This window comes from Odontesthes bonariensis, chromosome 2 (assembly GCF_027942865.1).
Source record: "Odontesthes bonariensis isolate fOdoBon6 chromosome 2, fOdoBon6.hap1, whole genome shotgun sequence".
In the NCBI taxonomy this organism is placed as follows: Eukaryota; Metazoa; Chordata; class Actinopteri; order Atheriniformes; family Atherinopsidae; genus Odontesthes; species Odontesthes bonariensis.
The window spans coordinates 5,616,002-5,753,838 of record NC_134507.1 but is presented as its reverse complement, the minus strand read 5'-3'; the positions used below and the strand labels follow the sequence as shown (position 1 = coordinate 5,753,838).

Here is a 137,837-nt window from a genome sequence, read left to right as displayed (position 1 = left end):
AAGCTTGTTGTCTTAAAGCTTGGTGCACCAGATGAAAGACGGTCAAGGGGAAGCAATCGTTGGGGAATCTTTGATCTCGGTTGGAATGGTATTCTTACGTCAGAGGTTCAAAGACTGCTGGTGCCACAAGTCTTGTGACCAAAGATAACTAAAGATGAATTTCTGACTGGATCGGAAATTTATGGTGATTATCTTGTCTGCTTTACGTCTCCTAAATCAGCCGATTGGACCATTGCATGGAGCGACATTTTGATCAACATGACACGGGAGCAGTTCTGTGAAAACCAAAAAAAGAGCTGAACAGTGTATGTTGAAGCCCGATGAGATAAATGCATCTTGTGGAAGTTGAACTACGGAGCTAAACTGTTTTAGTTGTTGCAGCAGAAGTCTTGTCTCTTTGATGTGTCCTCCAATTCCGACCATGACGCAGCAAAGAAGGAAACAGAGGAGCAATTACAACTTGGATAGAAGTAGCAAACCACAGTAGTTAACAGAGCAGTCTTTTCATTCCTTTAGCTCACAAAACATCCGTGCCTGTGATGTATATGGTCTGTGTCGCCATCAGTGGATTGAAGTGTTGTTCTTGCAGCGTCTGCAGGTAACAGGTGAACTCTCAGTGGAGAACATGGGCAGGAACTTACAGCCAACATCTGGGGTGCAGAGGTGCTCCTTCTGAGTGACATGTCCAGGATTACATCATTATGTGCCAGTGACCTCATACTTCCATGACGATCAAGGGAAGAAATAGTTCAACCCTCTGTCACCTTTTTCTCCATTTTGTTCCCGCTCTGCATCCAAGACATCTCCTCTTAAACTCATCTTGATTTGGAGGTCTTATTCCATTACTTGGGCTTTGGAAAGCTCAGTTAGTCGCTTCAGCAGGTTAACAACTCTCATGTTGCCATGGTTAGGCATCATAACAGATGTAGAAAATAAATAAAAAATTACCAGCAGAAGTCCTTCCAGCAGCACAGCATCCAAACCAGCATGGAAATAAAAAAGTTACAGAAATCTGTGCTTTCACAGAGAAAAGCTCAAGAAGCTCAGTATGTTCAGAACTGCTGCAGCAGGCTGCCTGCCTCCAGGGCGGCGCCAAGATCATCAAATGCATATCACCCAGTGTGTGATACTGCAGTCTATAGCTGCCTTAAAATCACTATTTGTGAGCTTTGCACAATGCCTAGAAACAAAAGCATGAAGCTTATCTGGCTCTGTCAGGATGAAGCTCACTGATGAACAATTCTTGTTCACAACACAAAAACTACAAAAAGTTACAATTTGTGATTTCAAGTGGGGTTATGGAATACAAATACGAGTTAATGAGTGAGGATTGAACATTGGATAAGGGTTAAGAGATGCTGGTGGGTAGATATTTTTCATTTTTTTCCCCCTTTAACCTTTAGAAAGAGACATTTGTAGGCTAATGCTACGCTACGCTATCTGATTTCTAGCTAACTTCATGTGCAGCGTTAAAATGTCCAGCAGATGTTCAGAAGGCTGACCCATGTCGTTAGGTTGTAAAATACAGTCGTCGAGATTTGGTATTTTCAGCTTTTAAAATGGCAACGATACCTGTGAGGCTAGTTTTACAGCCCCATTTTCTGAAATCATCTGCAGAGAGGGGAAACTTTCCTTCTCTTGCACTCTCTCATCTGACTCCTGTTTCACTTATGAATTCGGTGGGCTTTTCATTTCCCTCACTTCTGGTGCTCTGAGCCCACATTTCTGATGCCACACACGGTGCTAAGCCCGGAGCTCAGCACAGATACACACCACGTTGCTCGCTGCGTGTTATCTGCACGCAACCGACAGCAACACCGAGCAGAAGCAGAAGCAGAACAGGCAGAGAGCTCGGAAGGGGAGTCAGAAAGAGACACTGCTGCTGCTTTCTGCTTTGGAGTGCTGCCAAGTCTGTGGCGGCAAACTGAGCGTTGCCCTCCAGTTAACCTTACGTGCACGCACATGCACAGACAGGCGCACGCTCACACAAGGCGTACATCCATTTTTCACAGCAGAAATATATCCGCCCAGCAGTATTTTACACCCTCTGTGGAGCTCACCTTCCAGTGGCTGGGAAGGGCTGGGCCCGGAGGCTGCTCCTCTTCCACCGAACACGCCAAGAGCAGCAGGTTCCTGAAGCACAACCACCGGGAGCTGATGAGTCAGCCTCTGTCTCGGCCTACTATCTTTAATTTCTCATGTTCGCTGACTGGGTCTGATAGAGGTGGAAGTTGCATACAAAACAAACAAGACAAAACAAAAAAAACAGGTTAAGTTAATCAGAAGTCTAAGCTGCTGATTTCTGAGACAGTTGTCCGAAATCAAATCTGCAAGCCAGATGATATCCAGGATCTGCTTCACATAATTTGATTAAAAGCAACCCCCCCCCCCCCCACCCATCCCAATCACTTTGCTCTTCGACACCCCTTCTTTTTGAAAATCTCTCCACCCCTCATCTCTAAAGAAGTCGGACCACATGTGTACATTTTTTTTTTTTTTGGGGTCGCTGGCAGGAACACTGGAAAATTTCAGTGGGCATGTCCTGTTAATTCTTCTTTCTTTCCCTCCTCCTTCTCTCTTTCTTATTTTGCCCTTACTGGCTCCCAGATTCTATCTCAGTTGCTTTTTTCTGGATATAAGTACAGGACATACACAGGTTCTGAACATTTACAGCTCAGACCCAAGAGTTTAAGGACATCTTTTATTTCCCCTCTCTCTGATTTGCTGTCTGTATTCTGCCACTTTTTCTTCTCTCCCATTTCCCTCTGCCCTTCTCCTCCAGAGCAGTGTATCATTGCTGCTTGGCTGGCCTCTGAGTAAACCCTGGGCTCGTTCAGCAGCCCTCCGTACTCTCACCCTCATCCTCCCGAAAGTTCTCTTCCCTCTGAGAACTGGCATCGGGAGACAAATCCATGAATGTGTTTATGGAGTTCTGACAAATTCCTTCCTCTTCGCTCCCTCTCTTGCGTTACAGACTTGACATGTGAGCATTATATTTAATCCCTCGTTCCCCGTGCAGGCAGAGGCAGTGTGGTGGAGGAGTTATGGGGCCTGGAGTTTAAGCCATGGCCTCTGTGGTGGCTGATGCACCATTATGCAGGCAGCAGGACAGACGAGTGATGGATTCAGACAGATCTTGTGGTGAAGTTATGGGATATGTGGTGAGGCTGTATTTTCTTATGGTAGGGACTTCCCTGGGTCATTGGCACAGGGTATACTGGTCACTCTGTAATTAATTTAATTATAAATAGGCTATTTCCACGCTGTGATATTAGGGTTTCCAACAAATCAAAAAGAATGTGCCCCCTTTTTTTGTTAAACAAGCCCAGTTGTAGAACGGGTAAAGTAACAGCTAAAGTCAAAGTCAACTTTATTGTCAAATCTGTATACGTACAGGACATACACAGGATTGAAATTACGTTTCTCTCAAACTCCATAGTGCAGCGCAGCGGTAGCATTTAACTTAACTTAACACTTTAATACAAGGCAGAAATAAACTATGGTAACCGGTAAACAGAGTGACAGCACAATGTGGATATATATATACACAAAGTCTCTGATATTGACATCAGAAGTAAGTAAAATAAATATGTTTATGTTTATGTGCAAATATATATGTGCAAAGTAAATGTAAAGGTCCTTGATGTATTCTACGACTAAAATGATGGTATGCAGTGGATTTGGAGTAGTGCAAGTATAACAGTAGTGCAAAGTGAATGTTCAGATTTGTACAGAGATGAGTCCAAAAACAGTTCTTAATGAGTTCGGTGTTGAATTTGTGAGTTATGTAGCGCTAAAGCATACGACATACGGTAAAATTGTAAAAGTGTAAAGTCACCACACATAGATTTACAACAATTATTATGCTTTGTGTGCTGGACATACAATTAGAGTTCTCAACGGGTCGGGTCGGCCCGAAAAACCCGACGGGACCCGCGGGTTCAGGTCGAAAATATAAGCAGATGACTCGGGTCGGGTCGGTCCTCGGGCTTAATCTTTTCCACCCAGTGAAAAAAAAAAAAAAATGTATTAATCATCGCTGCTGTTTACCGTGAATCATGGTGAATTTCCCCTTCGGGATCAATAAAGTATCTATCTATCTATCTATCTATCTATCTATCTATCTATCTATCTATCTATCTATCTATCTATCTATCTATCTATCTATCTATCTATCGTGACATGACACCGCTGCGTGCACGCCTTTAGCGGAGAAGAAGATGGAGTTGGTGAAGAGCAAACTTGCTGCAGGTGAATTCACTGTCGCTACAGGAGTGGAAAAATCAGAGGTCTGGAAAGTGTTTGGTGGTGCTGGATTCTGATGGAAATTCCACAGGTTATGTGCAATGCTCAAAATGCAAGGTTCTGTTAAAATATGACAGCAAAAAAACAGGGACGTCCAGCCTGAGCCGCCATACAGTAAGCTGTGGGCATTTGGCCACCACCACGAAGTAGCAGCAGCAGCCAATGATGAAGTTCATGGCCCAAAATGTCCCCCTTAAAACAAAACAGGCACTAACAGAAAAATGTGTTTACATGTGCGCCAAGGACATTAGGCCATTTTATTTTGTTAAAGGAGACGGCTTCTTAGAACTTGCACAGGAACTCATAAATGTTGGTGCAACACATGGCAGAGTTGCTGCAAGCGCTGTCCTTCCATCTCCCAACACAGTAGCAACACACTGTCGGAATTTGGCAGAGGAAAAAAGAGAAGAGTTTGCGAAGCAGGTGAAAGAGATCCTGTACAAAGGAGGAAAAGTGGGAATGTCTACAGATATGTGGACAGACGACTTTCAATAACGTGCCACTATGTTACAGAAGATTTTGAATTGATCGGAAAGAATCTGACCACAGCGATGTTTCCCGTGGATGAGAGAAAAACGGGCGATAACATCAAGAGGGAGCTGGTCCAGCACTTGGTCACTAAGTTTGGGTTCGACCCATTGTCTTTAAAAGACATTGTTTGGGTTACAGACCAGGGAGCAAATGTAGTTAATGCTCTCAGATGCCGTAACGACCCACAGCCCGTCAGTCTCCATAGGATAACATGGGAAAACTCGACCCCCGGCGTCGGGCCGCGGGCCGGGTTCGGGTAGATAATTCATATTGATGTGTCGGGTTGCATTGGGCTCGGGCTTTGAAAGCCACGGGCCGGGTCGGGTCGGGTTGTAATTTTCAGGCCCGTTGAGAACTCTACATACAATCCAGTGTTACCTGCAGGCTGGTGTCAAAGTTTTCAAAACGCTACTACTTTGGTAGTTTTCTTCACTGACATGATTCAAAAGCGTCACATGATGACTTCTAAGTACCTCGATAAATACTTGTTGAATCTTGCTGGATCATCTCACAACATCTGAATCGGGTCTCTCAACAGTACATTGTTTTGAGGTACCCATGAACCAAAGAGACGGAGCTGCTTGGTCAGAACTGGACCTCAGATATTCTTGCTACGCCACATTGAGCTCGCCGTGGCTCGGCTGGTAGAGTTGGTGGCTCAATCCCCAGTGTGTACATCTGTTGAAGTGTCCTTAAAGCTAACACTGTGCCCAACATTTCCCCCAAAATGTTCAACAGTGTTGCTGTAGAGAAAAAGCTCTGCATATAGTGTGTGTGTGTTTAAGCAAGTTTTAAAAAGCACTTTAGAATGGAACTGGACTGTTAACCATTCAATTAACAAGGTGCTCCTCAAAGCAATACTATGTAACATTTCTACCTTAAAATAACAGCTTGAAAAAAATTGTGCGGCTAGAATGAGTTTTAATATTACGATTGGCCTGTCTCCTATGCCCTTCGGGGTCTGAGTTGGAAAAACTGCGCTATGTAACTTTGCTGGACCGGCCCGGGAGCTGAGCGGAAGTACTTCGACTTGCTTTCTGGCACACCTACCATAAAAACAAATAGACCCCTCTCACGCTCCCAGGTATAAGGCTAAGCTAGCGCAACATTGTCAGTACGATCATCATGGCAGAGGCACCGAAGAAACAGAAGAAGACGTTGACTGATGAAGCAAGGAAGAGAAAGAGAGAGGCCGACAAAGCAAGAGACCGGACTAGAGTTGCTCTCGGAACAGCTTTTACTCGTTGGCGAGAGCTGAAGGAAACATTTGGACACAAGTTTGATTCAGAGCTAGCCACCTTTCTGCTGGATTAGTAAGTAGCTTATTTGCTGCCATGCTTTGTGCTGTGTTGTACTTGCTTGATGTTTCACTGTGTTCGGAAAGTGACTCGCTAGTTTGTTATAACTGAGGAAAACTATTTTCAACTGATTTCGCTAGGTTTAGCCGCTAGCAAGACCTCTCGTTAACGATGTTAGCAGGCGTATTTCTGTAAAACATTTGATTACTCTTACTTTCTCGGTTGACATAGCTTGCACCTTCTGACTCCTCGCCGGTTCGTCAACAAACGTGAAATGTGAAACGTGAAACGTGAAAGCGAACGGGTGTTGTATTTACGACAGTGTCGTAACCGTACATTACCTCCAAAGCCTGTAGGGGGAGCTCCATAATGGGCTTTTTGAGAAGTTACATTGTATTGCTTTAAGGTTTGCAGGAATCCCTCTAGTTCTCACCGTTGGATTAAACTCTTTACAAATTCCATCACTTGTGTACAACCAGATGAACAGTGATTGTTTTTGATAGATTGGCCCAAAGCATCCAAGACAGGAACAGGAAACTAAGAACTGTACTGTTGATAATCGGCACATGTAGAAACACCATAAACATAGCCAAGATCCAAATTGTACAAGTTATTCGTGCAAAAGATTTTCAAATCTAATATTTTTAAACCCATGGTAGCAAGCCTTAAAAAAAAAAATCCAGGATGCTTCCAAAGTGAGCAAAGTAATAACCAACCTTTTTTATGTGTAAAGCTTTCAGACTTTAATATTTCCCACAGAGCAACCTGTGTCTGATTTAGATAAGCTGACTCAGTCATGATGGTTCACACAATGGTCTATAGAGGTCTTGCAGTTGAAGGTGGGACTGTAAAATAATCAAACCATGAGGTCAAAGGAAATGTTTGTAGACTTAGGAAGCAGGACTGTGTCAGGGTACAGATCTGTGGACAAGAGCATATTCAGCAGTATGCTGTGCTCGTAAGCACAGTAGCCAACTTTCTCTGAAATGGAAGAAGTTCGGAATCTTAGATCTGATTACCCAGTTAAACTGAGTGATCAGAGGTCAGAAATGTAATGGTCACTATAAGTGAGATCCAGAGTTCCTTAGTTGGAATGGGACAAGCATCGCTTCAGAACTCCACCATTCAAGCCTCTATGGTAGAGTTGCCAGACAGAGGCTGAAAAAATAAATCACCCCCTCCTGGGAAGTCACAGCCAAACATGGTTCGTGGCCGCATCGTTCGGTGGGGATGTTTTCTTTTTTTGGGATCAGGGAGAGGGCGAGTAGGCAGTATTGAGGGAAAAATGGAGGCAGAAAACTAAAGAGCAATCCTAAGAAAACTTTTTGTAGACCCCATGCTGAGGCAAAGGTTTACATTTCAACCAGACAACGACCCCGAGCATGCTGCAAAGAAAACACGGGAGGACTCTCAACAAGACTTCAGGGTGTTAGTGCTAGCATGGGTGCTTTAGCCTGGTACTTAAAGAAGGGTCTACATTATTGGGATAGAAATGGGGAAATGCCTGTTTAGGTCAAAAGACTCCAATTTAAGGGGCTGCCTTGAGTTGGGGATCCTCCGGGACCTAACCCACAATCTCCTTCCAAGTCTTAGAAAAATGTGAAATAATCCCATCAGAGAAAACTATGTATTCGTGCTGATGAAGATGAAACCTGTATTTCTTCTTCAAGCCATTCAGCACGTCTTTCAAAGTAGTGTATTTCAGTAGTTTGTCCATTATGTTTTGTTTGTTTAGCTGAGGACGTGGTGCTCAACAGCCTGTAATCCAGGAATAAGGACATGTTGATGCAAAATCTTAGTACAAGGTCAGTTTTGATGCAAGCCGTCATGTTACCAATAACCTTAACCGTCACGTTTTTAATATCCGACCATAACAAAATACTTTCGAAGTATTTCTAATCCTAAACGCTGGATTTTTTTTTATGATGCCTAACTTTAACAGTCCTCTTAATACATGAATCAGTTGCATAGATTTGCTTGACTATCTAGCTAAATCTCACAAGAGCAGGCAGTTTCAACATTGCTGCTTGCAAAAGTGGGGGGGTTAAAAAATGTGACACTGGCTTTGGTTCTTACCTTACTTTAACCACAGGGCAGGAGCCAACAAATAAAGTTGCAAAAGTGTAGGATCAATGCAGGACTTTACAGTAGAAACACAAAGCTAGACGAGGCTCACTTCTGGGCATTTCTTTTTCTATTGCGCACTGGTTTAACTCATTAGATTGAATGCAGGAGAAGGCACCAAATCACATATGTGGTGCTGGTGGTAATGCTCTGAAGGTGTGGGCAGAAGAGGGATGAAAAAAAAACAAAAACAGCCAGAGGTCGATGGGCAGGAACAATTGCTTCTCTCAACTCATTGCTCAAGACCAGCAATCTTACCAAACTTCTGCTTTTAAAGAGGAGCTCACACTACACACTGTGTAATATGTTTATGGTGTTCATCTGAGCTTGTATTTACTTCTTTCTCCACTAACTCCTGATAAATGCATTTAGCTTTGTAGCTACATGGTGTTCCCTGCTTTATTTTTAAAGTGGTGTGTAAGTTGTTGGGGGCTGGGCAAGAAGTATACCTACAGAGCTGGAAGATAAAAAAAAACGCTCCACAGGGCTCAGGGGACCGGCAGAGTTGAAAGTTTTGTCACATCACTCATTCATCTAATGCAGCGTATTATACTGTTAAACTATCGACAAGCCAGCTTTGATCAAGCTGATAACAAGGGGTACAATGTTATTAAGGGCTTCCTTTAAAAAAGTGTAATCATTCATTTTTATTTATAGGAAACGACAGCTTTAACAATGAAAAACGTCACCGTCTCGTTTTTTTTTTTCTTTTCTGTTTTCAGCAAGTTAAGAAAGAAAAAAAGCAAGGGCAGGAAGAGAGAGGCATGAAGAAAGACATTGAGAAACAGCTCGTTTCTGCGGTGTCCTTCTGGAGTTGTCGGCTTTCCCAGAAGAGTGAATCAGCTGAGGCTGACCACAAAGGAGCCTAGAGGCTTTTCATCAAGGCCCCAGGGTCTCTTCCAGGATGATTGGAATGAAGCAGAGAGGGGATTGGTGTGGGAGGGGGGGGTAGTTGATCTGTTTCCTGCTGACTCACAAAGCTGTTGTCTCACCACTGTATACAAGTTATATGACCAGTACCCACCCAGGTTGTGTAAGATTACGTGTTGACACATCTTCCCTGGCAGATCTGGCCCCTGGAGTCTCCGTATGCTGTTTACATGCTGCTGACGTGTGTTTTATTTTGTCTTGCATCTTTGACACATGTAACTCTGCTCCATGATGACAGACTAAATATACGGGCCTCCGCGGCGCTGAATGATCTGCTTTGATCAGCTTTAATACATCCATTATGGCTGTCGATTCTCTGCTTTATGAGGGTTTTACGACATTATTTTCAGAACACAACAAGGAATCACAACAGTCACCATTCTTGTCCATAACATATGAATGTATGGATTGAATTTTTTGGGGGTTTTTTCCAGAAAAAAAGAACTTTTTGTTTGCAGAACCTTTGCTTCAGGCAATACCTTTATTATCACGCATACTTTTCTGGAATTTGGCCTGAGTCATTTTAGCTGCAGTTTCTTCTAATCTTTGTTTCCCTAGAAAATGTTCTTGGCAGTCCCTGCTCTTTTCTCAGCAAGACTGAGTTTCACATCCTGCAAAGGAGCTGCCTAGAGCCACTGCAGGTCATAGAGCAACTCTGCTGGAGCTGTTGTTTGTTGGATTACTTACAGAAGGGCATCTCTTGATGTGAACCTGGTCACGTCTTCCTTATCTACCCAGCTATTACAAAAAGAGCCTGACTCAGGCATTTGCTTTCTCTGCTACTGTAAGTAAAAGTCATGATATTTCTTTTGGGGTTCATAAATTAAAGATGAAAATGCTGGTTAATGCTTCAGTATGTATCTTACTAACATGGCATATGACTTTCTTTTGTTATCAGGAACATACACACTTTCTTTAGAGTCCATCGTTCATACGGATATTAAGTCCATCAGTGAGTTTAAATTGTTCACCTTTAAACTTAAATTTTGGCTTAAAACAAACCAAAACTGTACTCACTTGTAAAAATGTGAGAGTGAATGAATGAGATGAAAGTTTGAACTGCACTGTTATATTTACAGATTAATGTTCTCATGTAAATTAATGTCTATTTTAGGTCTTGTGTCAGCATAGAATAGCCTAACCAGGGACGGGAGTTGTAAATTTGAACTTGTTGCTATACTCTGTATGCATCAGCTACAAGCTTTGATTTGTAACTATGTCTGATTGTATTGTCCCTGTCAAATAAACGAAATAGAAAAACGTTGGCCTACTGATGGAAATTCTCAGAAGATGACCAAATGTTGATGAATCCGCGGGTGAAAACAGTCCTGAATAACAGAAGTTTTTATTCCTGTTTGAACTAAATCTGTTGAATGTTGAAAATTAAGTAGCCCAATTTGAAAGTTCAGTTTTAGTTTACCTAAACTAAAACTGAACTTTCAAAACGCTTATCAACCTGTTTATCCACATCAAATTGTGATAAATTAAGTCTGGATTAACACACGTAGATAATCTAGTTGGAAGCCAACTTTCTCCCATTGACTCACCATGACTCACTGTGACTCAGTGGGTTACAGAGGAAGCTTTTACACAGAGAAATAATAAGAAGAAGCAGGTAACAATAGAGAATAACCCTCAAGGAATGGAATCCCATTTCTACAGAACTGTCAAATTCTTAATGTTAATGTGACGTCTGTGACGTAGTAGTTCAGCTGGAAGAAGACCCCAACAAGCTGAAAGGGGGGCATGTCAACACCTGTCGTAGTGGATTCAGACATGCTTCAGTCATTAAACAGATTCCTCTCCAGTACACTGTACATTAGTAGATTGTACGTAGTGGATTCAGACATGCTTCAGTCATTAAACAGATTCCTCTCCAGTACACTGTACATTAGTAGATTGTACGTAGTGGATTCAGACATGCTTCAGTCATCAAACAGATTCCTCTCCAGTACACTGTGGAAAGGACAGTCACACAATTAAATAGCCAAGTCAAGCTGAAACTTTAGAGTGACTTTACTACACGTGAAAATGTATTAGAAATAGAAGAATAGAATATAGAAATACTTTATTAATCCCCCAATGGGGGAAATTCAAATAAATAATACAAATAGTATTGAATGACACACATGCTATACACAGGCTAACCCATATCATGCTCATTTTCAGTTACACAATTTTGTTTTGGGGATCTACTGAAACAGGTTTACTTGTCCTGTTGTTCAAAAATATTTTGTTTTTCCCCCTTATAGTACATTGGTGCACTATCTCTTCTGTCTGAAAAGCTCAATTCTTCTTCCTGTCTCTTCAAGGTGCCCTTTCTGAACGCTGGGGTCTGCTCTGATTGGTCAGAAACTCTAACTGCTGCAGTCTTGGTTGAAGATTTGCCAAAATCAGTGTTGCCAACTTTGATTTGATTGATGAGATTCAGCTCCTTCTCAGACACCCTCAGCGACTTTTCTTCTAAACAGCAACCAGCAAGAGATGCAGTGACTTTGAGGACAAACCTACCGCTGCTACTCGATGGGGAAGAGACAGGATCTGGTGGTCTGCTGCATGTGAGTCGTGCGATCTGGAGAGTGAGAAGTAACAGGTAGGCTGCAGCATCAACGATGTGACAGAGCGGCGGAAGCAGAGCAGACATCCATGAGTCCATGGGCGTCGCACCCGTGTGGGATGGGGGTGTTTCGACACCCCCACTTTTACAGCAAGATAATTTCACCTTTTTGAATTTTCAATGACCAAATAAAGTTTTAACAAATCATAAAATGTGTTTTAAAGACTCTGTACCCTCTTAATAATAATTATATCCAGATTTGAGCAGTGTAACTATTGTAGTTTCCATACAGGATCTAGTTTAGTGTGATCAAAATGCAAAAAATGCAGTAAAATGGCCCTGTTCTGCATTTTCACAAATCAGAAAAAGATTTCACAAATCCCAAACAAGGTTTTAATGAATCTAAAGCCTCTTTAGAATAATTCCATCCAGATTTGAGCAGTCTAACTAATGTAGTTTCCATACAGGACCTTGTTTTGGCCGATCAAAATGCAAAAAAATGCAGTGAAATGGCCCTTTATGTCCATCCATTTAATTTGCGAATCGGATGCCAACTTCAGCGTCGTGTCTATGGGCTTGATGTGGCGCTCATGTGCCCCCCCCGTAACACTCCCACATTTAAAATCACTGCTCCACCCCTGCATGAGTCCATGAGTGATCGTTGTACTTGTGCATCGAGCTAACATCACCGTGCAGTCTTTAGCCTTGCAGTGCTTTTGAATGAACCATAACTGAACAGTTAGTCTTAAGGGGCCTTTTTAAATCTCAGTTTCAGACTTTTTTATCGATATTGGCTGAACATCAGCTGAGTTACTGAGTTATCCCGAATAGCTTCGTACAAGGGTTAATGGATCCTGGTCCGTATCTCCAAAATTACCACACTAAAATCACATGCCATGACACCAAACTTCTACAGTAGTACAAATATGGTCTGTACTCACAAAGCGATGCATTTGGAAGTTTGAAAATAGTCCAGGAGTTTATTATTATCAACACAAGCCTGATAGCTTCTCTGCAGCTAAAGCTGCGTCGACGTCACTTCAGGGAGCTGGGAGCTTCAAAGTAAGATGAGGGTTGATCTACTACTGTAGACAACAAAGTATATGCTATATTCTACATGTTTTTTTGTGAATTTTTATGTTGTAGAGTTGTGAAATTATTTTATCAATGGAGAAATTGAGCAGCCTTGCTTTGTTGTCTACAGTAGTAGATCAACCCTCATCTTATTTTGAAGCTCCCAGCTCCCTGAAGTGACGTAGACGCAGCTTTAGCTGCAGAGAAGCTATCAGGCTTGTGTTGATAATAATAAACTCCTGGACTATTTTCAAACTTCCAAATGCATCGTTTAGTGAGTACAGACCATATTTGTACTACTGTAGAAGTTTGGTGTCATGGCATGTGATTTTAGTGTGGTAATTTTGGCGATACTGCCAGGATCCATTAACCCTTGTACGAAGCTATTCGGGATAACTCAGTAACTCAGCTGATGTTCAGCAAAGATCAAAAAAACTTCAGGTGGGCTACTTGGCTGGATGTCACGGTTCAAATGACCCCAGGTTGAATCTACTCCGGAGTATCACTTTAATTGGCAAGTAGGCTGTATTAAAACAGTTTATATGAGCACAGAGAGTAAAGGAGGAAAAAAACTGGAGCTGGAGCAATGTTACATTAGAAATAGTTGGCAACGCTGGCCAAACTGGCACCAGGCAGGCATTATGAAAATATGTTTCGTGTTGCTGTTGTCAAGAGAAGAAAGGATCGGAGTCCTCTGGGGGAGAGACGGAGTCACTTTGGTGTGGCTTTGAATCTTTGTAGACCTCTTACTCACATAATAAAAGAGCTACCCCCTCATTTCTTTGTACTTTGCTTCCAAGAAGCCAAACTTTCTTATGAATTGGTCTTGAGCAATAGTTATCCCTGCCCTCTTGAAGACCTTTCAGAGTTTTCCCTTAGACATTGGCTTCTTTTTCACTCATTTTCAGTCCTTGTACCTGACCATTTTCAGGAGAATGTGTTTTTTTTGTTGTTGTTGCTGTTAAGCCCCTTGACACTGACCTATAAATTATTATTGCACAAAAAAGGCATCGCACTAAAGGGATGAACCAGTGTTGTGCACACACACATATAAGATCATTTAGTAGAGAACCTTGTGTTCCTGATACATGAGGAAGTGAGTGGGGGTTTGTGACTTTTTCAGCGTATAACACACTGAAGAAATCGGAAAATCAAAGATCTTCAACGGTGGGCAAACTGAAAGATATCACCAGCTTTATCTTTATCATTTTAGCCAGTCCAAGAGCAAACAGTGAAATGATTCTCCAAATTCACCACTGAAAACAAGCATCAGTTTGTCAGACATGAGTCAGCATGCTCATATACCACTTGATAGAGAAGTTATTGCGGTAGTCAGCCCAAGGCCAGGTATTTAAAATGCATGTAAATGTGTTTGTCCGACCAAAAGTATACAAAATCAAAGCTCTAAAACCTGGTCTGATACACACAGGGATTGGGCGTCGATTTACTCCTGCTTATATATATGCTCAACTGGACTCAAATGGACCAAAGGTCTGTGCACATGCTTTAAAATGCTATCTTATTGCATCTTTTTTAAAAGTGTACATTAATACAGCCAAATTTCCAATAAAGCTGTCTTTCGTCAGATGGCTGAATGGGTCAGAAATTGTTTAAAGCTATGTGTCAACTCGCAATTACTTAAAGCATTTGCAGACTGTCACTCTGCTCTAATAGAATCCTCCTTTCATAACCACAGTGTCACAGCTGAATGACAGCCAGTGTAACGCGGCTCTGGTTTAACCTTATTTTGTTTAAAATAAGCCAGTATAGACATGGCAACGTGTGAAATTGCCATTAAGATAGAGTTGAATGTAACGAATGGGTTATAAACGTGACGTTTTGGGGTAGCCTGTAACTTTCGTTTAGACTGATTTGACTTGACACTCGCCAGATGAATGGGCTCCGCCTTGTTCCCCGACCATTCTCAGAAAGTTCAGCGGACAAACACACGGGTCTGGCGATAAATAAAAGTACCCTTAAAGGGATAGTTCGGGATATTTGACATGGATCTGTATGGCATCACCATAACCAGTGTCGTGCATTCAAACTGACTTACCCCAGACAGTGTCCTGTGAGCCGAGTTTTTGTCCAGTGTTGGTCAAGGCGAAAGTAGTCCGGCTTGTTTGCTGGGGTCAAGAAATTAGCGCGTTTTTCTTCCCAAAACAGTACGTGTGCTAAAGAGTGATTTATTTCATCACAAAAACCGAAGCCGGCAAAAGTAACTCCTCGTTATCACATGGGCCCTATACTGTCTCTCATTGTGTATCAGTGCGCACGTCATTCTGACCGCGAGCTGTGCGCACGAGTTCACTTTGTTTACTGCTCGGGAAGATGTCTGACAACGAGAGCGACGAGGAACATATTGACTTCCGTTCAGAGCCAAGGGGGTATCTTTATGAACCCGTTTATACTGAGGAGGAAGTTCGCCACATGGACTTAGATCGGGCAGAAAGAGAGAGGGTGGACAGAGAAGTGATGGAAACAGAAGCTGGAGCCACTGCTGGAGCTGCGATACCCAGGGTGGCCGACAAATCCTGGTGCACTTGTTTGAAGTGCGAAGTAATGCAGACAGAGGTGGAATGTTACTGCTGCCACGAGTGGGATTTAGTTATGCCCCAGATACAAAACCTTTCCATAGATGAGGATGTCGGCGGCCGCGGGACGGCTGCTGCCTGCATCACGAATAACGGTGACTTCCCTGCACTCCTGAATGCAGGCGTCTGAGAACTTTTTTCCATGTTCCCAAGATCAACTGGAAGAGGCGTCCCAGACCAGCTAGACCCGATGGCCAGTTGTCTGCAGAGTAAGTGTTGAGCACTGCCAAAGAACAGAAAGACTCGTGCGCACAGCTCGCGGTCAGAATGACGTGCGCAATGATACACAATGAGACAGTATAGGGCCCAAGTGATAACGAGGAGTGACTTTTGCCGGCTTCGGTTTTTGTGATGAAATAAATCACTCTTTAGCACACGTACTGTTTTGGGAAGAAAAACGCGCTAATTTCTTGACCCCAGCAAACAAGCCGGACTACTTTCGCCTTGACCAACACTGGACAAAAACTCGGCTCACAGGACACTGTCGGGGGTAAGTCAGTTTGAATGCACGACACTGGTTATGGTGATGCCATACAGATCCATGTCAAATATCCCGAACTATCCCTTTAACATGATTCCCTTGGTCAAGTGAAAAATGGTTGATGAAATGTGCAGTTTATGAGCTCTAAATGAATAAAATAGCGTGAGTTTTATTGTGGTAGGATTTTGAAAGCCATAACTCCACTCAGTCCATTCCATATCCAGGCAAAATGGTAAATAATCCTTTTGGTTTATCCGCAATAAATGAGAGACTGGGAAAGTAGAGGTGGGTGTGGGTGGGTTGCTACGGGGGGGGTATTCAGAGAATTTTGTCCCGGGCCCAGCTAAACCTGTCAGCGGCCCTGCTTACATGTACGATGGTCTACTACAGAGAAAATTAAAAGCAGCAGAATGTCGTGATTACATTCTCAACCAGTGCACAGATGACACTGTGGTGTGTCCAGTTGAGCAAATATATAAGCAGGAGTAAATCGACGCCCAATCCCTGTGTGTATCAGACCAGGTTTTAGAGTTTTTATTTTGTACACTTTTGGTCAGACAAACACATTTACATGCATTTTAAATACCTGGCCTCGGGGCTGACTATCTTTATCAAGTGGTATATGAGCATGCTGACTCATGTCTGACAAACTGATTGTTTTCAGTGGTGAATTTGGAGAATCATTTCACTGTTTGCTCCTAGACTGGCTAAAATTATAAAAAAGATAAAGCTGGTGATTTCTTTCATTTTGCCCACCGTCAAAGATCTTTGATTTTCTGATTGAGGATGGACATAATTCAGAAAATAACTCAATTTCCCTCCTTGCACGTATACTGGGGCAAAGACTGTGATCTAATTAAACAGCCAGCTCGAACTCTAACAGTAGCTCGACCTGACTGTGCATGTGACTCTACTGAATGTTGCTTCACTGGTCTCAGTTTACCTCTGGAATACAGGACAATTCCCGATATCACATTACATTTCACCTTCAAATGATTCGGGGCTTCGATGTGCTAGAAAAACTTTTATTTGGAATTTCTTTGACTGACATTTTATTGTAATCCCGCCACCATGTTCCCAGATTAGAGCAGTAATTTTTGTAATTGCAATGTGCTCACAATCTAAAATGAAGTCCAAAACTGTGAGAGCAAGGCCAAGGCCTTAAGAAAATTGAACGATCCTTTACAGAGCTAATCCTTGTGTCATTTCATTTTGGTCCCAGCTTTGATCTGGGTTCCTAATTTAGTTAATGTTACTTCCTGGAGTTCCACGTGTCAGTCATATTGAACAGCTCTGTCTTAATCCTTTGATGAAGAAATCAGTGAGACTACTTCTTTGTTCTGCCACATCTGCCCCCATACAACCCCTGAGTTCCAAGAAATTCTCAAGTAAATGTAAAACTATGAAAGGCCACAGACGAAGGATATTATGACATTGCAGTGTAATGGGGGGGATTTCTAAACTGAGATTCTCCATAGTGTTCTCTGTCGTAGTGTGTGTAATACGTCTGCGGCTTTCCAACACTCTCCAGGTGATTCATTTCATTGTTTCGAGTCCCCGATGATCTGAAGGATCAGCACACATAGGTCCGGTCACCGCTCTTTCCTCCGCAGCTGCGAGCCGCCATTCTGCTGCCTGCTGGATGTATATTTGTAGAGCGATCTGTATAGTCTACTGCCCAAACTTTGTCTTGCACCATGTCTTGCGTGTGAGGTCCTCAATCTTTTTTAAACAAGCATTTACTATGATATGTCTCCGTACCAGTGTCGAGACAATCTTTTTTTATACTGATTAGCTTAGTAGCTTAGTGCTTTTATTTTATGTAAAGCACTTTGAATTGTTTGTACATGAAATGTGCTATATAAATAAATTTGATTTGATTTGATTTAGTTCTTGATTTAGAAGTTCAAAAAATAAATAAAAAAAGATCATCACAGTGCAGGATATTGTGTAACTTGTTTGCTGAAAGAAACGGCTTACCAAAGCTGTGCTTTATTGAACCATCTTGTTTTCGTTTTGTGCTTATTTTGACAGGTGTCAGTCCCAAATGATATGCAGCTGTAAGTCGCAGCGCAAGCGCCTCGGAAAGTCTTATAAAGACAAGAGACTGCTCTCCCTGCTGGGGCTTAAGACGAATGGTGTTATACTGGAAGAGGAGCGTAGAGGCTCAGTGTTTGAGTCTGCTTGTGGTCGAAAGGCAAAGCGAGCCCTGCAACAGGAAATGACCGAACTCTACACAGAGGCTAAAAATAATGCCCGTTGTTAAGGGAGAATAGAGCCAGAGAAGCAGTGGAGTACAGCAAATATTATTTCAATTAAACCGCAGGCTCAAAACCTATACCAAATCTTTTCAGAGAAAAACCCAGGTGGCTGCCAGGGGGGAGAGGAGAGGTAGAGATGAGGAGTTGAAGCTCTCACAAATGAAGTCAAAGGTTGGGTGTTGGTGGTGGCTCTGGGAAGGGTGAGGGGGGTTTCTGTTCAGAATTCCTGTGAAGCTTTGCCACAGTACAGAGTGAGTCAGAGACTACATTGTGGTTTTTGGAGGGATCTTTTCGCAACAGCTTCCACCGCCTCCTTCCCTGAATTTACTTTTGTTACCACGAGAAAGAGGAGGGGCCCACGGAGAGCTGTAATGTTGGCATCAAGCTGACACAAACGCCACTTCAGTTTACCTACCCCTCTCACGCACACATGCACACACTCATGCTGACACACTGGCAGGCTCAACATAATCCTGGCGCTCAGTGGTGCCGAGCTAAGAATGGAGCACTCCTTCGGCGCACGCAATGTGGTGTGGCTGAAATTTCCTGCAATAAAAATGTGATTGGGAAGATACCCATTAAACGTGTGAGGTAAAAGGAAAGAGCCCAGAACCGGCCAGTTTGGGAGGTAGCTGGGTGGAGAGGTGGATCACAGAGGGATATTCTCTCTGTTGACTACCTGCATAAAAATTTTTAAAAAAAAGCACATTTTGTCCTTTGAGGCTTTTTCTCGCACCTCGATCCCCTCAACCTTAAACACCCCCCACTCCCCCCAAAAAATCCTGTTTTCATTTAGTACATGGCATTGCTCCCTCGAACTCTACATTTTCCCAAACCAAGAGCTATTTCCTGATTCACTCCCTCTCTCATATAATTATTTTGCTGGACCGAGTTCCTTGGTTCTTTTTTTTCAGGCCTCCTTTTCCAGGACTGCCTGTTCTGTATTCAGTGTGACATCACAGCCTCAATGGGGCAAAGGTGACCCGGCTCATACGCTATAGGTCACAGGTCAGGCCTGCTTCCTCTCATTCACACATACTCAATCCTATTTTGTGCTAGCATTACATTACATGTTGACTTGATGGGACTTTATGAAACACTTTAACACGGGATAATGAAATTTGCCTGACTTCTACGTCATTTAAGATTGAAAACTTGAGTTTTGTAAAGTTTAGTATGCAAGGTTTATCACACGGTTACATGTCAACCGTCACATTGTTAATATGTTGAGGGCCCTTGTTAAAGGCTGTGGTATTCTCCCCATAAATAGCCACATTGTTCCTTCTCATACACACACACACACTTGCACACACACTGAAGCTTTTTATACTTTATTGAATCACTTGTAGTGCCCCCCAACTTTGCTGCAAGTGCAATTCATTTGGATTTGAAGTTCATTTTAGCCACTGAATCTGTGCAGTTTTCCAGAGCCTCTCTCTGCGTCTGCGGGTGTTAACAGTTACGCTGTGTTAACACTCGTCTCTCATTCTCTGTTTCACTCAGGACCAGCTGTGTGCTTCTGTCCTCTTCCCAGCTGCATGGGTGTGGCTGCCCCTGGCACCGTGAGACTCCTCCACAAACTTGGGAGAGTCGTTCTCATTAACTGACTGCTGTTAATGAGGCTCAGAGAAGCCAAGCAGGCATTAGCTACACCATCAAACATGCATTCAAACACAATAATTATGCCAATAAACCTATATGAACTGCATATAGTCCTGATTAGAATGACTGCTCCCTCTACATAATAAAAACATAATTTAGAATATCCTCTGAAATAAAGTCGTGTACCAATTCAATTCAATTTATATATTCAAATGTTCAAAGTTATTAAACAACAACAATGAAAGCGGCTTTTAGATAACTTTGATCACAAGAGGTTGGCCGAGCGGTGGAGGGAGAGGGCGTCCTGCTGCCAAACACCTTCTACTCTGTGGTCTTCTTCTTACCTGCTCAACCTTCCTCCTTCCAGAGAGTCCATCGCGCCTGGAGAGCCGCTTACGACGGATTCTGACGAACCCATGCAGGTGGGTTGGGCAAGGCTCGCTCCGGAGGAGCGGCTTCGTCGTTTGAGAGCCAATGAATGTCTCTACTGTGGAGCCAAGAATCATTTAATTTCAGTCTGTCCCATTCGGCCAAAAGACAGAGCCCACCTAGCCTGATTAACATAGACTTTCAAATCTCTTCGAGATTCTGGTCTGACCTAGCCTGGCTCTCACGCAGACCCTTCGTGCTTCGTGCATCTTCGTTACACTTCGTGAGCTCGCACTAGGGTCTGGGCGCGCCTTGTTGAGCCCGAAGTCTTCGGTTACCCCATAACCGGGCCAATCATAATCGTGGGGCGGGGTGTTAACAGGTATGACGTAGCATCCGGCGCGACAACGAACACAGTCAAACACAGCCATTGCCGGACGATTAGCTGCTGCTAGCTCCTGCTTTGCTCGCTGCTGTTGTGTTTTGTTTATTTTCCACCACAGACGGAAAGACTGGTCGTGCTCCAACGCGTCACGTCCGCTTTCGATATGATTGGTCGAAGTAGTACGTGATACACACATTGAATTCTCCAATCAGGTTCGAGAGGTTTTTGAATACAATCCCCGCCTACTCACAGCAGAGAACAGCTAGGCAACCGACAAAATTCCAGATGGATGAGAAACATCCATCTGCGTGAGAACCAGGTTAGGTCTGACCAAGACCATAACGAATACGATTCGAAATGGCCTGGTCAACCCGCCTCCCTCGGGTTGCTACTGGTTGTGGCCAGAAAAGGCTGTGCCTAAGCTTAAGCCAATCACACCACTCTTTCCTCTGACGTATGATTTAGCTACCAGCGGGGCTAACTGGTAGATTAAACTCTTACCAAAGCCAGTAGGGAGCAAGGCGAAAACGTCTTTCCTGTCAAGAAATGATTCAAGGGCTGTTCTTTGCTCGATTTTTAACTTGAATCTCCCGTCGAACACTTTCATTACAGCATCTACAGCAGTGTCAAAAGCTTGACGCTGCTCCATGTTGATATTGAATGAAGCGCTTCCGTGTACAATCCATGGGTTGAGTGGCAGTTCAACCACGTCACTACCTTGAACACGCCTCTACCCTGGGCCGTTGCCGCTGCTCAATGTTGATTGCTTCCCGACAAAGTGGGTGGAGTTCCCATTTTTTCGGGAACTCGAATCCACCTGAATGAGCAGTTTGCCTGAGTAAGTGTAGCAGAGCCGAAGGTGTTGCGTCACTGCGAGGGCGGAGCCTGGGTAGAGCCCACCAGTAAAGGCAGGATTACAGGTAGGCGGCACTGCAAAAGATAATCCTCCACGACTCACTTTTCCAGTGACCATCCAGATAACACCACCATAGAGTTACTACCTTTGTTTGAGTCTGGGGCAGAACAGAATCTTCTGGATCCCACGTTTGCTTCACAGCTCCACCTTCGCCTGGAACAACTACCTTCACCCATTACAGTAACAGATCTTGACGGGGAGCGTGTATGGTTGTTTGTCTCGTTTGTCTCTGTGATGGACTGGCGGCCTGTCCAGGGTGCGTGTATCCTTTTTCCAACCCAGTTTAGACAAAACCACGCCCACTTCCGCAGTACGGAAGCCACGTATGCCGACGCAAAGCAGCAGCTACCCATACGCTATCATCGCCCGCCCGCCATCGTAACTTTACTGTGTAAAAGCAGTCATTTAGTAATGTTTATTTATTGTCATGAGCGCATATGTCATTCTGATCACAAATGCGAAAAGACGTAGCTCGCCTATGTGCTAGGCTATCGGTTATCGCATATCTTTAGTGTGTAAAGAAGTCAGTTTAGTAATGTTAATTTATATCTTTAGTGTGTAATTCCATTACACACTAAAGACTTACTTCTGGACATTTTGGACAACTACGCTGTCTGTCATGACAATTTATTAACATTACTAAAATATTTGGGTATGATAGGAGATAATCGCTAGAATATTTAACAGAAAGTAACCAGTCAAGCACGCGAAACAACACTGTCGTGACAATAAATTAACATGACTAAACTAAATGACTAAATGACTGCTTTTACACAGTAAAGTTACGATGGCGGGCGGGCGATGATAGCGTATGGGTAGCTGCTGCCTCGCGTCGGCATACGCGGCTTCCATACTGCGGAAGTGGGCGTGGTTTTGTCTAAACTGGGTTGGAAAAAGGATACACGCATCCAGGGTGTACCCCGCCTCTCGCCCATTGACCGCTGGGATAGGCTCCAGCCCCCCCCACCCCCCCCACACCCCGACCGACGGATTCAGCGGTACAGAACATGGATGGAGGGATCTTGACGGGGGCATTCTCTCTACAATCACTCACAAGACCGCTCCCATCCCTCTGATAGCTTCCGGGAACCACTTTGAATTGATTGAGTTTCTTCTGTGATCCTCGGTTTTCCCTGGCTTGCGCTGCACAACCCGCTCATCCTCTGACCGTCGCGTTGAAAGTTGGAGTATTTTCTGTCTGTCAAACTGCCATAAATCAGCGCTCCAGTCTCCTAGCTCTCCTCCATCTGACACTACCATCTCCGGTAGATCACCGGTAGATCTTTCGCTCATTCCCACTGGATACCATGACCTAGGTTCAGTGTTTAGTAAAGTTAACGCTCTGTCTTTGCCCCCACATTGCCCCTATGACTGCACTGTTGATTTATTACCAGGAGCACCCGTGCCTTCCTGCCGGCTGTACAATCTGTCACGCCCCGAACGCGATGCCATGGAGCTTTACATTCGCGACTCACTGGCCACTGGGATCATCAGACCATCCTCATACCCGGTCGGGGCAAGATTCTTCTTAGCTCAGAAGAAAGACAAATCCCTGCGACCCTGCATTGACTACCGGAGGTTGAACCAGATCACTGTCAAGAAATAAATATCCTCTGCCACTCATCTCTTCCACTTTTCAACCAATACAGGGCGCCACCATATACTCCAGTCACCTGATGCGTATTCGGGAAGGGGATGAGTGGAAGACTGCTTTTAACACACCGCTTGGACACTTTGAATATCTAGTTATGCCCTTCGGGCTCAGCAATGCACCAGTGGTGTTCCAAGCCCTCATCGACGATGTGTTAAGAGATTATGATGACATACTGATCTCTTTTTTCCAGATCCTTAGCCAAGCACAAACAACATGTCCATCGAGTTGTCCAACGGCTCCTGGAGAACCGCCTCTTCATCAAGGCCGAGAAGTACAAATTCCATGTGCTTTCTGTGTCCTTCCTTGGCTGCATTTTCGAGGGCGGGCAGGTGAAGAAGGACCCAGAAAAGATCAAGCCAGTTTCTCAGTGGCCCAACGATTTCTAGGCTTTGCCAACTTTTACCGTCGATTCATTCGCAATTGCAGCATCATTGTAGCCTGGCTGACGCGTCCACATCTCGATGAGATGGTGGTCTGGGAACTAGGTGTGCATTTTCTCGTATTTGAGGCGTGGTTTACGAATGCCTAGAGCCGTTTATTGGGCACTACGAATGTCTATCAAATGGCGTCTGTTTCTTCCCATGCTGCTTTGCGCGCGATTCATAGCCAATTGTATCACTTATACCAGATGACGTATGTAGAGCGACAGAAATTCGACGAGGCAATGAAATCTTTCAACGCCAAACGTTGCTCTTTTTTAAAAGTAAACTTGGGTTCTAAGCTACTTAAAACACTTTCTAAGGCTGCATCGAATGGTAACGTTGTGTCCGCTGCCATGTTGGATTAACACTCTACAAGCTTCGGTGTCGCGCATACACATCGTCATCGTCTTGCTGCCCCCCCCGTTCTGTGATTGGTTCCCTAACCCAGGCAAAAATAAGGGCGGTGGTTTCCAGGCTGCCTTTGCAGTGTGAATGAAATTGCGCGCAAAGCAGCATGGTAATTCCCAGGCTAGCATCATTGCTACACCATTGACTAAATTAATCTCTGTCAAAATAACCTTTTTCTGGAATTCCGAAGCTGCCCAAGCCTTTCAAAAGGTGAAAGACAAATTCATTTCAGCACCCATTTTGATCCAGCCCAACCCCGATTGTCAGATCATCTTGGAGGTGGATGCCTCAGATTCTGGTGTGGGCACAGTATTATCCCAGAGATCTGAACACAAGGGAACGTTACACCCGTTCGCCTTCTTCTCCCGAAAACTTTCTGCGGCCGAGCAGAATTATGATGTGGGAAATCGGGAGCTCCTGGCCATCAAGCTGGCATTGGAGGAGTGGAGGCACTGGCTGGAAGGCGCAAAACAGACCTTCATTGTGCGGACTGACCACAAAAAGCCTCTCATACATTCAAACAGCTAAGAGACTAAACTCCCGCCAGGCTCGTTGTTCTTTGTTTTTTGGAAGATTCAACTAATCCATTTCTTTTCGCCCAAGTTCCGAAATGTTAAGCCTGACGCCCTATCCCGACAGTTCGCCCCCGAAGAAGAATCCACCGAGGCTGCTCAGATCCTCCTCTCGGCCTGCCTAGTAGGAGGTCTTACCTGGCAAATATACAACCAGATCACCCTGTCTGCACTGAAGGTCTTAACCAGTTCAGTTGATTGAATTAAACAAGTCAGCTGTGCTGCTGCAGGGTTAGAACAAAAATCTGCAGCCACACCGGCCCTCCCAAGGATCAGTTTGACACCCCTGCTGTACCATATGCTGCACACTCAACTACTATTAAGAGTTGTAAAGAGCTGAAGGTAAGCCACAGTCTGTTAGTTCTGTGGACTGGATAAAGACGTACTGAAGGAGGTATCTGCATTAGTGTATTTTGAGGAATCAAAAGGAAGTCCTGGTATTGGAAGCACCGAATGTAACAATGAGAACAAAAACATCCCCATGGTATTTCACAGTGATATGTGTTGACCACTGACAACACCACTGAGGTCAGCAACCCAAAGCATAGATCCAACTGCACAAAAGATTGCTTCAAAAGTTAAAGATGTAACTGGCCTGCAATCAGTCCTGACCTGAAACCCACTGAACACCATTTGTAAGATTAAATCTGCCAAAAGAACTCTCGCTAACTCTCACAATGCAAAAGAGGAGTGACAGTGGAACTTTTTCATAGTTTCTTCAGCTTGGTTTCTTTTTGAAACTCCCACCTTAAATCAGGAAACAGCCATCCTAATCTGCAGTGTGGCGAGTTTTTCATTTGTTTGATTTTCAGTAACTTTGGACATTTCTTTATAATATTCAGATTCATATCGTTGGTTAATTTGCATTGATTTCTGAAGTGCAGGTTTATAGTTATACTTCAGTTGATTTTGATCCACTCTTATAACATATAACAAACTGTGTCAAACTGCTGTCAGTTAATTAGTCCCAGGTTGCTCAGACTGAAGCCATTTCTTCATATAATAAGTATGTTTTTGTTATAGGTTGCTCAGTTGTTGAGACAAAATCTAAATCTTCCTATACTTGAACTTGAAATGTTCCCTTCTTGGCACTTTGTGACAGTAGTCACATTTCAGAACCAAAAAAAAACCCCTTGCAATACAAAATGTTTGATTTGTACTATGTTACTGTAAGGGAATGAAAGCTATTATTTTCTCATTTGAGTGCTGTACATACACAGTGGCTGTAGAGTGAGATGGGGAGAATGCATTATATTTAGGCCCAATTATACCAAAACTTCAGATTCAGTTAAATTTCTTTGGTTTGGTGAATTTTTAATATGTAAATCTATACTGTTGACCAAGAGCAAAGCTACTCTGAGTATGTTTCTCCCATAAAGGGTTTTTAAAATGTTGGAGTCCAAAATCCCTGAACAATTAAATGTTACAATGCTGCGTACAATGTAAATAAACATAGAATGGAAGGATTTGCATATCATCCAAACCCTATATTTACCTAAAAAATTGCACAAAATAGATACAGTATATTGAATGTTTTTCATCGAGAAGCTTTAAAATCTTGAAACAGTCCTTTTTATTATCATAAAGGTCTGAGATGTGTAAGATGGTAAACGAACAAGCAGTTCTTGTTATGAACCCACTGCATGTGGAAGAAATGAGCAGGTATAAAGAAAATTTTCTTGGCCACATGACCAATTCAGAGCATCTAAAGAAATGCACAAGGCCTCTGGGATGTTCTTAGTCAGAACTGGTGACTTCAAGGGTCTTTCCTGCAAATGTCCCGCTGCCAGATACAACAGGACACCTTCAAAGGTCTTTAAGAAGCTATAAGCAGCAGCTGTTTTCTTGGAAAAACTGCACTGTAGGCAAGGCTGGTTATATTTTTGTCCACCAGTGTGTCTCATGCATCTTCTTGTGGAATTTCCTCAGTTAGGAGCTTCAAATCTGCAGTGGCTGAAAAAAAAAAGGAAATTCGCCTCGACGGCATAAAAATACGTCCGTCTTGGAGATGATGATCAGTGGAAATGTATGGCATATATCTGATTTTTCAGAAAAAACCTCCAGCTCTTCTTCTCATGCTTTCACTCATAGGGCAGCTAAGAATAGCCTGCAGACCAGACTACAATATGCACTGTAATAGCAGCAGACATTCTATACTCGAGTAGAGGTCATACTGTGTGCACGCAAAGCGCCGGTCTGAAATGAGAGAGCACATATGAGTTTGAGAGGCAAACTTTAGCCTACATGTGTGTTAAGTTGGGAGGAATGCGCATCTACATGGGGATGAGTGTGTGGGGTGTTACAGTGTACGATGAGCAGACACCTGCTCAGCGAGGTTACGGTGGCTTTCTTGGGGTCAAACCGGAGCTTAGCGCCACTCACCATGATATAACATGGCACAGGCACAGCGAGAGGCAGCACGTGGCACTTTTAGACCGGTTAGTGTTGCCATAGTAACAAGATGCTGACACACCCCCTATGGAAAACAAGCTGTTGCACAAGGGGGGGGATGCTTGACAGTCATCAGAAATAAATACTTGTAAACAAGATTGCACAAACAAAGAAAAGTCACAACCATGAGGTTGTGAAATAAAGTGCCTTGGATACAATGAGGCCAAAGAAATACGGAGATACTAAGAGTGTCGTCTTTTAAGCCTTTTTTAAGCCCAAGCAACAAGAGAAAAAAGAGTAAGAAATTGCTTTGATAGTGTGTTTAAGGATACAAAAATCATCTTGACTATTTAAATGGATCATGACGGGTGGCTTTGTCAACTTTTTGGCTGGAAAATGCAGGTTTAGGTTCAGTTATTGTCTGTATTTAGCTTTCTCTGAAAATCAAGGACCCAAGGAAAACCTAACACTTCAAGCAAAAGCAATGCTAGCAAAGAATTAGCAAAGAAAGCAAATTTGATATATGAATAGATCTAAATAGATAGAGATGGGTTTTGATGTCATAAGAAAACTTTAATGCTTTAATGCATCTTCTTTAGGTTACAAAACTGAGTCATAGAGGTATCGTAAGAGATGCTGTGAGGGCTTGGACGGGGTGGCAGACCTGAGGGCAGAGTTTCATGCTTAGGTTTTTTAAGAAGTGCCTTTGAGGACCACAGGAGGCCCAGGGAGCCCGTAAAAAGCTGTCGGGGGGGAAAGAGGACACCACCTAGGGAGTCTGGAGCAGGAGGAGGCATCCAGACAACAGCTCTGCAAATCCACTGGCTCTCTTTGCCAAGCAGCTGAATCTTGAGAACCTCACACAGGGCAGGCTGCCACGCGCCACAATTATCTCAATCGCTCAACAGTAAAGCTGAAATTTACGTGGAAGAGTGAGAGGCAAAGCTACTTTTAAGAGCTCCAGTCAAAAAAGACAAAACAATTTTTAACATATACAGTAAGTCCTCAAAGTTTAAATGCATAAGTTGAAGAATGCAAACGTCTTTGCTGTGCCCAGTTCAAACCTGCCGTTTTTGGCTTTATATCTGTAGCTAGGAAAGATGAGATTCCCAAGGCGCTGGGTAATATAACAGTCTAAATTAGTTAAATATCCTTAGAGAAGGACACACTGCACACAGTAGCACTGCTCCCACAAGGGCACTGAGAGGTTGGTGCCGCACACAGCACTTTCTGCTGAGTCATAATGGGTACAATGGTTCCCATTTCACCTTGTATACTGGCCAAAGGGTCAGAGAGACCAATTCCCAGGTTGTAAGAGTACGGTGAAGGACAGAATTTCTTTGTCTTAAACTGGTCCAAGCAAAACAAACTATAATTCTGTGTAGATAAAACGGAAAATAGGAGATTTCAAAGAGCAAGTGCAAAACGTCTATGAATGCTTTCAGCAAAACTACCTGTCGTGTTGGCTGCATAGTGTTTTTACAACATTTGTATCACGTGGGATGAAAGAAAGTGGTAGATGTTTCCATGGCAAGCATAATGTTCACTGGACACCTCAATATGGCCTACAAATCAATATATAAACAATAAATAGCATAAAAAAAAAATTGTTCTTAAGTTTATGATTCAGACAGAGTAAGTCACATAGTAGATATTAATTTTCCTCACATTTGATTGACATATTTGACATTTGTGTAAACTAGTAACCCCTTTAACAAAGCTGATTCAAATGAATGGGTCGTCCTCAGCCTTCTGCAGAGCTTAAAGACCTGACCCAATTATTTAAATCAGGTGTACTGGAGCAGGGGAAACATGGAAAACATGCAGGGCGGTGTGCCTTGTGGACCAGGGGTTGGGAAACACTGCTTTAAAGTACCACCACTACACACAGCAGAAGGGAAATAGACTCAAAGCAGGGTTTCCACATCACTCTCGTGTCTAAATCACATCACTTGGTTGGGGTAAGAAAACAATCGCGGTGAGTGCCAAAAACATTATTTTTACTGTGCCGTCATTGGACACAGTTTTTATGACCACAAAAGGTCACATATTCTTTGAATGTAATTATTGGACATGAGTTTCCTGCATTAAGAAACACCACATGAGCGTGTTTTGGGGGAAGAGGGCAAGTCTCAAATGGGAGTGAATCATCTCCAACAGCAGTGACAGAGATGGAACGTCTTGGCACTGCATATTAGCAGTAATACTTATCATATGAATCCCTGCACTGAGTTATGAGCAAGCTGCAACAAGCTACTGAAGCTAAAACTGAAGCTGAAACACGGAGGTGTTGAAGTGCCTTGGAGTCTAATGTCACTTGAGGCTGGTTCCAAAAAAACTGTGATGAGAATAATTCTATAATTAATGAGCTATTAGCATATTCATTGGACAACCGATACGTTTTGGCTGACTGTAATTGTGAGTATTTCTTTGATGAATAACACCGACACACCCTCTAAGCATTCTTATATCCAGCCTCTCCAGTACACGTTTTCTTTTTTCCATTCATTCATACTCTGTACCTTCTTTATCCTGTTTGGAGTTGCAGGGGAGGTGGTGGAGAACACCCTGAATATGTTGCCAGTCCATCACTGAGCAAACACACAAACAGGCACCCGTGCACGCTCATTCTCTTCGTCAGTTTCAGAATCTTAAGTTAAGTTGACATGCATGCCTTGGGACTGTGGGAGGAAACCAGAGCACCTGGAGTAAAACACACACGGGCACGTAAGGTTAGGAACCTACTTTCTGTGCAATGGCAGTGCTAACCACTGCACCCTGATTATGCCCACTCATTTTCTTTTTCATTTTACTTCACTTTATATGCAATTAACTACCTATGTAACTGCCTACTGACTTTTAAAACAGGGGAAGCCCATATTACGCGTTCAGGGTTGTAGTGGCTCGTGCCATCCCAAAGCAGAAGATAGCAAAGTTAAAAAGAATTAGTTATAACATAGCTGTGTCTAGTATGACAAGTATGCCCAGCAAATACACAGAAAGAAGGTATAGACTTTGAAAATTCACACAGCAAGGCCAAAATCAAGTATGATCGAATCTAAGGCCTGTAAATGGCTGGATCACAATCTGTGGAGCATTTTTTCTCTCTCATGATGGACAAACACTAACTCCAATCATCACGACACAGCCCCTCATATTGACACGCCCACGTCTAATCTACCCCCCAGAGACGCCGAGCAGCCTCGGAAGTGATGAGTTTTTGTCGATTTAGCCAATGATGACCTAGAATTGTAGAAAAAAACTTGACTCTCCCGCCCCCTCCTGAAGCCGGGCAGCCCTCGGCTCGGAAGCCCGGCTGTTAGTGGCGGCTTCATAACGTGATTTCCTCAGTGAACGGCGGCGATTTCAGAACAAATCACTTCATTAAGCTACAGGACAACATGTTGTAGTTATGAAAGTAAATGCAGTATTGGGCATATCTTGTGTTTTGTGAATAACTGTTTTATCGTCTATTTAACATTGAAGATGTAGCAATTTCGCCAGAGAATGGGAGAGGCTGTCCGGCTTCCCGTGTTGTCTCTGAATAGCCGCGGCTGCTTCATATACGGTCTGACTAACAAAGAAAGTAAATGTGGCCCTTAGATTAGCATATTAGCTGTGAATTTCAAATCATATCAACGACAAGCTTCTATTCTACGTAACCTTTGCTGGACTAAACCATAGATCACGATGACTTTGTCAACCTTTTTTACAATTCATGGACTCTGGTAGTTTCCACTGATGATTTTGTTTGTATTGACCTTAGTGTAGAGTTTCATGTGTTTGCTTTGACTTTTTTGTAACATTTGATGCAACATGAAACATATAACATGGCTGCTTTTAAGAATGTCCCTTTCTCTGCGTGGTTACTTACAGCTCCTTGGTCAAGCTTGCAGTATCTTATGCTCTTGAGTTGTATAAGAAGGACTAAGAGGAAAAGTATTGGACTATGTGTCCAGACACTTAATGTCAAACTCCGAGCAGATACATGAGTTTCTAAAGAGATTAATGATCTCACTGATCTAACTCTGACTCAGAGTTTCATGAATTGCTGGGAGACAAAAGATGTTTCTGTCACCCAACAGTACTTCATGTTTCTCTGTTCTTGCACAGCTGGGCCAGCATACTGCTGGATGGATCGGGTGTGGGGTGCGGAGGGTTGAGGGCGAGATGGGGGGAGTTGAGTTGCATTCCTTCCATTGGGGCTGTGTGTCTGCCAACCAGGTCACTCCCAGTTCAGTCCCAGGAAATTAGGAGGGAAGAATTTCCTCTATGTGTCCATACTGGACACGGCCACAGCTACAGAGGCCAGTGTGCACTGGGGGCACGTGTGCGTGCATGGTGCTTGAAACTGAGCACCCAGTAAAATATAACTTGCATGTTATATTCTTACACTCTAAGGTGTTGGGATGTACGTTGTCCTTAAATGTGTACACGTGGATGCAGTATTGAATTATGCAGGTATGTATTTACATATATATATGTATATACTGCCATTTCCACATTTTATTGAATGTTATGAGTATGAGGTAACAATGTGCAAGAAAAAAAGTGGTTCAGAGCCAATTCAGTGTGACACGCATGCCAACCGATCATGGGCGTCGCACCCGTTGGGGGTGGGGGTGTTTCGACACCCCCACTTTTACAGCAAGATGATTTCACCTTTTTGAATTTTCAATGACCAAATAAAGTTTAACAAATCATAAAATGTGTTTTAAAGACTCTGTACCGTCTTTAGAATAATTCCATCCAGGTTTGAGCAGTGTAACTATTATAGTTTCCATACAGGACCTAGTTTAGGGCGATCAAAAAGCAGTGAAATGGCCCTGTTCTGCATTTTCACAAATCAGAAAAAGGTTTCACAAATCCCAAACAAGGTTTTAATGAATCTATAGTCTCTTTAGAATAATTCCATCCAGATTTGAGCAGTGTAACTATTGTAGTTTCAATACAGGACCTAGTTTAGGGCGATCAAAATGCAAAAAATGCAATGAAATGGCCCTTTATGCCTATCCATTTAATTCGCAAATTGGATGCCAACTTCAGCGTCGTGTCTCTGGGCTTGTTGCTTGTTTTTAAATTCATTTAAATTATTTTATTTGTTTCTCTTTATATTCTTTTATGTATTTTAATGTTTATTCCACTCCCTGCTGCAATGCTTTTATTTTATGTAAAGCACTTTGAACTGTTTGTACATGAAATGTGCTGTACAAATAAATTTGATTTGATTTGATTTGATTTGATTTGATTTGATTTTGATGTGGCGCTCATGTAACACCCCCACATTTAAAATCACTGCTCCACCCCTGCAACCGATGGTTTCTATAATGATGAGAACTCAAGGTAGCTTACTGCATGTTTATTGCTCGTTTCTAATAGGCATCCCTGCATCTGCTATCCTGCTCACCACTACATGGATGATAGATGCCTCCAGATGATTCCAGGTCCTCTGGCCCTCGCTGGGGCCTAATAATAGCAAAATGGAAAGACAAACTTACAGGCAGAAAGCACACTAGGTTTATTCTTTGTGTGCTGTTGGTTAACGCGGATTTTAACACCTATCTGTGTCGGTCGAGAGGGAAAGCTCAGTGTGGGCACAAGCGTGGTCAAATGTTCTCGCTGAGACATTAAAAAGACATATATCCTGTATTGTGCACAAACAAGAAGGACATGTGTGTAGAGAAAACAAGATCTACTGACATTATAGCTTCTAAAGTGGGAACACGCCACTTTACACTCATGCTCTCAGTTCCAGTTCACCTTCTTTTGTCTTTACGGTTATTCTATTATGATATGCAAATCATTAACACAAGAAAACCTAAAATATTCTCAACATCTCGGGAAGGAAACTATGACAACGCAGAGTGAATAAAACATCAGCGGCTCTATCAGCTGTAAAGGTGTCAGCAAAAAGTGATGCAAAGACTATATCAAATCAAATCAAATCAAATTTATTTATACAGCACATTTCATGTACAAAACAATTCAAAGTGCTTTACATAAAATAAAAGCATTACAGCGGGGAGTGGAAGAGTGCACTTATCAATATTTTCCCATTAAAAAGGAATCAAGGGAGGATCTGTGGATTTTTGTAAGATGAATTACTCCAGTTTAGTAGTTCCCTTGCCTCTTCTGAGCTTTCCAGCTTTTTCAGCACAATGTTTTGTTTTTATGGCCCGTAATTTATTTTAATTTATTTGGTTCAGTCTTTCCGTTCTAACCATCTTGAGCAGGCTGAAATGTTACGGCAGAAGATAAACCGACCAACTGCTCAGCACCAAAACGGCTGAAGTCTGACATTTACCTCAGAAGAAAACAGGAGATAAAATGGTGTGAAAAGGACACTGATTATTTGAACCTACTGTGTTGTCAGGTGGACAAAAAAAATTCTAAATTAATGCTAATTTTGACAATTAGAATGTGTCTTGCTGCCCCCAAGAGGCTTGAAAAGGGAACCAGTGTTACTTTAAAGCTGCTTGCCCTTTTTGAATAATTCAAAGGTTAGTGAAATATTTCGAATTTGTGGTTAATACTAATGTACATTAATGTTATACTTTCAGGACATCAAGACCTTTAAGCAATACATTTCAAATGAAGCTCATATGCTACTTTGGAAGCTACTTTTTAAAGAAGCCTGAGATTAAATTTCATAAACCGACTTCTTACACTTTCATGTAAGTGCTGGTCCCTCAGAGGATACATATACATAGGCCTAATTTTAAACAGGATATGTGGACGACTCTTACTTAAAGGGATAGTTCGCCTCTTTTGACATGAAGCTGTATGACATCCCATATTAGTAATATCATTTATGAACATTTTCTTACCCCCTGCTGCGTCCTGTGAGCCGAGTTTTGGTGTTGATGAAGGTAGTCCGGCTAGTTGGCTGGGGTCGCAAAAATAAAGCGTCTTGCTTCTCAAAACAATATGCGTTCAAAAGAGTAATACATTTTCATCACAAAATGGTTATCCAGAAAAATTCAGACCTCATAATCGCTTGGCGCTATTTCTCTCTAAATGTTAAATGATAAATGATATTGCTAATATGGGATGTCATACAGCTTCATGTCAAAAGAGGCGAACTATCCCTTTAAGCCTCGTTCCTCGCTAGAATCAGCTGGAAAACTTTTTCGTTTGGCACGGCGCCATCGAGCTCCCGCTGCACAGCCTCCTCACCAACAGCAGAGCCTGGAACCGGTCCTGTGCTCGGTACCCCAAGCAGAAGGGTTACAGACATGGTAACGGCTTCCATGGGACCGGTACGCTTTCGTGGTAGTGGAAACAGTGAAATAAGCGAACTGTTCTGAACCGACCCGTACCGGACTGCATAGTGGAAACGAGGCTTTATATCCACATCAGGCCAACATGTAGCAAAATTAGCATTTATTTGAAGCTGTATTACTAATTTTCAAGTGAATTTTAGTCCATTTATTCATCTTTTGGCACTTCTCTAATTGAGTCAGTTTGCTGTTTTGTGCTTTGCTGTTGTTCACGTTGGGTTGCCTTTGTCAATGAAATAAAAAAATTGAATTGGAAAATTAGAGCAGTTTGCTAAAGGATGCTAAGTCGGTAGCAAAAGGATGCTAAGTCGTTATGTTGAGCGGTTACACGTTGCTATTCCGACACTTTTTTCCCTCCCATTGTCGGAATGGCGGATTGTTTTGTTTTTTTATAAACATCCCGCCATTCCGACAATTCCTTTAATAGCCTATTAAAGTTTTTTTTTATTCCTCTGAAATTTCAAATATCAAAATACAGGTATTAATGTAAATCGGGTGAGTCTGGAACATGTTAGATTAAGCAGAAATACAGCGTCAGTGACCTGTCACAGCAGCCAGCTGCAACATTAATAATTGCAATTACAGACATCAATGACAGCTCACATGTGTCGGACGTCCCGGTGCTGCAAATAAAACCAATTTCATATATTAGACTATACCCAAACATATTATTATTTTTTTTTTATTAGTTTATTAGTTTTAAACCAATAAGTGAACAGTGCTCCTTTTTGTGCTATAAAGTATTGAATATCATTAATTTGCTTTTGGAGTGTGTTTTGAAAATTACCACTGACTCATGACATTGTCAGGATCTGAGGGTATCCGACACACCAACATGGCAGCTGTTACACGCACACACCAGATTTGAATTGAATTGAATTGAAAATACTTTATTTATCCCTTGTGGGAAATTCTTTTGCCACAAATTAAAAAATGAAACATAACAATTTATAGTGAAATAGTAACAACACAGCCCTTATGGACAGATCCTGAGTGCCATCATCTTTTATTTTTATTTTTAAAATCCAAAATAAGCCCACATCCACCTGATCCTCCCCTCTGACTGTAGATTTGTCCCTTAAATCATCAGTCAGTATCAATTTAATATCATTCAAACATTTCCTTATATGGAAAGCCTTGTCGGAATGGGTGGTGCAACCCATGTTGAGCATAGAGGATCCGTCAGGTTGTCACCGCTTCACAACAAAATTTAATGTGATCCTTTCCTAAAAACAAAATGACTATTCTTTATTCCAGCTTTAAAAAAAATGTGTCATTACTATGTAAAGGCTGAGAACTTTGCTGTAAATAAAAGGAGTGAACAGGAACTTATCTTGTGGCTGGGTACAACGAACGCTACTACTCCAGTCACAGCATACAGACACATATTGGTAATACATATACTTAAGATTTTTTCCAATACGCCATGAAAATAGGACTTTTAGTACTGTTACATTTACTTGGATACCTTATTAGTGTCTTACCCTAGCCTTGGTGACGCGTCCACATCTCGATGAGATGGTGGTCTGGGAACTAGGTGTGCATTTTCTCGTATTCGAGGCGTGGTTTATGAATGCCTAGAGCCGTTTATTGGGCGCTACGAATGTCTATCAAATGGCGTCTGGTTCTTCCCATGCTGCTTTGCGCGCGATTCATAGCCAATTGGATCACTTCAACCAGATGACGTATGTAGAGCGACAGAAATTCGACGAGGAAGAAGAAGACGCGTTGCTCTTTTTTAAAAGTAAACTTGCGTTCTAAGCTACATAAAACACTTTCTAAGGCTGCATCGAACGGTAACGTTGTGTCCACTGCCATGTTGGATTAAAGGCGCTAGCATGGTTGACGCGTCTGTCATGGCGGTGGCGGACCGTGACGTCAAAATGACGTTTCAGGCCTGGCGCTTCCCTTGAAAAGACGGCGCAGCGCGTTGTCGTGCACCAGTCGATTTTTGTAACTTGGTGGCGCCAACAACGAAAAACCGGATGGACAGATGTGAGACCGGCTCAGTCAGGAGGTGCGTTTGTACAGACAGCTGTTTGAAACTGCAGTAAAACAGCACAGGGAGCACGTAAACTCCCCAAACTGGTGCACAGAGATGGGCAGAACTTTGGGGAAAGAGGGAGAGTTCTGTAAGAATGTGTGGAAGAAGCTACGGGACAGATACGTGAAGGCAAAGAAGAGGGCAGAGACTCAAAAAGTGGTGATGCCGGGGGCTTCAGACCATCACCTCTTTTAACTGCTTTTGACTGCTGGGATAGGCTCCAGCCCCCCCCGCGACCCGATCGACGGATTCAGCGGTATAGATAATGGATGGATGGATAAAAAAATGTAATTATCCAGATACTACTGACAGTATTCCTGCTCTTCATTGTTTTCTTCTCCACTTTCGTGGTTGTAGAGTAGCGGTAACCTTCAGGTAGCAGCACCACCTCTGTGACGGAGAAAATGGCAACTACTGGAGCATCGACTTGCGCCACTATACATGGCGGGCACGAACTCGTGACGTCATCAACACCGCTCGCGCGAGCAGACGCTGCAACCATGCTAGAGCCTTAACACTCTACAAGCTTCGGTGTCGCGCATAGACGTCGTCATCGTCTGTGATTGGTTCCTTAACTCAGTCAAAAATAAGGGCGGTGGTTTCCAGGCTGCCTTTGCAGTGTGAATGAAATCGCGCGCAAAGCAGCATGGGAATTCCCAGGCTATCATTACTATGTAAAGGCTGAGAACTTTGCTGTACATATAAGGAGTGAACAGGAACTTATCTTGACTCCTGTCTGAATATTGCTTCGGTTTTACCATTGACGATTGAACTTTACTTTTATATTGTTCTGTGCCTGAACACATGGAGCACAGATCTAAACTCAATGGCAGCTCTGAACTCATCCTGATTTTGTGATCTAAACATTTCCAAACAATAGACCAACCGAGAAGTTGTTTTCTCTAATGAGATATACATTCATGAGCAAATTTGTGTTCTCACTCGAAACGATACCCATCAAAGAGACCAAGAGAAGTGGAAGTACAAACAGAACACAGACGGGCATGGCTCTTTCTGAGGGGTGGGGGATTGCGGCTGGGTCCTTGTCTGGGACAGGAAACATGTGAGCAGAATATGGGATGCCTAGAGAACTTGGCAGCCGTGTGCGCATAAATACGCAGGCCAGGATGGAGGCTCTTCCAGGACACACAAAACTTGGCTCTCACAGACTGCGTGTCACAAGAAATCGAATTAGATGTGAGTGTGCAGAGAGTCCGGAAAACAAGGCAAGGGACTTTCTCAAGTAATCTACAGTAAAGTTGGTTCGGTCTCGAGGGTTATTTGTCGATTCAGCCAGAGAACTAATGTGTAACAGGCAGGCCTGCTTCCTCACTGGGTCACGGAATCCTTGCATTTCGTTCCTTACACTTTCCAGGCAACGCTTTCTGGTCGGAGGGGGGGAGCGACGATCCACTATATCAGTCTGACACATCTCGAGTCTACGTTTGCACCTCTGATTTACTGGTTCCTGGGAGTCACATGTATCTCTAGGGTCAAGTGACTTTTGATGTTACACAAGAAGGAGAGCGGCTACCCAGAATCCAAGCACCACCACAAGTATAAGAAATTCTAACCTCCTAAAGTATGCTCCCTCCTTGAATCGGATGCGTGCCACCATATAGATTCACACACAAGCAACAAGCATTGTTCAGCAAATATAGTGCATGATGAATTACTTAATTATTAAAAAAAAGCCAGCTGCCGCTCGCAACTCTGCGCAATGCTTCCCTGTCATGACTCAGTGCTGAGTGAGGTTTGTTTTTGTTTCAGACCATTCCCCAACTCTGGCCCCAGTCTGAGTTTAGCATCATTCGAGCTGCATTTAGCTGCTGGGGTCCTGGAAGGTTACACAAGAGTTCAGCCGAGTTAATCCAGCCGACGGAGCGCCTGTCAGTCAAGCTGCAGCCAAACAAAAGGTAAGAACTCACCTGAATGGGGTTTCCGTTTGTGGAAAGCTGGGTAGAGGACTCAGATAGGTGGTCTTTACTCTCATCCCCCTTTACCCTCTTTCAAAATATAGATAACAACAACACATGTCAGACAACCATGTTCTGTAAAGTGTGCCTCAGGCTGATGCAACAGGGCCACCTGCTGGTCTCACAGGTTGTTGTGCTTCATCAGACCAATGTATGACAATGCTCAGAATAATCCCACCATAGAATATTAGTAATAAAATTAGCTGCCATAAAAACGGTCTGATAAAATTTTGATTAGATGCTTCCAAACTCATCTGATCCGAGACCAGTGGCTCTGAAAACACCTCTGAAATACCAGTTACTAATCACAAGGCAGCCCGCTTCAATGTACAGGTTTTGTTTGTTTCATTTTTATATGGGGAAATATGCATGTCTAAATAATTCAAGGGATATCCCTGGGATTAAAAGCAAAGGACTGATAATCTGACAAAGTGTAGCTGCAAGCAGAAATGGGAGCTACATCTACAAATATGGAATCGCCAGCATTACATGATGTTCGTTCAGCTGTTTTATTTCACAGAAAAAAAAAGATCAGGGATAAGACATGAAGCAATATAATTCAACAAGTTCACTTTCTTGTTTTACAAAGTGTACCTTAAAAAAATTGAATAAAATTGTTGTAATAATTATGTGTTTTCAGATTAAGTAAAGGAAAAGATGTGGAATCAGGACCCAAGAAATCCAAACTTGAACTTGGTTGCAGCTGCTCTGGCCGGCATCCCAGCTTAAAATGTTTGATGCATGAGTTTTGTAATGAACAGCAACATTTTCCATCAATCAGGTTCCTACTTTTTCTTTTAACAGTTGACAGATCAGCTCTGCAGGATGGAACCTTGTCACGGACCAATGTTTTCAATTTCCACCATAAATTTGACTCGGTGTGAGATCCAGGCTGTTTTCTGAGTTGGGATCCTTCCGGAAGAAACGTTCCAACAGTCTGTGCTATGTGGCAAGATGTCTCATCACCAAACCCTCTTTTGATTGTCCAAAATTTGAATGTCCACCTGTGGAAGAGATGATGATGGCCAACTCCGCTGGCCCTTTACCTGACATCAACCCAGTATCATTCGTAATTGTGGAAATTTGCTTTACTTCAGGCAGTCATCTTTCAATTTTCCAGAGGACCTGCACCAAACTGAAGCTTCCGGCATCAACTGCTTGCCCGGTGCGCATTCCTTCAGCTGATTTCTTAAGACTTTGGCCAAAAACATTGGCTCCTTTTTCTGCCCACTTGTTATCTATTTCTTCTGATTCTCAGGCATTTTGCTTTGAGTTTTCCAACCAGACTCTTTGACTTTCCCCTTTACAGCCTCCTCATTCTGCTCCAAATTGCTCCAAATTTCAGAAGCAGCCAACATCTTTTCCCTAACCCTAACCCTAACCCGACACTCAATTACATCCTTTAATAATGTTTTATAATCCTTTCCACTGTTTCATATGATAGCCGTAAACACATATATGGTCAGGCATGATCAGAAATGTCACATTTCAACATGTTTGTTTGTTTTTTTTCTTTTATCTTCCCCCTTTCTAGTTGAATGAGACACACACGATTCAGTTGCTTACTGTTGGAAGATGGTTTTTAATGCTTTTAATTCTCCTATTATTAATATTTTGTCAATTTTCTGTATTTACACATTTACTTATATTTCCACTTTATTTACTTGAGCAGATTTCTTCATTTCCAACTTGTATCATTCTTTTTGATAAGAGATCCCGGTGATCTGTGGCCCACAAACCACCCATTAATTTTCTATACCTGCTTAATCTAATTCAGTCACTGGGGGGGTTGGAATTTATCCCAATTGCCATTTGGCAAAGGTAGGGTAAAGCCGGCCTACAATAATAAACAAAAGAATAGAATCTTTGCATTGACTGGAGCCTTAAACTGAAACGCTTTCAGTATTTACCTTCTTTAATTTACTGTATTGGCAATTAAATATCAGTCAAAGCTAAAACTCTGCAGGCTTTATGTGGGTAGAAGTATTGCTCAAGAACACTTTAAAAGGTTACAAGAAAGACCGGAAGCAAAATAGAAAGAAATGAAGGACAGACCAAGACCTCTGCACAGCAGCACTTGTGTATTTGTTTTAGAAATGAAAAAGAAAAGGTCAGCTTAAATGCTCCCTCTTAGAGGAAAGCTTATCCATATTTCTGATCTCATTAATGCTTCACTAGGAGGCAAACTTAGTCATATTCATATATTGAAGATCTGTTATCATTCATTATATCAACCGTTCTGTTATTAGCTATATTTTTAAATGCTTCCTCTTAGAGGAAGGTTTATCCATGTTTGTTAGCTTTTGTTAGTTTACTCAAATTACCTGTTATAGTTATACTAATCTTACTATTAGCTAAATTTACTTTTGCTCTGTTATAGTTATACCAATCTTACTGTTAGCTAAAATGTATGTTTTTATTTACCTGTATTTCTGTGTTGTATTTTTTCTGTATGTCTTTATGTAAAGCACATTGAGTTGCCTGAGTTATGAAATGCGCTATATAAATAAAATGATTGATTGATTGATTGATTGATTGATTGATTAATTCTTGTCTTTTGATCTAAAAAGGATTGCATTCTTTTTTTTAAAGTGTGTTTAACAACAGGAATGAATGTGCAGCTCTTAAATTAAAAGAGTTTTTCTGGCATAACCGGGATTTTCTCTACCCAAACAGTGAAATAGCTGCATGAACATCCTCCAAGAGTGAAAGTGAAAAACTTTGCGTCCCCGCTGTGTGCAGCGAAGCTGAATCTCAAAATAACATGTCAGTCATTTGAATTCAAAAGCATAAAGTCATCAGAGAAGAATTAAGGTGGATTTCTGTTAGACCAGCAAAGACGTATGGTGCCTTTTTTTTTTTTTTTTTTTGCAGAATTCATCCCAATGCATCCCATTGGCTCCCACACAGGTAAATGTGAACCCGATGGGTGGGACGTGTGACTTTATGTTAAGCTGTGTATCCGTTTGGGGATGCAGAGCTGAAGAGATGGCCCAGGTTAAGGCACCAGGGGACACGGCGAGGACCCACCAGGATTACACAGAGGTTTACTCTGACATGGCGACTGTCACTTCCAGTGCAGGTGAGTCAAAAAAAAAACAAGCACAATTATATTACAACATTTTTAAATATAAGATGTCTGGTTTTCTTGCACTGTATCTACATTTGAGCTAAAATCAGTAGGTACGCTATTGGTTCTTTATGCATTTAACTAAACTGCAATGCAAAGTGTGGGCTGTGTTAAATTGTTACCTACTTATGTACACTCAGAAACTACATTGATGTGTTCTTTGGAACATGGAGCTGACTTCTGCAGTCACTTTAACAGATTGTAAAAGTATTGTGATAAATAAAGATATTCCAGCCTGTTTTCAGTCAATATGTCTCAGGAATGAATAATGTGATTTCCTGTAGTGCAGCACTGGTGTTCCACCCAATCAGTGGATGAAGGTGTGTGAATGATAAAGAGAGGGAAAAAAAAACAAATTTGTGCCTTCTGTGACTTTTCTGGCAACAGTGATGTGAACAGACAAGTTCATCTCAGTCCTCCATTTTGCCAGATTGGTCACTTTGTTCGTGACTCTGGTCATAATCTCGGTCAAATCCCTCAGTTTCTGGTATCTCTTTCTCACGAGCTTGTGTTTGGCAGCTAAAGCTCTGCGGCTCTCAGGTTCCCTGATGGCAGTGGGAACCAGAAAGTCAGTGTAATCCCTCTTTTTTTCAGGCAGTCATCGGCAGAATTGCGCCCTTACAAGTTAAGGCAGCCCTTTTTTTGTGCCATTCCAAAGAAGTCAAGAAACAGGAGCTGGAGAATTGTCTCTTGAAAATTAAGGCTTTAATTTCCCCTCGACTCCTCCTCCTTTTTTTTTTCTGCGAATGAAAACAGATATAGGGGAGTCGGCGAGGAAGGGGGCATTGTGTGAGACCTCCATGGCCGTGGGCCTCGGCAGGCGGAGCAGGGCCTACCCCTCTCCTGCCAGGAGACGCCACCGCACCACCTTCAGCCACAAGCAGCTGGAGCAGCTGGAGATGGCATTTGGGCAAAATCAGTACCCTGACATCTACTACAGGGAGGAGCTGTCTCGCATAACTAAACTCAACGAGGCTCGCATACAGGTGGGACTCCATTTCTCTCACAGTATCCCCTCTTTGGAAAATTTAGTCATTTTTTCTGCTTTATATCTTTTTTTCCCTTTATTTTGCTGTTGTACACTGCAAAAAGCCAGCTTTCAAAAACAAGGAAAAAAAGTACAAAAATTAGGTGTATTTTGCTTTAAAAAAAAAAGCAAAATTATCTGCCAATGGAACAAAAAAATGTGGCTTGTCAAGATTTTTCAAAACAAGTAAAAATATCTAATCTCAATTAACCCACAAATACCTTAGAATTGGTGTATTTTAACTAATAACAAGTACATTTTTCTGGATTCACAGGCCTATTTTCTCAATATATTGAAAAATATTCTTGAATTAAGTAAACGCTCGAGCCATTATCTTGAGATAGTGGTATGCACTAGGCCTTATATTTCTTGAAACCAGCTTGGAAACTGTTGATATTCTAGCTTCAAGCATGTAATTACTCAAAACAGGTCATAAAATCTCAGTAACCAGCTGTAATATCTTATTTAGATAATTAAGGACAGAAACACTTAAAACAAGTGAAGCAGTCTAACATAAAAACTGCTTACTGAGAAGAACTATCTTATCGGACAAAAAATAAGCGTATGTCCCTTTGATCTGAGATATTTCTTTTTACTTAGATTTCACTTTGTGCAGTGTATATTATATTGTCAGATGTGTGTGTCCCCTTTCTTGGCTCAGCAGGTGTGGTTTCAGAACAGACGAGCCAAGCAGCGCAAGCAGGAGCGGGCATCGCAGAAGCTTCTCCCGGTGGGTGTGATGCCGGGCCACAGAGCGCTGCTGGGAGGCATGCACGTCCAGCCGCCCGGCATGGCTCGACAGTACTACCCGCAGCCCCTGGCTCACATCCCCCGCCTCTCGCCCATGCTGCCCACCGGGGCGTACTCCCGCCACCCGGGCCCAGTCAGCCGGTGCCCCTGCCCCGGCGTCCCCCAGCAGCCAACCTCCCAGCGGCAGCACGACGACTGGTACAGCCCTCTGAGGACCAACCTGGCCTCGCCCATGTTCTCGCTGGCCTCCATGCAGCCTCTGGAGCCGGCCTCACACTGGAGCTAAGAAGTTACCGTTCTTCTCGTTTCTAAACCTTTCACTGAAAGAATTGCGGTGCGTGTTCGAATTTTTTGCTCCCACAAACCTTAATCATAAGAGGTTCGGATGGTATATATTGGGAAATGTAAACAATTTAATAAAAAGATGCAGTGATTCTTGAATTTGTGTTGACTTTTATTTAATTGCAGTCTGTTAATATACCCATTTTTGCACTTCAGGAACACATCCCAAAACAAATTGGGACAAGGTAATTTGTGGGAGGGGGGATATGTTATTAGAAAACAGATAATGTCAATACTTGATTGTAATCAAAATGTGTTACACAAAAGCAAAATCCACAAAAAGCTTTTGAAGTGCAAAGGTGGGCAGAGGTTCTGTAGTTGATCAACAAATGTGTGAGGAAATCCTTAAAATCTTTAAAAACATTCCCCAAAGAATGATTGGAAGGGATTTGCATATTTCAGCCTTTGCAGTGCATAACGGCATTAAAAAAATTCAAAGAATCTCAAATGTTTTCACGCTTTTTCCGACATCTCAGACGACAATGCATCAAGAACAAGTTGTTCATCAATAGCTGAAACAACCACACGGGCAAGGGATTGTAGGAGAACCTTTGTCACGCACTGCAATATACAGACTTAGTCATAAACGCCACGAAAGTCTTTACCGTGCAAAAAAGAAGCCTTATGTCAACCTTGTCCAGAGGTAGCGTCAACTTCTCTGGGCTCGGAGGCAATCTGGGACTGGCCATTACTCCCACAAATGTGGTCAGAGTCAGACCAATAAGTATTCCGGATGTTTTTTTGTGTGCTCCAGACCAAAGACAGAAAAGACCTTTAATAACATCGAGTCTAAAAGCCAGGTGATGTGATGGCATGGGGCTGCGTCAGCTCAAGGAATCGGATCGCACACAGGAAGAACGAGACAAAATAAGAACCGAATCCTAAAGGGCGGGAAAAGAAAGAAAGTGTTGCAGGACTGACACCTAAAAATGGAAGCATATTATTAAAGTAAATCAAGGAGGACAAACATGAAATTGGTCTGTAATAACACTCCCCCCCCCCCAAATCTTTAAACCGAGGCCGAAGTGTTTTTCAAGGCTTTGGAAGTTCACACAGGCTCACACTGGAAAAAAAATCTAAGTCTTACCAAGTATATTCGTCTCATTTCTAGTCAAAATATCTCATTACACTTAATATAAGACACAACTGCCTAACAAGTACTATTTCAGCCAGATATAGGGACTTGTTTGAAGACAATACATCTTGAATATCTTAAGTGAAAAAGTCTTGAAAACAAATTGTTTTATCATGACACAAGCTTTTTTTTACATTTGAAGAGGTTTTTAAGCTAATTTCAAGATCACTTTTATCTCAAAAGTCCTAAATATCACATCTAATTTCAAGAAATCTTGACAAGCTGATTTTCACTAGTTCCATTGGCAGATTTTTTTGCTTATTTCAAGCAAAAACGTCTTTTATTTGTTGTTTTTTTTACTAATTTTTGCACAATGAAGCCCCGTGGTGTTGAAATGTCTCCGTTCATTAAGAGCCGCACAAAGATCACAGCCACTGAATGTGTTTTCATGACTTTAATGGGACAGGAACAAACGCCATAACTTACCTCAAACAGAGACAACATCACACAGCAAAGTTTTTAGATTGATCCCCCACCCACACCCCCCCTCTCTTTAGATTCCAGCCTTGCACTTTTTGTGTCTTTTAATATTTTCCTTTAACAAACTGAAGCGACTAGAGAATAAACACTGGATGGTAAAAATATAGAATTCATCTGTAAGAAAAAAAGTATATTTCAGAAGAAATCACAGATGGATGAAACTCACTTGACCCGACATGTTTAATCCATATCTGTTTAAAAGGCAGCTAACGTCTGAAGCAAACGTGTTCGCATTCAAGTGATTTATTGTCACTGCAGTGGCAGCAGCGTCAGCTTATCAACCTAGCTTATCAAGTGTGGCTCTGTTTTACATTCCTTCAGCGGTGACAGATTTGAGTCAAGTCTTCTGGTTGACCAACTACAGTGAACAATGATTGGCTCATTTAAAAAAAAAAAAAAAAAAAAAACAACAACCACAAAGCAGAAACCACCTCAGGAAGGGAAGTGAGGCACCACGCTGGCTAACATGCTGCTGAAAACATGCTGGCTTTCACTTTATCAAGATTTAGTAATCTAAACTCTTTATACGATCAAGTCGAAGCCACTCTGTTGTCATGGAAACGACCAGTTTTGTCTCATCATCCTCACCGCAAACGACAGGGGATTCACAGAAGGGATAATTTGGTCCACTTTGCTGAAAAATCAAACGGCAGGTGTGTGCTGCTTAAAGTAAATAAGTGTTGAAATGTTCCATTTAATAACGATGACATTCTGTTACTGCTACCCGAGTGGACTGAGTGCTCAGCGCACACTCAAGAGTCGGGTCAGCCAAACTACTTTGTGTTCAGGGAGCTCCGCTGCAGTTTCTGCTGCGACACTCGTCACCGAGCACGAGAACTGAAAAGAGGTCAATACGGACACTGAATGTCACACCTTAATGTCAAAAGAAAACAAAAAAAAGCTGTGCTCCAGTTGGTGCCACCACAGATCGTTTAAGCTCGCCGAACAGAACAGTAAGCGTGCCTGTTTGGCTACATAGAATGAAGTTAAAAAGAAATAGGATTTGGTTGAACCGACCCTTCAAAAATGACACGATTTCAAGGAATCTACAAAACAGAGGGATGCAATAAATGTCCTTCTGAAGTGTAAGCATACACCAGAGACAAACTAAAACAAAGAGCGTCTTGTGTTCCAGCTTTTTTTCATCAGTTATCAGTTGCGCTCCAACTAGCTTGTATGAAAAGAAAAATTAGCAATCCCCCTTATTGATTCCCCTGTGAGAGACCCAGCAGAGATGGTGCAGCCTCGCAGTTCGGCTTCACGTACGCTCACTGGTGGCCCCTCTCCTCTCCTCACCGTTGACGTGAAAACGCGGGGAAGACGCTCTACTCCAGCGACCTGGCGAACTCTGCGTAATCTATGTAGCCGTCATTGTTTTTGTCATCGTCCTTCAGGACGTCGTCGATCAGCGCCATGAGCTCTTCCTCCTTCATTGGCTGGCTGTGCTCTCCCCTCTCCTAAAGCCACAACAAGTGGAGAAAAAAGGGTTGGACAACAGAACTTATATGTATGCTTTTACACCAAAGAATCAAAATCAAATCAAATTTATTTATATAGCACATTTCATGTACAAACCATTCAAAGTGCTTTACATAAAATAAAAGCATTGCAGCAGGGAGTGGAAGAAGCATTAAAATACATAAAAGAATATAAAGAGAAACAAATAAAATCATTTAAATGAATTTAAAAACAAGCAACAGTCGAGAGTAGTTCAAAGATATCGTGCAGATTTCATGCATAGACACATGAGAACAGAAATGTTTTTGAAAGTTTAATCTCCACTGGCAGTTTGTTCCACTTGTTGGCAGCATAACAGCTAAATGCTGCTTCTCCATGTTTAGTCTGGACTCTGGACTGGACCAGCTGACCTGAGTCCTTGGATCTAAGAGCTCTGCTGGGTTTATATTCTCTGAACATGTCACAGATGGATTTTGGGCCTAAACCGTTCTGGGATTTGCAGGCTTTTAAAATCTATTCTGTGACTGACTGGAAGAAGATAAAAAACACTCGCACGCACGCTATATACCTACCTCTCGGTGTACATGTGTGATTGCTGTGGCCAGCTCCAGACCGTCCAGCAGGTTGTTTCCATCGTAATCGTGCATCTTGAAATAATGCAGCTGAAGCTCCTGAGGTGTCATTTCTTTCTCCGGTTTGTCTATCACTCCTTCCAAATGCTCCATGATGTGGCTGATAGCAGAGGGAAAAAGCAAAGTAAACACAACTTGGAAGTTACACAGAGCGAGCGTGAACCCTTCTTCTGACCGTGGTCAGAAGTTCACCCTGGCCCGAGTCGTGCGTCTACATGGCAGAGAGGGGGCTCACTCTTTGTCTTGCACCATGTTTCTGTCCAGGCGGCTGTGTGGGGTTAGGCGAGCGCCGCTTTCTATGACCAGAGGCGGATCCTGCTGAAGGTACGGAGCCTCCTGAGAGTGGACACGCAGCAGCAGAGAGCAGGACAGGAGGAGCAGCGGACTCCCCCACAGAGCACTGGACCTCACACTCTGCATTCTGCAGGGACGAGGGGCAGACAGACAGACAGACAGACAGGCAGACAGACATGGAAACGGCTAGTTAAAGAGTGCTGTATAAGGCAAGGCAAGTTTATTTGTATAGCACAATTCAACTACAAGGCGATTCAAAGTGCTTTACAGAGACATTAAAACAGTATTTCAGGCCTGAAAACCTTACTTTTTACCCAATGTTTATAATGATCTCCCTTTAAATGCTCTATCCTGTATTTATTTCGTTTTTTGCATTTAAAGGACTCACTGCTTTTATTTGTGTATTTTATTTGCATTTTACTGTCCCTGCTTTTGAACCTAATATTTGTCTTTTATCCCACTGTAGCACTTTGAGATTTTATTGTAAATGTAAAGTGCGTTATACATAAAATGTATTATTATTATTATTTAAATTTTAAACAAAAAAAGAAAGAAATAAGAACAATATAAAATCAGTAGATAAAGGGTATATAAGGGTATGTATAAGGGTTTATAGTACCACCCTTTACATACCCCGTTTTTAGAATGCAATTTTATTTTCCCTCCCCATTTACTGTTCTTACAGCATACAGCGGTACATAAATAAATACATACGTTTCCCATATTAATATCTTATTACAGCTGTAATATGTGTGTAAACAATACAAGTAAACACCGTAAATCACAGCTGTGTGTACCATATGTTGAAGTCGCCTAATTGTTTGAAGTTCATTTAACGCCAAAAGACAAACAGTCTTACATCACCTGGACACGGGAGCTCACAGCGTTACTGTTGCTTTGCTCGGTGCATTAAACTTTACATTTCCATGTTTTTTTTTTTAAGGTTAAATGCCCCCAATAAGAGGAAACATGAATTAACGTTAGCAAATAAAACATATTGCTAGCAAGAGGATTCATTCCAAGAAGCCGTTGAAATGACAACGCGTAAACTTGAGCAAGACTAACTCTGACATGGCTAGTAAAAAACGCCAGCTCCATACTTACTTTTATAGGTAATTTATTTCTTCGACCCGAATCGCTGTGTTATTTCAGTAGTTTGGCTGTTAGCAATGATCATTCCCAGCTCTTTATGAACCAACTGGCTCGCCGTAGCATCACTTGGACACGACAGCTCATTATGATTGGATGAAGCATGCAGAGAGTATACAACCGAACAAGAGAATTACCTACACTGCGCTACACATTCATTAAAAAAACAAACAAACGAACAGATTTTTAGACTTGTTGGTACTCTGTTTAGAATTATGATATCAATACACTACGAAGTTGTTGCAGCATATTGTAAAATATTTTAAATATCAAGATATATAGGTATCAAAAACTGCAAAGTAGTCTGTTTTCGTAGCGCAGGCAGGAGTCAACATTGGCTGTAAAGTATTTCGAGTAAATTTTGGCGTAATTTCCTGCCCCCCTGAGAAATGCCCTGTCCATCCAAAGAAAACTGGCCAGAAAAAAGGCCACGATTTATTATCTCTGTTTGTGTCTTCTATTGATAGAATAAATGCAGGTGGTGATTTAAAAAAAACATATATCTGCAAAGTTTATAGCTTTATTTATATTTTTTGTTATCGTGTTTCCCCCCTCCGTAAAAAAAAAGGCGATTTTCACATTTTCGGATGTTTTTGTTGTATGTAATGATCTGAAATGTAGACTTAATGAAGGTAATAAAAAGCTGGAGTTGGCTGTTCTACATTTCTTTACAAAAAACAAACAAAGAAAAACGTTATGCTCGTGTGACCGAATTGAATTATTATTATTATTATTATTATTATTATAATGCTTGAAGTTGTAGTAGTGGTTTTCCACCGATTCTTTCAGGTATTGTTTTCTGCCCCCCCCCCCCCCCCCCCCCCCCCCCCCCCCAGATGAATGATAGGTGACAGCTTTTTCACAAGGCGCCACTTTATGAGGTGAACTATCTCTACAGAGTTACGTTGCGGTGGATCTCTGTTTACGTCATCTGGGGGAGTGACGCTGACGCTCAGCTGTCGGTCAGCTCAGCGCACCAGCAGCCTGTGTGGTGGACGTTAACAGAGACGACGGACAGGCGCCTTTCATGTCAAGCAAATGTCAACTTTCCAGAGAGAAAATGACGCTCCCAAATCTCTGTTCAAGCGGCTCGAGGTTTTTCTTAATGTCATAAAGTAGCTCGCATAGACTCTCAGTAGTGAGTTACAAATGGAGTCCCTTAGTGTTTTACTCCCAGTGTTGTGCTTTAATTGGCAAATTTATACCCCCCCGCACCTTTACCTGAAGCTTCTCCGCAGCTTTATGTCCCCGTTTAACTTTTTTCATTAGAAAAACTGTCTTCCTTTTCACAGCCTACAATGCATTTGATAGTTTGCACTATCCTGTGCTCGACTAATTAAAACTTAAGGGTTACAGCGGCTAATATATGTATTATTTTGTAACTGAGCCAGAGGGTCAGCCTGCCAATGTTGCAGCACCCAGAACCGGGAAACAAGCCAAACCAAGCAATTGCAAATGTATTTTTTTTTCTCTCCCTCCCTTCAATGAACCCATTTATGATAAACGAACACTATTAAAAGAAGAAAACAGCACTTTATATGCATTCTGCTGCTTGGATCCTACTTTAGTTGGGCTGCACACTTTGCTGCAGCTTTGTTGGCATTACTGTTTCTTAAGCCCCACCTGATCCAGTTAAAGTGTTAACAGAAAAAAAAGATTAGGGACATGGGTTTTAAGAGCAGGACTCCTCTCCCCTTCAGACAGCTTCAAATCAAACTCTCAAAATGCCACGCGCATTTCAAGAAAAGATCAGAAGTCACATGAGTAAGGACACGCTTTGGTTTAACTGTGCATATTGTGACGTTAAGGAAACAAATATGGTTATAATAAGAGTCAAATTACTGTAAGAAAAAAAAGCAAGAAAAAAAACATTGAACTTGTTGTCCATGTAAACATTTAAATGTAAAACAGTGTTGATGGTTTTCTGCGCGTGTACAGTAATGACCCACACACCCCACCTCCTGTGCGCTCTCACAGATTACACATTTATTTCTCCCGGTAGTCCGCAGTTACTCCCATCGTGTCCGGGGAGTACAGCCACCACCACCACCACCACCACCACCGGGACAGAGCAGCGATGGCATCCCGGATCTCTTTCACCCAAGTCCGACTGGACGCGGAGCTGGAGCGCTACCGGGCCGAGGGCCAGTGGGGCAAGATCCAGGCGATGGTGGAGCAGATGCGCGCCGCGCAGATCCACGAGGACGGTGAGTGACAGCTGTCCACACACAAAGCCTTGTAAGCCTCGTTACTCCTGTCACTTCCTGGCTGTTTTTCTTTGTTTACCGTACTGCGATTTGCATACTGTTCCAAATAAATAAATAAATAAAATATTACTCATCCACAGAGTTCCGTGGTCAGGTTGACAGGTTATGGGAATCTGCCCTAGGTTGTTTAAATACCACTTGTTTATGCTGGAAGTTTCAGGAAGTTGTTTCCAGAGAAAGTAGACTTACTTTTCTTTGTTTTTGCTTGAAGTGTGTTGAAATTATTATTATTATTATTATCGTTTTAAAGGAAGGAAGATTCAATGTGAAATAGTATTTTGCAGATTTAGCCAGACAACTATGTGAAAAGGCTCTGTTAGAATTCCAAATGTTTGTCCAGAGTGGAGATTTCTTTCTGTGCAGAGATCACACTGTACACAGGTTGGACCTTGGACTCCTGTCAAGGCAGAGCGGCTTACTTTAGTTGAATGTTGTTTCAACAGATCTATCCTGCAAATAGCAAAAGTAAAATGATGGCATTTCCTTCAGTGGATCAGGTCAGAGGCCACTGAGGGGTTACCGCTGGCCTCCAACAATAAAACGGCAAAGTTTACAGTGTATACAATGGAAGTTTGTGTGCAGTAAAGGCTTGGATTACCTTCCAAATGCAGGACACAAAGTAACACCTGCTACAGTTCTAAAGTTTGACATATCAGGTCATTCTAATGATAAAAGAAAAATCATCTGGCCCTTACCAGGTCTTAAAATGTGGTAAATAAAACCCTAGATGAACAACACATGACATATTTTACCGTGAAATTGTTCAACGAAAACTGAGCCAAAATACAGAAGCCGTGTGTGAAAAACTTTTTGCTTAAAAGCTTATTCTTATGAGCGTTATTGCGCTCATACGAATTAAGAGGGTCATCAGCAGCCAGATGCTGTTTATCAAAATAATCATCATCAAATGTTAACACCCGCATAAAGGCAGAGGTTTTGGCAGTTTGGTGGTCTGGAGCATTCCCAGTGTGCGTTAACTCAATGCCAAGGAGGAAAGACATCAGCAATGATCTGACAGAAGCAATTTTAGAAGGCCAATTCCAAACAATTAGGAGTCCATCATTCGACAGTGAGAAAGGTTATTTACAAGTGGAAAACATTCAAGAGAGTTGTCGACGTCCCAGCAAGTTCGCCCAAAGGTCAGACTGTGCGATGCTCAGAGAAACTGCAAAAAGCCCAAGAGCTGCAAGTACCGCTAAAAAGATTAGAATATCGTGAAAAAGTTCAATATTTTCTGATATTGAAAACCAATAAGACCAATAAAAAGGATATTTTAAACAGAAATGTCAGGCTTCTGAAAAGTATGTTCATTTCTATGCACTCAATACTTGGTTGGGCCCAGGTTGCTTTGACTTGGACTTCAGGTCATCTGCATTGTTTGGTGTCTGGTGTCTCTCGTCTTCCTCTTGACAACACCCCATAGATTCTCTGTGGGGTTCAATCAGGTCAGGCGAGTTTGCTGACCAATCAAGCACAGTAACAGCATAATCATTGAACCAGCTTTTGGTACTTTTGGCAGTGTGGGTAGGTGCCAAGTCCTGCTGGAAAATTAAATCAGCATCCATAAAGCTCGTAAGCAGAAGGAAGCGTGAAGTGCTCTAAAATTTCCTGGTTAGATGGCTGCGTTGACTGTGGACCAGTATACATGGATTCTGTGCCTCTCCACTCTTTCTCCAGACTCTGGGACCTTGATTTCCAAATGACATGCAAAATTTACTTTCATCTGAAAAGAGGCTTTGGACCACTGAGCAACAGTCCAGTTATTTTTCCCCTTAGCCCAGGTACGACGCTTCTGACGCTGTCTCTGGTTCTCAGGAGTGGTTTGACAAGAGGAACGAGACATTTGTAACTCCTGTGCGTCGTGGCTCTTGATGCGCAGACTCCAGCCTCAGTTCACTTCTTGTGTGTCACGCCCACGTGACTTTTTCCAATGTTTTGGTTTTCAGTTCATGTCTTGGTTTTGAGTTCTTGTTTTTAGTCTTGCCATTGTTTTTCCCCTCACTTCCCATGCTTGTTCATTAGCTTCACTCTCTTCACCTGTGTTTTCCCCATCAGCTGCACTCATTCACAATCACCCAGTCCCCTATTTAGCTTCCAGTCTCCCCTGTCCTTTTGTCAGATCCTACATCCCTCGCTACGCCTTCTTGCTGAAGTTGAGTATTTATTCCATTCCATGCCATGCCATGCCATGCATAGTTGTTTCTTTTGTTTTTCCATCGTCATGTTCTTGTTAACCACATCTTGTTTTTGAATAATAAATTAAGTTATTACTTAATTTCTTTTGGAGTCCGCATCCGTGTCCTACCTCACCCACCCATTGTGAAGCTCCCCCAAATTCTTGAATGGATTTTGCTTGACAATCCAATCAAAGCTGCGGTTATCCCTGTTGCTGGTGCACCTTTCACTACCACACTTTTTCTATAAATATGCTTGGATACAGGACTTTGTAAACAACCAGCTTCTTTAGCAATGACCTTTTATGGTGTCATTGACACTTCTTCTGGGCATCAGTCACGTCAGCAGTCTTCCCCATGATTATGTAGCCTACTGACCCAGACTGAGAGACCATTTAAATGCTCAGGAAACCTTTGCAGGTGTTTTGAGTTAATTAGCTGATTAGGGTGTCACACCATTGCTGTGTTCGAAACCGCCTACTTCTCCTACTAACTTTAACTTTTAAGTTCCCGGATGCATACTAGATTCGCCGAAATGTTGAGTATGCATCATGTGGTTACTTGTCATACTTAAACTACCCAAGATGCAACATAACGTGACGTCGCCGATCGTCATTTCCTGTCAAAACGGCAGCTTCAAGCTAGCTACAACGAGGGTAGGTTCATTTTGTGAAAATAACCGTTAGTGTGTTGCTCACTACGGCTAGCTTTAGTAGCGCCGAATTCGTTGGAACAAAATTGTAAATAGCCGGTATTTTGTCAGATTTTCAACACGTTGGGGATCTAAACGACTACTTTCTCTCCTGAAAATGTTTCAAATGTTGCTAAAGTTTACAGAGTTTATAGCTTAAGCGAAATCAGCTTCAGGCCGGCTGATTTCGGCTTGGGAGGAGCGAAATGCATTGTGGGTAAACGCTCCGCATACTGTCTGATCGAATGAGTATGCCGTTTGCAAGTATGTAGTAGGCGGTTTCGAACACAGCCTATGAGTTTCCAATAATGAACTTTTTCACGATATTCACATTTTTTTTATCTGTAATTGTACATCTCAGACTCTACAGGCATCAGTCGGCATGTTGAATGTCACAGTTCATGACAGCACAATTAGAAAAAAGACTGAACAAGTATGGCTTGTTTGGAAGGGTTGCAGGAGAAAGTCCTTTCACTCTAAAATAAACGTGGCAGCACTGCTTAGGTTTGTGAAGTTTCATCTGTACAAACCACGAGACGTCTGGAACAATGTCCTTTGGACAGATACAACTAAAGTTGAGATGTTTGGTCATAGGTCATGGACATTTGGAGAAAACCAAACACAGCATATCAGCACAAACACCTCATACCAACTGTCAAGCATAATGGTGGAGAGCTAATGGTTTGGACTTGTTTTGCAGCCTCAGGACCTGGGAGATCATTGAGTTGACCTTAAACTTCTCTATATACCAAAGTAATCTTGAGTTAAATGGGAGGCCATCTGTCTGACAACATAAGCTAAGCCAAAATAGGGTTTTTTTAACATGGCAGTGATCCCAAAACACACCGGAAAATCTACAACAGAAGGGCTGAAAAAGACAAGAATCCAGGTGTTGCAATGCTCTATGCAACCACTAAATGTGGTTCTAAAAGTGATTGAATCATGAAATGTACCCACTGTTTCACATACTTAGCTGAGTTTTTGTCACACAGACAGTGGCGTCATAAAACGTGGTGTAAAATGTCATGTGTTGTTCATCTGAAGTTGTGTTAAGGACCTGGTGAGGACCAGAAGATCTCTTATTCTATCCTGCTAGTTAAAACCATAGAACTGTAAATCTAGGGCAGATTTTTCCGAGAGACACTTAGTTACCCGTCTTCACACTTGAAATCATTCCACACTGTACGTGCGTTCAAAGACATGCAAACACACTTATTATTCTCTGCCTCATAAAGCTTTACTTTGGCAAGTCACTAATGCACCTGCCTCCAACCTTTAGCTTCTCAGAGTAAATATGGGTTCAAGTGACCCGACGGCTACAGTCTGCTGTTATTGTGCTTATAACTGCAGACCAGCAGTTTCTCCCTGCCTGCACATGCACTCAAGTGTTAAATTAATGTGATATTACTGTGTGCATGCATTGTTGGCATTGGCTGATCTGAAGATGAGTGCACGTAGTACACCAGGAGATGTAGTTTAGGATTAGAGATAGAGGAACTTTGCGGCAGTTAAAGCAATAAATTATTCTCCACACCCAATTGTAAAACTGCTAAAAGCAGCAATATATATTGTACACTGCTTTCATACATTAGGTACCCTATTATTTGAAGTGTTTTTCTCTTGATAACTTCTACATCTGGTGACATATTCATGAAGAGAGTACTGTGAATGAAAGCTGATATTTCCAATAATCTTACTAAGGCTACGGCTACACGAAAACGAAACGAGGTTTTTTTTGAAAACGGGTTCGAAAATTCTTGCGACCACACGGAAACGCGCTGCTGTCCAGACGACAACGATGAAACGATACAGTACACACGCCGCTGTGTCACGCCACGCTGTGAGACAATAGAGAGGTGTTAAAATTGGCTCCCAGCGTCAACGTGTGACTGACGCAAAAACGTTTTTGCTGTAACAATGGAAACGAAACGAGGCCGTTTTCAAACTTTCCCACTCTGGGACCCGTTTTCAAAAACTATCGTTTTGGGGTAGTGGGAACGCCGGCTCCGTGTGGCCGCGACAGCGAAACGATAAGAAAAAGTATCGTTTACAGTGAAAAACGTTTCCGTGTAGCCGCAGCCTAAGATATTTCAAATGAAGATGTGGCAAAAATACTGCCACCTGTATATAAATACTTTTTTTTTTGTTGTTATTGTTGTTTTTATTAACATAAGAGAAACCTCAATCTATTGTCAAAATAACTAGCTTCAATTTTATTAGTTTACACTAGCTCTGTATCTGTTTACTAGATTTCAGTGTGTCAAAGCAGCACATTTTTCTTCATATATTGAGAATAATAAGAATTTCATGTATTACAGCGTGGCCAAGGGTCATGTAGTTATGGTGAAAGGGTAGTTAAACCAACAGTTGCAGTTGATGAATATTAGCGTTAGCTTGCTAGTCAATAGCAAATTGGCTGGCTAGCTGTTGGCTAACTTTGGTTGCTAGTCGTTTGAAGGTGGCTAGTCTTTGTTTGTGCTGCTCAGATATCAGCATACGTTCTGGTCACAGAGATAACTATTGGTATAGCTGCACAAATGAGCTTAAATGTAGTAAGATAATGATTCAAAAAAGGACATTTTTGGGGGAGTCTTTATCACAGTAATGATCCAAAGTGATTGATTGCAACTTTTTTTTATCTCATGATGAAGGTAGTTCTGCAGCAACCGTACACCCCAGCTGAACCTACTTTCTTTTGCTTCTTGTATTGAGACAAGAATATTTTTACCTTCCCTCTGTAATCTCTTTGTAACTTTATTGCAACACTAAGTCTTTCCACACTTCAGGCTCCAGCTTGTCTGAAATCATTAAATAGTTCCGACTGTGGTCATAGGCTGAAACAAGTCCTTTTGCCTGCCCCCCCACCCTCCTCTCTGAGGTAGGTTGAGCCTTGCCTGGGCTGATAAAGGACAAGAAAGTATATCTGGGCCTAAACTCAAAGAGTTGGCATCAGAACACACACTCGCACAGACTGAAAATGCTAAACAGGAAATCCTTAATCGAGACTGTGAGTGTGTTTACACAGACACCAAGGTTTACCACTGAGTAAATGTAAGACCCAGTGAGAGAAGAGTTGCTTTCACATTTGAGTAAACTTTCATATCTTGATTAACTGAAGGTGGAGGGAATGCTTATTGTGTGCTTACAATTGCTGAAGCAATTTAAAGAAAGTTTCGGGGAAACAGTATCTTCCAAACAGAATTTAGGTCTGAGACATGTTTGAGCTGCGCTTCCCGAGTTGGTGCTGTTTTTAACGGGCTGAGAGAGGTTTGCTTTGGCTCCAGAAGCAAATGACCTGCAACCCCGAGTGCAGATTTGCTCCAACAATCTAAGTTCATTTTTAACTTTTTCAATCCCAATCCCCTAGATGATTACGGGACACTGTTGATGGCTGAGGCCCTGCTGGAGGAGTGCTTGCTGGAAAACATGGATCTATTACGGAGATGCACACCTCTGACGGACAAGACCCAGCCCAGACTCTCCAAGGCCAAAGGCCACATCAACACCATCCTGAGCCGAGGCCGTCTCGCAGTCAGTCTAATCTATTTCTCTCGATGACTCTATGCCCCTCTAAAGCGTACTTGCTTTCAAAAGCTTGAACAAGCCTTTTTGGAATCATTATGGCAGATGTTAAAAACTAAAATCTTTATTTCCTTCAGGCTTGTGCAGTCATTTGTTTCCTGTTGCCTTGCAGCCCAGGTACTTGAACGAGGCCCTCCTGCTGATGGCCAAGGTGCACTACATGCAGGGCCGCTACCGGGATGCACAGGGAATGTGTGCAAGGGTGGGACTGGAGGACCTGACGCAGGATGACCAGCCTATTTACCACCTCCGCTTACTGGCTGAGGCATTTGTTATTAAAGGTATCTATTTTAGTGTTGTTGTTAGCATTTGTTATTCAAGGTGGAACATTTCAGATTAAAAAAAAATCAAAGGATTTTCTCTATAGTAATGAGTGGAGGGTCAATGTAAAACAAAACTATCAACACACACACAAGCACACGTATGTTAGAGGAAAGGGGACAAAGGAACAATGGCTAAATGGGAAATATCATGAATAAAGATGAACTCAGTTTGAAGTTTTGACTGGGAGACTGCAGATGCCAATTGTATGCTGGTGATGTCATCCATAAGTCAGGTATTGAGTTCTTATTACGCTACTGATTCACACATGGGAGCAGCACAAAAAAAAATAGGACTGCGGCAGGACAAAGTCGCATTTCTACGGTGCAAACGCCGAAACAAATCCAACAATAAAATGCTGCAAGAGAAAAATGCGGCAATAACAAAAACAACCTGAGCACACGCGCTGCAAACCCCAAAACACATGCAAGAGAGGAACGCTGCAAACCCCAAAACACATGCTAGAGAGGAACGCTGCAAACCCTAAAACACATGCAAGAGAGAAACGCTGCAAACCCCAAAACACATGCTAGAGAGGAACGCTGCAAACCCCAAAACACATGCAAGAGAGGAACGCTGCAAACCCTAAAACACATGCAAGAGAGGAACGCTGCAAACCCCAAAACACATGCAAGAGAGGAACGCTGCAAACCCCAAAACACATGCAAGAGAGAAACGCTGCAAACCCCAAAACACATGCAAGAGAGAAACGCTGCAAACCCCAAAACACATGCAAGAGAGGAACGCTGCAAACCCCAAAACACATGCAAGAGAGGAACGCTGCAAACCCCAAAACACATGCAAGAGAGGAACGCTGCAAACCCCAAAACACATGTTAGAGAGGAACGCTGCAAACCCCAAAACACATGCAAGAGAGAAGCGCTGCAAACATCAAAACACATGCAAGAGAGAAACGCTGCAAACCCCAAAACACATGCAAGAGAGAAGCGCTGCAAACATCAAAACACATGCAAGAGAGGAACGCTGCAAACCCCAAAACACATGCAAGAGAGGAACGCTGCAAACCCCAAAACACATGCAAGAGAGAAACGCTGCAAACCCCAAAACACATGCAAGAGAGGAACGCTGCAAACCCCAAAACACATGCAAGAGAGGAACGCTGCAAACCCCAAAACACATGCAAGAGAGCAACGCTGCAAACCCCAAAACACATGCAAGAGAGGAACGCTGCAAACCCCAAAACACATGCAAGAGAGAAACACTGCAAACCCCAAAACACATGCAAGAGAGGAACGCTGCAAACCCCAAAACACATGCAAGAGAGGAACGCTGCAAACCCCAAAACACATGCAAGAGAGAAACGCTGCAAACATCAAAACACATGCAAGAGAGGAACGCTGCAAACCCCAAAACACATGCAAGAGAGAAACGCTGCAAACATCAAAACACATGCAAGAGAGAAACGCTGCAAACCCCAAAACACATGCAAGAGAAAAACGCTGCAAACCCCAAAACACATGCAAGAGAGGAACGCTGCAAACCCCAAAACACATGCAAGAGAGGAACGCTGCAAACCCCAAAACACATGCAAGAGAGGAACGCTGCAAACCCCAAAACACATGCAAGAGAGGAACGCTGCAAACCCCAAAACACATGCAAGAGAGAAACGCTGCAAACCCCAAAACACATGCAAGAGAGAAGCGCTGCAAACATCAAAACACATGCAAGAGAGAAACGCTGCAAACCCCAAAACACATGCAAGAGAGGAACGCTGCAAACCCCAAAACACATGCAAGAGAGGAACGCTGCAAACCCCAAAACACATGCAAGAGAGAAGCGCTGCAAACATCAAAACACATGCAAGAGAGAAACGCTGCAAACCCCAAAACACATGCAAGAGAGGAACGCTGCAAACCCCAAAACACATGCAAGAGAGAAACGCTGCAAACCCCAAAACACATGCAAGAGAGGAACGCTGCAAACCCCAAAACACATGCAAGAGAGGAACGCTGCAAACCCCAAAACACATGCAAGAGAGGAACGCTGCAAACCCCAAAACACATGCAAGAGAGGAACGCTGCAAACCCCAAAACACATGCAAGAGAGAAACGCTGCAAACATCAAAACACGACGGAAGTTCGCCAGGCCACTAGGGGGTCTCGACCTACCATATTAATGAAAGAGAAGAAAGTCAAAAGGTGCGTTGTCTTTTTTAAACACTTGGCTGTTTTTGTAATCTTTTACCTTATTATAGCGACATAACTCTGCTGCTCTTCTATAATAAGGTAAAAGATTACGGCCAAGTGTTTAAAAAAGACATAAATGACAACGTACCTTTTGACTTTCTTCTCTTTCATTAATATGGTAGATCTTCCATAATCGATCCCCTAACCCACAGGTCGAGACCGCTTAGTGGCCTGGCGAACTTCTGTTGTGTTTTGATGTTTACAGCGTTTTTTTCTTGCATGTGTTTTGGGGTTTGCAGCGCGTGTGCTCCGGTCGTTTTTGTGATTGCCGCATTTTTCTCTTGCAGCGTTTTATTGTTGGATTTGTTTTGGCGTTTGCACGTGTCGGCCACCGTACACTTCAGTTGGATTGCAACAAATATTACAACGCTCAGCATCCCATAACTTCCCATGTGAGCTGTGCTCTGAGAAAAGGCCACAGTTCACAGGGTCGGTCCAGTTGTTTGTGGCGTACCAACAGAATAAGAAGGTTCTAGGAATATTCAACAGACATAGGGACATTTATGTGTATGATATGTTGGATTCACAATGGGTTTGATCATTTGTGTTCAAAACATAAATGGTTGTTGTAGAACTATGACATAATAAAGAGTGTCTACTGACACGTTCAGCATAAGTATGAAAAGTATGTATGAAACGGGGTAATCTTAGAAATAAGAAATGATGTTGCACTTCAGCAGCAGACTCTAACTCTAAAACAATCTGAACCAAGACAACAAGTGAAACCTACTTAGAGCCCAAAAATAGCTCATTAATCTCTATATCTTGGTAAAAACTCACCTTAATAGTCTCAGATCACATTCCTCTCTTTGTTGGAGTCTTTTCAGTAAAGGAAAACCTAGAACTTTGCTCTGTGAAAAGGAGACACTGGTACATGAACACGCCACACAATTGAAAACAAAAAGCTTACGAGCAGGAAATGTGAGGCAGAGGGCGAGAGGTTGAGCGCTCTGGTAAGAACGTAGAAAAGCAAAATTAGCACATTAAGTCACATTAAGAGGAACCGGACTGCTTCTGAATTCTGCAAGTATGTGTTAGGACAGACGCAACATGTTCTGCTTTGTTGGTTTTTCCCTTTTTATTCTTGTATAGGATTTTTATTCATGTGTAAGGTCATGCATACCGAGCCTTAAAGAGACAGGAGCTGAAACAGTGATATACAGTATGAGAAAAATAATGGGCTTTTTTAACTTTGAAGGATATAAATTGATTCTAATACTTGTAGATGTGCATGAAATGGCCTATTTAAAGTCTCAATGATTTTTAAATGCTTAAATGCTTGTATATGATCTGTCCAGCACTACATATCTCACGTCAGTGAGACCAAATAATGACAAAAAAGTTATTTTTAGGTATTTCTGATGGTGTTTCTAAAGTTTTTTGTCATTTCGACAAAAAAATATGTAAAAATGTTAAAGGTTCACCAAATAACGTGCTTATGTTGCTTTCAGTGAAATGTGCTTTTCCAAAATTTTAATTTCATTCAATCGGCTACAGAACGATCGCGCTGACCAATCAGAACAGACTGGGATTTTTGGGACAGCGTCAGACTTCTTAACTTCTAATTTCTCAGGAAATCTAAATACGCTGAGGCAAATAGGACTATGGCAGCTGTTTCATAGGGACTTTAAAAAATCTTTCCCAGCTGTCTAGCGGCTCACAAACGTGGTGTAGGACAGTCACGACGCATGGCTGTGTGACCTTATGGAGATGCACCTTTTGGACACTGTAAGTGTAACAATAACTTTATTAGAAATGAGTCAATGGTGACTTTACGATCTGTTGTTTTTAACAAGGACTGCGAGTATTAGCTGATTCACATAATGCGCGTCAAAATGACTGATTAAATATGGGAGTTTTATAATTGTTTTTGTGGTGTCACACCTATCTATAAGCGTTTTTTACAATTCAAGCACAATGATATGATGTTTTCCATAAAGCTATAACATATCAGCTGGAGAGGATGGGTCACCTACAGGAAAAAACAATTCCTAATCCCTTTGGTGGGAGTTATCACAGCCCTAAAATCTAAATGACCTTGTATGGGGATTGGAAGTAGAAATGGAAAGGCGGTGGCAGCCTGATGAAATCCAGCCTGTGGTAATAAATGGAACATGGCTGGAAAACATCAGCTTGATTGGGCAGATTATGTCTGTGACCGCCTGATGTTTTTATTTGAATCTTAACCTCAGTCGGTGGATGACAGTATTGACGTTAAAGGGGAAATGCGAGATTACGGCGCTGTTTGTTGTGCACATAAAGATAAACTGATGTGGGTTTTTTTTTTTTTTGCCCAAAGCCTCTCCTGAAGTCTCATTTGGAAGCGAACGTGGATAAATTTTACCACTGGTGTCCTAGCAGATTTTTATCATTAAAAATGTTTTGAAATAAAAACCCAGTCATTGTGAGTCATAGGTCAGGGAAGGATATACAGGTCGCAACAAAGACGCATTCACACAAGTTAGCTCGAGGACAAAAGAAAAAGAAAAAGATGGGTTCATGCTGAAAATATGCATTTTTCCAGTAAGACTAAGTATTTTGGTTTGTTGTGACAGACTGAAAGGAGGCATTATTAAAGGCCAAAGATCACATTTCCAGAACATCGCACTCAAGTAGTGGATAATTTTGTTTCACTCATCATCATCATCATCATTATGTCGTTACACTCCCTGTTTCCTGATAATCGGACATGACCTCATGCTTATGAAACATAAGAGAATTGTACAGCAGTAACTGTCCGATTTAGATATCCTTTGTTTGTTTTGATTCCCTCTGAATGATATTTATGGTGGACTGTTATGGGGATTGGAGAAAACAAAATCAGATCCTGAGGGGCAGCAAACTTTCCCTTGCATGCTTTTCTGTGTGATGTATGGCTTATTGCTGTGGGAATTAAGTCAGATGTGGATGTTTGGATGATGATGTCTTGACAATCGGCAGCTGTCTGCTTATTTGATTTGGCCTGGCGTCAGGCCTGAGGCGGTGCCCTGCCAGTCTTGGAAAGTTTCTGATCCCTCCGCTTATTTGTTTTCTCTGTATTTTAATTTTTTTTATCAACAGCCCCTCTATTTTCAAAAACATCATGAAAAAAAAACAAGAAATATACACCTATTTGATAAAGATAGCAATTCCAACTCTAAAAGGTTGGAATTAAAACAGGATGCGGTGGTTTGCGAGTCTCATAAAGCTATATTTTATTCACAACAGGAAATAGAAAAACATATCAAATATTAAAAGAGAGGCATGTTACCGTTTTAGTTGGGATGGGAACAATAAAAGCCGAGGGTAAAAGTTGTAGGAAGGATGTTGTGGCCCATCAAACCCTTTAACAGCGTTGGTCGAATTGGTAAAAGTTTCTTCAGACCAAGCCCACAAAACCCGCTCAGCCGTTTTTACCCCTTCTGCCTTTTTTTTTGTAGTTTATGGTCTTAAGCTGTGAGGTGAGGAAGTGAGATCCAAATAGATGCCGATTTATTTTCACATGGAGATGCTTCCAAACTAAAATAACCATGAGAAAAACCAGGAAGCCAAACATAAAATATCCCACACTGAAATGGGTTGCTATCTTCAGAGTCATAATAAGAAAAAAAGGGGGAAAAAGAACAAATAAAACAAACCACCTTTTATTTAGTCCGAGACATGATAGTCCACAACTTGGCTGCTCGGTTCTGTCCCGCCACAGTTCAAATGTTTCTCACTTTAAGGTGAAACACGGCGGGCAAAAACAGTGATTTTTCATGCAGTGGTCAATTTTTAGACTCCTTCAATATGTGTTATTTCAAAACATAAATTAAAATGTTCATTTCATCCCATTTTGTTTAATCGCGGCAGTACGTTTCGCCCAAATTGACCAAAATGATTTCCCCTATTTAAATCTTTAAATGCCGTTTTCTCAGCCTATGGAGCACCTACTAACACAAAACTTTCCAGTTATACACTTAGTAGTATTCTGAAGATATTTACAGAAGGATTTGTTGATAAATCATTCCTGGCTTGATTTATATGATATTATAATAAAAAAATATGGCGAAAATGTATGTTTTTTAGGCTATGGGCAGTATATTTTGATTTCCTAGGAAATGAAAGCAGATATCCTGAAATCCCTCTGTAATTTTCTTTTCATTCTGTGTGTAAACAAAATGAAAAAAGAATTTCGCACCTGGCTTTATCATATGTTCAGATCTATCTTCCGGAAATATATGCAAATGTGCGTGAGAGATGAGATGAGATAATGCCTAATTTTCATAATTAAACATACACATTTCTAAAACTTGTAATACATTTTTTTTCATACTTGTATAAGTAATTAACTGAGGAAGTTTCATGGTGATATATATTATTTTAAAATATTACCCTATTCACCTGTAGTGTCTCACCTAAAACTAGTTTGGCAACGACCTGCGCATTCTTACAGAAAACACCACTGTACAGTTTCCTTTCAGCGCCTCACGCTTTTCTTGCATGACAAACCACACAGCGTTGATATAATGGTTCCTACATTCACGAGGGTGGTCTGTGCTCACATTTCAGGTCTGTCTCTGGACCACCAGACACTGTCGACGGTGTCTCGCATTCGTCTTTTAGAGAGAGAGGAGGAGAGTCTGTCCTGCTTCCTCAGGGCCTGCGACGCAGCTCTGTCCTACCTGCAGGAGCTCGATAAGGTGGCTGTTCATACGTGTGTGTGTGTGTGTGTGTGTGTGTGTGTAAAGTCCAATTGCTTTAAGAGGAGATTGTTTCAGTTGACTGCTTATGTGTCCAGGGTTAGGGGTAACAGTTACTATTTATCCTATATTTCAGGGATGGGCAACTTCCATGATACAGAGGGCCAACATTTTTTCAGCACTATCATTGGAGGGCCACATGACCACGCACTTCGAATAATTGGATATGAAAGACGCTACAAATGATTCTCAATAAGAACACATTTTATATGAATTTATATCTGTATGTTTATTGCACCAACATACAACTATTTTCTGCATATAAGTGCATTTTAACACGTCCTTAATAAGCAACAAAGACAAAACAGTTGCTTAAAAAAAGTGCAAAAAGGAATTTGAAATCCTTCATAACAAAGAACAAAACTGAAGAGGTACTCTTCTTTCCATTTTGGCTGAAAAATGCGATTTTCTCTGTCAAGTTTTCTCTTTTTGCCACTGCTAGTGGCATGGCTCTTGACTTTCCTATTCGCTGTTGCAGAAAGCGGCCCGGGCCCCGCTATTGTTTGCGTATGGTGCGCCCTCTATCGGTCAACAGTATAATTACAATTTTATTATTATTATTATTTTCTAATTATTAAATTATTATTGATCTATTTGCGGGCCTTACTGAGTGAGGACGAGGGCCGTGTGCGGCCCCCGGGCCACCAGTTGCCCATCCCTGTTATATTTAGTTTATTTTAAACATTTATGTTTACACTCCTTTTCATTTTATTATTTTTGAAATTAGTTCTTTACTGTTTCCGGTAGAATTTTCTGTCATGATGATGCAAAGACACGTATAGCAGTTAGAATTAACTACCATTCTGTCTCAAGCACCTTGAACATGGTAGTTCAGCTGGGACTTTTACTTGAAATAGTAAACGGTTTTGTCTAAATTGTTTTACTTGTGTTCAGGGTCTGAGTGCCTCGTCCTCTCATGTGTGTCGTTATCTTTGCTGCGACTGTATTTTCAGGTAGTAACAACACCCCACGCCAAGACAGCCAAAGCCAGTGTCCTTCATTCACCCGTGGATGTCGACCTGGGCTACTTCCTGCAGGCTGCGCTACAAAGTGCTTACATTTGTCTGCTCCAAAGAGGGTGAATATATCAACCACACACACCCACAGTATATTCTCACATTGTGTTTTCCTTACACTTTTTCTGTGTCCACAAATCAGTTCCTCTACGATAAAGGGAACTGTATTCTCAGTCACACAGTCTTGTCTTTGCCTGAAGACGAGGAGATTAAATCAAGAGAAAAAAAGATAAACCTTTTGACCACAACTTGACCCCCAATGCAATGGAGATGCGTTTCGATTTCACACCAGCAGGGGTCAGTGTTGCGCTTAGACAGGTTAAGGTTTTCCTATCGGAGAGCTCAGGTTTAACTTAAATAACAAGAAAAAGCATTTCAGTTTAACACTCCTGTCAATGCAAAACTCCCTTTTGCTTATTATACTAGGCCGTAGTTAATCAAGGCCTCTTATCATCATGATGTGAGTTTGACAAAAAAGGAATAAATCTGTTAAAGAGTAAGAAAATGAATGAGGAAATATACAAGTTGTACAAATAAATCTGTAAATACACTATAAAGAAAAATGACAGAACATAAAAGCTTGATTAAAAGCTTTTTGATATAGTTTCAATTATTTCTGTTAATTTATTTTTGTATATTATATATGTATTTACTAAGTGTACATATAAAGTACACCTCTCATCGCTTTCTCGTAATCTTTTAAAGTTGTCTTGAGCGATAGTTCTCCAAGCGTTCTGATGATCTTTTACATTTTTTCCATGGAAAATGTATTATATATATATTCTATTTCAGACCTGACCTTTTTTTCTTTAGAAATGTTTATTAGTTAAGCCACTTAACACTGACTTAGAATCATTCTAGCACAAAAAAAAAGGCACCTAACTCTAGGAATTAACCAGTTCTGTGCCTACACATAACAGACAACCTCACAAAGAACCAATTCTAAATTGTATCGTTAGGCACTTTTTTTTTTTTTTTAGCAGCAGCCTGTCACAAAGACACATCATTTCTTCCTATTTCTCTAATTGCATATGCAAAAAGAAGCCAAAGATAACACAGTTTGAAGACCTGATATTTTTGCACCAGCAAGGTGATTCCCAAAGAGCCATTAGCTGAAAATCTCAGCATGGTATGTAGTGCATCCTTAAAAAGTTTAGGGAAACGAGACAGATGGGTGACAAAAGAAGACGTTTCAGGCCTAAAAAAAACTATCTACTGTAGATGAATGGTATCTGAAAGTGATGTCCTTTAAAGGAAGGGGGTAAAAGATTTAGCAAAGACCTGATACATCTGGCACTTTTCACTGATGCCTCATCAGAAATGGTATCCATTTTGAAGGTGGCTGCCAGGAAGCCGTTCTTAAGGAGGGGAAACAGGGAGAAAAGGCTGAGCTGTGCCAAATGACACAAGAACTGGACTGAAAATCAGTGGCAGCAGGTCTGATGGAGGGATGAATCCTCCCCAGAGCCCGGAGCTCAACATTACTTTAGCAGTGTGGGATCATCTTTACAGAGAACAGAACAAAAAGCAGCCGACATCCAAAGAAGAGCTTTGAGATGCCTGGAGAATCAAGATTACTTAAAGAAATATCAGGAAGGCTTGTCTGAGCGGGTTCAGGCTGTGTTGAAGAATAAATGTGATCATAACAAATACGGACTTTCAATTTCATTAAAGATCAAAAACAAATGATCTGTTCATGCCCAACATACTGTATTTCCATATATGTTTGCAATCATTGCACTTATTTTCCGTTTTACTGGTGATGTATAAAGTTAAGGTTGGTTCAGTACTGCATGTTGCTGTATATTTTTGAAATAGTTTTTATGAATTTTCCTTTCCTTTCCCTTTTGATTATCATTTTTCAACTTTTTTACCTCCTCTTTGTTTGGCTTTGAGCCGCGGTGGGCTTCTGCCCCTTGTCGCTTTGGACCAGTTGAGATGTCTCCATTCCTTTCTTTGTACTTGCTTTGTTGTGGGAGGAAACTACTTAATCTCCTCAAAACCTACTTTAACCTATTTGTGGGAAGATTTAGCCCCTATATTCTATTTTGCTGATACCTCAAATCAAATTAGTTTAAAAACAGATTTTGATGATTGGTTAAGGGGGAATTAGGTCATAGTTGAAGCCATTTTCACGCATAATCACTGGAGATATTTAGGAGAATATACATATATAGATAGATAGATATCTGTCTATATATGTAGATACATATAGTTCCATAATTATTGACCTATTTATTCATTTATTTCTATTTCTAGTCTATATTTTCTCATTTATATTGATATTTATTATTATATAAATGTATATTAATACATTATTTTCTTTTTGCGGCACTTCTATCATTCCATATGATCATTCCTTTTAGCACTGTAACGCCATAGTGGGCTTAGCAGAGTATTATCTGCTCTCCTCTAATGTCTTAAATGTCTGTCAGCCTCCACTTGTGTATATTTATTTCTGTCTAATGTTCACAACCGATGCATCACACTGATATGCCTCTGACTGTGTGTTAGTCATCTCGCACAGGGTGCTCACCAGCTGCGCAGAGTGCTCAGAGTGGTGGAGTCTCGAGGGTCTCAGAGCTTCAGGAAGGTGAGACGCCTAACACCGTTATCACGCTATCTTTATCTCCATTATGAATACCTGAACTCTTTGTGTCATTCTCGCCACGATGAATGCATTTGTCAACGCGTTGATGCTTTGACGCACTGTGGTTGCATCTCAGTCCGCAGCAACGAAGCTGTCGCAGGTGTTGCTGAGCTCTGTGAGTGAGGACAGCTACTGGCCCCCGCTGGGCCCCCCGCCCTCGGTCTGGCTCCACAGAGAGGGAGCCGCCGCCTCCAAAGACGCCATGTACCCCACCGTCAAACCACCACAACGTTACAGCACAGACTGGTTCGTATGGTCCTCGTTCCACCATCTTTCTTTCCTGAGCCAGTTTATGTTTCAGTCGGCCCTAATCCGATTAAATCTCTCGTCCAGTCTCTTCAGTTGTCGGTGCTCTAAGTGCGATTACTTTCTCTAAGCTTAAACGTTTAAGGAGGTTAATGAGTCCCATGATAGGGTTTTGTTACTTGATTGTATCAACTATAAATAATTCAGCAAGCAGTTATGTCTGGGTGTCAGTTTTCTTTATCAAAGTTGTGCCTACAGGTCATGAGAGTCAGTTTCGTCCGGGGCCATCCTGTTAATATCTTGGCACTTGGTACAGTCTGACTCATGGACAGGAAGAGGTGGGGATCAAACTGCCAACCCTGTGATTACCTGGAGGCCACTAGTTTGCCAACACCACGAGAAAAGAAACACATTTGTCAGTAAGAGGCAAAAGATAAGGGGCCGACCTTTCCACTGGTAGCACTGAAGCCACAAAACTCCACAAGCGGGGTTCAATCCAAGTTTCAAATTAAATGTTTCAAATGAAAAATGTCTGTTTTTACGAGCGCTTTCTCTCCACGTGGTGATTAATCTCATCATCGCACTGCTGAAAACTATACCGGAAAGGTTCAGTGTTTCAGGTCAGTTCCTTCTAGGTTTTAGATTTCTGCAAGTTGGAACTTCAAAGTGTAAAATCAAAGCTGTCCACTCCAGTCTCATGAACACAGGACCTCTTGAAAAATTTGATGTCATTTCATCAAATTTTGGCACAAACAATGAGTTTTTATTTGGTTTTGGTGGCCAAAGGTCAAGTTCATCGTGACCATATCTCACGTTTGGTTGTTGCTGATACTGAACTTGAGAGCTCCCCATGAAACAAACTGTGGTGTTTGTGTAGCTCTTCCATTCTGACAGGTTTAGAGTGTATATAAGCATCCCCCCTTTTTAAAAAAAAACAAAAAAAAAAACTTTGTAGGTTATAACAGTTTACAACATCCATATTTAACCTTGTGGCACCCACAGTTGCAGATATGCAAAAAGCTTTTTATTTATTTACATTATTTATTTACATTATATTATTTGATTTTTTTAAATTTACATACATTATTTACATTCATGTGTAATATTTTTTTACATTACATTTTATGTGCCGACAGTTGTCACAGCATCATTTTCTTGGCTCAGTGAATTACACTCTGCTTTGCGGTGGTCTGTTCTAGTTGGTTCTGGTCTCGTTTGGTGTGGTCTGCTTTGTCCACCTTTCACAGCGCTAATGGGAGCTCAGCTCTCCAAATTGTATTATTACAAAATTAATCAGGAAAGCCCACAGTTGCAAATATGCAACATTGCCTAAAATTATCAAAAATAGCCCAATTCCAAAAATTCCAAAAATATTGGTTTATTCCCACCCAAAAAGATGCAAGAAGAGCCAACATGATTTTTTTCAATAATTATTCATATGCTTGGGTGCTACAAGGTTAAGGCCAAAACAACCATTCTGGTTGCAGTCAATAGTCTTGCAACAAAATAAGGACAAAAATCTGACTCAGAGAGGTTTAATTGCATCTGTGGTTTTGCTCTGTCCTACAGAAACCACCAAAATCCCGCTAGAGGTCACGATGTCTTAGTTTAAACCTGTTGCAGGTTAAAGTGACAGGGCGGGCACGTTGCTGAAGCTCAGCTCACTGATAGTCCGTTCTGTTTTCGACACCAGAACGAGAACGCAGCACGAGGTTCGTACTTCCAGACTCGGTATGAAGCCAGTGTATGAGTAATGCAGGTGGACGACACCTGTGAACTCAGTTCTATTGTGGGAAAGAGCATTTATCACGTATTTTACATAACCCATCAGCAAGGCATGACGTAATATAGAAGAGTATAACGAGCTTAAGATAGCACGAGAGATGACATGACAGAAAAATTCTCTTCCTCAGTCCTAAAGGAACGCGCTGGTTGTCTGATCGGCGCGCTAAGCTGCATCGCCGCAGCGCTGCTGCTGCATTTCGCTGCTTGTGGGGCTCCTGCGCCGGTTGCTCAGCCCCCTGCGAGCCATACTTAGTCACTGCCACATGACTAATCCTGCCCACACTATCATAAGTGAAGATCTAAATCCATGTCTGAGATTAGAAGGATGGAGGAGCAGCAGCAGAAATCACCCAGAGGAAAACTTGCATGTCAGTTTTGTTCATGGCCTTTGTCATCACTCACTTCTTTTTAAAAAGGCCACCGCGTCATCTGATCAGTGTGTCCTTTAATATGACACAAAGCCGGCCAGAGAGGGAAAGGGGACTGAGAAGCTGATCACCGGTAGTGTGTGTGTGCGTGTGTGAGACATCTGAGATGGTGCTGTATGGTGATACATCCACGGTGGTCAGGTTTGTGTTACAGCCCCACAGGTGAGACAGAAACCAGACACTCCTGGCAGTTCACCTTTGAACTATCTTTTATGTGTGTACTTGTGTGTGCGTGTGAAAGGGATAAACTTCCTGTTTTGTACTATTTCCTGTTTTCTGTGTCCTGGCAGTTGCTTCTGTCCACAGGACGTAGTGGAGGAGGCCGTGTTGCTGCTGCTCATCACGGAGTCTATGGTGAGATGCACACACACACACACACACACACACTCATCATGTGCACTCTCCTCTCAGTTTCTTTCTGTTTTCAAAGCATGCAAGGAGTTTGAACGATCCAACATATTTATTGGACAAGCCTGCAGCTGTCTGTCGAACACCTTTAGCTTCCTTCATCTCGTCTTCATCCCTTCCTTCCTCTTCCTCTTCTCGTTTCGGTGTGTGTCTATCCAGGCCAGCGGTGACGCAGTGATCAGTCGCCTGCCAGACCAGGCCGAGGCCCGGCAGGCCAGCTTTCAGGATGCCACCTCCGTTTATGACCTGCTCACCATCGGCATGGCCAGGAGGGGGCAGTATGCCATGCTGTCTGAGGTGTGTAGATACACGCTCGCCTTTATTCTCACACCACGGTGGAGGTCTGAAGGGATGAGACGTGCTTGTGAGAGCTTTGCCTTTGCCAAACTTTTTAATGAGTGTCCTTATCACTTTGAGCGTAGGGATTATGTGTATTTTCCTTTTTGCCACCCTGTCTTTTCCTCATCTCTCAGCTTCCCCCACAATGTCTGTCGTTTTCTGCTCCTTCCACCTTCTCTCGCTCAGAATTCCTCCTCAGTTTGTCTCACCTTTTGTTTTACAAGCTCAGTTCTGCGACCTCTAGCCAGATGTGGGAAGTTGGAGAGGCGGAGATTTGAGAGGTTGTCTCAAATTAGGTTTGTCCACCTGTCTGACTGATTCATAGATAGCATCAGTCATTTTATAAAGCAGACCACACACACACACTGAGATAGTTCCTCCTACACTGCTGGATTGATTCGCTGATATATGAGGCTAGGATGGGACATTTATTTGAAATGAAATGTCAGCCAGTCAGGGCCGTGCCTCTTTGATGTCAGGAATAACATTAGCATTGACTGATTACATACTTCCTGTTGCATTGATAAATTCATGGAAGATGTAGGTGGAACATAACTGTGTATTATCAAATATCAAATTGATATCACACAATAATGTCTTTATATCATTATAAGGCTTGATTTTTCTAATGCTTTCCAAACACTGTAAGAACAATGTCTCAGGAAAAAAGTCTGATTCAAAGTCAGAAAAACATTACCAAAAGGCATCAACGGTTCTATATTCAGAGATTTGCTTTAAACTGTGAAATGAAAACTAAACATTTTATTTGTATTTTACATCATCACTGCTTGTATTATTGGGTTATTTTTGTATTTGTATTTTTTTTGTATTTATTTATAAACAGAATTTGCTGCACTTAATCAAAATGTCCTCCCAAAACGATTGGCAGGTGCCCATATGAGCTGTGACGATAGTTTTGCTGAATGTAATGATTCCCAGAAGAATTTCAAAGAGTGTTTCCGTTGTCGTGGTAACGATGACTCTTTTGTTTGTTTCCTGTTTTGGCTAAAAATACTAAACTTTGCACGAGTGTGCTACTTCTTTTCCCCGTTGATTTGAATGAAGGCTTGCCCAGCAGGATTATTAGAAAGTAATGCAAAAGTGATACAGGTTATTATTAAATTTTTGAACCTATTGTACAGTCCCGCTTCTGCACTTATTAATTCCCAAAAAACTCATCTTTGTTCATCATAATTGTACATTTTGTAGTTTTTGCCATTATTAAACCTTTCATGGTCGTGAAATGGCTTGGGTATCACTCTACACCTTTTTCCTTATTTAGGGAATAAGGGTTCTGGGGATGAATATGTGCTAATTTGGCCACTCCCTTATCTCCTTCCATTAGCAGGTAGTCTTGCCAGTTAGCAGCAAGCACCTGCTCGTTGCTTGCCACTAAGATCTGGCGGTTAGGAACAAATGCCCGGCCCCCTTTTTTAGGCCTTGTCCCAACAGCTGGTGTTCACTCACTCAGCTGAGCCAAAATCCTGGCTGCTAGCGGTCAGAGTCTGTTCACTTAGCTGACCGAGTTCCAGCAGCTAGCAGCCGACACCCGCCGACTAGAACGGGCCTAGTCTTTGCGGTTTGCACCCGCTTGCAGCAGCCAGCACCTGGTCACTATCACTCACAGCCTGCGCTAGCTTCTCATTTCATCTGTTTCCCGTGCCAACATGCAAAATGTCTGTATAGCCCCCCCCCCCCCCCCCCCCTAAGCAGTCAGCATTGGTTTCTCTAATATTCTATGGAGAAAACACAGGCTTGCCTTGTTGGTGTTGTTTAAAGCACAAATCCCCAGTATCTTATTCATGATATATCATGATATGATAAAAAGATATGTTATGGAAAGGTTAAAGACTTAATATTTTTGGGGACTTAAAGGGTTTTGTCTGAAATGTATTGGTGAAAAATGTACATAGCCTAATTACATAAGGCTGAAATATTACATGCAATTAAGCACAGTTCAGTTGTACTGAAACCTGTATTATTTATGACGCAATGCAGTAAGCTATAAACCTACTACTGTCAATACATTTAATTCTGGGCAACACAGTTAGCAACCCGTGCCTATTTACATACCCACATGACAAAACTATTCTGTTTTAGGTCAGCTTTAACTACAGTATCCACTTCAGTTTTCCCTAATTGCAGTTTGGCTGCACGCCAGCTTTAGCTTTACACACTAACCCCAGAGCTTAAATAGAGATTTGTAATAGTTTGGGGCTTCATTAAGCAGTATTAAAAATGGTCAGAGCGCTATGTATTAGCAAAGACGGCAACAGCTTCACATTGCTCTTTAAAGACCACCGACCATCCATGAAACATTAGAATTCACACACTTAGTTCAGTTGTTCATTTAAGAAAAATCTAGAGCTCAGTCAGGATTAACATTTAGTTACTAAGTCCACATTCTCTTATTAAATTAGATCCCACTGAGGCTGATAATGCCCTGTGGCTCTATCCAGCATGGGCATCTTCGTCCGCGTGTCACATGGTCAGTGGCATTTCCAGTAAAAGCATCTTATGCAGTCATAATAGCAGGCAGGTCTTTTTCCTGGTTTAGCTGGCTTCTGCATGACTGACAACATCTGACTGAGCGTCACCCCACACATATCAATCACATCATTATGTATAGAAGCAGCACAGCGTGGGTGGTGAGCGGTGACTGACAAGCAATTTCGAGCTCGGAAGATGTGGCCAAGAACAAGTGGCCTTTCAGCGGAAATTCTCTGTAAAGAAGAAGTCATAGGTGCATTTTCTACACCTAAATTGCAGCGTGTTCACTCGGCTCTGCTCAGAGCTCCTCTTGAGTGTCCTTCTTTGTACAAAGTTGCATAACCAAAAACATATTTGTGTCTGCATTTTCTGCTCTCAGTGTCTGGAGCGAGCCATGAAGTTCTCATTCAACGAGTTCCACCTCTGGCACCAGCTGGGCCTGTCACTCATGGCGGCCGGGAAGGTGAGCTCATTTCTCCTTATATATCAGCACCAGTGCCTCACATACACAGCTAACCACACCCAAAGGAGACATCTATCTTCTGTAATGCCTCTGTCCTGTTCGTCGCGGGGCTCCTTCCTTACCCTCATGTCCACAGGTGCAACAAATAGCTCCGTCTGGTTGGTGTGGCAGATATAGAGGCTGCAACTAGATTCAAACTGTTTGGATAGTACCAAGTACACTGAAAATTGCTAAAAATGAACTGTGAAAGTGCATCTATCAGCCAGATTAATCTAAACCATTTGATAAATCTTGTCTATATGAACTACAGGGCAGTTCTAATGTTGTGGTGATCTTGCAAAAAAAAAAAAAAAACATTCTTTAAGTCCTCACAAGCAGCTTGGATAACTCACAGATAACTCACTTATTCTTTTTCTCCGTCCCTTGGTGTGTGTTTTCATGTGTGTGTGTGACAGAAAAAATTGATCCGAGTTGCAGGATAAAGTGACACTGCAGATCAATGGGGATCTCTTGAAATAGTCTGCTCCCTAGAAGGAGAGGGGGGCCGCCTCAGTGCCGTCAGATCCGCTTCTATTTAGGGCCAGCCCATGTGTGTGTGTGTGTGTGTGTGTGTGAGCACATGTGTGTATGCATGTGTCCATTAATGATTGCCCTACATGTATTAAGTGTCTTTGTGTCTAAATGGGTCTATTAGGGCTGTGTAAGGACAGTTGATGTGTGTTTAATACGCTCACTTAAATCCGATCCATGTCATCTGTGCCTACTGTATTCACATGAATCCCAATCTGATCACTGACATTTTTGTGTGTGTGTGTGTGTGTGTGTGTGTGTGTGTGTGTGTGTGTGTGTGTGTGTAATTTTGTGTTTTACAGTGGGTTGGTGCTGTGTCTGTATTTAAAGAGTGTGCCAGGATGAGACCCAAGGACCCTTCATTGCCCCTGTTGGCTGTTAAAATCTGCATTGGTCAACTGCGCTGGGTGAATACGCAGAACATCCACCTACACCACCTACGTGATGCACATAACACGCACGCACTTTCAGTTGGGTTTTCTCATCTGACGCAGTTACATAGATTATTATTAAAGTGCTTATCATATAAAAGTATCTTTTCCTCTTGTTTATCAGTCTTGGTGTGACGTTTCTGCACAGACAAGCAGCTGCTTGAATTTAGTCAGGACAAGCTTCTGTAGGTGGCGCCGTTTTCCTCGTCTGTTCGGTCTTGCTGTGGAGTTTATCATTCTTTCTAATGGTTTTTGTTCAAAGATTAGACAAAGAAAATACACAAACAAGGACATTTGCTCCCAGCGAGAGATTTAGGGGTCTAGGGGTCCACAGGTGAAATAAAAACAACTTGAAAACGAGAACTACTGCCACACAACACAAGGTATATTTATATCCACCTTTGCAATGCTCCAAAACCCCTTCAACTCAAAAGATGTAAAAACAGAGGACACATTCTTGGCTTGACCCGCTCACAACTGTCTCATAATATTAGCACAACATGTGATAAGGTGTCACAAGTCGAGGAGCCAAAACATTATATTCACTACCTCCTACAATGTTGTTGTCCTTCCAAGTGAACTCAACAGGACTTCTAAAAGTGTCCCGTGGTATCAAGCACCAAGAATTTATCAGCAGATTGTTTGAGCCTTAACTAATTGCTCACTCCTTTTACCTTCCTTTATTAGTAACAAAGTAGAAAGTAAATAGTTTGCACCGCCACTGATCACCCATCAGAGGTTAACCCCTGGAACACTAGTTTTTCAGTAGTTACTCACCACATCTGGAGCGGCCCACAACCTTTGCCGTTTTGGGGATAATACAGCCGAGTTGTTTGGCCATAGTTTGGCCATTTGTCAGTGTTTCTCTGGCTTTTAGATCTGTTTGTCTGTTTGTTGTGCTTTCAAAATTTTGACTACAGCAGCCAACTGTCACATGCCATCTATATTATACTTTGTGTTAACCAACCAGCCACAACATTTTGTCCACTCAACTAATATGAAATGGGTCCTCCGGATGCCCTCAAATGATCTGAAACGGGGAATATCTGAGGGTGTCCTAGAGGTGTCTTTGGGGAATTTTAACAACTCTTTGTAGTTTTCTTTGAGCCCTTCCAAAGTAGTTTTTAAAAAGCCCACGGTGGGGGGTCTGTAGGGGGAGTGCTGTTGTTCATAATGTTATGGCTGATCCACTGTCGGGTTCTGAGAGTGACAAGAAACAACAACTTCTCAGGAGTTATTCTTAAAGGGACACTATGTGATATATTAAGTCATTTATTAGCTCAAATCAACATATTCATTCATAAATTAGTCCTCATTGGTGTAAAATTATCTCTGTCAAAAATCTCACTTATCCTCCTGAGTGCAGAATAACTTGTCTGTATCTACATAGAGCGGGCAAGCTCTATGGAGGCTGCCATGTCCTTCCGGTCTATGAGAAACGACAAAGTGCCGAGAGTGATAAAAAGCACCTCGAATCGCGTTTTCTCCAACCCCAGGCCTGCAAGTGGAAATGACGCCATTTTGATGTCATGTCCGCCGAATGGCTTATTACTGGAGCTAATGGTAAATAGATTTTATCTCGTAAATGATCCCACTAATAATGCATTGATTGTTACCAAACTTCTGCCGTAGTACACATAGGCTCTTAACTCACAAAACGAGGCATTAGAAAGTTTGTAAGTTTACCGGGAGTTTATTTAAAAGAACATTTTCCAGATAGCAATTACACACTGCTGCTAACGCTACCTCTGCGTCGACGTCACTTTCGGTAACTCCCGGAATATGACTAATTGCATTGTTTGCACACCAAAGGCTATATCAACTTATGTTATCTGAGATGTTATCTGTCATCTGTATTTATAGTGTTGTTGTATGTGTGTTATGTAATCCTTTGTACTGTGTGTCTTGATGTCTTTTTGTTTGTATGGACCTTGAGTCTGAATCTATTAGCTTCTTGAATCTTGACACATACCGCCTGCCGTAGTTCAAGAAGTTGCAGCGCACATTTGAAAACGCGAGGCGCTAGAGAGCAAATTCATTCGACTTTGCAAAATAAAATTGCACCACTAGATGGGGGAAGAAATTACACAAGTGTCCCTTTAAAAAAATTAGCGAATGACGCTTTGAAGTTCTTTTTATTGTTGATTTAGAAACAGATTTTCAATAACTTTCCCAAAAAGTTTCAGTTTGTGTTTCTTGTGCATCAGTGCTGTTCATTTCGCTGACAGAACACACGCTGCAGCTCCTCTGCAGTCAAATTCTTGTCTTGGCTTCCGCAGTTGCAGTTTGCTGCCATTTCAGTGACTTTTTTTAGATAGTAAGCATTGGAAGCACTGCGATATATCTTTGTCCTTTGCTTTGCGGGAATGTTTCATCCATGTACCATGTACAGCTCCTCAGTCAGCTCGTCACCTGGCTTTGTTACGTCCATCAGTTAAGTCCAAATGAGTAGGGATGGGAATTGATAAGATTTTTACGATTCCAATTCCATTTTCGATTTTGCTTAGCGATTCGGTTCTTTATCAGTTCCCTTATCGATTCTCATTTGGAGGAAAAGGACAACAAACTGGTCGATTAGCATCAACTTTGTTTAGTTTAGAAGTAACACGAGTTATGACCTTACAAACCCAACAACGGTGAGGTCCACATTGGTCTATCCTGGCCTGGGTAATTTAACTCTCGCCTGCTCTGGTGAAAAGAGAAGCTGGAGGTAGAGGTGAACTGGGGGTAGTACCACCAGCCTCTGGCTCTGAGCCAGTCAGGCTCTGTCTCTCATGATTTCATCTAAATGTAATGCCTGAGAAGGCATTCATTTAACCTTAACCGTTACTAACAGCAGGTTTTACAATGAGGCAAATGGTGCTAACATGATAGGCAGTGTTTGTTAGTTAGTTAGTTACCTGCAGTGTTAGCCGAGGACATGCTAACGTTGCTAACGTTGCTAACATTACTGGGTTCAGATTCACCGACGTTAGTCTGGAGCAGATCGAAAACGGGACATTCATTCATTTTGCGCCATGTTTACTGTTGACTGCTGGCTGCGCTGGACTCGCCACGCAACGTTGCGTGGTGACGTCATTTGCGCCCATCGATAAGGAATCGATAAGGGAATCGTTTGCAAAATCACCAAACGATTCCAAGGAATTGAAACACTGGGAACCGGATCTCAACAAGAACCGTTTTTTGATTCCCATCCCTACAAATGAGTGAATGAAGTTTGCTCATGTCATAATTACTGTAAAATTTTTTGCTTTTTTTAACATTCATGAGCTATGAGAGAGTATTAACATCTAAAGAAAGGCTTTCTTAATATTTTCAGGGCATGTATTTAAAAAAAAAAAGTAACATCAAAGATAAACAAATGTCCATCTATCTTGTTTCTCTGGGGATCGGGTCGCGGGGGCAGCAGCTTGAGCAGAGAAACCCAGACGTCCCTGTCCCCGGCCACTTCCTCCAGCTCTTCCTGGGGGACCCTGAGGCGTTCCCAGGCCAGCCGAGAGACATAGTCTCTCCAGCGTGTCCTGGGTCTTCCCCGGGGTTTCCTCCCGGTGGGACGTGCCCGGAACACTTCACCAAGGAGGCGTCCAGGAGGCATCCTAACCAGATACCCGAGCCACCTCATCTGACTCCTCTGGATGCGATAAACAAATGTATCATATGTAACATGAATATATAATTTCCTAAGGAATGCACGATCCTTGCATACAGTGGCATGGATTTAGTGTCCTCGTGTAATTTAGTGTAAGAGACGTAAAAGTTCAGGGTGTGTACTCTCTAAGTTTTAGCGCAGCGTCACTCTTGTGTTTTGGGGTTGACACCGAGGTCATACACATCACTGTTTCCTGGGCCAGAAGGAGAAAGTAACAACAGCTGTATTTATCGTGCAGGCAGAGAGGGAATGAGCGAAGAGGGTACGAGTGAGTCACTCACACACACACAGACAGAAAAGGGGTCAGATTAGAAAAGAGGAGCCAATGGCCGAAAGAAGAGAGCACATCTGTCAGTGGCTGGAGATCATGGCTGGCCAAAGACACTAAGGAGCTTACAGTTTTAATCACAATGGGACACTATGGCCATAGTGCAGTGTGGCATTACATAAATGGGCCACCTTTATCCACCATCAGCTCCACTTGACAGTCTGGACTGTAATCTATCCAGCTACATTTTGTTTTTTTACGTCAGAGGAAACAGTAGCTTTGTGATGAGGTGTAGCAGTCCCACAGGTAGATAAGAAAACCCCGTCAAACCTGTGATGTCGCCGCAAAGTGCGTGTTTAGTGATCTGAAAGTAAAGCTGCTTTTCTAAATTCTTGAAGAGCAGCAACGCAGATGTGAGGTTTCCTCTCAACGACAGTGACACGGAGAAGACAACGGAGAAGAAAAAAACAAACAACAAACCATAATACTCTTAAGATGTGCGTGGACGGGCTGTTTGTTTTAATGGCTGCCTGTTGTAAGCACTCTTTAAAGTAGAAGGAGATCAGAGACGGAGTGAGAGCAGAGCAGCAAGATGAAGGGGAGGGTGCCGGAGCAGTTGGCTGGCTGGTGCGCTGGCTTGCCGTCAAAGGCATATTACCCCCTTACGACCACCTGCCCACCTGCCCACCTGCCCACCCGCCACCAGCCATACCTCACATGGAGTGACAGAGCACCTCGGCTCGGCTCGGCCACGCAGTGCAGTGTGTGGGCGAGCTTGTGTGTCCTTCAGCAAACTCTGTGCTGTCCTTCAGCAGGCTCTGTTTGGACTGTTCTCACATTAAACTCACACAAGGCTCAACCGTCAATACTTTGATCCCTGCTGCACCATTTTCTGCACAGTGTGGACAAAGGGATATCACAAGTCCTGTTTCCATTACGATGTCTCAGGCCCTGGATTTAATAATCTTGCTGGATTTTGCCTGTGCCTGTGCCTGTTGTTACAAATGTCACCTGTCCTTGGAAAAACTTTGACACGATTCTTATCCATCCTGCTCACCCACGGGCGAGGCTGTTTCAACCCCAAAGCACTGTGTTGGCTACAAAAAGAACAGACAACAGAGCAGACTACAGTAGATGGTATTGTCCCCACAGAGCCCTGCTCACAACATCACTGAGGCAGTCTGACAGTACGTTGAAAAAAAAACAGACAGCAAGTTGCCTAGTACAACCTGCCGAGCCAGTACGCGTTCCCGCGTTAAGTGTCATTTACTGATTTGATTATTTCTAATGTGAATGATAAAAAAATTGCACATTGAAATATCTTTTAAATTAGCATAAGCTTACTTTTACACAATACTGCGCATGCAATTAAGAGTATGTGTTTATGTGTTTGTGTTCAGCTCAAAGAGGCAGAGGCTCTGTCCCAGAGTGTGGTGTCCATGGGGGAGGAAGCAGGGGCATTCCTGCCCAGGGCCTACCTGGCTCTGGGACTCTGCTTCAGCCTTCAGGCCTCTGAGGGTAAGAAAAAAATGAACAAACAAAAGGAAAGAATATACGTATAATATGCTCTCACTTAAAAACAAAAAGTGGAGAGAGGGGGGGTTCAATTTGTTCTGATAGGAGGTATTTTGTCATGGAGTTTATGACTTTTTTCTTTTTTATTTCTTTTTTTCCCCAGAAGTGTAGTTTTTGTACCTCAGAAGTCTCCAAAATCTGACTGAATTTACTTTAAGGGATGCGATTTAAATCCTGTATCCCACCAATGTTAAACACAATCTTTCTTTTAACTATGACAAAAATCTTTCAGTGAAATTTATATTCAGTAGTTCTGTTGCTGTGGGTTCACCAGATCTGAAACACGCTGTCACTGTGTTGCAAAGACATGCACGTTATGTTAACAGGTAACTCTAAATGGGACATCAGTAAGAGTGTGCACAGTTGTCTGTTTCTGTGTCAGTTTTCTCTTTTGTGGAATTACCCAAAAATGTAAAAAGCTACAATTGAACAAAGCTTGATCTTGTTCTCTCTGCAGCTCCTTTGAAAGCAGATCGGAATGAATTCAACAAAAAAGCACTGGAAGCTTTGAACAGGTATGTCGCAGTACTTTAATTCTCCTTCACATCTTTCTCAGTTGCTGTTGGTGGTTTTCTTCACACATACAAACCTACATGCATAAAGGCATAGGTACATAGGTACTAACAACATTAAAACAGGTGAAATTATTACATTTTATTATCATGCTATGTCGGTTGTTCGCTTCTACCATCAAAATGAATGGACCCAGGGCCTGCCAGTGGTCTCTTGAAAGGGAACAATTGTATGCCACAGATACAGGAAGGAACTAATCAGCGTGGTGTCTAGTTTTTTTAACTGCCTCTGATTTAAGTCGCTGTTAGCAAGTTAGCATACTGGTATATGGCTCAAAGAGCCACTCTACTTTGCAGATTGGCAAGATTTTTTTAATTTAGATTTATATTAAAGGGATAGTTCGCCTCTTTTGACATGAAGCTGTATGACATCCCATATTAGCAATATCATTTATGAACATTGACTTACCCCCCGCTGCGTCCTGTGAGCCGAGTTCCAGGCGAGTTTTGGCGCTAACGAAGGTAGTCCGGCTAGTTGGCTGGGGTTTAAAAAATAAAGCGTTTTGCTTCTCAAAACAATATGCGTTCAAAAGAGTAATACATTTGCATCACAAAATAGTTTTGCATGAAAAAGTCAGACCTCGCATCGCTTGGCGCTATTTTTGCCTCCCTTCATGTCAATGCGTAGCCACCTAGCGATAGCTGCACCTGTTACGGTGTTTACTGCTGGGAAGCAGGGGACTGCTCCGTCTGCACAGTTTACATTGGACGCATTGATATTGAGTAATATCTGTAACACACCTGAAATATTGGCTAAAGCCAAGTATGTGTTAATATGTTTTGGTGCACTAATATATGTTTTAAACAAGAGTTTTAATAAGCATCTAATGTAATGTATTGTATTTCTAACATTGTAGACAACTTGTCATATGAACTTTTATTCTGTTGACGGAGTATTATAGCTTCCTATACGGCCTGCTGTTCGGTTGACAGGGTAACGAGGTTGTCATGGGAACGGGAAGAGAAGCGGGCGAGGAGATTGTGAACGGGAGAGACATCGGACGATACGGAGTTGGAAAAGAGTTTAATGAGTTATTTTTAAGTCAACATGTCAACTACAGACGTTTAGGAGAAAGAGCAGTTCGACACACTGTCTTTCTGTGTCCGTTTGGTTTCAGTTCTTGAGTTATGTTTCGTTTGAGAAGTTTAGTTCACTTTCCACCGTTTGACAGTTGGATACTTTCTACCGTTGGACACTGACAGTTGGATAATGCTATCGAACGAACAGGCAACAACGGAGACTCTGCTAGCCTGTTAAGACCGGTAGAGTTGGATGTCTCGAGACCGGTCTTGGTCTCGAGACCACTTTTACGTGTTCTCGGTCTTGTCACAGTCTCGACCGTCTTTGGTCTTGGTCTTGTCTTGGTCTCGGGAGATTTGCAACAAATAATGTCCATGATACAAAACATAACATTCGATAATGCAACATTAAATTATTTCACCTTTCACGCCTTTCAAATGCAACCAATCAATGACATGCATGTATTTTGTTGTGATTAAGAAACTGGCGCTCATCCAATCAAAAGACGCAAGTGTAGAGCCAGTGCAAAACTTTACGTTTACGTTGTAGCTCAGTCTCAGTCAGACCTAGTAGCCTAACAATAATGTCAGCAAATTCCGGCATCATCAAATTTGCATTTACGGACCATAAAGACATTTGCAGTTTTGCAAAGTGTCTCTCACCGAAACAGCCGGGCCGGGACCACATCAACGTTCACCAGACACCTGGAGCGGAGACACCCGGAGAGGTAAGCTAGCTAGTCGGTACTGGCTCCAAACTCTTTATCCGTACCAATATTACATGACCAGATCATGCATGTGCTAGTATTATTTATCATGACATGCTCTTCTTACACGCGCGGTATAAATTATTTAGGGACGGATATTTTTTTGCAAGCTTCAGTTCTTTGCAGACTTACTGAAACATTTTTGGCTGAGAGTGTAAATGCTAAGTACAGGTAGTTAACTTATCAGTGGCTCTTGGCTACTTAACATTTTTCACCAACGTTAGATATTTTGGCGAATTCATTGAGTAGAAATACTTTATATCAAAACCGTGTCAGTGAGCACTTTAAGGCCTGGTACCATGTGGTTTGTTGTTGATTTTGGCATAATATTGTTGCTGACACGCAAGGAAGGATGAGCCATGGGTGCCTCGACATTGCTAGGTTAGCACTAGCGGCATTCTCGCCGATGAAGCCAGATATCAGAGCAGCTGTTTTCGACTGACATTGTGTCATAAAAGCTGTGAGTTAAAAACGTCCTAAAACCAGAGACACTTATGAAGGAGAAAGTACAATTTGACATGTTGATTGTTTAGCGACAGCTCGAAACTCCTTGCAACGAGTTTGATTCACACGCCGCAACTCCTCTACCACTGTCTCGTCATGAATCTTGAGTTTGAGTTGACCTGAGCATAATTGCAACTGACACCCATTCTACAAAATGTACAATCATGTTTGACGTGGTTATGGTGGTTAGGCGTCTTGTCCTGTGTTAACTGTAACCAGTCCAGCGTGTAGGGCAACAACAGCATGTTATTATTAGATAGGTAGATAGGTGGATGGATGGATGGATAGATAGATAGATAGAGTAATGTATTTATCTATCTTTCTCTTTCTATCTATCTACTATGGGACACAATTCTATTGTATAGTAACTTTAGACTTTTTTTCTTTCATTTCTTGTCATTACCTGTGTCTGATTGCTGGCTGACACATAAGGAGGCTTAATGCAATGTGAAAAAATAATTTCCTGTTAATGTGTCACACTGGATTGGATGAGGTTATTTTGTATGTAAAGACCTGCACTCATTGATAGATTTAAAATTACTGCATTTGTAAGATACAGTAGTTTGTTGTGGTTGAATAGAAACAGATGACTTACAGATTCTTTTCCCCCTATGTTGTACTTGGAGTACAAATCTCTGCATTGTTCTGTCTGTAGTTGACATAATACCTTATTAAATTGAATTTAAACTGGGACTGAACCTCTTACCCCAGTATGCTGCTTTTATTAAATTGATGCAAGTTATGGTGTAACACTAGTTCACTAGCTGTTTTTTTTTTTTTGGTCTCGTCTCGGTCTCGTCTCGACTTTGTCTTGGTCTTGACTCAGTCTGTCTTGGCCTTGGTCTCGTCTTGGTCTCGGTCTTGATACCCTCTGGTCTTGGTAGTGTCTTGGTCTCGGTTTAGGCGGTCTTGACTACAAGTCTAAAGACCGGATCGCGGGGTTAAGACCAACAGAGGAGGCTTCTTCGTGTCAGAAAACCGTTACCTTGGATGGTCATGGAGTCGGTACTCGGGTGACATCGGTGGACGTTGCGTTTGTGGATACGAGTGTGGATTACATGTCGGCTCTCTGTGAGTAAGCGCTTCAGGTCCATAGACGGTATGAGCTCCATCGCGCGCCATCAGGGTACCCACAATAACTTTGCTTAACCCCGGCCGGGTATTTTTCTTTTTCTTGTTTGTGTATTGTTTTGTCAGTGTCCTGCATTTCTTGCCATTGTGTTTGGGCTTATCATTTTCAACTATAGGCTCAAATAAATGATTATCAGTTTAATATAACTTATGTAATGTTTCACTCTGTTTTATTTATGTGTGATTTATCAGCTAAAATATGAGCAGTGTGTGTTAAATGAATCTCTGAGGTGTAATTCAGAGTGGGGGCTCGAGAGCACAACCTTAGAAAGCACAGCAGTCATCAGTAAACATTTCTACTGTTTACCCCAGGCCTCTGGTAAAGTGAATAATCATCTCTAGACCGTTAATAGCTGAACGCCATACAATGCTGATGAGCAGGTTGGTTACATATCTATTACTCAATTTTATTAAGACAAATGGCAAATAAAGTAAACTCACTCACCGAAGCACCATCACCCACGTTGGTGGACATGGCTGATCTGTCCAATGGAGCGTAACTTGATTGGCTGCCGTTGGATGAATTGAGACAGGGATCGATTCTTCTCCCTGTATACCCGGATGATTTTTCCACTGAATTTTTTTTGACACTGTTGGTTTTTCTAATTCAAAGTCTGATTTTGATGCTGTAAAAAATCATTATTAGAAATTCGTATTCAAACTCTGATGGCACAGAAAAACTTCCATAGACGCTTCTATCTGTCGTTCCTTCACAGAGCTCGGACATTAGACCCTCAGGATGCACAGATTTCTATGTACCTGGCTCTGCAGCTGGCTATTGTACGCAAGGTATAAGCGAACAAATAAGAATGAATTGCAGTGTTTGTCATCAGCTTTTTGTAAGTTTTATCTGGTTTGTAACTCTCAGGTGTCAGCAGCCATGGAGCCCCTGCAGGCAGCTTTATCTCTCTGTGGGGATGACTTGCACTCCCTCCACCTGCTGACCCTGCTGCTGAGTGCCCAGAAGCATCACCGTCATGCCCTGGACACCCTGGGCCTGGCCCTCAGCCAGCACCCTGACAACTTCAAGTAAAACCCACTACACCATCCCACTCATGCGTGAAACAGAAAATTGTTGGCGGAAGTGCTGGTGAAATGAGGATAAGAAAATCGATCGCTGTACTTACGAAACTTGCTTATGATACTTTTCTAAGTTGGAGCGCTTGTGAAGAAGAGTATAACTCCAGGGAGTTGTGCAGCGAAGGCCTGTCCTAACACCAGCCCTCTCTGTAGGGATAGGGTGTCTCAGCTCCACTATGTTGGAGGCCAAGCACACAAACACGCTCACACACATGAAGCCTTATTTAGATGTGCCGGAGCAGAAGCCTGCATTGCGGTACCTATGCCCCTCATACACCCTTACCCTTTTAACAGTGCAGCGTGACCCCAGTTTAGTGCTGCTTTTTTTTTAAAGAACTGTCCACACAAGCCAACCTAATGCAGGTTGAAACATAATAAAACTAAATAAAACTTGATACTGACTTTTAAAGCCTAATAATTTTGGCAAGTCAAGAATTAAGTGACTTGAAAGACAAGATTACAGGTTTAGGGCCTCGAACCTGTAACATTTAATTTGTTTCTAACATATGGATCCATGCATGCCTGAATACCTGCTTTAATACTGCACAATACTGCATACTTTTTCAGTATAACAGACTTGATAGATAACATAAGCATGAGAAAATGATGGAAGTACTGACGATACCCAAATAAATTAAGTAGTATTGTTAATATTCCTATTACAATCCGGCTCATACTACTTGTAGACATGATTCCAGTTACTCTTCTGCAACAAAAACATGCTCATTTGCTGTGGAGGATGGTCTGTTGTATTAGACCTCGACCACACGAATTGTCAAGGCTATATCATTTCACATTAACAATATTATGGAAGCATGTTGCATCATCTTTCTATGTGCTCTTACTATATTTCAAAGCTCGGTAAAGCATTTCGTAATGCAGCCATTTGGGGTCAGTGTTGGCCTCCACGGTCCCAGCGCAGACAGATGGGTTGCATTCATACATCAGGAGGGAGAGGAAACGCAGAAAAACAAGATAAAATTGATTAAATAACGAAGGACACACAGTAGGAGCCTGACAGGAGGAAGAAAATGAAGGGATAGAGTGGGTGGATGCTTTTATAACTATGCAAGCTTTGCGGATCAGTGCTGTATCTACAGTTGGAAGACGAAATCTGTTCTCTGTCTGTCTAGATGCACAATCGCACACTAAGAAACGCACACACCTCCTCCGTAGAGACACTTGACTGCTTTGACCCATTTAAGAGCTCTTTTCCGGGCTCAGCCAATCACATTGCTCTCTGCGCCAGGAATCCCCATCGCCCCGGTAACCATGAGGTCATATGGGCAGAGCAGGCAGCATCAGTTGTTGTTTCTAAACTGTTGTTATGGATTGGCAGAGAGACATCGAGTCAGACAAAAATAAAGAGAGATACAAATCTTTGTATTTTTAGTTTGCTGAATCTTGAGTTCACATAATTTTTTTTTTTTCATTACCTTTGCAAAGACAAGACTTATTACCTATAGCTGTTGCAATAACTTTGCTGTCACACCAGTTAAAGCTATCTGACATGAAGCAAAAGATCAAGAGACATACAATGAAGCTCTGCACAGGCATGAAATTCTAAAAATAAAATCTCAAATGCCAAAGAGTACTGGTTAAAGTGTATTAGGGTCATAGAAATTTGTTAAGCTCGCATGAAGCTACCAATAATAATGAAGAAAACAGGCAAAGGCAGCCTTACGGCCACCAGTGAGCATTAGCACTAGCTAACTAACTGAGAGTTGCCTAGAGTTACCCTTTAGAGTTTAAGTTAGCAACTAGCTAACTTTACTAGTCTGTAAAGCATTTAGCAACTAAATTGCATGATATTTTGTTATTGGTTGAGAATCAAAACCAGAACAGAAGGAAGAGTGAATCTTCCTCAAATCAGCAGAGACACAGCTGTAACTAAATTAAGACCAATATAACTCTCTGTCTCCTGCTTATTAAAGAACTGAATGTTTGCTAACACGTTAGCCTTCATCAGTTATTGCAGTTTTATATACCAAAAGTGAAAATATTGGAACATTAGTTTGCAAATTATGCCCGAAGTCTGCGAAATAGACAAAATGGGAAATTAAAACAGCCAAGTTTGTTAGCTGATAAGCTGCAGCCTGTTAGCTTATAATGGAGAGGTGTTTGTGTAAAACAGGGATTGTCCCTTGTACATTCCCGAGGATTCAAGGATATGTCTTGGTGTCCTTCAACTCTACCACAGTTAAACAGAACTCTCAGCTCTCTAGCTGCATTGTGCAGCTGATCTGATAAAAAGTTGTTATTTGTTTCAGCTTTTAAAATGTTACTGTTATACCTCAAAGCCACACAAGAATGTAACAACTACCAATAGTTGTCTCTCCATAACACCATGTTTGTTTCCATGGAGATGGAAGAAAAAATTCCATGTGAGAACAAATGCAGGATTGTGGCTTTGCTCTGTAAACAATACGGTGTTAGAATTGCAATAGCGAAGTGCTGGATTTCAACATGTAATCGCCAACATTATTTTCATGCTATACTAAACCTAAAAATGCAAATGAAAATCAATTTAAATCCGGCCGCCCGACACCTGCCGAGCAAGAGGCCAGGTTGCAAACCTCAAACTCAGAATGAGAGATCAAGGCAGAGAAAAAGAGTGAGAGAGGTGTTTTCTCAGCAAAAAGCTCACAGAATATAATTTTCTTTGAATGTGTAAGCGAGCATCAGAGATCAAAGCTCACATCGCGCACAGTGCCGGGCATCCTGCGACTGTCATGTGTGTGTCTGCGCTTGTGTGTTGTGAGGGTGGGAGGATGTGAACATTTGTACAAGATCCCAATCTTACACATGCATGTTTTGTGTTGTTGCATGTATGCATGGATGTGTGTGATTGTTGTTAGCCACTGGCTCTCTGCACCACAGCAAACTGTCAGCTCGCTGTAGCACACCGAATTTCTCCTTCCTCCTCTTCTCCCACATCCTCTACCCCCGGCTTCTGCCTTCCTCTCTCACCATTGCTTCCTTCCTCTCTTTCTTTCTATCTTTCTTTCTTGCCCTCATTTTCTTTCCTTGCACATACTTTCGTTTTTTTTTGTCTCGATTTCTGCCTTTTCTTTGAAATTTTAATCACCTCGTAAACGGGCATGCATTTCAATGTGAAATGGGATTCTTTTACAGATTGAGAGAGAGCTGAGGCAAGAGAGGGGGAGGGTTGTGTTTGTGTGTGTTTGTGTGTGTTTGTGTGTGTGTGTTAAGGGAGGGGGGGGTCAGTGATTGTGGTCTTGCAGTTTGTACTAAAGAGAATGATTAATCCCAGCCTTTGATTCTTTATTCATCTAACGGGTTGTGTGTCTTGGGTGCACGCTTGTGTGTGCATCTGTTCAAACATATATTAGCCTGCACTTGCATGCCTAGCTGACTGTGTGATGGGCTTCACTGTGTAAGCATGTCTGCACAGGCGTGTGTGTGTGTTAATCTCTATGCATGTGGCTCATACATTCACTATCTACGTGTGTGCACAGACGGTATATACTTGTGTATGATGCACATGTGCACTTGTGCGTGCTCAGGTCTCATGTGCTCGTAGCGAATGCACACTCTGATCTGTGGGAGTGCAGAATGAGTAATACTGTAGATGGACCATTATTAGCTATTTTTATGTGGAGTTTACGCTGGCACTCACCACTCTCAGCCGTCCACCACCGAGCATTTACTCCGAGCTACACTACTCACTGCCTTCAGTCCTCAAATATGACACTGTGCGCACGCCAGGCTGGAAATGACCGCCTTTGTAATCTGCTGTGTAGTTCTGCGTATTGCAATCTTGATGAAATCCATCTTCTTTGAATCTGCTGGTGAAAACACGGACGGTCTCCAAGCTGTGACTTACAAGGAGATTCACAAGATTCCGTGCCTTGATAGGTTGGATCAGCGTCTCATTATTAAATTGTAATCATCTTTTTATTTCACAGTTGATTTAGTAGAAACTCATGGTGTAACATTGTGGCTCAGTTGCTTTTCTAAAAAGGTCATATTGGTTTACTTTTCTGCAACAGCTGCTTCCATGTATCTGCTTTTTCATTTGCTAATCATGATGATGATTGATGCCGCTGTCTGTCAATCAAGGGGCCGCGTGGGTCAGAGGTTCACCTTTCCTCGCAAGCTTTTCCTCTAAAGCATCAGCAGTTTTATTGAAGGGGACGTGTTGGCAGCTCATTGTTGGGTGTCTGAAGTCACCACCAACTCACACACTCAGAAAAAAACACAATCTAGCATTACTGGGCCCCCTAGATCTGAAAATCCGGAGAGCCATTGGGATTTACATTTCCCAGCCCTCTGTATCTCCCCCTAGCTTCAGCTTCAGCTTCAGCTGATGCTGCATTCGCTGTTCCTCAGAAGTGGAAAGTCATTGAATGCACCATCTGTACAGTACCATCAGCTGCTGTTTCAAAGACACACATGGGTGAAATATTGGCTATATAAGTGACAGTTGTTAATGTTAGCCACTGAGAACATAAACAAAACACAGAGGAATGGAGCCACAGGGAAGTTCAGAGTTTATGGAGCCGATATGTGACGGAGGAATAAATTTGGGAGTTGTTTCATTCTGTGGTGTCTGTTTTAACAACTTAGGCCTGTTTAACACATGGCCCTCGTGACAACACGGTGCCTATAAAGAGGGATCAGTAGCCCACCAGCTGTCTGTGGTTCAGTCGCAGATGAGGGAAATTTAAGTATATGAGAATAAAATTGCCTCTCAGATATTTTATTATATTTGGTTTGGTGTGTGGTCTCAGCTCTTATGCCTTGTGTACACCAAGAGCGACCTACGCTAACTGAGCGACCAGAGTGGATTCCAGCTATTAAACTCAAGCTAATATTATGGTAATGAGCTATGACGCGGTTCGGCGAAAACCAATGACAATCCATAGATTGTAGGGGTCTGACAATCCGCGGGGTTCGCGGAAACAGACGTGTAAACTTTGGTTCCTAGTTCCTACGTCCTTCAAACATGGCTACTGAAAAATTATTCGCCGCGGTGTCCGCCCACCAGATATTGTACAACCCCACAACATTTGCATATCGGGATAATAACAAAAAACACGACGCATGGTTGAGAGTTAGTTGGAGAGTGGAGTGGTGCGCTATTTTTGTTTTTGATTAAACAATTTATTCATTTCGCGCCACGTAGTTTGCCGCCAGCTTTTGTCTACGCATACTTTGCATTCTTTTGTCAATGCATTCTCCTTTCTTAAAAGCAAAGTACTGACGCAAGGTGGTGTTAATCGGTAATCGTTTGTTTTTTATTTAATTAATTTTAATGTAGAACAAGCACGTGTATGTTGTTTAATGTTACTGATGCGAATTTATTTTATTTTTCACAGCTGCCTCTGCTATTCCTGCTCTTCTCAGGTGTACCTAATGTAGTTTTACATAATTTGTAACGTGGTGTATACTTGCATAACAAATTGTAAATAACAACACGTTTATTTGTGTCCCTGCCCTCTCTTTCCTCATTTGTTCTTTTTCACGGGGGTGCTGCACAGCCGCGCGGCCTTTAAAAATTGAACAGACTAAATGTGACGTCACGAGCTACCAAAGCGAATTCTCAAGCGAGGCTTCTCCAGCTACCTCCACTACCAGGCAGCGTAGGTCGCCCTTGGTGTACACGCAGCATTAGGCTATTTGTTGTATGCTCTCTCTTACCTTGATGCATCTCAAAAGAGGCAGACCCTGAAGAAGAGAGGGGTGGACCGCAGTCCAGTGGCTCACTGCACACCCCTAAAATGATCCGCTTGGATAGAGATGTAAATTAATGGAAGTGGGTAATGAAGTAATGTAACTGCTGCACTGTCTCTCTGAATTATTTTGACCAAAGCGTGTTCCAAACATTTTATAAGGGCCTCAGAAAATTGCGTCAGCTTCTGAGGAAAAAAGGCAAAGCGTGTCTCATTTAATAATAACACAACTTGCACAGTCGGAAAACATGTTAATGGGAACTGTCGTTGTGCAGGAAAAGAAGAAACAAGTAATGGCAGTTATTTAGATTATAATATTTTTCTGAAGACAACAGTCGATTAGAGCGAAAGTTTTGTTAGCACTCATGGCCCAGAAATATGAATACATTCCAAAGGATCTGTCTCAAACGGTGACCTCGTCAGACATTTTATTTGCAGCTCAGTGAAACTTGACACTTTGTATTACAAACTACATATCAGTTGAAAAAGTGTATTCACTGCAGTACAAACTAGAAACATATTAAACTGTTGATAGTGAGACATTTTACTATTTTAAGAAATGGCAAGCAGGCGAGTTCAGCACCTGAACTCTTCCACTAAGAAGTCATGCTGTCATGCACTAAGTGATTTAGCGTTGTCTGAAATATGCAAGGCCTTCCTTGAGACGGACATTGTCTGAATGGGAACATATGTTGCTCTAAGGCTTGTCTACACCTTTTAGCACTGATGGTGCTTTTCCAGATGTACAAGTTGCCAGTTCCATTGGCACTAATGCACTGTGGTGTGTGGATCATGCTTCCATATGTCTTTCTCTTTGCATGATACAGATTTAACCTGCATTTATGGATGGCACGACGAACTGTGTTCACGGATAATGATTTATTTTATTACATTTGCTGCCCTCCATATTACTTTTTTTTTTTTTTAATTTGTCAGCTAAACCAGTGCATTTTATTCATCTATCAGTTGTGGATATTCCCGATCTGACATCAAAACCAAGCAAAGTTTCAAAAGCACCCTTCACTCTATTTTTTTCAGTGCTTTATAGCTGTCTTCTGAAACCTTTTGATTTGATACACCACCTTTTGTCAGTTTCTGTTGTGCTATCTGAGCTTAATTAATTACTGATTATTTTTAATGGTTTTTAAAAAAAAAAAATTTTTTTTATTATTATAAATTTTTTTATATATATTTATTTATATTATTATTTTTTATTTCTTTTTAATGATTTTATTGCCTTCTTGTGATTTTATGTAGCTGTGAAGCACTTTGAATTGCCTTGTGTATGAATTGTGCTCTATAAATAAAATTGCCTTGCCTTGCCCATCTGCTGCAGGAGTTCGGCTGCATAGTTCTGTGCATCTGTAGCTGTCACAACATGTCTGTTATAGGTCTTACTGTAATTGTAATAGTTTGTATATACAGTATAAATGCATGTGAATGGTGCAGAAATCACTACGAGGTCTGAGGCTTGCAGGGGGCATGCAGGCACACATTCACTGTCGATCAGAGCGGCGTTCAACACAGCGAGAGGAACACATTCAAAACCTCAAGAAATGATTTTTTTTCATCACAAAATTAGCTGGAAAGCTTCATACCCGATGTCGATAATGAGTTACCAGAGTTACCCCCAGAAATGTACTGATGCACTGCAAGTTCTTTAACACATTTACTCAAACACAGTTTTGTAAATATGCAAATATCATCTCGAAAAGCAGTAGAACCAAAAAAAACAAACAAAAAACCCAAAAAACTTCTTTGATACATTCCACCCCAATTAAAAACAACAACTATGACTTCCCATGTCTGCCTGCGCTTCATTCTGATCGGTATTAACTTGTGTGAGAACAGAATTTGTTATACGAGACTCGACTCGACACATTTTTTTATAGCGCAAATCGAAGCAGATTTTTTCCTGTTTTACATCCAGGTTACAAAGAGAATCCGTTTTTTTTTCGTATGCATAATATACAGCCCTACACAAACACACACACACACCCACACTCACAAACACTTTGTCACATATCAGCACCCTGATGGGTTTACACCGTCGCTATCCTTCTAAACGCTTTGTCACACTGGTTATGGGAGGCCCACAGACACACTCTCTGGTGGACTCCTACTGGCAGGCGTATCCTTAGCACAGCATCCCTTGGCAGCGCTTGTCATCTGCATGTCAGTAAATCCAACCTCCTTCTCCCCACACGCATGCACTTTCAGTTTTTTCTTTTCAAAATCCCATCGTTTTCACTTCTCACTATTCACACACACACAGCCACCCCCTCCCAATCTTCCACCAACCCTTGAGTCTGTAACGAGGCCCATTTCAACAAGAGTTTTCTCCCCTGACACAAGCTCCTTTCTCTCTCTGCCATTGATCCTCACCCTTCTTCCATCCCTTCATCCATCTCCTCATTTTTACTTTGCTCCTTCACTCTTTTCCTCATCCTCCACCTACCTATCACCCCCCCACACCCACACCCCCCTACTGACAGGAGAGCACAGAATAATTGGAGGAGCCTTCAGCAGCAGGGCGGGCGTCAGATGCGGTGAACTCCATAGTCTCTCCATCTTTTCTCTTTCTCTCCTCACTCTCATGGATGAGTGATGCCCACGACAGACTGCCTCCTCTGAGAGTCCCTTCTGGCAATTACTCAACGTGCACACGCACACACGCAAGGGCGCACAAACATGTTCTCGTTAGAGACTCCCACATCACTTAACCAGTTGTCTTCGGCTTAAAGGGCCGAGCGGAAACACTCTGTGGCGTCGACTCATCAGCCTCTCAAACACACCGCAACATAGACACAAGCACACCTCACACACTCTTAAAGCTTGTTGTCGATGACTATCTTTACCCTGGGTCTGTTTTTATTGATCCATGTTAATGTTGCCTGCACTTTACACAGTGATTGCACTACTCCAAAGGCACACACGCAGTACATACAATGCATGACTTCATACGTATGGACAGGATGTTTCTGTGTGTCATCCACACCACTATTTCAGATAAACTTGTCTTGCAAATCAAATCAAATCAAATTTATTTATATAGCACATTTCATGTACAAACAATTCAAAGTGGTTAACATAAAATAAAAGCATTGCAGCAGGGAGTGGAAGAAGCATTACAATACATAAAAGAATATGAAGAGAAACAAATAAAAATAATTTAAATTAATTTAAAAACAAGCAACAGTCTGGATAAGTCTAGATAAACAACAAATCTATGTTGTTTACTGGCTACTTTTTTACTGGGTCACATGTGTTTCTCTTCCTCGTTTGTTGTATGTTCACAGCTACTGTGAAAACTAGGACAGGTTTGACTTGGTTTGGCTCCATGACCTCGAGCTAAGTTTCTATACGGTTTATAGTTTGATTTCTCTATAAAAGCAGTGGTCCACCTGATCGTATGATAACGTTATCACGCATCAAAGGGCCCGTTTTTTTAAACAAAAATGTTTGTGTTATAATTGGCTTTGTTCTTACATATTATGGATTCATATTCCGTATTTTTCTAAACGATCTGTGTTCCTATTTTGTACTCGTCCACTCTGCTCATACTGGAAGGGAGTGTAGGTATCACAATGTAGGGTCCACAACTTTAAAGGGATAGTTTGCCTCTTTTTTACATGAAGCTGTATGACATCCCATATTAGCAACATCATTTATGAACATTGACTTACCCCCCGCTGCGTCCTGTGAGCCGAGTTCCAGCCGAGTTTTGGCATCCACGAATAATACATTTGCATCACAAAATCGTTCTCGACGAAAAAGTCAGACCTCACATCGCTTGGCGCTATTTTTGCCTCCATTGATATCAATGCGTCCAATGTAAACTGTGCTGACCGAAGAGCAGACCGAGCAGTAAACACCATAACCGGTGCGGCTATCGCTAGGTGGCTAAACGCATTGATATGAAGGTAGAGAGAAAAATAGCGCCAAGCGATTGTGAGGTCTGACTTTTTCCTGGAGAACGATTTTGTGATGCAAATGTATTACTCTTTTGAACGCATATTGTTTTGAGAAGCAAGACGCTTTATTTTTCTAAAAAGAGGCGAACTATCCCTTTATGATGGCATAACTGGGCTAAAAAACTAACTTGGACAGCTCTATCTTGTCAGATAGGTCTGTTACATTGGATACACGCCTAAAACAACGCTCACACACACACGTTGTTTATCACATCCCAAAGAACATGACGTGGACAGTGGTTGGCCTGTGGCTGACGGAATTCCTGCGAGAGCTCTGTCACTCCGAGTCCAGCGCTGCCACACTTTACCTGTGACCAATAATAAATACTCTGTTTGATTTCAGATTGCTCCGGTTTGCTCTTGGGCTTCCAATGAAAGAATCGGGCTAACAATTGCATGTGTATTTCTTGTGTCTTGGTCCAGTTTGCTGCTGACAAAGGTGAAGCTGGAAGAGGCCATGTTTGGCCCCGCAGCAGCCCTGCAGACCTGCGAGGAGATGTTGCAAAGCTGGCAAAGCCGTTATGATGTCAGCCGCTCCAGGTGAGTGTGCTCATTCTGCTTTGCCTATCACGTAATGCTCAAACGTTTTTCTGCATGGGCCTCGGGACATGTCACTATCTATATCCAGTGACAACTGAATTGTCCCGAAGCAAAAAAATTGGATTCAAACACAACTACTGTCATGGTTAAGTCCTTTACGCTGATATTGCTGATGGTTTCTCCATTTCTTGCTAACACGCGAGAGGCTGTAACTAAAAAGTGAGGGACGCATCACGTCTTATATGGATTTCAGTGTGTGTCAGATCAGTGATGGAGCCATTTTAATATACTCTCATTGGGGTGGCACAGAAACCAAGGACTAATTATTATTTTTGCTGCATGGCACATAGCTGTAGGGTATATGGGTAACATTTTTGGTCATCCTTATTTACATACATGATTGGTATGTAGTAGAACGCCACGTTTATTTAACCTTTAACTAATCAAATGAGATCAATAGTAGTGTGTATATATATGTCTATATACATACATATATGTGTGTATATCCTGTAAAGTATCATCCCTACAAGCATTTCCACATGAGAGCAGACATTATTCTTATGTTTATGAAACCCTTATAAGGAGGAAGTGCTTTCAACCATGGACCTTTGAGATGAGATTGAGATCAACACGTTTCCATAAATGACACAACAATGCTTTACTAAAACCCTTTTCACACTTCCTGGGTGGGTTAGCACAATAACATTACTTGGTTAAGGCTAAAATACATTATTTTACAATGTGACCGTCACCATCATGGATGCCATTTTTCTGGATGTCTTGGTTACATTTAAATCCAACGTGTTAAGATGAAACCTTGTTGCTTGGTTGGCTCTCTGCAGTAACATCACTTAGTTAGGGTCGGAGATCAAAACTACTCGGGCTGGGTTTTCTTTGAACATAATTATTGACTGTATCTGCCCAGGTGAACCAACACCCCATGAGTAAGAGCCTCATTGGTTGTGTGGAGTGGCCAGGCTTAAGTCCACCGTGGCAATGGGCACCCCTGGCCCCCTCTTTGCTCCACCCCTGTGTCAGATTCTTTGATTTTGGAGGACCTGCTGCATCACACATTTGGTCCATTTAAGGGCTGCCTTCACCACTTTTTCTTCAACACCTTCAGCAATATTGGAGACAGCTATCCCTTTATCCAGATGAAAAGATGGCAAGACATCATTGAAACTGAGTCATTTTTTATCCTTTCTGCTTTAATTGTAATGGAGTTTGGATGCGCTGTTGAAAGGTGGTCAGTTTAGTATACAATGGCAGTCATTACTGAAAAGCCACTTCTAGCAAGCCTCCCAGGGTTTTTACCACAACACTATTTTGTCCAGAAAAAGCATTTTTAAATGAAGGAAAAGTAACATTAATGAATTAATTTGGATTTATTTTGGACAGACTTCCTCTTTGAACTGAAACACACGTGGAGCTTTTTTATCACCACAACCCAGGAGACACATTTTTTATTCTTTATGGATACGTACGTTTGTGCAAAAAACGTCTATACTGACCAACAAAAAACATTAGTAAGTTAAGTTTCTTGTGCATGTACATGTCCATGTTTGTGTGCTACAGTGAGACGGATGACAGCAGCAGTATACCGATGGCTGAGAGAACAGAGGTCAGCCCCGGAGGAAGGAAAACCTCTATCCACCTCAACCTCCCCGACTTCCAGGACACCTCCACAGGTAAGCTTCCATCTTACTTCAAATCTTTACATCAGAGCCGTCACTGTGCATATTTGGACTGCAACATGTATTGATTATTTTAAGGTAAACACGTTGTCCTTTCACTTCGGCTTTGGGCAAATACCAGTAAGAAAGGTTGATTTGTAGGTCAGGCTAAATCTCCGGACATTTGACCTATGCGGGATTTAAACCTTGTTTGCCCATCTGCAGCTCAGTTCGGGGGAGCAGATGTGTTGTTTAAACACAAATTATGTGACTCAGCTCTACACCTGTGACAGAGGATGTATCTCTATGTTCTGAAGATTGGAAGAGAATGAATGTTTGCTGTTCTCTGCCTGACTGCACCATCTTCCTTTGTTGAGCAAATGAGCAAACAACCGTTCTTGCCATATTTGAAAGGGGTTGAATTGTACTTCAGAACAAAATATTCTTTCCATGTGTTTGTCAGTCAGTATTCAATGTTTTAAGGTGAAATCATGATACCAACCAGGATCGAGCTTGTTACTGCCTGCATCAATCTCAGCTGTAACAGTTTGTGTGTCTGTGTGTTTTGGGTTAGGTTCGCTGAGCCCTCCGTCAGTTGCAGTATCTCGTCTGGAAGCGGCGCTCTCTGAGATATCTGACATTAGCTCCGCCCGCCGCCAAGGACCTACCTACATCTGGGCCACCCTGGAACGCATTTGGCTGCAGGCTGGTATGGCAGCAGCACTCATGACTTGTAATGATATTTCCAAAAAACCTTGAGATGGGATCCCACGGAAAATTAGATTTTAGAATTCCCCTGCCAACAAGGAGTCTTTTTTCACTCCTGCTTGGTCTTCGGGGTCAGCCACTTATCCTAATTTGTTCCATGTGAAACCATTTGCTTTTGAACAAAATAAGCAGGGAAACTTCGATTGACTCGAAGCGATGAATAAGATGACTATGTTGTAAACACTATTGGTGTAAATAGAATAATTAGATCCTATAGTTTTTTGTTTTTTAGCAGAGTGCATCATCTGTTGGATCTTTGTGGATTACTGCTTTGAAACTTTGAGTTTGTAATGTGGTTGACCGACATCTTTTGGTTTCAGAGCCCATGCGTGATCATTGGTTAAAAGTTGAGACCCTCTAAGCAGCCGCACCCTCAAAGTGATGTTTCAGTGGGCTGATGTGAACTACTTATGTGTAATCAGCCTTACCTGCAGCCTTACCTTACAAGCTTTCAGTTTGGAGAATCCCCGTGGAGAGCCAGCAAGAGAGCCGAGTTTGTGTCGCTTTTGCATCAGGCATTTACTTACTTACTTACTGTGTCATTACGTCTTCTCGGCAGAAGATAGTCCATGTTTGCAACAGGCATCACTGCTCCTCCAAATAGACACATTTGTTGGTGTCTCTGTGTCAGTCACTCTCCTTCCTCTCTATTACAGTACACAGCAAAAGTCTTGAGTCACCCCTCATTATTTTATATTTTGCTTCCAAGGAGCCAGACTTTCCTGTAATCTTTTACAGTGGTCTTGAGCAATAGTTCTTTTTTTAGACATTGGCTGCTTTTTCACTCATTTTCAGTCCAGACCTCGTACCAGACCATTTTCAGAGTAATTTTCTTTTGGCTTGTTAAGCCACTTAACACTGACCTTTGAATCATATCAGCATAGAAATGCCACCTAACTCCAGAAATGAATCAGTACACACAGACAACTTAGCAAAGAACCAATGACAAACAAGGGAGACTTTTGCTCTGTGCTTTATATTTTCCTATGTTTGTATTATTGCAGTCACATGAAAGAAACGTCATCAGCACACATGCTCTATACTTGGGAGCTGGCAGGGTAAAAGCTGCACATGCTTGGTCTAACTGATTCAAAGCTTTGTGTTCTCACTTTCAGCCCTTCGGGGTAATTTTGAGGGGATTTTTTATTTGGCTGCGCTGCACGTGTGAAATGGCTGTGATTAGCATGCTGTCATGCTAACACTTGCTAATTGTCTCTATGCTCGGTGAATCAGCGACTACATTGGTTTTATTGTTCAGGCACTTATCAGTCATAATTCTGCGGAGCCCGTGAGTGGCCACAGACAGAGAATTCTATTGAAACAAATTCATCTACATATTACGATTGTGCCCACAAGATAAGTGTCTATGCAAAGAGCGAGCACAGTGCACAAGCCTTACTCCCTGAAGCTTGGCTCCCTTTAATAAGACATGAGCTCTCCTTTGTGAATCATGTTTTCAGGGGAGCTCATGTCTTATTAAGAACAACCAAGCTGGCTTTAGTGCACACTGTAGCGCAGTGGCCTGTTGTGCTCACTTTGTGCAGAGATGCCTATTTTCATGCTCACAAATTCACTCAGATGTGGGAACAAAATAATGTCTTCCATCTTAGGCCTTTCACAAGCTCCATGTTAACCCAAGTGACAAAATAATAGCGAAACAGCCGTAAAGTCAAACTCACTACCAAAGGTTATTCAGAAGCCAACATGAATTTCTTAACCAAGTATTTTGCTCTGGGTTCCATGGTTAATGAGGATGTGAAATCCCAAATGCCAACTATCTGGTTGCATTGTAGGAGACATTAGGATTTCTCTGCAGTAAGTATTTTTCACCCTATGGCAGCCATAATCTAAATGATAAATTTGCTGCAATCTAACCGATTGCTGATATTTCAGCTTTGACCAAAGTCATGAAGAGTCCCTCACGAGGCCTTTCGGTGTAAAATATGCAGAGATGGGGACTCAAGTCGACTCGAGTTTCTGTTTTGATGACTTGTGACTTGACTTGACAAAAAATAAAAGACTTGAGACTCGACTCGGACTTGGAAGTTAAGGACTCGGCACTTGACTTGACTTGAGACACGATGACTTGAATGACTTGAGTGTTAAGCATCTAGCATAACTTCCAACTTCCAACTTCCAACCAGTGAGTGCTTGTCAAATTAGCTAATATTATCCTGTTAGCCTAGTCGGTAGTTAGCTAACGTTAGCTTGATATGATACGGGGTGGACAGGTTGGACACGTTGGCCAATGATGTTTACTGACAGTTACTTATATCTTTGTCTTTTCACTTTATTAAGATCAGATTCTGCAGGTAAAATTGCAAAAATAAGGTGACTTGACTGTTACAGGACTTGACTTGCCCAAGAAAAATTTACTTGGGACTTACTTGCACATGTGTGACTTGGTCCCATCTCTGAAAATATGTTATCTGCACCAGTTTGCAAGGACCCATCAGGTCACTCTGCAGCCTAAATATGTGTAATGGCATGAAGTAAATGTGCCTAATACTCATGCGACTGAGTCCACCTCCATTCAATGGAGAATTATAATCTGCAATGTACAACAACGATGCTTCAGCTCAGCTGACCCAAAAGGTAGCATGAATAGAACAGTATGTGCAAACCGACCGGTGCTTTTTAGACACACATGCAGACACAAAAACCATGTGTCCGGCCTTAGACCGCACATGCCTTTACTAATGCTTGAGCATACTGGTCAAATGGGCCTTGTTAATGAGGGTCTGAGTGAGGACAGAGACTCTCTTCATGCTTGGAACAACCTCGCCACAGAAATCCAGATCAGATTTTAATAAAAAAGAATTTCTGATTGCGAAGGTGCACTGTGCAGCTGTGGTGCCTGGCTGTCTTACACAACTTGCTGACCTGCTTATGAGCTCAGTTTAATTTCAGTTTCTCTTGGGAGTGAGACTTTGTTTATGCACTTAGTACAATGTGAGCGCACTTTTTTTTCCTTGTTCTGAGCACTGCAGTAACTTAAGTCTGAGAAATGCAGTGCCCATCCCAGCTATGACCTGTTTGAAACCTTGTTAATGTTTAACATTACGTAACTGCATAACTGTATTAAATTATTTTACAATTTAACATGATCAATGGGATCACTGCAGCCATTTAGTACAACATCTGACTTTGCAAACAAGAGTAAACGAGTAAAATTTTAACTGCTTAGAGGTCAGCTAAGTACAGCCCGCTTTGTATGAGAGAGTGTTCTGCATCTGCACACATGTGTCTGTTACAGACCGAATATCAGTGATGTGCACAGCTGTTAACTACATTCCTGCAGCTTTCAGCCTGTGGAAGTTTACAAGAGAATGCAGCATGAGCAGGAAAGGAAGGGAGAGGGATACAGAGATGTAACTACACTCCATTCGTCCTCTCAGCTGGAGTGGGTGAGGCATGAGAGCAAGCATGGGAATCAATAGAGAAGAGGCAGCGTTGCATCCAGTTTACCAGTTCATTACAGTGCAGGAGAGGAGGTCTAAGGGTTTCTGTGTCTGTATTCGAACGTTATTTTCTACAATCTCGGTTTTTAAAAAGTAGGAACGCTATGCAAAAGGTAAATAACAATGTGCAAATTCCCAAAACCAATATTCCATTCACAGTAGAACATAGAGAACATGTAAAATGATGAAAGTGAGAAAGTGACTGTATCATTCAAAGTATTAGCCTGCGGCGCCGGTTAGCTCAACTGGTTGAGCAGGCATCCCATATGCAGAGGCTGGAGCTGCTCGATGCAGCCGGCCCCGGTTCCAGTCCCGGCTCGGGGCGCTTTGCAGCATGAACTCCCACTCTCCCTCTCTGCCCTTATTTCCTGTTGAGCAACTTTCCAATAAAGGCCACTAGTGCCAAAAAAAAAAAAAGTATTAGCTCATCTTCAATTTGATGGCAGTAACACATCTCGAAAAGTTGGGAGAGGGCCATGTTTACCGCTGTGTAGCTTCTCCTCTTCTGTTAGCAACAGTCTGTAAACAATCTGGGAACTGAGGAGACCAGTTGCTGAACCTTTGGGAGAAGAGTTTAGTCCCATTCTTGTCATTCAAGCTGCTCCGCAGGCAGACCAGTTCAACACCTGGAGTCTTCTGCTATAAATGGTTTTACTCCTATCTCACAGATCGACAGTTTTTTATAAGTATGGATACATGCTCCTCAAGAATTCATAAAATCCAGTGTGGGGTTCCCCAAGGATCAATTTTAGGCCCATTGCTTTTTAATCTGTACATGTTGCCTCTTGGGGATGTCATCAGGAGACATGGCATTAGTTTTCACAGCTATGCTGATGATACACAGCTTTACATTGCCGTGTCTCCTGATGACCTAGAACCAGTTAACGTTCTTTTAAACTGTATTTTAGATGTAAAGTCATGGATGGCAGAGAGTGTTCTTTTTGACTCAGAGCTGGATTTTATCCAACATATTAGAAATGTAACAAAGACAGGATTTTATCATCTTAAAAATATTGCCAGAGTCCGCCCATTTCTCTCTTGCCAGCACGGAGGTGCTGATGCATGCTTTTATTTCTAGTAGAATAGATTATTGTAATGCCCTGCTTTCTGGTCTTCCCAAAAAAAGTATTTATTACCTACAATTAATACAGAATTCAGCTGCACGCGTGCTGACACACCGGGGAGTTTTATTATGTAAAGCACTTTGTGCTGCTTTTTAGTATGAAAGTTGCTATATAAATAAAGTTTGATTTGATTTGATAATGCCACGTTGTTGTTATGGACACAATACGTAGATCAGCATTGTCTTGCTGAAATATGCAAGGCAGTCCCTGAAGAAGACGTTGTATGAATGAGAGCATGCGTTGGTCTAAAACATATACCTTTTGCCTTTCAAATGTGCAAGTATCCAGTTCCGGAGCCACGAATGCACCCCCATGTGTGACATGAATGGTGACAACAAGCCGGATGGTTCCTTTCCTCTTAAAGTGGAATTCACCCTTTAAACAACATCGTGCCCAATCACTATATTTGACCATAATATAATAGTGAATTGTGCTGCCACTGGGTATTATGTCTTCATATTAAATATAAAACCTTTTCATTTTTTAGAAATGGTGATTTGACGCGTCATGAAATCAACGGAAGAAAAAATAACAAACTACAACAATTCTAATTAGTTATAGTTCTACTTCATGCACGTAGTTCTAGCTGCTATAACAACTAACTAATATCCTGGAACTTGGTGCCACGTCATCAACTCGCCTCTCCTTTATTGACAGTGCAGCTGAACAGCGCCACACATCGACAAGTCGCCTATGCCTAATAATAGCAATAGTAATAGTAGGCCTATAGTAATAGTATAGTAACAGCAATGGACCACCACGTTGAAATGGAGGGGTACCTTTTTGAGCCCGAGTACACGGCTGAAGAGGTGAGGCAGAGGAGGGCTGAACGCGAAGCAGAAGCTACTAGCAGCACCTCACAGAGCGGTGCTAACATGGAGTCCTCGAGTAGTTCTACCCTTCCTCGAGTTGACAGCAACTGGTGGTGTTCGTGTCATCATTGCCAACCACAGCAAACCGAAGTGGAGTCACTATGTTGTCAGGAATGGGACCTGTCTCTCTATCGCTGTCTCTATCGCTGTCTCTCCGCTCTGCAAGTTGCTTCGGCTTGTCGCGTTGGTATGGCAACGGCCTGATTACACGCAATGCATTTTGGTTAGTTGAGCCAATCAATACAGTAGTGAAAATTACGGCTCAAGACGCAATTGTATACAATTTTACAAAATAACGCAAAATCTTTTTTTTTTTTAAGTAAAATACCAAGTAAGAGTACATTATCCATGTTAATAGTGCACGATGGCTAAAGGTGAATCCCACTTTAAGTCTGGAAGACTCATGATTCCTAGAAAGAATTTCAAATTTCAATTTTGTCTGACCACAGAACAATTTTCCACTTTGCCTCAGTACATTGTAAATGAGCTTTAGCCTGGATCATGTCCTCATTTGGCTTCTTTTTTGTTTGAAAGCGCCTTAATCCACATTTGTGGAAGCCACAGCAAACCGCTCTTTTCGCACCCACTCTTATTGCTGAGCTGTAGCCAATTTACTTAATTAGCTGCAACGTGTTCCTGTAGCTGCTTCTTTTTGATACCACTTACTAATTCATCTTTTTGTTGCTCCTTTCCCTTTTAGACGCTTCCATCAAATTCAAGATGAGCTCATTTCTTTTCAGGAATTACTAAGATGTCTCACTCTTTTTCTATTTTCTGTATTTTTTTAAATTTGCAAATGATTGCGTTCTATTTATTTACATTTTACGCAGTGTCCCAACCTATTTTGGAATTGGGTTTGTATGTCTTACCTTTAAACTCTGTGTCTCAGGCAAGATAGAAAATGTTTGTCGCGCTATGTTAACCTTTACCCCCCCCCCTCTTTCCCAGCATTCCTCTTCTCGTCAGTCATTTCCTCTCTCAATCTCACATCCTCATCAGCTACTCAGGAAAAAACCCTGAGGGCTTTTTAAAGGGGATATAATTAGCTGTATAAGAGACGCATACATACCTGCAAAATTAAAAACTCTTCTTTAAAAAGTCTTTTTTTTTGTTTGTTTCTGAGAGCTCAGGTGAGGAGCAAGAGAACAATTTACATAACCATTCTCTCAATCTGCTCAGCAAAATTAAGCTATGAAAAGGAACCCCGAGGCTGGGAAATGGTTTTTTTTTTTTACGTCTTCATCCGGCATAGGTTGGTTGTTTTCATGCTCTAGGTATTCCCCATCTGTGCACCTATGAGACACAGGTAAACAAACAAAACATCCGCTACCAAGCACACACATGGGTTCTTCGCACTCAGGAGCAGACGGCGCTCTCAATATATTTGCCCAACACAGTTCACTCGATCTCGTTCTCCATAACACACACACAAACACAAACAGGGGTCTAACAGTGTTTAAAGCTGTGGGGTTTATTTCTCAGGCTTTCTCTGGGCGTTGACCTGACGTCCACTCACAGAAATGATTGACAGTTCACTGTTCCATCTTCCCGTTCAGACACTGGCCCGCTCCGGCCCGAGGGGCTGGTCCTCTGGTCGGGCTATTTGCTCGAGGCCGATTGGCAGGGGAAGTGCTTGTGGGCGTGATTGTGAGTGTGTGTAAGTGTTTTGTGTCTGGGATTTGTCCACATCTTCCCAGGGCAAAGGAAAGGAGGCGAGCAGCTTTAGTACGTGATGGCCATATTTAGGCAAGAGTTTCATGACTTCCCAGGCATTACACTGCTCCCGCTGTGTGTATACATTTCTATATGTGTATGTGTCCATCCAAGTATTTGAGGGCTGTGCTGTTTATATTTGACCATGAAACTGCCGAACTCACAGTTAATCTCTGTCACTGTCGCATGTTGCTGAGTGGATGAATTCCACTGTAGTCTTGTCCTGTCTTAAAGGGATAGTTCGCCTCTTTTGACATGAAGCTGTATGACATCCCATATTAGCAATATCATTTCTGAACATCTTCTTACCCCCTGCTGCGTCCTGTGAGCAGAGTTCCAGCCTCGTTTTGGTGTTGATGAAGGTAGTCCGGCTAGTTGGCTGGGGTTTAAAAAATAAAGCGTCTTGCTTCTCAAAACAATATGCGTTCAAAAGAGTAATACATTTGCATCACAAAATCGTTCCTCCAGAAAAAGTCAGACCTCACAATCTTTTGGCGCTATTTTTGCCACGTTCAGCCACCTGCCGACAGCCGCACCTGTTACAGTGTTTACTGCTCGGTCTGCACTTCAGTCTGCACAGTTTACACAGCCCGTAGTGATACGAAGCTAGAGAGAAAATAGCGCCAAGCGATTGAGGTCTGACTTTTTTTGTTGAACGATTTTGTGACGCAAATGTATTACTCTTTTGAACGCATATTGTTTTGAGAAGCAAGACGCTTTATTTTTTAAACCCCAGCCAACTAGCCGGACTACCTTCATCAACACCAAAACGAGGCTGGAACTCGGCTCACAGGACGCAGCAGGGGGTAAGAAAATGTTCATAAATGATGTTGCTGATATGGGATGTCATACAGCTTCATGCCAAAAGAGGCGAACTATCCCTTTAACCACCCTTTTTTCATCTAATTTTTTTATTTGCTTCTTTCTCTCCACTTCTGCTCCCACACCACCTCCATCTATCCCTTCTCCTTTCTGCCCTTTTCTGCCGCCCTTGTCCTGCCTCTCCTGCTGCAGGGGAGCTGTTCGCGGTGGACGGGCGGCTCAAGGAGGCCCAGTTCTGCATAGCCGAGGCCAGCTCGCTCTTCCCCAACTCCCAGTCTGTGCTGCTCCAGCGGGGCCGCCTGGCCGAGCTCCGGGGTCAACTGGACGAAGCCAAAGGCCTGTACGACGAGGCCCTGGCCATCCATCCCACAGGAGAGCGCATACTGGTGCACATGGTGAGAGACAGTGGAAGCTTCAGAGGCTGTAAAATTGAATTAAAACTTATATAATACTCGGCTCTGTTTAGTGTCACACACGCAAGCAGTGGTCAGTGTGCACATACAGAGACACAAACACACAACATGCATGGATACGCTAATACATTAAGTGCTTAAATTGAGTCTATTAAATTAGAACTGACGTAGTATGCAGGCTGAGCATGTGCTCATACACATTTCTAATGCTTTACTTGAGTTCACAAATTACATTCAATTGTTTGTTGTGCAAGTCTTTCACAATTAAGTCGAACGTGCTCTCTTACACATACTGTAGAAATATTCACAAATTTAAGATTTAGTCATCGATCCTTTAGATTAAATTGAATTGTAACGAAGCTCCACCAACTGTCTTTAACGTTTATTCACGACCCACATATAGGCACATTGTCTAAGACTGCATTGTAATCATTGATACTGTGATTCTGTGAGGTCGAACAATCACATTACACTTATGCACACGTTTATATGCTTGCTGTACACGTTTATTTAAAGCAATTATCAATTCATAGATTTTGTGAATAGGTGAAAGGGATTCATTTTGTCTGTTAGGTTCCAGATTGAAGTTTAGATTTAATACTTGAGAGACCCAATCGTTTTAGTTATTTTATTAATCTAAAGCAAAAAAAATACTGAGGTTATGATATCATCTGAATTTTTAAGAACATCTTGATGATTGTTATACGAGAATGACTGGTGAAAGTATCAAATTAGCCAACCTAGCCTCACACTTAGTCGATCAAACTAAACAAGTTACAGAATAAATCAGAAATGGCAGCTGTTTTGCTTCCTGAGACAAATCTCTGTTTGTAAATTGGCTGCAGATAATAATAACGTAAAGACTCAGTTTTTGTGTTTAAAATGATAATCATCTCCAATTTTCTTTGAAGAAGCAGAAAGGTTAGCGATGAAATAAAAAGATTTTTGATAATCCAGCACAAATTTTAGGCTAGTTTCCTATTAGCCACTATCCAGCGCAAATTTTAGGCTAGTTTGCTATTAGCCACTATCCAGTGCAAATTTCAAGCTAGTTTCCTATTAGCCACTATCCAGTGCAAATTTTAAGCTAGTTTGCTATTAGCCACTATCCAGTGCAAATTTTAGGCTAGTTTGCTATTAGCCACTATCCAGTGCAAATTTTAGGCTAGTTTGCTATTAGCCACTATCCAGTGCAAATTTTAGGCTAGTTTGCTATTAGCCACTATCCAGCGCAAATTTTAGGCTAGTTTGCTATTAGCCACTATCCAGTGCAAATTTTAGGCTAGTTTGCTATTAGCCACTATCCAGTGCAAATTTTAAGCTAGTTTGCTATTAGCCACTATCCAGCGCAAATTTTAGGCTAGTTTGCTATTAGCCACTATCCAGCGCAAATTTTAGGCTAGTTTGCTATTAGCCACTATCCAGTGCAAATTTTAGGCTAGTTTGCTATTAGCCACTATCAGAGGTTAGCATCCTTGTATCAGCAATTGCAGCTGCTCACAAACAGTGTTTTTCTCCTGTACACAGTTTCCTGTGAACAGACACTGACACAGTAAGAATCTTTAAAGTCTTAATGGTCACATTACAGGCTCATATAGTCTCAATTCCACAAAATAGTAAAAAAAATCATTTTAATCCATAACTGATAATAAAAAAACAGCGCTAAAAGACTGGCTGTCTTTTTCCTGATCACTCCCCCACTTTCACTTCATCCCAGCAGGTCCTCTCTCTCTCTCTCTCTCTCTCTCTCTCTCTGCCACGCTATAAAGATCCTCTCTCGCCCACTCCCACCCACTCTCCTGCTCAATCTGCCAGTCTGTCTTCCAGATGATCCACTGGATTAACCACAGCCACTCTAACTTCTGAACTTTCTCTGTTGTCATGGTGAAGGGACCAGAGAGGGATATTCCTCAAATCCAAAAGCTAGCACCACTCGTCATGTGCTCACACATGAACGCATATGGTTTTGGTCTCCATGGTTACAATAAATGTGCTGCTCGATATCTCTTTGACTTAAGAACAAGCCATCTTGTGACCACATAAGGCTAATGCTTTCGCTCCTACTGTGCACTTTTGAAGGGGGTTTGTGCGTCTGTATAGAAGTGCAGTCCCAGGGGCAGGCAGAGGTACGCATCTCTTCCATATTTGGCCTGTGGGAGAACCAATCCCAGTGGGTAAAAAGTTGAGACAAAGCCAGCTGGCAGGGTCCTACTCTGGGTCTCTTTACTAGACAGATGTGTTCTCAGTCTAACTTTTTGTGTGTGTGTGTGTGTGTGTGTTTAGGCATAACTGTGTTTGTGTATGCCAGTTTTCCTCCATGGATTTGGCGCACATGTGGACTATTTGTGCTTTTTGGAGTAAACTATTCGGAAGCACTTGCATTAGGCCACATATTTTGGCAAGAAGAAAATGACCCAACTACAAAAAAATGATGCATTCTCTATGGAATGTCGTAGGATATTCCTTCATTATGCTAATATCTTGTAAAAAAAATAGCTGTATTCTTACTTTGTGGGACATTTGATTTGGAGCATGCCTATACTGTGTCCCGCATCAGCTTCAGAATACAGATCACAGTTGCTGTTACTCTGCAGCTCTGTCTTCATGCATGTATTTTTATACTGTATCTGCTGTGGACACTTTGTGTGCCAGTGGCCCACTTACTCCGCTCTGCCTTAAGGGGAATTCTGATGATATTCTTGGTTGATATTTTTACACTTGAGCCATTATTCTGCAAAAGAACATACTGTACTTTCCTTGACTGTCCTTTAGATGCATTGCAGCTTTTATTGACTTGGCTGTGGATAAAAGTGGATGTACTCCTGCTGAGACATGACAGTGGAGTCCATCTGATTTTAATTCCTCTGATTTTATCATGAAAGATTGTGTTCGTGCGTGTAAGTGTGTGTAAATACAATCTAAGGTTTTACGTATCACGCCATAATACTTGACATTTATTTAAGAAGAACTTTGCTAAAATACAGACACTTGTGTGACAAATGTCACCCTATAAAAGCCAGAAGTTTTGGCAGTTTGTTGGTCTAGAGCATTCAGGTTTGTGTTAACATATCACCAAGGAGGAAATATATCAGCAATGATCTTACAGAAACCAGAAAAACACTGAAAAAGTAAAGCATATTTGAATTTTCTTTATTTTCTTCAAAAAGAACATAGCAGCACAGCTTAGGTTTGCAACGTTTCATCCGAACGAGTCTTGGACTCGTGGAACAATGTCCTTTGGACAGATGGGACCAAAGTGAAAAGGCTTGGCTATTTTAGCAAAGCACATTACCACTTTTGGTGAAAACCAAACACAGCATATCAGCACAAACACTTCATACCAATTGTTAAACACGGTGGTGGAGGGCTGATAATTTGGACTCGTTTTTCAACCACAGGACTTGGGCACTTTGCTGTCATTGAGTCGACCATTAACTCCTCTGTATACCAGAGTGTTCTAGAGTCGAATGTGGAGCCATCTGTCTGACAGCTAAAGCTTGGCTGAAATTGGGTCATGCAACAGGACAATGATCCCAAACACAAGTAGCAGATCTACTGCAGAATGGCTGAAAAAAATGAAAAGAATTAAGATGTTGCAATGATCCAAACAAAGGCTTCAACCTAATTCAAATACCGTGCCTGGTCCTTAAGAAATCTGTGCATATAAGAATGCCTGGAAAACTCAATGAACTGACGCAACACAGTAAAGAAGAAAATTCCTTCACGGTGATAATGTCATTAAGAGAAAATGATTATTACATATCATCTGTTTTTTGTAAGCTTTTCTTAAATATTAATGACATGGTGTAGTATGCCAATTGTTGCTGTTAATCTGAGGTTGTTTTTTCGTCATTTGAAGATCTGGGAAGGACCAGAGACATTTTTCATGACGTCCCGATACACAAAACCGGAACTGCAAAAAGCCAGCTTTCAAAAACAAGAAAAAAAAGTACAAAAATTAGGTGTATTTTGCTTAAAAATAGCAAAATTATCTGCCAATGGAACAAGAAAATGTGGCTTGTCAAGATTTTTCAAAACAAGTAAAAATATCTAATCTCAATTAACCCACAAATACCTTAGAATTAGTGTATTTTAACTAATAACAAGTACATTTTTCTTGATTCTAATCAAATACAAGTGGCCTATTTTCTCAATATATTGAAAAATATTCTTGAATTAAGTAAATGCTAGAGCCATTTTCTTGACATAGTGGTATGCTAGCCTGGGAAATCCCATGCTGCTTTGCGCTCGATTTCATTCTCACTGCAAAGTCAGCCTGGAAACCACCGCCCTTATTTTTGCCAGAGTTTGGGAACCAATCACAGAACGGGGGGGGCAGCAAGACGATGACGACGTCTATGCGCTACACCGAAGCTTGTAGAGTGTTAATCCAACATGACAGCGGACACAACGTTACCGTTCAATGCAGCCTTAGAAACTGTTTCGGAGTAGATTCACCCTGGGGTCATTTGAACCGTGACATCCAGCAAAGTAGCCCACCCGAAGTTTTTCCGATATTGGCTGAACATCAGCTGAGTTACTGAGTTATTCCGAATAGCTTTGTACAAGCGCTGACAGACCCTGGCAATATCTCCAAAATTACCACACTAAAATCACATGTCATGACACCAAACTTCTACAGTAGTACAAATATGGTCTGTACTCACCAAACGATGCATTTGGAAGTTTGTACATAGTCCAGGAGTTTATTATTATCAACACAAGCCTGATAGCTTTTCTGCTGCTAAAGCTGCGTCGACGTCACTTCAGAGAGCTGGGAGCTTCAAAGTAAGATGAGGGTTGATCTACTACTGTAGACAACAAAGCAAGGCTGCTCAATTTCTCCATTATTAAAATAAATTCACAACTCTACAACATAAAAAGTCATGTAGAATATAGCATATAGGCCTACTTTGTTGTTAATTTAAGTAGCTTAGAGCGCAAGTTTACTTTTATTTGACTTTTTTTTCTTCTTCCTCGTCGAATTTCTGTCGTCATCTGGTATAAGTGATACAATTGGCTATTAATCGCGCGCAAAGCAGCATGGTAAGAACCTGACGTCATTTGATAGACATTCGTAGCGCCCAATAAACGGCTCCATGCAATCGTAAACCACGCCTCAACTACAAGAAAATGCACACCTAGTTCCCAGACCACCATCTCATCGAGATTGTGGACGCGTCAGCCAGGCTAGTGGTATGCACTAATCCTTATATTTCTTGAAACCAGCTTGGAAACTGTTGATATTCTAGCTTCAAGCATGTAATTACTCAAAACAGGTCCTGAAATCTCAGTAACAAGCTGTAATATCTTATTTAGATAATTAAGGACAGAAACACTTAAAACAAGTGAAACAGTCTAACATAAAAACTGCTTACTAAGAAGAACTATCTTATCGGACAAAAAATAAGCATATATCCCTTTGATCTAAGATATTTCTTTTTACTTAGATTTCACTTTTTGCAGTGTTGGAACTATTAGAGGATGAGCTTTCCTCCTTCTTGACACATGACTGTAAGGTCTTTGGAAAAAACCTGTTTTGTCATTGTATGTATAACATGCAAACAAGCTCTCAAGAATCAAATAAGGGTGGTAACAGGCATTTTCTGTGCATCTTACCACTGAATTAACCGGCCTGTGCAAGGATACTAATGTTATAAAAGTGTTTATATAACCCCAAACATATTTGTTGTGACCTAAAACTAACTATTATTAAGATGTGAATAAGTCATCTAAGTGTAAAAATAGCTGACCTTTTGGCTCTCTATACCTAACCTTACTTTCTTAAGCCTTTCTTGCTAAAAGGTTTTGCTAGTAACTGTCACCACATGACACTACAGCTGCACATGGCTAAGTGCTACTTATTTGTTAATGAAGGTTATTCTTCTAAAGTGAGACAGAGCTGACTGCATTTTAGTGCAGCCCAAAACAGGCCACTAATGTTCCACTGAGCCCTCATTGATCACAATTTTTATGTTTTCTCGTTAGAAGAAAAAGCCAATTCTACTTCCTTGTATGTGTGTTTTTAGCCTAACTAGCTTAGCATAGCATAAACAATGAAAGCAGATGTAAACAGCTAGCCAAATCAGCGAATTGTCAACCAGAACTCCTAAAGATTTAGAGTGACACCCAAGTTTAAATTCACTTTAATGAAAGCGGAACAAGACATGAATGTAGATTTTTATTTTTTTTTATAGAGCTTCTTTCAACCAGTTTTTAAAGAAGTCATATTCCCCTAAGCAGCCAAAGCAGGCGAGGAAAGGGAAATGTGAGTCAGGGAAACCCATAAGCGGAATCCTTACAGAGGCTCGCCAATCAGTGCTGAATCTGATTTTATATACACCACTTCACTTAGTCCAGCTCTTTATATTAGCAACGGCCATCTCCATGTGGTGTTTGAGCATGTGTGGGAGAAATGCGGCGATCAGACAGTGACTCACGGCTCTGGTCAGCTGCTGGTTTTAGAGTATTTTTGGTTTAACGAGGGTGTGGTTGTGAACCGGTGTGGTACCATGTGTGTGTATATGCATAACTGCATATGCGTGCTTGTGTTTTGCAAAAGTATTCTAATGTTATTATGTTGTTTGGATCTACAGGCTAACTTCAAACATGTTATTATGTTTGTCTGTCAAAGCTGAAGCAGTGTCAAATATTCCACATTTGTCCGTCCGTGTCTGTTAGCCTCATTATGGTAAGTGTTTGGTCGACACGTGTGTATGTGCGGCATGTGGTACGTTTGTGTGTGTGTGTGTGTGTGTGTGTGTGTGTGTGTGTGTGTGTGTGTGTGTTCTGGTGGGTAGCTGATCCTGAAACATGGCCCAGCCTTGCTTCTGGCTATGGTATGCAATGAATCTGACCCACTCCCAGCATCCTCCACATCTCATCCTGCTCTGCTCTGTAGTGGAGCTTGCTCTGAGTCAGACACACACGCACACACACACACACACACACCTTACTTTTACTCCCCTTCAACAGAGGCATATTCATACACAGCCTACATATGCATGTATACTCTCAGGACGAGGACTTGTGCTCATTGAATTAATCGCGTTCCAATTATCAAAAGCGCCCCCCCCCCCCTTCATTTCTCTCTCACTCCCTCTCCCTCTCTCACTCTCTCCCTCTCTCTGTGGGTGGGGGTGGCTGTCAACTGATTAGATAATGCAAATACATTATTTATAACACTTTCTCATCGCTTTATGGGATTGCCTAGCAACCAGGGAAATATATTCTATTGAGCGAGACCTCTGATAACCATGAATAGAGAGAGAAGAAGACAGTGTGTGAGGGAAAGAGGGAGAGAGGGAAAAATGGAGGTGGGGGTGGGGGGGGCAAACAGAGAGACAATTAGGAGTTGGCTGGTGCCTCTTGTTTCTATGTATGGCTCATGTGAGCTCACTTATTTTTTCCTTTTTCTTTGACGCCTCTGTCTTTTTCTTCTCTCCATCTCCCTCTCTCTAGTCATTGTTCCCAGTTTAGCTCTTTCTCCCTCACGCTCCCTTCCTCCCCAGCTCTCCTCCTTTTCCTTTCCTCCGTGGCGCCAACAGCAGCCCCTTCTTTCATTCTTCTTTCTTGACGCTAACTGCTCGTGTCAGTGTGTGCATGCTTGTACGTTTGTGTGCCACATTGACTTTTACTCTGTTATATATTTATATATGTGATGTAATCTGTGGAAAGGTGGGAATATACCGAGAGGGGTTGATTCTGACACATGCACACCACAAGCATAGATGGTGCATATTGGGCCGCGGATTCTTTGTGAAAACATGTTGAAAAATCATTGCTGAAAATTTGAAAGCTTGGTCGACTTTGTAATACTGAATTTTGGAGTCATACCACAGCCTATCTATCTAACAGCCTTGCCACTTACTATTAAGCCCCATTGTACCGGCTTTTTGGCTGCAGTTCCACCAGAATTCCACTGGGGGCGTCGGTGGAGACCAGAATGAATGGGGCCCTATGGAGCTAGATGCTACAAATGGTCAGTTTCACCTAAGTCTCCTCAAGAGCGCTCAGATTTGAATGTAGTTTCTGAGAGCTCAACATGGGTTTCAAGTCAAAAATCTACTGAACGAGTACATATATCCCTTTGATTTCTTACAGGTTGGCTTCTTGTTGTCCACAACGAGCTAGCATTGAACTAATGACAGCTGGTCGACCGGCGAAAGAATGAATTACGACCAGAGGCACCGCTTGACGGCTGGCTCCGTACCAAGCGACAACAGAATTAAGATGGACTTTTTCCGCTTATGTTACCACAGATTCTCTCTACTACAGCTCTTCCTTGAAAACGCTGCTGCCTTTGAGACCAACAACAAGCAGGATTGTTGCCGTAAAGCGGCATCTCCGGTCGTAAGCTATGTATGACGTCATATACACTTAAAATCCTTTTTTTAAGCAAATGAGTGGCTCTAAAAATCTAAAACTCAGCCATGGGTATTTTCTAAACATCCTCTTTCGAACACAACATTCGAATTATTAGAGAAAAAATTATATCTTGAGATAAGGGCACGAAAGGGCGTATAGCTCCATAGGACTCCATTCATTCTGGTCTCCAAAAATTGAGCGCCCCACGTGGAAAGAGGGTGGAACTGCAACCAAAATCGCCTCGTTGGAAACCGGAAATGCACCGTGAGTTGCGAATCTGTAGTATTATAGAATCTGTGGTCATACCTCCTTTAAATGAGTAAATTTGGAATTTGTGAGCTGATGATTATGATATAGTAAGCTGAAAGAGGTTTCTAACCCTTTCTCCAGCAATTTTGCCTTGATAATTGTTATTCTTGTTTCTTTTTAATAATAAACTCTGCCTTTGATGGATGCTCCTTTTATACCAAATCCTGACACCCTCACCTGTCACCAATTAAGCTGCTTCCGTCAGTTGAACTTTTCTAACTTTCTTTGCCTCTATTCCAATTTTTTTATAGATTTTTTTTCAGTTATGTTGGGCGTTAAATCACTGACGTCTACCAATGTTCCCAAATAATCTTCCAACAATGCTATAGGATAATATATAAGTTGTATATAGGTTTTTTAAAGAGTTGGAACAAGATGAAAATTCTAAATACCACAAATAAAGCATTCAGATTATCAAAACAAGGTGATATGTACATTCAAAATGGAGATAAAACAATCTTCCATACTTTATATCACCATTTATAAACCACCACAGAATTGTTTTATTGATGATTTTACTGAACTACTTTCAATTGTGTGCACTGCTTTTGACTGTTTAGTCATAACAGGGGACTTGAATGTGCATGTGGACGTAGCGCATAACAAGGAAGCTAAAGAGCTCACTGCTGTCCTTGAAATGTTTGGTCTAACTCAGCATGTGACTGAGCCCACCCACAACAGAGGGCACACTCTAGATGTGCTCATTTCAAGGGGTGTTGTTGTTTCAAACGTGGATGTCGTTGATGTTGCTTTATCTGATCATTTCTGTGTTTTCTTCGACCTATCTACTTTACCCAAAACACCAGCTGGGTCTGCAGTTGTTCGGGGAAGACTCATAAATGACAGAACAGGGACACAGTTTATGGAAATGATTAGGTTTGAGAACACCCTGTGTTCTGGTGTTGATGATCTGTTGAACTCTTACACATCAAGTCTCTTAAATGTTTTGGATACCATTGCTCCTTTCAAGGTTAGAATAGTTAAAAGTAGGCAAAGGGCGCCATGGAGGAAAGAAGAGTCGGTCAGGGCACAGAAAAACGAGTGCCGGAGAGCCGAACGGAAATGGCGCAAGTCAAAGCTCCAGGTTCATTATGAGACTTACAGAGAAAAGCTATGTGTGTTCAACCAGACTTTGCGTAGAACAAGGGAGAGTTATTTTTCTGAAATCATCAAAAACTGCAGTAACAACTCTCGTGTCCTGTTTGCTACAGTAAACAGATTAACAAACCCTCCAGTTTCACTGCCTTTAGAACTCATTTCTACATCCAAGTGTAATGAGTTTGCAATATTCTTTAATGACAAAGTTCAAGGCATTAAAAATGCAATAATTTCCACAACACAAATAACTACTCTGCAGCCAGCTAGACACCTAGAGCTGACACATTTCACACCTGTTACTGACAAAACAGTCGAAGAGACCATCTGCAGTCTGAGTTCATCAACGTGCTGCCTTGATGAGTTGCCCACTAGATTCCTAAAGTCTGTGCTAAGCAGTTTGTTACCACAACTTGCTCATCTAGTCAACATCTCACTCCAGACTGGAACATTTCCAAAGGCCTTAAAAACTGCTGTCATTAAGCCTCTTCTAAAGAAGAGCAATCTTGATGCCACAGTACTGAACAACTACCGGCCCATATCAAACCTGCCATTCTTAGGCAAAGTCCTAGAAAAAGTTGTATACCAACAGCTTAGTGACTTTCTCCTGTCTAACAATGCTTTTGATACTTTCCAATCAGGCTTTAGGCCCCACCACAGCACTGAGACAGCTCTGATCAAGGTGACAAATGACATCCGCCTGAACACAGATGCAAGTAGAGTCACAGTCTTAGTTCTGCTGGACCTGAGTGCTGCCTTTGACACAGTTGACCATGCGATCTTATTACAGAGGTTAGAAGACTGGGTGGGAATCTCTGGTCGTGCTTTAAACTGGTTCAAGTCCTATCTGGAGGACAGGAAATATTTTGTTGAAATTGGTAACTGTGTCTCAGACCAAATGGCTATGACCTGTGGGGTTCCCCAGGGGTCAATCCTGGGACCCGTATTGTTCAATCTGTACATGCTTCCACTAGGCCAGCTAATACGCAGCTATAATGTGTCCTCCCACAATTATGCAGATGACACTCAGATCTACGTGTCACTGACGGCAGGAGAACACGGGCCTGTAGATACACTGTGTCGCTGCATCGAACAGATCAGTGTGTGGATGCAAAACAATTTCCTCCAGCTAAACTCAGACAAAACTGAAATCATTGTCTGTGGCCCTCAGAAACAAAGAGAAAGTGTTATCAGTCACCTTGAGACTCTCTCTCTAAAACCTAACTATCAAGTTAGAAATCTCGGGGTAATATTGGACTCAGACCTGAACTTTAACAGCCACATTAAATCTGTAACATCAGCAGCTTTTTACCATCTAAAAAACATTGCCAGAATCAAAGGAATAGTGTCTAAACCAGACTTAGAGAGACTGATCCATGCGTTTGTCTCCAGCAGGTTAGACTACTGTAACGGCCTGCTCACTGGGCTCTCTAAACGGGCTGTAAGACAGCTGCAGTACATCCAGAACGCTGCTGCTCGAGTCCTGACTAGAACCAGGAAATACGACCATATTAGTCCAGTGCTCAGGTCTCTGCACTGGCTTCCTGTCGCTCAGAGAATAGACTTTAAAACAGCTCTGCTTGTGTACAAGTCTCTTCACGGTCAAGCGCCAAAGTACATCTCTGACATGTTAGAGCCATATGAACCAACTCGGGCTCTGAGAACCTCTGGGAGGGGTCTCCTGCTGGTGCCCAGAGTCAGGACTAAACAAGGTGAGGCTGCGTTTCAATTTTATGCTCCTAAAATCTGGAACAGTCTTCCAGAAGATGTGAGACAGGCCTCAACTCTGACAATGTTTAAATCCAGGCTGAAAACAGTTCTATTTAGCTGTGCATATGACACCTGAAAGTATTTTATCTGCACTCTTCACTTTTTAATTACTTAATGATTATTTTAATAGGTTTTAAATATTCTTTCTTTTTTAATTTCTTTCTTTTATTTTTTTATTCCTTTTTAATGGTTTTATTGCCTTCTTGTGATTTTATGTAGCTGTAAAGCACTTTGAATTGCCCTGTGTATGAATTGTGCTCTATAAATAAAATTGCCTTGCCTTGCCTTACACAGTTGGCAACTTTACTCTGTCCTTATCAATTAGTATACAGCTGTTTTGCTTCCTCAGACAGAACAAATCTCTGTGTTTAAAAATTGGCTCCAGATAACGATAACGTAAAGACTCAGTTTTTGTGTTTAAAATGATAATCATCTCCAATTTTCTTTGAAGAAGCAGAAAGGTTAGCGATGAAATAAAAAGATTTTTGATAATCCAGCACAAATTTTAGGCTAGTTTGCTATTAGCCACTATCCAGCGCAAATTTTAGGCTAGTTAGCTATTAGCCACTATCCAGCACAAATTTCAGGCTAGTTTGCTATTAGCCACTATCCAGCGCAAATTTTAGGCTAGTTAGCTATTAGCCACTATCCAGTGCAAATTTTAGGCTAGTTTGCTATTAGCCTCCAGCGCACATTTTAGGCTAGTTTGCTATTAGCCACTATCCAGCGCAAATTTTAGGCTAGTTTGCTATTAGCCACTATCCAGCGCACATTTTAGGCTAGTTTGCTATTAGCCACTATCCAGTGCAAATTTTAGGCTAGTTTGCTATTAGCCACTATCCAGTGCAAATTTTAGGCTAGTTTGCTAGCCTAAAATTTGCTAGCCTTTTCAGATTATCAAAACAAGGTGATTTGTACACAGTTGGCAACTTTTCTCTGTCCTGATTACTGCATTTTTTTTGTATTCTCATCACCCTAAACTTTATGAAAACTACAATAGTTAGACTGCTCAAATCTGGATGGAATTATTCTAAAGAGGGCACAGTGTCTTTAAAACACATTGTATGTTGGTGCATTACGAGGGTGGGCAAACCGTTAATATAATCCATCCATGGGCCAAAGGGGTTTACCTTTGGAAAATGTGGGGGGGGGGTGAAATCATCTTGCTGTAAAAGTGGGAGTGTCGAAACACCCCCATCCCCCACGGGTGCAACACCCATGGTTTAGCCTAACTAGCTTAGCATAGCATAAACAATGAAAGCAGATGTAAACAGCTAGCCAAATCAGCGAATTGTCAACCAGAACTCCTAAAGATTTCGAGTGACACCCAAGTTTAAATTCACTTTAATGAAAGCGGAACAAGACATGAATGTAGATTTTTTTTTTTTATATAGAGCTTCTTTCAACCAGTGTTTAAAGAAGTCATATTCCCCTAAGCAGCCAAAGCAGGCGAGGAAAGGGAAATGTGAGTCAGGGAAACCCATAAGCGGAATCCTTACAGAGGCTCGCCAATCATTTTATACCTTGTTTGCTAGCCTAAAATTTGCTAGCCTTTTCAGATTATCAAAACAAGGTGATTTGTACACAGTTGGCAACCTTACTCTGTCCTGATCAATAAGTATACAAAGTTGTGTAATCAACTTGTGCATCCTGCCCGTTTTCCAACTTTGATGCTAATCAGCTGTCAACGAGACCAACATTGTTTTTACTTAAATAAAGGAATGAACTCTAATAAGCATTACAATTGAAACATAAAAAGACGACTGTTAAAGAAAATGAAAATCAGAACTGAAAATTAGGCATCTTTTGTTTACTTCTCCCTCCCTGACAGTGCTGCTGATGGGTTTAAAAGTTCAGGTGACGACTACCCCCGGTTCAGTGGCTGGGATTTTAGGCTACTGGGTTAAAAGGCACGTATGTATGTCAAGGCTTGTATCCTAAAGGGGCTCAGCAGATGGTTTCTGGGTGACCTAACAAGCCCCATGGCTGTCGAATTGCATTATTATTGACCTCATAGATGTGCATCATGCCATATGCATACATAACCTCGAGGACAACTACATGATACATTTCTTACCTTGAGCCTAAACTAAATATTAGAAATTATTATTATTATTTTACCAGTTTGTCTAGACAGTCTCGGCGCTTCAGTGCAGTAGCAGCATGGTTGACAACAACAGATTGCAGGTCTAAATTTAGTGTTCAGCTGTCTCTCCACTGTCTCAAAAACTTTGATTTCTGTCTTGATTTCCCAAACTCAGTCGGAGCTTATGTCATGTAAACATGTAGCCATTACTCTGCTCAGTTTACTACGGGCAACATTAAGTTATACTTTGATAATGCAGCTGCACATTTGAGACAGGGAAAGTTTTTAGAAACAAAGTAATACCATGATTCCTGAACATAAATATGCTGGTTAGCCCTCTGTGAAATATAAGTAATTTTCTTTTGTGCAGTATGAAGTACGAACAAGACCAGCTGAAGATTTCTGTGGGGTGTTTGCTGTTGACAGTCAGGAAGCGTTTCCTTTTTCACTCTGTTTGGTCTAATTGATGGAAATACACTTGATTAAGGTTGTGGATTGTTTGCAGTGTCTCCAATGTTTGCTTAAATTTGGAAAGGAAGATGGTTTGATTGAAAGCACCACTGCCCACTCGCTCTGTTTGGCTCAACTCAGCTCAGTTGTGCTTTAAATGGCACGACAAGACAAACCTGCACTGCCAAGCGCTGTGGGATCAGCGGAGGTAGAACTCGAGACAGATGGCAGGCGTGATTAAGGAAAAAAACAATAGATACTGTACCGGTTTTATCAGAAACAAGATGACGATTGAAACTTTGTTAAATTTGTGCACTTGATTCCCTTTCTGTTTGCTCACTCTCCCACTCAACAAGTCATTTTCTGTATCAAATTTTCGAACATTTTGTCCACACACTAACAATATGATGGCTTTACTATGACAAACAATTCACGGTTCATAGTGTTACTCATACTCAACACATATTACTCATATTCCCATGAGGAATTTGCTTTGTTAAAGGGATATTTCAGAGTTTTTTCTTTCTTTTTTTTTTTTTAAAGTGAGGTTATGTGAAGTATTTATGAGTAGGAAGTGTCTTATAAGCAGTAGACAGCAGTCATTGCACTTTCAGATTGAAGAAGCATGGAGGAATTCTGATGGGGATCCAAGCTAACACCAAGCTAACACCTACTCAGAAGGGTGCAATGGAAGAGCAAACTTTGGCCATCTCCTTACCAACAACTCAAAGTAGTAGCTCTATAGTGATTTTAATCCCACCTCCATTTTGCATCAGATAGTTGTTTACATCAAATAGCTGTCACTTTCTCAACAAATGTACATCCAGGCGGCTATGTGTCACTGCATGCATGATAGCTAAGCATTGTATCTTCACACTGATCAGCTGTGTTTCACAATTTTGCTGGTCTAACCCCAAAATACTACAAAATACTTTTAAATATAACAATTACCATTTTAAAAATGTTTTCAAAAGTAACAAGTCTGACAGATTCAGCTGCTCAGTGGCAGCAAAATGATCCAAAAATTCAGTTTCATTAAATCCCCCATCATTGACATGCTTGAGTTTAATCCAATGCATCGGGAGACAGTGAAGAAGAAAGAACTGTTTTGTTCTCAGGGTCAGGGATCACCTAATTTAATTCAGTAAAGAGTTTCAGAGGGAAACGAGCTGATGGCTAACTGTCAGCTAGCTCAACTGTCAGTTGCCCAGCTGTGATGAACTATGAATGTATCTGGCAGTTAAACCCTCAATTGTTGCTGTGTTAAAGCATTATGCTACTGGGGCACATGTGTTTCTCAGTTTTATAGACTTTGCAGCACTGCGTTCCTTGAGAAATCCGCTCTGTAAAGAAAGCATCTCACCAGTGCTTCAGATGAAAAGATGCTGCACAGGCTTTAATGCCTAAAGTCTCAACAACAAATTAAAAAAACAATCTATATCAGCCAAATTAGGCATCGTTGAAGGCTGGTGGGCTTATTTGTTCACTTCAAGAAGAATCAGGCCCACAGCTCTGTAGCCTGTTTACTGTAGAAATATGAAAAGGGAAAATGTTCTTCCCAGAAACAAAACAAATGTATACTTCCTAAAATGTTGAAAGATTTCTCAAAGTGTTCCACTGGAAGCAACTGTTACTGTGTGTGCGCATGTGTTTGGATATCGTGTTGTATGTTCGTGTCTATAAATAGTATGTACAGGAGTGTGATTTGATTGAGTCACTGACCTAGAATCGTTACCTTTTCCATGGTTACAAGCATAACTAAGGTAGGGGTTCAGATGGAAGGGTGTGTAAGTGTGTGTCCAGTGGTCGACGGGGTTTATGCGAGAGAATGTTGGAACGATGTAACTCTCGTGTGGCTGGAGACATTAAAGGGATAGTTCGCCTCTTTTGACATGAAGCTGTATGACATCCCATATTAGCAACATAATTTATGAACATCTTCTTACCCCCTGCTGCGTCCTGTGAGCAGAGTTCCAGGCGAGTTTTGGCGCTAACGAAGGTAGTCCGGCTGGTTGGCTGGGGCTAAACAAATAAAGCGTCTTGCTTCTCAAAACAATATGCGTTCAAAAGAGTAATACATTTGCATCACAAAATCGTTTTGCATGAAAAAGTCAGACCTCACAATAGCTTGGCGCTATTTTTGCCTCCCTTGATAACAATGCGTTCAGCCACCTAGCGATAGCCGCACCTGTTACGGTGTTTACTGCTCGGTCTGCTCTTCGGTCTGCACAGTTTACATTGGACGCATTGATATCAAGGGAAGCAAAAATAGCGCCAAGCGATGTGAGGTCTGACTTTTTCCTGGAGAATGATTTTGTGATGAGAATGTATTACCCTTTGGAACGCATATTGTTTTGAGAAGCAAGACACTTTATTTTTCTAGCCCCAGTCAACTAGCCGGACTACCTTCATCAACACCAAAACGAGGCTGGAACTCTGCTCACAGGACGCAGCAGGGGGTAAGAAAATGTTCATAAATGATGTTGCTAATATGGGATGTCATACAGCTTCATGTCAAAAGAGGCAAACTATCCTTTTAAGATGTGGAAGAAGATGGTCAAACCAGCAGATATTCATCATCCACCTCCACCCATAACATCCATACGGCCACACACGTGAACTTGTAAACCAGTGTGCACGTCCTCTTGTCAGGTTTGTTCTCACCCAAGAGTTTTGTTGTCCTCACAGCAGCAGTGAAGAAAGGAAGAACTGAGGGAAGAAGTAAGAGAGAGTGTGCGCAACTGTGTGCGCTCTTATTGAAAGTTGCATCAGAGCCCCCAGACAGCTATGTGAGTTTCAGCCCAATTAATCTGGAACTTGTGAGCAGAGACTACATAACAAGACTCCTCTGTCTGACCTGAGGCCAGCTCAGTGTGTGTGTGTGTGTGTTAGTAACAGATAGTCGAAGGAAGGAAGGGGATAACGTTGTGAAAGAATGGCTGACTGTTGTCACTTTGAGTGTGCATGGGACGCTGCATCTTGCCTTTGTGTGTGCGCCTGTGGAAGATGTTTGTGTGCGAGACAGATTCGACTCCATGCTGTTGGTTATTTGCGTGACACTCTTCTGCTTAACTCTCAAACACACCACAACTGAGCTGAGCTCCAAAGAGACAGAATCTGCACGCACAAACGCTCTTGACCTTTAACGTGGTGACAGAAGATATTACACACAATATACACATAATATATACTCGTGAAACACAATGCAACATACACGTATAATATACACATGGTACATATAATACACAATCCTTTACACAAAATATACATATTACATCCCTCTCTTTCACAAATATATTCATTCTTCTATATATAAAGAATATGGATTAAATGAACTGTTTTTTCATCCTTAAGGGAGAATTATGAACAAATAATATTCACTGCATGGGGCTGTTGCTGTGGGCAGGAATGACCTCCTCCAGGGTGGCCGCGGGTCCTTAAAAAGTCTTAAAAAGTCGTAAATCAATTTTCCTGAAAATAAGACCTTAAAAAGTATTAAATTGTCTTAAATTCAGTTTGCATGGGTCTTAAATATTTGTGTATTTTTCTTTTTGCTCTAAAGGAACAGTATTTATTTTTTTATATATATATATATTTACTTGATTTTATAAGCATTTGTTCATGGGACTTAAATGTTCTGAAAATATTGTAATAAATTTAATTTAGGACAGTGATGACATTTTTGTGATCTTTTCGCATGACACACATTTAGTCGATGTTCTTAAACTTAACCGTCATTTGTCATTTTACCGTTTTACTGTCAGTGTGTTTACTTGGTATTTCCATCGTACGTTTGGTCTTAAATTTCATTTAGAAGTGGTGTTGAAAGGTCTTAAAGTCTTAAATTTAACTTGTTTATACCTGTATACACCCTGTCCTCTATCTTTATTTGTTGCAGCAAAGCTGAAGAAGCCTCTGGTTGAACACACTGCTGTTTCTTCACTAAGATTTGTCGAGGGCGTTGTCCATTATGTTTAGCAAACTTGTGCATTGTGATGTGCACAATCAGCTCCTGGGACTCCATAGTGATACCCACAAGCTGTTTGCTTGTTCGTTTTTGGAACACAGCTTGATATTTCTATTCTGCTTCTGTTTCCCTGACAGAATGCACCTTTGAGGGATCTAAGATTAGTGATAATCGAGGTTATAAGTTAAGGAATGATAAAATCCATCCTGCTTTTTCAATCCAACTTCAGCTGCAGAACTCCTTTAAAGGTGCCTCCAGCTGTTCTTAAACAGTCTAAAGCGCTGAAAATAATAACACAGGCTGAAACCTTTGACAGAAATCCGTGAAGCTTCGTGTCTAAGCAGTGGTTAAATATGTGTGTGCCAACCTCTGACAAAGAAACATAAAGCCAAAACATGAAGTGCCCAAAAACTGTAGTTCACTGAATGGCTCCAAAAGTGAGACCCATGTTAAAATGCCCAACGTACAGCAGAAAGAGACATTTTTACAGCCTGAAACTAATCTTCATAGGTAACATGAAAATACATAACAACATTTGTTTATGTATTTTTAATAATACATGGAATTGAATTATAGTAAGACTTAGAATTATGCATTATTATGTGTAGGGCGCTTTGAGAAAATATTTTCTTCCTCAGTGTAATGACATCCATCACCTCTGACTACGGATGTTTATCTCTCCCTTGTGAGACAAAATGTCACATTTAGATTCATGGGTTACGATATGATTCCGGGATAATTCATCCTTTAGAGGAACGATTCGGTTCAAGGTAATGTGAAGGGATTTGATTTGATTTGATTTGATGCACTCTGATACAGTTTCTTTAACATAGATATTTATTTATTTTCCATCGTAAATGAGAGGAAGTCATTTCAGTGGATGTGGTAACTTCAGCTAGATATATTAAATAAAAGACCAGGGAATCACACTGTTTTTGGTTGTTGATGGTACAGGGGAAAATGCATGCATGCAAGTCTGGCACACACGTTTCAGTGAAATACGGTCGGGTTTTTACCGATAAGTCTTTGGCCATAAATTGCATGATTACCTTTGACCTTGCCAAGTTGTGTCTAAGTTGTGGTTGCAAAAAAGCCCAAATGATTTCTAGACTTTAGATTTCAAAGCGTATTGTAAACTGTGTCAACGTTAGTCATCAGGCATGTTTAGTTTTTTTGGGGGGGGGTTTCTAAATGACACTGTCTTGGATGGAAAAAAATGTTTTTTATTTTTTTTTAATACTGCTACAAGTTTGGTGTTATTCTGTATTTACCCAGTGAGGCTATGCTATAGCCAGTGATCAACAGTAATGTAAAGTGCACATCATTTGAATCTGTTTAAAGGCGTCCTTCCAACAGTCTGTCCTCTGACATCACAGTCTGGTGGGTGCGCGCATGTTAGCATGTGTGAACGCCTGACTCCTAACATACTGCATCCTTTCTATCCAGAGGGTTACTTGTAATCTCATCATTTGTGGATTTTCTCCGTGCGATTGTACAATCCCTATTGAATGTAACTCCTGTTGTTGCAGTTTTTGTACTTTCTTGTCTTTTTTTCGTCCACAGGACAACAGCATTATGGTTCAGATTCTTATGGAAAAACACACCTGCTTACTTGACCTTATTATGCGATAAAAATGATTTGACGGTAGATAGTTTAGACAAGAGAAATATTAGAGACAAGATTTTGAGATTAAAAAGTAGATTTTTGCTTTCAATTAACATTTAGGCTTGGCTGAGTTTGAATATGAGTTCATAAACCTGACAGTAATACTCTTTCATTTTAATCAGACTAATATTTCTTCTGGTTTCCCTCATCAATCTCTTCCATTCAGGGTCGTCTGCTGATTAAAACTGGACGAGTGCACCTCGGAGAGAAGGTGTTGCGGGATGCGGTTCAGCTCCACAGCACGTCCCATGAGGCGTGGAGCTGTTTGGGTGAGGCTCTGCAGGCCCAGAACTCCAGCCAGGCTCCAGACTGCTTCTTAACAGCCCTGGAGCTGGAGGCCTCCTGCCCCATCCGACCCTTCACCATCATCCCCAGGGAGCTCTGAAAAGCCTGGGTGAAGACGGGGCGGGGGTCCGGCTTTTGGTTTTGGTTAAGATTTGGCCTTTTTAAATGATACATTTATAAAGATATATAGGAATGTGCTTTTAAATTAATTGTCTATTTATGGAAATATTATTATTCTTGTAGAAAAGGAGATGAGAAGATTGATACCATTCTGGTATATATTCATCGGCACATCTTTGAAACCACAGCCTCTCAAACGCACTAGTTTTCTCTTTGATTATTCAATCAGAATTATTAATCGGTAAAAAAAAAATTAAAGACGCCAGTGGGCAGATTTGCCTATTTGTTACAAAATCAGACTGTTGAACCCTTCTTCCATCTTCATGCTAAGCTAAGCGACTCCCAGATACACATCTTCTCATGCTGTACCCTACATCATTCGTATCAGTTTTCTCATCTAACTTTTCTCAAGGAAGCACATAAGAGGGTTTTCCAAAGTTTCACGTATAATCTCGTGCATATTTTCAACAATGCAAAATGATGCTTTCGCACAAGTGTCGGACGGTAGCCCTTTTCAGACACCCACTCCTTTCCAATAAACTGACAGTAATAAGTGACACAGGCTCACACACCGATGAACGCATCGGAGCAACCTGTAGACCGACATTTCGACTGACCTAAAGGCCGACCTTCCAGTTGGCTCAATTCAGTTTTATTCATATAGCGCCAAATACAACAAATGTCATCTCAAGGCACTTAAATTATAAAGTCCAATTCAAGCCAATTGGAATTCAATTCATTGTAATCATAATTATTTACAAAATAATCAAATTCATTCATATAGAGCCAATTCAAAAACAGTTTCCTAGCTAAGGAAACCAACAGATTGCACCGAAACTTGTCTTCAGTCCAATCTCCCGTCCTGAGGGTGCATGAGGCACATGTCACATGTACATAATATCATTTGAGAAATTAAACAGGGGAAAAAGAGAGTAAAGTGAGGAAAGGTGTGACAGATGAGGCCCCCCAGCAGTCTGGGCCTATAGCAGCTCCTATTGAGCTCCAATGCGCTGACTGGCTTGAGTTCTGATTAGATTGTTTGAAGTTCTCTCGTGGTGGTGATAAACGGTGATAGGCTTTAACCATCTGGTTAAGCACGAGTACTTTTAAATAACAAGCTATCTTTGGTCGTACGCCGTAGCGTTTCCATTCCACTGTCGACACTATACAAGTCAAAACTAAATGCAGAACTGTGCAATGCAAACCAGGGGCGATTTTAGGATCTGGTCTTTAGGGGGGCCCAGCCCCCCCCAGTGCTCACAGAGGCACATTATTTCTCACTAATTGAGGCGAACTAGTACATTTATAAATTTTGGAGCCGTATTAGTTTTGCTTTGAGTAGTGTTTTCCCCTACAACATTCAATTTTGACCTCTTAATTTCAAAAGACTGTGGCTTGGACAGGGATAACAGAGAGCCTGAGACAAATATTGAAGATAACTCAACATTTATTTTGGGAGTAAAGAGTTAAAACAAAAACAAATGCTAGAAAATAAAGAAATTGGTCACTAAAATAATGCATCCTTGAGCAAAAAAAAATGTGTTTTTGCATAATATAATATTTTAAAAACGTGCTGAGCTATCTCACGGGGTGCCTTGGCACCACTAAAAATACCCTAGCCTCGCCCCTGATGCAAACACTGTGTCACAGCCTGTTCCAAATGAATGGGGGGGAAAAAAAAAGGTTGAAACGCTGACTTTCCTCTGCCGTGCTCTGTCAGACCCACACGAGCAGCTGTGGCCACGGTGAACCCAGGTGAAGTGCAAAATAATGCGTCTCTCGGCTTGTCACTGTGGGTGCAGTGAAACCGTAATAATAAAAAGCCAATTTGAGTCCTTTATGACACCACCGATCCAAAATGATTGGACATGTTGAAAAGCAATATTTTCAACCGCTCGTACCCACCGGCGCTATTCCTCACACACCCACAGTGCACTTGTCGAGCTAATATGAACTGTCCCAGCAACACGTTGTAGTAAAAAGAAAAAAAGCCATTTTTTGTTGAATTATTCTTCACTAAACTGTCCTAAGAATGACAGAATACCATCACTTTAACAGACTGATGAAGCCATCAATGTCCCGTGTCCCGTGTCTGAAAAGGGCTCCTTTTGTTTTACTTGTCCCCAAACAAACTATGACTGAACATTCATCCATTTTTGATTGGCTATCAGACAAGACTGCATTTTTTTTCTTTTTTTCTTTTTCTTAGCATTGCTGATTCACGTGAAATTGCTGGGTAATATTTTCATTTGTGCATAAAAACTTATGAGAGTGCTTCGGGTCTCGGGGTGTATAGAAAATGAATGTTCCGATGCAGCTACTGTACCTGAACTGCATACATCTCCTATGGAGTTATCACAAAATAAGTCATATTTCTGTTGTGGTTGGGGACGAACGAGGAGCAATGTTGTAAATACTCACTTTGATGGCTCATAAATCGCAGAGATGTGCTGGTTACATCTTAAGATGGAATGTTCTGTATACTGTTGTGCTCCATATGTGTGGCTGTCAGTCATCTTCGTTGTTATCTCGGACTCTTGGTGTTTTGTTTTTGTTTTTTTGGGGAGGTTTTCGTGATCACATAGACTGATGTAGCTTTTATGTACACACAAGTCTCTCTCAAACGAATCCAACAGTCATTCCATATAACATCATTACATATGTGTGTGTATGTGTGTCCACACAAGCGTGTGTCATCACACAGTAAACCTTTGGATTTTCTATTTTCGTGCATGTGTGTTTGTCTTAAATGATCCCTCTGGGGTGTTATCAGTCCCTGTTGCCTCCCTGTTTTATGGTACAGGAGGCAACTCGTGTATGTGTGTGCTTTTTTTTTTTCTTTCTTTTTGTTTGTTTTGACTCATCTGTTCATAATGCTCTCAAATAAAAACAACAATGGCTTTAAAAAAATCACTGCTGGATGCCGCATCTTCACCTGCCTTGTCACTTGTGACTAATGGACATCACTTCCGAGTGCCTAAACACATTAATGTGAGCAGTGGGACTAGGCTGCCGGCTTATGTAATACTGATAGCACAGTTTTCTGCCTCCAAACTCCCTCCTCCCTCCTCCTCTCTCCCGACTCGCCTGATGTGATGTGATGTGGCTTGGTTGCCTAGCAGCCATCCCCTTGTTTGAGTAACTGGGGAAGCAGAGAGATATCTGGTCGGCTGAAAAACACACACTTGCAAGACATGAACATGCACAACACACACAGCAAAAGGCAGATAATGCCCCTGTTGTGCGGTTTTACAGCCTTGACAGCGTCTGTTTGATGTCTGCCGTTACCATGTGAGGTATGAGCCAGCTATAATCAATGTCTTAGGCTTGTGTAAATTGATTTGTGTTATGTGAAGAGCCCCTGCCTTTGCTCTCAGCAAAAAAAGGAAAAAAAAAACCTTTTCTAAACAGTTTCTCTCCCTGCAGTTAAACAAGGACTAATCCCTGCTCCTCTCTGCCTTTTTTTTAAAGCTCCAGTCGCCCACATACCCATCACTCCAGGAATAAAAATCCCCTCATTCATCAATACTTTGATTTTCGGGGCAGAAATTATCGATCACTGTCGCCTCTTCCCTGCCGTCCGACAAAAAAATCTATTTTTACTTTTTCCCTCCTCGCTCGCCAACTCTCCCTTGTTCCATCCTCTCCTCATTAGCGCTGTGTGAGACACCTACACAGGGGCTTCGGGAGATGAATGGTCTAATCCCAGAGGGGAAGGAGTGAAATATTACGTGGTGTGTGCTCACACGCGCACAAACATAGAGAGTTAGAAGTACGTGAACACATTGTGTGGTACGGTGCACCTGCTTGAATACGCGCGCGCACACATGAATGCCGCGGTCTTGACAGCTCGAGTAAGAGGAGTCAGATTAATGGAGGACGTGGCCCGCTGCAAAGCCTTTCACAATGACAACCGGCAGATGAAGCTCTGTCCATTGGACACATACAAACACACACACACATTTACACGTGTAAGCATGGAATTGTATTGTATTTGCATGTTTTCCAGGATGTGAGAGTATCCGCGGAAGTCGCTTTGGTTCCACTTTCACTTCTACACCTGAACAACAAAAAAGTTTTCAGGTTTGGGACGTATGTTTCACTTGACACACACACACACACTCACTCCATACCGCCTGAAATGAGTCACACTGGATAAGATGGTGATCATTAGCAAACAGGTGACTGATAATAATGGGTGGTGGCCACTCTGAGTGAGGTGTGTGTGTGTGTGTGGGCCTGGTATTCAGGTCACAGTAGTGTGTGTTCATTTCTAATACTGCAGGGGCGTATTGAGGGCACAGGCTGGAGTGGAGCTGGGCGCCAAGAAAGAAACCATAAACCATCACTGTGATGTCAAAACGAGGCTGCAGAGTCATTGATGGGTGAAGGGTGTGGTGGAGGTCATGAGGATCGGATGCGGTTCCATGATTTCATTTATAAGTGAAACGAGAGTAGGTGCATGCATAGTACATGCCCAAGGCGAAAAGGGTTCCAGCACAGTTTGATCTAACGGATTCTTTGTTCAGATGTTGACAAGAGAATTAATTCAGAGTCAATGCAGTGCATTCCCAGGCAAACGTGGCTGTTTTGAATGGTTTTAGTTCAGTTTAATTCTGACACTTTCTGAAATAGTCACAGCAAAAGTAATCAATAAATGTACAAAAATTGATTGTGATAAAATCATTTGCACACAAGCTTCAAGAATAGTTGGCCAACTGTGCTTTCCCACCAAGAATAGATGCAGAGATCAAACCCACTCTTGTTCTGAGAAGCAGCTTCTGCGGCCAGCAACCACCAGCTGAACTCGCTGGTCCTCAAAAATCTGATTAGCTCGAAAGTTTAATACATTGTATTGTTCGCACAATCTATGCAGAAATTGAAACTATACCAAGCAATGAAAGTTAATGGACCAGGCCAGAAAAAATAGTAGCTTTAAAACTATAAAGTTTAGTCACTTTCAGAGGTCCAGGTAGAGAGATTTTGTTACCTCAAGACAATGCTAGGCTAGCTTTCTCATCTTATGCTATTCTCAGCTAACTGGCTGCAGACAATATTCAAATTATGAGCTTCTTTTGCTGGCAGCAACTCTTTAATTACAGTTAAAATTATATTATCAACACTTATCAACACATCTACCGGGAGTTGAAGTCATACAAAAACCGTAAAACAATGTCTAAATAACGGCTTCAGTGGGTTGTTTCCTGGATATAAATTTCCTATGGCTCTAATTTTGAATTTAACTGATATATGTCAGATTTTATCATCTCACTCTCAACAAGAATGTGATGAAGCAAGTCCCATACATATTAAGTTTAGCCAGATCTCAAACTAGGGCGATTCAGCCATACATGTTTGAACAAGATATTAATTCTCGAGTAGTGGAATCTAACTGGGCGCTCACACCAAGCGACTTGAGCGACCACGGCGACCAGCTGCCATTCGTTTTCAATGTACGCTGGTGACGATGAGCGACCGATGAGGTGAGCGACGCAACGAAAGTTGAGAGAAGCTCAACTTTATGCAAATGAGCCGCCGAGCAACCGCGCAACAGCCAATTGTGGGCCGATCTGGATTCTGAAGGCGGAAAAAAGGCGGAAAGAGAGGAAAACAATGGAGGAGAAATCAATTATTGGAGTCTCCGGTTTCCCAGAACTTTATGATACAAGCCTGTTTGTCTAAAGAGATACTGATCCTGAATCAGCCGATAAAATTCTCCGTGGAGAGGCCAGTTTCTCAGGACATCATGGACCCAGATGGACCGACGGCAACGGGCCCTGCGTTTCCATCGCAAATATGCAGATGCAACACAAAGAAGGCTGCCCAGAGTGCGATCCACGGTGAAAGAGGGAACTGATGTATAGATTGATTATTATATATGCCTGCTGTTTGAAAGACCCGGCCCTTTGGTCGTTTTGGTTGCTGCCTGCCAGGCAACTGCACCGACCACAGGCGAATTTGTCACTTTTGGTGGGAGCGCCCAGTAAGTAGTGAAGGATACCCACAGCTTTACGGATCCAGAACTACTTAGGTAGCTCCTGAGTTGCCAACTGAACAACCTCTTGGCAAACTCATGGCCGAGCAAGTGAAGAATTCTGGAGATCCCAGAGCCCAAAAATTAGCCGAGTTAGACCTTTAAAAAGCACAAGCCAGGAACTGTTGAGCTAGCTAAGCTAGCGGCCAAATGAGCGGACAAGGACATCCAAGCTAGCTGGGAGCTGAGAACTAGCTTAGCTCACTGCCTGAGCCATTAGCTCTCTATCTGCAGCTCTTAGCCGGCAAGTAGAGCTTTTCTGATTCTATTGAAAGCCGTATAACGTTAATACATTACCAGTTCGATACCCACTTGTATCTGATCCTACAGTATATAAGATAGCCTGCTCTTCTTTAGAGCCGCTTAGTGGTTCAAACATTTACAGCTAAATCAGAATCAGAGAATCAGAATCAGAATGCCTTTATTGTCATTATACAATGTACAACGAAATTTAAAGCCACCAAAAACAGTGCAAAGAGTGCAAATATAAAAAATATATAAGTAATGTAAAAAAGGGAAGGATGTAAGATGCACAGTTGCAAATGCACAGATGCAAATCACCCCAATATTGGGATAGCTAAACGGAGCATTGCAAGTGAAAATGTGGATGGGGTTGGTTGGTCATACTCATAGAGCCTTATTCACTGAATGAGGAAAAAAGTGAGCACAAAGCGTTCTTGGGACCTTTAGAGATTTAGAGGACTTGAGTTTGTTTGTTTTTTTTGTGACAAAGTCCTACAATTTTGAGGAACACAGATTGGTAATTGCAGAAGCAGCAACTTAACTAGCTGAAACAGTTGATTTTTATCAGAGGGTCTTTAATGTATAACCACAAGCAACTAAACAATCCTGTTTAATGATGGTAATAAATGTTGTGGAGTTACTGGAAAGTTATTGCAACACTACCATCAGTCTCGTCTCTTGGCCATGCGCCGACGCACATGTATGAAGCTGGTATTGTAAGGCTTAGTTCAGGCATAATAACACTGTAGTAAACAGCAGCCTGGCCAGCAGTGTGTTTTCTTTCATCAATCACTCCCAGCTTATCCGTTAGCCTTCCAGCTCTGATGGTCCACATCCACACACACACACACACACACACACACAGCGGCGGTGCCAGCACCATTACCCACTTAAACAATGACCTCCTTGTTTGCTAACAGTCGCCTTTGGAACTGATTAAACTTTTAAATGTCATTCATTAGGAGCAGAATGTCGCTCCAGCAAGTCTGTCGACAGCTTGAGGGTGGGGTGGGGTGGGGGGTTACAAAGATACCTGGTCACCCTCCTACTGTGTCACGGACACAGCAGCTTAACTCCTCAGCTGGCACCCTTCATCGCGCTTCGTGGGCCGTGGGGATGAGAATGACCCGGGCTTTAGGCTTCAGGAGCAGCACTTGTTGGACCCTCTGCTGGCTGAGGTTTCTCAAAGGTGCTCACGATTTACAGCGAGAGCTGAGAGGCAGATAGAACCCGAGAGGTTCTCTGATACTGTGGCTCCATTTTGGTTCAGGCCGGTGTCAGTGCACGAACAATGGCCGCACTGTTTGTTCGGAGACCTTGGGCTGAGGCTCGGGCGACTGATAATAGTGTTTGCCCCCACCAGTGTCGGATTCTGACCATTACCACACATTCTTTGGGAAATTCTGGCGGTTTGCCTGCGTCATCGGTCTGAAGTTGTAGCACACTTTCTCAACCTGTTGCCTACAATTAGCTGTTGATTTTGACATTCTTGAATCTAGCCCGGCCGTACGGTAGCATGGTCACCGATTGTTACGCTGCCACTATACCTAATCCAGACCCTCAATGTAGTGCATGTTAATGCTGCGTGTACAATATGCCCCGACAACAGATGTTCTCCTGACCTTTATAAAGAAAGAATCACATTTAGCCACCACCAGCAGCTAAAGTCAAACTTCCCACCATCCCTTGCATGAAATGTTAGCAGCAATGAGAGAGGACAGTGTATGAGGTAGGATTTGTGCAGTGCGTGGCGTGTGCTGATCATTCTTTTGCGGGACTTATTTCAGCGTTAAATGTATTCAGAAAATGTTTTTAAGGAAAATACATGAGCCACAAAGCATCCAAGAAACGAGTGCCCGTTCTCACATGTTTACGGGCCAGCACATTAATTTGCAAATGAGTTTTTAAGATGCAAAGGATTATAGGAGCATGTGTGCATGTGCATTGGTTGCATTGCGTGGCTTCGTGCGTATCCTTTGAAGCCGTGTGTGTCTATGAGAGGGAGCTTGATTGACAACGAGAGAGCGGGTGCCTTGCCGTGCCTGTGGTGGAGGCAGGCTGTGGGAGGTGGAGGGTGTTAAGTCGTCAGTATGAAGCATATGTCAGAGATCAGTGCTGGACTGTAGAGATCGCTGAGATGCAAGGGAGTAAGGGCACTGAGGGTTTTTTAGAGACTGGGATTATACCGGGGGCTTTGACCACCAGCAGAATGGCTGCTCTTCACACACAAACACACACTTCCACATCTCTCTCGCTGCATCTTCCTCACAGACACTGAATACTGAGGTCCGGCCCTTAGAGGCTGCTTGCAAATCCCCGTGTTAATAAGATTGTCTTCCTCTCAGGGTAGAAGTGTGCCCTCCTTTGTCTCTAGAATAATGACAGGGGTAATAAGAGCCTGGCTCTTGAACCTCTTCAAGCTCTATAAGTATCTTGACTGATTACTGATGATGATCTTGAATTTGGCTGTATCTTTGAAGTGCTCTCAGATGACATTTGTTGTGATTTGGCGCAATATAAAAAAAGCTGAATTGAATTAAATTGAATGGAAAACAGAGTCATGGTTAGATAAAGATGTGCTCGGATGACATTCTGTATGGTCCCCCTGTGTGTTGTTATGTAATGTAATTAGATGTAAAAGTTTTAGTCTAGTTTCTTAAACTCAGTCATTCAAATCAATTCAATTTTCAGTACAAATAAGTTTAGGTTCTATGCTGAATTTAATAGGGAGCCAATGAAGAAAAGCTAGAAATGGAGACATTTGCAGCATTTTGGATCAGCTGGAGGCTTTTCAGAGAATTTTTGGGACAGCCCAATTAAAAAGGATTACGGTAGTCCAATCTCGGCATAACAAATGCATGCACTAATCTTTCTGCACCACTCTGAGACAGGATGTTCCTAATTTTTGCGATATTGCAAAGGGGAAAGAGAGCGGTTCTAGAAAGCTGTTTCATATGTATGCAGTTGTGTCTCACAGGTTTCTGAAACACTTTCAGGTTATCTCTTTAAAATAGTCCTTGACCTTTGTTTGGTCCCTGTACTCTAGTGCTCAAGGCCCCTTGAGCAACACTAATGAACAATCCCAGCCAGCTCTGTGGATTCTGCTTTGTCGGGTGACCAAATGGTGACCAACGGATTTTTGAAAAGAAAAAACGCAGCAGATTGAAATCTACAAAGGTATATTTTTGTAATGCACCATGCGGCTAAGGCAGCAAACTCAGAGTATTACAGTAATAGATTTTCTGGGGGCCATTTCGCCAGCTGCTCATCTGCACAATAAGCTGTAAACACAACACTGACATATCATCACCTCTTATAGGCCAATAAGATGAGTGTGTGATGAACTGGGGCAGATTTTGAGCAATTTTAACATTTGTTTGAAGCTGTCTGGCCACTTAAAGGGATATGCCACCCCCAGGCCAAATTAAGTATATCCCCGCATTCCCGAGACATAAATAAGTGTGTGGGAGCGTTTTCCTGGCGACCCCAGGCATTGTCCGAATCTCACACCACTGACCACTGCTTGGTTGCGCGTAATACATACATGCTAGCGTCGCCAATCGAAATATTTCGCCCAACGTGAATTAATTTACTTGATTTACCTTCTAATTACTGTGTGAGTGGTGTACTTTCACATCGGGTGCAAATGACTGTGTAAATCAACACAGAAGGCTTGCTTTGCTCATGTCGGTTTGGGAACTAGTTTTCCAGTGCGGAAAACACAGCCGAAGCACACTCCCCGCTACGTCATTGGGAATCGGACAATGCCTGGGGTCGCCAGGAAAACGCTCCCACACACTTATTTATGTCTCGGGAATGCGGGGATATACTTAATTTGGCCTGGGGGTGGCGTATCCCTTTAATATTCACTCTTGTTTTTAATCCTTATCAACTTTTAGCCAAATCAATCAGCATTTCATTAAAAGTTTATTCCATTTTTTTTTGGGATACAACACACTTGAGTAGTTCTTAACTTACCTCCAGTAGACGGCAGAGTAGAGACAAACTGAGAGCAGAGCGCTCTGAGTTTGGAGTATCGTAACTTGACCCTTAGATGCAGAAGTGGGTCAAAACATGACTCGGATGGGGGTGCCAAGCTAATATCTAGGGGAAGAGCGAATATTTTTTCTTCTACTGTAAAATAACTGTAAAACATTGTGGATTTCAACACAGTGTCACTTTTGCATAAGATAGTTATTCACTTTGTAACATTTTCTCAACCACATAACCCTGTTGTAATGGACCAGAGTCCACATAGCACGCTAACTTCTGCAACGCGGCAGTCACGCGGTGTAAAAAACAGTTGTCCACAATTAGGCCTTTGCTGGAAGTCTTATGATTTCTTTTTATTGTTTGAGTTGTTTTAGATGGTGAAACATTCGCTCTTCTTGTTGCTGTTAGCGGTTGCTGTTTTTGACTCTACAAACTCAGAGCGTGTTGATCGCTGCCTGCCGCAGGCAAGA

The 137,837-nt window shown here is 41.9% G+C and overlaps 3 protein-coding genes across 3 annotated transcripts; 2 read left to right on the top strand and 1 right to left on the bottom strand.

Moving 5' to 3' along the window:
- The first annotated feature begins 41,131 nt into the window (after positions 1 to 41,131).
- On the top strand, positions 41,132 to 43,522 carry prop1 (PROP paired-like homeobox 1). Its single transcript, XM_075483540.1, has 3 exons — positions 41,132 to 41,256; positions 42,061 to 42,290; positions 42,996 to 43,522. Exons 1-3 carry the CDS (start codon positions 41,163 to 41,165, stop codon positions 43,365 to 43,367), a joined length of 696 nt encoding a protein of 231 aa, XP_075339655.1. The 5' UTR covers positions 41,132 to 41,162; the 3' UTR covers positions 43,368 to 43,522.
- A 1,500-nt stretch (positions 43,523 to 45,022) lies between these two features.
- mcfd2 (multiple coagulation factor deficiency 2, ER cargo receptor complex subunit) lies at positions 45,023 to 48,633 on the bottom strand. Its single transcript, XM_075483523.1, has 4 exons — positions 48,527 to 48,633; positions 47,364 to 47,549; positions 47,069 to 47,228; positions 45,023 to 46,495 (listed from the first exon to the last, which is right to left on the bottom strand). Exons 2-4 carry the CDS (start codon positions 47,546 to 47,548, stop codon positions 46,364 to 46,366), a joined length of 477 nt encoding a protein of 158 aa, XP_075339638.1. The 5' UTR covers position 47,549; positions 48,527 to 48,633; the 3' UTR covers positions 45,023 to 46,363.
- Positions 48,634 to 50,553: 1,920 nt separating this feature from the next.
- Positions 50,554 to 129,991, top strand: ttc7a (tetratricopeptide repeat domain 7A). Its single transcript, XM_075474644.1, has 20 exons — positions 50,554 to 50,778; positions 57,071 to 57,234; positions 57,398 to 57,566; positions 64,344 to 64,474; positions 65,488 to 65,612; positions 68,065 to 68,143; positions 68,277 to 68,446; positions 70,950 to 71,013; positions 71,227 to 71,364; positions 74,276 to 74,359; positions 75,232 to 75,336; positions 80,678 to 80,795; positions 81,310 to 81,367; positions 85,563 to 85,635; positions 85,715 to 85,875; positions 96,020 to 96,136; positions 97,712 to 97,824; positions 98,384 to 98,518; positions 106,762 to 106,964; positions 126,859 to 129,991. The coding sequence occupies exons 1-20, from the start codon at positions 50,649 to 50,651 to the stop codon at positions 127,075 to 127,077; spliced, it is 2,556 nt and encodes an 851-aa protein (XP_075330759.1). The 5' UTR covers positions 50,554 to 50,648; the 3' UTR covers positions 127,078 to 129,991.
- The last annotated feature ends 7,846 nt before the right edge of the window (positions 129,992 to 137,837 follow it).

Bases quoted from the DNA above. Each gene is read 5' to 3' on its own strand.
- prop1 (XM_075483540.1), top strand. From the start codon at position 41,163: ATGGCCCAGGTTAAGGCACCAGGGGACACGGCGAGGACCCACCAGGAT. The intron at 41,257-42,060 runs GTGAGTCAAAAA...GAATGAAAACAG, and splicing joins GACTGTCACTTCCAGTGCAG to ATATAGGGGAGTCGGCGAGG. The intron at 42,291-42,995 runs GTGGGACTCCAT...TTGGCTCAGCAG, and splicing joins TCAACGAGGCTCGCATACAG to GTGTGGTTTCAGAACAGACG.
- mcfd2 (XM_075483523.1), bottom strand. From the start codon at position 47,548: ATGCAGAGTGTGAGGTCCAGTGCTCTGTGGGGGAGTCCGCTGCTCCTC. The intron at 47,229-47,363 runs GTGAGCCCCCTC...CTCTGCTATCAG, and splicing joins AACATGGTGCAAGACAAAGA to CCACATCATGGAGCATTTGG. The intron at 46,496-47,068 runs GTAGGTATATAG...TTGTGGCTTTAG, and splicing joins TCACACATGTACACCGAGAG to GAGAGGGGAGAGCACAGCCA.
- ttc7a (XM_075474644.1), top strand. From the start codon at position 50,649: ATGGCATCCCGGATCTCTTTCACCCAAGTCCGACTGGACGCGGAGCTG. The intron at 71,365-74,275 runs GTGTGTAGATAC...TTCTGCTCTCAG, and splicing joins AGTATGCCATGCTGTCTGAG to TGTCTGGAGCGAGCCATGAA. The intron at 75,337-80,677 runs GTGAATACGCAG...GTTTGTGTTCAG, and splicing joins GCATTGGTCAACTGCGCTGG to CTCAAAGAGGCAGAGGCTCT.